At 37.0% G+C, this 137,630-nt stretch overlaps 2 protein-coding genes across 2 annotated transcripts; one reads left to right on the top strand and one right to left on the bottom strand.

Annotated features, from left to right (window-relative positions):
• Positions 1 to 3,772: 3,772 nt before the first annotated feature.
• On the top strand, positions 3,773 to 43,297 carry cerkl (CERK like autophagy regulator). The gene is made up of 13 exons (XM_066687474.1): positions 3,773 to 4,199; positions 14,980 to 15,219; positions 25,761 to 25,892; positions 29,088 to 29,151; positions 32,845 to 32,987; positions 36,515 to 36,589; positions 37,951 to 38,128; positions 38,389 to 38,457; positions 39,207 to 39,241; positions 39,329 to 39,437; positions 40,252 to 40,348; positions 41,518 to 41,720; positions 41,889 to 43,297. The coding sequence occupies exons 1-13, from the start codon at positions 3,860 to 3,862 to the stop codon at positions 41,968 to 41,970; spliced, it is 1,767 nt and encodes a 588-aa protein (XP_066543571.1). The 5' UTR covers positions 3,773 to 3,859; the 3' UTR covers positions 41,971 to 43,297.
• Positions 43,298 to 43,578: 281 nt separating this feature from the next.
• Positions 43,579 to 73,384, bottom strand: itga4 (integrin alpha 4). Its single transcript, XM_066687473.1, has 28 exons — positions 72,732 to 73,384; positions 72,315 to 72,427; positions 71,483 to 71,586; positions 70,712 to 70,850; positions 70,093 to 70,160; positions 69,821 to 69,950; positions 68,462 to 68,547; positions 67,534 to 67,602; positions 67,300 to 67,437; positions 66,888 to 66,996; positions 65,828 to 65,922; positions 65,276 to 65,366; positions 64,266 to 64,311; positions 63,893 to 64,050; positions 61,935 to 62,083; positions 58,224 to 58,370; positions 57,913 to 57,989; positions 56,215 to 56,365; positions 55,907 to 56,005; positions 55,659 to 55,735; positions 54,870 to 54,956; positions 53,439 to 53,520; positions 52,004 to 52,111; positions 51,623 to 51,742; positions 51,306 to 51,431; positions 48,391 to 48,483; positions 44,611 to 44,730; positions 43,579 to 44,103 (listed from the first exon to the last, which is right to left on the bottom strand). The coding sequence occupies exons 1-28, from the start codon at positions 72,929 to 72,931 to the stop codon at positions 43,981 to 43,983; spliced, it is 3,105 nt and encodes a 1,034-aa protein (XP_066543570.1). The 5' UTR covers positions 72,932 to 73,384; the 3' UTR covers positions 43,579 to 43,980.
• Between the last annotated feature and the right edge of the window lie 64,246 nt (positions 73,385 to 137,630).

The raw sequence follows: 137,630 nt of genomic DNA on the forward strand, positions 1-137,630 counted from the left end.
TATCCATCTTATCATGGCATGCTGAGATGGCAGCCAGATATACCTTCAATGTGGATGCAGATTTCCCACCTTCTGGCAGCTGTTTTGCAGGAAGCACAGGATGGTCGACATGGGGCATGACACCAAATCCGCATGTCTGGCTAGACACCAGAAGGCTGACCATGTATATTGGGCCCTGGTGGAGGGGGCCATGGCTGATTGCAGTGTTTCCACGACATTTTCAGGCGGCCTTAGCTCGTCCCATCCTTTCCCAGATTTGTTCCACCACTTGAGGATTCAGTCTCCCTCCTCCCTCCCCTGGAAAGAATGTCCGCCGATGTATTGGAAATGCCGGGCAGGTATATTGCCCGTATTGAGCGGAGATTGTCCTGCGCCCACTGGAGAAGTCTGCATGCCACATGATGTAGTCTGGGGGAGTGTATGCCCACCTGGTGGTTGATGTATGCCACCACTGGCATGTTGTCTGTCTGAACCAGGACATGCCTGTCTGTCAGAACAAGGTGAAAGTGGTGCAGTGCCATGGCTTTCCCTCCCTCACCCAGCAAATCCATCATATATGCAGACACAAGCTCCAGCTCCTCCGCATCTCCCACAGAGTGTCGCTCCCTCATCTCAACCACCAGGTGTCCCATGTAGAGGACTAGGATGGCCTGTGCATTGGCTGACTGGACTGCTGAAGTTTTGGCGGAGTATGCTTTCTTGAGCATAGCGTCTGTGGTCCTGCACTGCTTGTTAGGTCAAAGGGGTTCTTTGCCTAACAATGCGTTAGCCTGCACCTCGTTAGGTCAAAGGGGTTCTTTGCCTAACAATGTGTTAGCCTGCACCTCCTGTCCTGATGGCAGCCGTGCCCACATATTGTTCAGCATGCGCTGCTGACTGGCCAAGGTCTCCGTCACTTACCCAAATCGTCGGAGCATCATGCTCTTAAACTCCTCCTCTTCCTCTCTCCAGGAAGGAAGTGCCCCTTGCCTTCTAGGGGGAGGGGACTGGCATGGTGAAACTTGCTGTGGAGTAGAGTGCCAAGATGAGCGGGATCGGGACTGTCTATCCCTCAGGGATCTCCTTCTGGAGGAGCCTGGTCTCCTCTCTGCGACGAGGCGGAGAGGGGGAAGCAGACTGCACCTTCACCGGGGAGGCCCTTGACGATCGCCGTCTGGCTTTTCATCACGGAGACACTTGCAGGGGGGGCCTGTGTGGGGCTGAATCTACAGAAGAGAGGTGGGTACAGCTTCCACTGCGACAGCTCATTGAGACTCTTGAAGATGGCAAGGAGTTCCTGGCCCTCTTGCGGCGCCTGTACATGAAGGCTGTACAATGCTCACAGCCTCTGTCGCCTGTCAGTGCTTGTTGGGCGTGTTCAGCGCCCAGGCATCGGACACAGAGGTCATGCCCATCATCAGAGGGCAGCTTGCTCTGGCACCCGGAGCACCGATGAAATGCCTCTTTAGGCTTCATCCTGGACAGCAAGAGGTCTGTCCTGATGTCTTCCTCATCCAAACCTTCGATCTAAATTAACAATTCATGGGGTAGGAGGACCTTGCCAAACCCCTCACAGGAAATACTGTCTGCCTCGATATTGTCGAATCAGACGTCGATTTCAGTCGAGTTTCAGTTTGTCGACGGGTCATCCTGGTGCCTCGAAATCAATCAAAGTTGTCGACGTTGAGGGTTGAGGGTCGTCGGGAGGTCGATGAAAGGTCAAAATGTTGATGTCGATGTCAAGAGGTCAATGGAGAAGGATGAGGTTGACAGCAGTGGTTGAGTTCAATGAGGGATGGTCAAGAGGTTAACAGTGGTGGTCAATATCGACGGGGATGGTCGAGAAGTTGCTAGTGGTGGTTGAGGGCCACGCATTTGGTTGAGAGTTTTGACAGCCTGGTCGAGATGTCGAAGGTATGGTCGAGAGGTCGATAGCTGGTCAAGAGGTCGGCAGATGTTGTTGTCGAAGGAGGTCAGTCATGTTGATCTCGATGTACTGAATGGTTTAGACTCCTGCCAGCAGAGATCGAGTCAATGTGGGGATTTTCCCGACCGTGAGATGGGAAGAGAAGCGGGCAGGATGGTCAGCCGAACAAAACCTCAGGAAACTGCTCCAGCCGGAGCAGCATTGCTTTATTACTCCTTCTTCTTCACTTGAATCTGTAGGAAAAAATGGTACAGGAAGTAATGATCACACAGCAGATCTCAATGGAGGGACCGAAGTCAGCTCCTAGTGAGACTCCTGCTGTATACTTACATCTGAAGAGAAGCAAAGCTCCAATAATAGAGATAAAACTCTGAAGAATGCAAGTGTTTAGTTGTCCAAATAATCCAACTCAAGAGAGAGAGCAAGTGAGCACACTTCTCCAACTTTTAGTACGCACGCAAGCAAACGAAATTAAAAGCAGTATCACTGGCAAGGTGAAACAAGAAATGGCAGGCAGCTGCGGTCATGAGGAGACTTTTCACTGATGCCGGGGGTGGGTCTTCCTCCTGCCAGCAGGGCCCCTATTGGGCAGCTTTGGTACATGTTTTCACTGACTGGCAGGTCAGAAGGCTCTTCCCATTCGGTAATGGCTGTCTTTTGATTTGAACGGGAATTGGACTTCACACTGCCGTCTGACAGCTATCCATGGTGCTGAAAAGGGCTTTGCATTCAACAACAACAACAACAATAATATAGCATCTATACATGGTTTCATTTGAAGATACATGCATGTGTAATCTGCATACTTGAGCACTAATTTAGGATACTTAAAGAAGCAAAAGATAATTCTGAGATCTGATTTGACTTGACCTAAAACGTGCGCTTGTCAGGGAAGACCCAACTTCCTGTTTCTGTCATATCTGTACAATCCCTGATATACTGGCAATAGAAGTACATTGGACTGAGTGTGACTATACCGCCAAAGCCCAGATCATACCAATATTCTGTTGCAACCACTAACATGAAATTATGTAATTATTGTGTTTATCAGAGACTTATGGCTTTAGAGTTCACTATTAACAAGCTATCACATAATTGTTTTGTTTTTTTAATTTGTGAATGGATCTGACTTTTGATTTAGCCTAATATAGATGCAAGTAAGAACTGCAGCCGAAACAACATCACCTTTGATTAATGACTGATGTCATATTTAGGCTACCATCAGAACAAATACATATAACTTTTTTTTCCCAATTATAATATATTTGTATTAGTGCACTATGTCAAAGTGAAGCATGTAGATAAAATCATCCACCAGTCATCAGGCACTGATAAGGCCTCTTCTCAAAGAACCAGCTTAATTTGCCTCCTTACATAGATTTGAACATGGCACGACTTTAGTTCACCAAATTTCGGGAAGTGATCAGATCAGGGCTAATTAAAATGGGAACAGTAATTTGGTTCAAAGCAGATTTTTGAGTATTTGAAAGTGAGAATAGTTATACGGCTCTACTGACTGATGGGTTTAACATGTTGCTTGATACAGTAGCGTGTCAGTACAGGCAAGCTCAATGCATAGTCTTTCTTTGCAACGTTGTTTTTCAAATTTATTTTAAGGACTATCTTACCTGGGGATAAAGTGCAACAATACCTCTTCTTTTTATTTTTGCTTTCTATAGATACCATTTTTTAAAGATTATTTCTTTTAAGAAACATTAGGCGAGATGCTTATTAGATCACAACACACCGCACGTAACACACAGACGCTCAAGTGCAGTAAGTGCGTGCCCGCGCGCGGATAGGACAATTGTGCACGAGCGGGCGCGGGCGCGGGCGCGGGCGCGCGCTCAACCTGCCACCGAGCAGGCGCGAGGAAGTTTCCCGCAGGATCGCGACACGCCGCCGCGGAAACGGCCAACTGTCCGAAAGGCGTTTGCTTTGCACATTTCAGTGATGTCTGCAACGCCTCGCAGATCCGCCAATATCCCCCATGCCTGGGCGGAGAGCTTGGAGGAGTTGCATGAGACGCAACCGGTGTCTCCAGCCAGCACAGACAACCCAGGCAAGAAGCAGCAGCAGCAGCAGCGATCGGTGTCCGTCCCGCAGCTGGGCACCGTGCAGACCTCACCCCCCAAAGCAGAGGACAGGGCAGGGGCTGGGAGATGCGTTCAGACCGAACCCGCCGGGCAGCCGATTGTCAGAGGAATCTTTCAGATAGAGAGAGCCAGCTGCGACGTAGTGCTGACGCCGGCAAGGCTGGCATGGGCTCCCATCCAGCCCGAGACCCCTGCAGGTGGGTTGCGCTGTGTTTGCACTGTTCCCATGGCAAAGCGGGCTCGTTTCTGCACGCAACAGAGCGGAGCCACGCACGCACGCACGCACGCACGCACGCACGCACGCCTAGATCAAGACAGCAGACCGAAACCTAGGCAAGGGCAGGACTGATCAAAGATGTGCATTTTTCTCCTAACCCAATACAAAGATCTGCTCAGGCCTGAATGAAACACACCTGACACTGGTGGCTAGGCTCAGGATGTTTTGTCATTTTAAACAACATAATACATATTCAAGTCCAACATTACAAAACTGGCCTGAGCCTTAGCAGACCAGATCTTTGTAAACATAATTGTGGACTTAATATGAATTAGGAATTAGGTGCATTGAGGGAAGAGCATTGAGTCAACCAAAGTAGACCAATATATCTTTTCAAATGTCTTCTCCCCCAAATGTGACTCCCATTTGTTGAAGGCTTATAAGGTCTTCTGCTCACATATTTATTTACCTTTAGCTGGATTGCAACAAGACCTTGAAAAAACCAAGTTCCTGTTTTGTTCCCAATGAAATAAACACCTGACGTTTAAACACGTTCTAAACCATTTTGTTTAGCATTTTTGAGAAAGTAAATAGAGTTGCTAGGAATGGAAACAGGGCGGTATGTAGATTGTAGCTGACTTTGCTTTGTGAAAGTGAAGTGTTAAACAGTTGTTAACTGATAAGGAGTGAATGTAAATGAAAAACGTCAGGCAATGCATACAATTAGTCTAATGCTTCACACAGACAGAAGGGAAGCTGTATTGATCAGCACAGAACACTTCAATTAACAGAGATACTTTAGTTGGATTCTAAACAGTATCACAGATTCAACACGTTTTGTATTTCATCTTGTGGAAGCTAAAGAAAAGATTTCTACAATGAACATCTCTATGGCATGGCACTTTAAATGTATGGACATTACATGTATTTAAATGGGGTGCTATGATGTTTATCCAGATTTAATGGCCAACATAAATCGACCTTTGTTCAGCTTCTGCATCCTTGGAAACCTGACTGATTATTTCAACCTGAACCAACTTGAGTTTAGGTTTTCAGAGGTTAATGTTTACACATCTTTACATCTTTTACTTACAAATGTGTTATTACTTAAGTATATATATATATACTTAGATCTACAGCTTCTCTTCCCCATGTCACAACAGCAAAATGTATTATTTCATCTTCCCATCTTTTATGTTTTCTTCTTCTCTTGGGATGCATTCCAAAGTTTATTGTGTTCATATTTGATCTGTTCTTGTAATGTGTCCGGCCCATTGCCATTTTAACATTTTCACTCTTTCAATGATGTCACATATTTTTGTTTGTTCTCGGTCCATTCATTTCTTTTTCTGTCTCTTCTTGTCATTGCCAGCACACATTTTCATGCTCCTTTGTGTCGTCCACAGTTTCTGTAACATTTGTGCGTTTACTGATCAGCTTTTAGTGTCATAAGTGAGCACTGGTAGTATGCATCGATCAAATACTTTTCTCTTCAGGTATATGGGTAGATTTCCCCTCCCATTTTCACTCTTCTTTTGATTTCCTTCATAATATCTCCATCTGCACAGATTTTTTGCCCAAAGTAGACATGATTTTCTAAGATTTAACAAAGCTGTTAAACATAACTATAGGAGACATGTTCACCATAATGGGAAACATCATGTACATATTCAGTATATATATCTTTTTTATTTGTATTATTTAAATTAAATTGTAATGAAAATGATCAAACACTTCCCGGCACTGGATCAGAAATCCCAGCCCAGACATTATAGAGGACAAAAATAAATAAAGACATGAATTCAAATCGGCTGGATTTCATATTATTACCATTACCTGTTTTTTTAAATATCTTTATCAATGAGTTTGGAGCAAGCTGAAAATCCCATGCTGAAAAGTTCACAGGACATGCATATTGAATTCACACATTTAATAAAAGGATTTTCCTCTTTACTTTCCCTTGATCAAAAACTACTTTCCCTTGGTCAATTAGCTTTCTGCTGCAGTTTCACGGACAGAAATTGTTGTGTTGTATTGGTATTTTATTGAGTTTTACTGGTTTTCAAATCAGCATCAAATAATATGTACTATTAGAATTAATGTATTTGTTTGTTTTAAGATAGTTTAAATTCTAAGTCTAAATTTTAAATTCTAAGTATTTGATACAGTTTGAAGTCTCCTTTGATCAGAAGCAGTCATGTTAGTTAGTCTCCTTTCAATATACCAGTAATGTTTTATGTTTGATTAATTAATGTGTTTATTTAATGATATATATATATATATATATATATATAAATTGTTTTTTATTGCATTCATATATATATATATATATATATAAATTGAATTCATATATATATATATGTATATATATATATACAGTTTAAGTTGAGATTTTTGTATACTCATTTACTTTTTTAAATAATTACTTATTTGAAAAAAAAATAGATATGATATTGCTCTATATTAAGAAAAATGAAAGTAAACACAGAAACCAGACAAAAAGTGATAAGGAATATGTTGCCAAAAAAAAGTCATGTGGAACAGATGTGCTTGTAATAGACACCAGCCGTTTGTTATGACCACCTAAAGTAAGGCATCTGTCAGTCTTGTGGACAGTTAGCAAATGTCCAAGTAAATGATACTCAGAAAAAAACACACCTCCTGTTTTTTGAAATAATTTGTATTTTAAATGTATTTTATACTATCGTGTTCAGTTTAATTGAATGTTATCCCATCTTTATGAATTGTGTTGAAGATAAAATGTAGGTCTATGTACGTATTTGAATGAATACAGATTCTTTGCTTTACATCATTACGTATTTAGCAGAATTACTTTAAAGTCTTTATTTCATTAGTTTGCATAATCAACATAAACATGATGGTTTCCCACAGTATTTACTTCAAGGCTCTTCTGTTATACTTTTTTATATATTTGGTGTAAATAGTGTTTATCATTTGATTCATGATGTCACACAATAAATAATAATCATGTTGCAAGAGAGCTGAAATGTGTCCAACAGTTGGCAACATTGAAGTTACTTGTTTTTGTTGTATTTTTTAAAAAGCATTTATAATGCGTTTTACAATCAGTAATGCTTTAATTTGCTTGGGCTTTATAGACAGTATTTGTGTCTGTGATGCAAGCCAATGTTATTAAGCCAGAACTCTCATTACAAAGAAAGCATCCATCTAATCACCCCCTATGGCCTTTACCAAATGCTATCACAAAACTGCCAAAAAATGACACAGAAGCATGGATACGCTGTGTTTCTCTATTTGATGGTGATGTGATTCTTTTCTGCCTGGGGATATTTTTATTGCAATAGTGTCCTGTGTCCTGCAGTTATAGTGAAAGATTTCTCATGTTTGAAGAGATCAACCTCAGTAGTAAGTAAATTTCAAACTATATAGGATAATTCAAAACATGAAAACAACAATAGGATGATATCCTGTCATATTTGTTGTCATACCTTAAATATTAAGATTTAATTTAAGAATAATTGGGATTGGATTATTAATATCATTTTTCTCCCTCCATAATTCGGCTAATCTTGTTTCAATCGACAGCTGCCCAGCTTTTGGTTGATGATTTTATTCAACTTCAAAATCCATCTACTTCCTTTCTGTGAATTGGATGAGTTCACACATTGTTGTTTTTGTGGAAACTGGAAGTCATGTTGGTGTCGAATATCCAGACAAATGCAAAAGCCAACAGGGTAATTGGACAGATCGAAGTCTCCAAGGAAACTGTAATTGCAGTAGTTGATGTAAACCAAGTACACCGGTGATTGTCATATTAAATGTTACATTTGTATGTGTGTGTCTAAAAACAGTCTTCTAAATACATAATGATGTTCTAGAAGCTGGATATTCTCTTTGGAGATGTTGAATTGTTGTTGTGTAAAATGAAACATTCACAGCTGCCATTGTAGATCCACATTATTTCAAAGGGTTTACCAGTATAAAAAGAGCTAGGACTCCCTTCATGAATGTTGTCGATTCTGAAGTAAATTCTCCATATCATATAATTTAACCTTTCATGGCCATTGGATACATAGAGCTAAAGGTAAATCATTGTTAATCTACTATCAAAAAATAAATGTAACTGATAAAAAGCACAGTTTGATTATTTATCTTTATTAAACTAACCAACTCAAACAATAACAGGGTTTCAAATGAATGATGTGAACAAAGAAAGAAACTAAGAGAGTGGAGAAAACAAAGACATTTGAAATAGTTATTTTTGTTAATCAAGACTTCCCTGAGAGTAATAAAGACAAACTGAAGAATTGAAACTATTCTGTGCAACTTGTTGGAATTTATTTATTAATTCAGTAACTGTGTAACTTCTGATACACACTTCCAGTATTTACTTCTGTATTGCCTCCATATGTTCATTTCTATGGTATGAAATCAGGCACAGACAATCTTTTAAACTGCACAGCTTCACCTAGTAAGAACTGGCAAGGGCTCTTATATGGGCATTAAAAATCACATGAACCACTGAATTTCTATGGCAATTGTGTGGGAAGGTCTTATCCTTGTAGCTGGTGTTGTCATACACAAACACAGTGACAGCTGAAATTCACCTTAAATGAAATTAAGCATTTTTTTGAGAGGTGAATAAGATGGGCAATATGGAACACTGTGATCTGTTGTGTGGCCTGCAACGATGAGACATTACTGGAAAATATGGAAACGGTTGCTCAAGATATTTTCTACATATTTCACCTCCTGTAAGATTTGAGCTTCCAAAGCTTGTTGTGCACTATTTATTTTCTGAATGTCCTTTTTGTAACCCCAGAACCTCTCTCATTTGATCTGCGGTGGTTTTCAAGACTACAAAAACTATGAAATTGCTGTATGTCTGATTCTTATTTATTAAATAATTTAACAAATGAATATGTTAATTGATCTCACTCTGCATTACAAAATAAGTTATGTGATTGAATCAAGTTCAGTTACACTCAAAACATGATGATAAAGCCCTGATAATCTGATTAGGTATTAAAACATTATGTGATTACACAATAATGCAAACAAGCATTACCGATAAACTACAGTAAAGCATTTCTAAAATGTGACTTTAATCGGATTGTCAATTTTATTACATTTATTATAGCCCAGATAGCCCATCAAAATCATTGTAAATCATTTTTACATAAATTGTGTGAGGAAACTATTTTAAAGCGATTGAACAAGAGTCACTGTTTTCTGTTTATACTTCCATGAAGAATTGTTTTACATTTGTTTTCACATAGAAGAGGATACCGTTTCTACCCATGATTCTTGTGGCTTTGAGGAATTTAATTGACCAGTAAAGTCACTTCTTTATATATTTATTTTTCTAAATCTGTGACTCCTAAGACCTGCCTTTCCTCAAATTTCACGAATTAATTGTACCTCTGAGGTTACTTGATCCTGTTTTATAGTGTCCAGGGAGAAGACAAAGTGACAAACATTTTTCAATCATTAAGGGCTTAGTTTACATCCCACAGTCTAATAAACAGTGGAGCTGCTTAAGAATATTCTCGGTAACTCCCTCATTCTCTCAGGCAGCACGAATATTATGAAACGAGGAGCAGTTTTCTATTTTAAACAGATCCTATAATAATAATAGCTATGATATGTTAAGTATTGAACATTAGAGCATTCTCTCTAAAGGAAATAAATAACAGAGAAACCTTGTAGATACAAACTGCAGTGCTGTGTAATATATTGAAAATCTGTTTCCATGCTTGCTTATTTCAAGATAATTAGAAATATCGAATTCCTGAAAGAGCACTTTAACTCTGTTCACACACTCACTTACACATTTGACAAAAGACCGAGTAAAAAAACAAAAAACAAAAAAACAAATCAACAAACTAAAAAAAACTGTTGACCTCAGTTTTAGGTGCTATTTATTTGACTTTTAATTGAGTTAACAAGGTTCATATGGGCTTTAGCAGGCTCATTGCATGGTGTCTTAAAGGTACAACAGGAGGCAGAAAATGCAAAGCAACAGATGTTGTAATGCACAATTATATATCTCTTAGAAACAGACCTGGATAGCATACCAGTCCATTTGTAAAAAAGCACAAATTTAGCATTGCCACCATCAATGACAAACACTTTGTGTCAGAACACTTAATGTCCTTTCAGAAACACCTGAGAGTCTGTTTGTGTGAGAAAGTAAAATTAAAGGTGTTTGTCATCCATTAGAACTGGATAGAAGTGGACGTTTGACGTGCAAATGTTCCATGGATGTTTTAGTGCATTGTGAATTAAAACAGTCATTAAATAAACTTTGAAGGCATACAAAAAATAGATAATTAGTTGTCGTGTATGTAGATTTTCAAAAGATTTGTGATAGGCAGCCCCATGTAATTAAGAGGTATGTAATAGTGTAAACAAATAATTTACACACAGAGCAAACATTTGCGGATGTCTTCTTTGTTTGCTTCCTGCATGCTGGAAAACAATCATATGAAAATGTAAATATTGAATTTTTTGTGTCAGTCTGGGCACACTCATCTCTACAGGCACAGGTGGAAAATATGGTATTAGACAGCATGCAGGGCAGCACATGGCACAACACAACATGGGGCAAAGAGCATGCAATCTGACCTGGCAAAGTCTTTTTTTGCTTGGACAGTTTTCAATATCCAGTATTAGTTTCATCTGCAAGAACACTATGCTTGAATCATATTTTTTGTTCAATGCAATCTTCTGAGTTTTACCTGCAGATAAATAAAACATAATGACTGTCACACAAGGCAAGACCTGTTTGTTTATATGTAAGGTTAGTGTGGAAGGGAGAAAGCCATTTCAATTCTATTAATCTATACCACTGCCATCTTTGGGACCGTTCCATTCAGACTTTATTTTAATACATAAATGTGTGTTCTTACAGATAATTCAGCAAACTGGAGTTTAGAAGAGGTTAGACATTGTGTGGATGTTACTTTTGATCTTGCACTTGTTTGTTTTGTTGTTTTGTATTGGCGTGAATTGGTGTGTTAGACTTTCTAGGTTCTATATTGAATTAAATGTGGTGCGTCGTACTGTTTTTATTGGATTACTTATGTTTTAAAACCCTGTTTAAAATTGATGTATTTTGTCAATTCATTAATTGCATGATGATATGAAAATGGCACCCCATGTACACAGCGAGCGAGATCAGTGCTGAGAGGAAGCTTGTATCCATCTGGAAGCAATAAACTTTTCTAGAAGACTGCACAGTTTTATTTAATCTCGGGACTTCTTACTGTGACTGAAATTAAGGGCTGTTCTGATCATGTCATTTTAAATCAATCTCATATTTGCTAAAAAATGACAGTGACAAGGTTGCAAACCAGTCTACATAACCATAGCAAGAAAGCATGCAATGCTAGAACATTAAGGTGTGTTTTGTACACTATATGAACTTTCTATACTGAAATTCACATGATTTATGAAATTGTGAGCGAGGCATCTATAGGATGGTGTACTCAAATTAAAAGTAAATTCATATACATTCCAAATTCATAACAGAAACATTACAAAAGTATAAGCTTTACCAGTACAAAGTAGATCATACTATTTAGAATTTCAACTTAATTATTTTAGTTTTTTTAGAGAGCATTAAAAGCAGACTTCCTTTGTCCTTTATCTGACACACTGTGATTGCAAACAGTTGTTCCAACACTAATAATAGTTCACCAACATACAGATTGATTAAAAGCTGAATGCAAGTGCGATAGAACAAAGCAGAAGAAATCAACAGGAACACAGTGTTATCAAGCTTGTGTCCTATTGATCCAGGCTCTTGTATCTCCCTGAAACAGTGACCCTGAACATAAGGATGATCCCATGACACAATGAGCTGAGTCACAAACTGTCCGCTTTGAACAGATACAATCAAAACTACAAACAAACCAAAAAACAAAACAGAACAGGGTCTTTCCAACTGTTATTATTATTAACTTTGTTCTCATGAAATGGAATACAAATGTATATTTTGATTGTCTGTATGATTACTCTCTTTCATTAACCAATGAATTGAGCCTTTAGTACTTTAGTAGTTGAGTTTCTTTATGATGTTGTTGAATAAATGTGAGTGTGTGATCCTACATATGATGTGAAGGTTAAATAATCTGGGTATTTTAGCCACCATATTAAAACAATTATAATTGCCTTCATACAGATATTATTATTTCCTAGAATAAATTAATGATGTCAACAAAGGAAACCGTGACATTTTATATTACAATTGAATTTATACAACCAATTAAACAACCAAATCACCCGCAGATATTATCGGAGAACCAGCTACTCTAACTTGAGTATTATAGTCTGTTACTTGAGCATTATAGATTACGAGTATCTAAGGATTTAAGCCCTGAGCAGCGTAGGCAGTACAGTGGATGAGTTTGTAAAGTGGATTTAATTTTATTTCCCAGCAACAGGCAATCTGAGACTGCTGTATGCTTGCATCATCATGCTGAAAGGGGCTGTATAACTAGTAATCTATTCAAAATTCACATCAATAGAAGAGACTGTGGGTTTTGTAAAACACCTTTATTGTATACATTTGGTTGCTGGCGGCCTACTTTAGTGACATCTAAATGATTCTTGGGAGAAACAGTGGTCTGCAGGCTGTATAGTGGGTTATTTCATTACCCTGCCATGTTTAAACGATGACTGCAGCAGTATTCAATTCTCAGAGCAGGTATTGAAAGTTACTTTGACTGTTTTTCATGTATGGTATACTTTCCACAGACAACAGTTCCCATTAAAATGATACATAATGCATTCACCTTGAGGAAGAGTACCTTTTTCAGTACCTTCCTATTTCGTATTGTACAGATATATTTTAGAACAAATATATGCAATTGATGTATTAAGGTCAAAATTCTGTAAAAGCAAACAAGATATTGGACCCCTCCCCAATAAAAGTAAAAAAGCAGTTACAAATCTTGTTTAAATGTATATATAGTACGATATAATACAACCTTTCAAAACAGAATGTGTATTATCTATATCCGTGATATGCAAGTAGTAATAAAAGCATTAATAAACTGCACCGAGTTATTAATGAGCTCCAATATATATTGGAATCTTGGTTCAGCTGCATTATAAAGTATGGGTTATGCTTTTGGCTTTGACAATGAAGTCTATTTTACTGCAGTTATAAGTGAAGGTCTCCTACATGGGGCAAGAAATCTACTCACTTAAATATCAGAATAAAAAGAAAGTAGAAGAAAAAAATAAGAAAAATCTCCTGGTGTGCTTTATTCCTGCCAAGAATACACACTTGTGCCAATGTTTGTTCTTCAATAACAGGTTAATGCAGTTACAAATATATAAATAACAGGTCTATAGTTCAATATTAAAGTGTATTCAGATTTATCGTTGTCTGCATCCTACTGGTTTTGCACAGTGTGTGGCATATTCAAACAGAATTTTATTATTCCTAATTAGGGAATTAGCTAATAACTATTTGCAAGTGCCAAGACCGAATATCACAAGTTCCATAAAACCTAGGCAGAGCGAACATAAATCTGTGCATAAAAATGGCTGTCAAGAGTTTCATATATCAGGAAGGCTTATTTTAAAGGCCGTATTTAAAAAGTGGACATGTGCAGAAACTGTGAACACAATTAGTGTCAAGCAGATAAATCCAACTCTAATCCTGTTTACGGTCTGCATCAGGCAGATGTGCCAAGATTGATTTAGACAAGGCCTCGGCTTACTGTAATGTTTAAGGGGGAAAAAACTGCTCGAGACTGCTCCTTTTCTGTTAAAGCATTGCCAAGTGAGTGTAGAGGTTTTCTTGTGTATTCACAAAGTTAATATAGGGCAGTTTGTAGTCTTTACTACTCACATATTGAGTATGTCTAGAAAGATTATCTTTATTCCCTTTAATTAAATTGACTCTTTTTGTGGAAAGCACAATGAGAAGAGGCTGTGAAGTTAAGTAAATAGCATGATATCCATGAGATGTATACCTAAATCCTGTGCAGGAACAGATGGTACCCAGGATCTTATTAAGTAATGTGAGAGGACAGTTAATGTTCTGAAACACGCAGTTACGGCCAACATGCTCCTAATGAAGCAAGAGTTTTAAATGGGAAGATGTAGACATATTTAGCGATATGATGGTACATCTACTTAATGTTTATTGCATTTTTGAAACATATCTAAATGCAGTTTAATTGGCAGACTTTATCAAATGGTGATAGTGTTCAGCTTGAAGTGACAGAGAATATCGAAGCACAGCAGCACATTATGCTGTTAGTGGGTTGGACACCGTAGCATAGCCTTCGCATACTTTAAAAACAAACAAACAAAAAAATACAATAAACAGAAAATACAATAAAAATAAACTATGAACACATTCTTTTTTTTTCTTGCCCGACAAAAGTAGTATAAAAGAATAATAAATACATGCATGCATTTGGAACTGGGTTGACACTTTTAAAATTACAGCATTTCTAAGCTTCCGTTTGGTTTTTTACAATTTACATGCCTGTGTTTCTGACTGACTAACAAGAATGTAAAATTCCAAGAGGGACTCATTTTATGGGAGTAAATGTGAGAAAATGAATGTTGAATTAATTCACTGTTTTGTTTTCAAATTAACATTAAGCTGTTGCATAAGATGATGTTGGAAGTATAGTTTTCTCTTCTTAGTAGGATTTCAGTTACATTGTGCAGGATAACCATAACTCTATCTGCAATATATCTCTACACCTCAGTTTCATATTGTCTTCTTTATCGCTTGTATGTTTCAACAGGAGAATCCAAAGCAGGTGAACACTGTCAAGAAGAACATGTTGAGATGAAGGATGTTTTTGGTGTGAAACTAAAGCGCCGCCGTTCGGTCGGCCAGCAGACAGGAGGCACTCTCTTAGGTATAACTCTGTTCCAGTGTGTCAGGAAAGGCCGAAAACTGAAGGATCATACCATCCATCTCAGCAATTTAAGTGTGGACCACTGTGAAATCTGGTTCAAACATCTGAAGGACATAATAAATGGTAAGTACATTGTCCGTGAAGTATTAATGAAGGTATTTTACTTTGGAAGTAAATGCAAAAGACACAATTTGACAACTAGAGTTCAGTAAATGGCGTTTACTAGTTTATGCTTGGAATGCTACTGTATACATAAAAAACCCCCCAAAAAAACAGTTACATTATTATTACATAAATGGGGGAAGTAAAAGTTGAAGAGATTATGCCAAGATTGTGCAACTTTCAAGCACTCATTTCCTGTGTTTCATTTTTATTATTGATAACATATAGTTTGGCTTCACTGCCTTTGAGAGATAAGGTTGTCATTGTAAACAGATAACAGTTGCTTGGAGCTACCATTGCTGTATTAACGAATGTTCTATATTTGGCGTACTAACTAGCAAACTGTATTTGAGTATACTCAAATACATGTATTTATTATTAAGACTTAAAAATAAATGTTTTAATGAAAATTATCATTTGTCTTTTGTTGAGACTGAGGGATGAAATATGCGGAGTAAAAACTTGCATAATAAAAACACAAAAGGAAAGATGAGCTTTTCACTTCAACATATTTGTTTATAATCCTTCCAGGTTTGATAATATGCATTGAGAAATTCATGACATATTTTTATTTAATCAGGAAATTTAAAATACATACTTTCTGTATCCCTTGTACAAAATACATTTATTGACATTAGGCTGGAAATCTCACCACAGAATCCATTATAATTCCACAGCCATATATTATCTTAGTTGTTGCCACCCTTGTGGGCTGTGCCAACAGTTTGTGGTTTTCCAAAATTCATTTTAATATTGATTCATAACTGGTTACACAAGCAGGAAGTAACATTTTCCCTTTTTAAAAACACAGTCAACATACCATGATACCATGACTCCAAAATACTTTAGTAACTACTAGTTTGTGTTTTGCTTATTTTTCTTAAATTACTGTTTTGTAAATAAGTTTTCCAAGTGCATTAGACTTCCAGTACAGTTGGCCACCAGGATCTGTTGGAGCTCAATGGAAGAACAGGTTGATACCAGCAACCCCGTTGTTAGTAATTATGTGTGTTTCTGCATTGCTGGCTGCCAAGACTTTTACATTATTGAATATTAACTGATACCATACCAAACAAAGCAGGTGTCTTCCTGGAGATCCCTAGGAAACAAGCAGTTAGATAGGGAAGATGCCTAGCCCCCCAACTGTCTGAGTAGCACGTCACTGGGAATGTGATGTGCTACTTCAGAAAAATATCTTTCAAATCACACATCCTTTGTCAGCACAAAGAACAGATTTATAAGATGCACACCATCATCAGAAAATATTGGAATCTGGAAATGTGTGGACTCCATGGCAATCTGCAAAGTACCACAGTCTTAAAAAAGACCTGTAAGCTGTATTAATCTCTTTATTGAGACATCCCTTGTGCCATCTCATCTTCTTTGGGGCTTATTGTATCTCCATGGTTATCTATATATATACTCTTAAACCTAGAGATGCTTCTGTAAAGAAACCCTTGCCATTCTTACTAATCAAACTAAACAAACAACAATAAAATATACCTACATCAACACATATATATTTAAGTATTTATATACACATTATAAGGCTACAAATGTAGAGTCCTTGCATGATTAAATTGATCTCCGCAGTGAAAGCTTGATGACTTACATAAGTTAATGTAGTTTAGAAATGAATGGTTCAGAAATCCTTTTCGTCTGATGAGGCAGACAAAGTCTGGAGATTATACTTCTCCTGTATTATTATTGGACTGCTTAATCCACTGATTTAGAGTTTCAGCTGCTAATGCTTGCTGATGTAACGTACATGCTCCCACTCAACAGAAATACTTGTTAGTCACTAAGGGAATAAAGAAGTGATCAGTCTTTTAACTCCACCTCGGTTTTATCTCTTTTGAAAACGATGATTATTATTATTTTCTTGTGCTTTAGTTTATGTTTCTCATTTCTTGCTTAGTTGATTGAATCTCTCTTTCCACTCAAAAATTTGTTTTTTTGTATATAACTCTCCCAGTCCCACGAAGAGTGCAGTAAGTCCTGTTCTTCTCTGGTTTTATTTTTTGAAAATTGCACTAGAAAGCTGTATGCTCCTGTGTTGCTAACATGGATCTATGAACATAATAATCATATGCCTTGAGAAGGGCTAAAGGATATAATTGAGATCTGTATATTAATTTGATGGAAATAAATACAATAATTGAATACAAACTAAACATTGACTTTCTATTAAAATAAGCATTACAAGCCATACTAAACTAGATAATGATTTGAAACACTTTAACTCCAGTAACTGCTTAGAATAAGTCACTGAAAAGCTTTTAAAAAAGTGAGAAGTTGTATACATCTTTATAGTATGAGGTTGGATTAATAGTGGTGGTTCATTAGTGCATAATGGGTGGAACAAAGCCGTTCTCCTCTCTGTAACCTTTATCATAATTATTTGGCTGTTTTCTTGAATCTGGGGAGACGGAAAAAAAAAAATGAAGCGCTAATTAACAAAGACATACTGGTATCTTGCAGTACATTAGGTTCCCACATTAGGAGACCTGGAAAATGTATTGGCTGTGCCACATGTTGGTGTGCATGACTGATCACCAAAATTATACCTTGATAGCCTCTCACAATAGTAAATAAAAGATGGCTTTTTTTCTATAGCAGGATTATCTCTGTTGTTTTATAGACTATTAAGTCACTGCTGCTGAATCATGCTCCCTAAGGGGAAACGCTGAGCGCTGGATTATAGAAGCTAAATCACTCCTCACCTGTTACAGCAGTACTTCCACTGCTTAGCTCTACCAAAGTACCTCACAGTCCTGCAACACAGACTGTTCCAGAGGAACCCTAAATAATTTGGCACAATAGAGGGTGTGCCCATCTGACACCCAATACAAATGGCGTGCCTTAAAAACCTTCCTTTAAAGATGAATTCTGAATGCAGGAAGCAAAATAATACTGCTTTTTAATCGCACTGACAAGCCATGTGATGCACCATGACACATGAGCTGCAAAAAGCTGAGATGCACAGGGCCGAGATTAAACCTGCTCACTGGTTATATTGGAGCTATACTATAATCAAAAATTTGCAGAGGCTTTTCAACAATAGTGACACCTGTGCAATGTTGGACTTCTTCTGATATCCGCGAATGACGGTATGTAGATTGCCCTAGACTTTTCTAAACCCTTTTCAAAGATTACGAATTCAGTTTCTGTGGGGCAGGTCAATCATGCTCCTTCTGGGATATATCCCAAAGCCTATTTCCAGAGGAGAAAAAAAAAAAAAATCTTCATTGGTGTTCTTGTCAAAGCTTATATTCACACTTTAGGATAAACTTGATCCGTATTGTTATTATATCAGAAACCACCCGAAAGAAAATAAACTGGCAGCTCACCATAGGGTCATCCAGTATTGTTTCATAACTGAATACAAACGTGTCCTGGTATAACATTAATGGCAGATCCCATTCATCTTATTAAAAATATAATTTATGCAATTAACTTTTTTATCCAGAATTTGGACATTTTATAAATGTTAATTTTGAACTTTAGAGCAATATTCAATAGAATATTTATGATGCTATATCAAAATGCACTATATGTAAGATTAAAGTAGTATTTTAAGATATAAAATATGAATAAGATTATTTTTTAATAGGGAAACGTAAGGAATAGTACAGCTTATAAAAGAAATTGACTCATAAAGGTCAGCTGTAAATATATCTCCTCATCCCTTTCTGTTTTTTATTTGAAAAATAAGTAATTTGTTTCTAAAATGTTAATTTGATTGAATGATTGTATTTATCATTGCATATGAGTCAATAACTGTTGAATTATGTTCTCCTAAAACCTACAAAGGACTGCAATATAGAGCACATAATTTAAAGGTGAAAACTTTGATGTACATTTAGGATCAATAGATTAAAACATTTAAATTATTTAATGTCCTATCAATATCTAAAGAAATGTGCAATTTTATGAGTACAAAACCTGTGTGGTTCCCATATCATCTGCATCGCACTCAGTTTTATATATTTTTCTTTATATACAAAAGTAGCAACCACACACCCACACAGCAATTTCTTCTGCAATGTATTTTACGGTTTTACGGTTTGAGTGCCTAGTGTTACACATTAACAGGCTAGTTTTCCATTAAGTCATAAGATGTCTCCATGGAGATACTTTCTCATTGCCTTCTATGAAGCATATCAATTAAATCAATACACCAGTTCCATTTGACATGATTAGGACATAACCCATGTTATATACTTTAATGCGAAATGAGGAATTGCTATATTTCCAGTGAAAAAGGGTACAACAGAAACACGAAACCGGCACAGATGTGAATGTGAAAGTGGACCGTAATCACCTCTTAGACCTTTGTGTTCTCCTCACCTTGACTAGCGTTCCCTCTTTCATGGTTCACTTGCTATTTGATAGATCGAGTTTAAACGGGTTCATATTAGCACATTTGTTACCAGTAGAGGAACAGTTGGCTGTGTTTTGTAGCTTGTAGAGTAAACACCAGAGCCTGTCCTGAGAACAGCTAATGAACCCTAATTTAAGGACCTGGAATCGGTATTCACATATTTTGTTTATATTTATTGCTGTTACTGGAAAGCAAATATAGCTTAGTCAAATGTAAAAGTTACTGCATAATGTACAAATATAATTATTTTAATTTAAGAGATCTAGAGAGTTCTAATCTAATGTATAGCTCCACCCACCAGCTGAATTCCTGAATCGCCTAACTTGCTAGCCAACAAGAATACAGGAGTTTGGAAGAAGGGTGGGTTGTGGAAGTGAAAATATTTTTTTTTAGTGTGCTGACAGAAAGTTTGAGATAGAAGAACCTTCAGACAAGTTTTATCGACGCGCTCTTCTCGCCTGTTGTTACATGACAAAGGTCATGACCCTGTCATCTGCCCTATAGCAGTGATTTTACAGTTTCTGCAGGAGCTGTTGGACGAGGGCAAGTCCCCATCCACGCTCAAGATTTCTGCCTAACCCTGCATTAATACTGAACATAATCTCTTCCTTCCATGTGAACAGACCAGTAGAGTTGATAGCTTTCCATTCTCATCCCTTCTCTTCGTCGGAGGAGAGTCGCCTGCACCCGCTGTTCAGCTTTACTGAACCTGAAGAGGTTAACATGGGATAGGCTCATACTTATAATCCGGGGTATAGGGATGGATTGTGCTGGGGGAGGGGACCAAAGATCCTTTCATTTCTCATCTGTCCAAGATAACTAACATAGAACCCCTACAATGGTGGGATATTTCTAACACCCCGTCACACAGAGTTTGGCTGGGGACACAGTAAAGCTGTTTTAACAGACTGGCTTTATAAAACCAAAGAAACAAAAAAAACTACTAAAGAATGCTCTATTTGTACATTAAATGAATGTCTAATTAACCTGCATTAATGTCTGAAATGCTGAATATGATAATAAAAAATAAATATCCTCTTTGATGTACTAATGCACTGCACTCTACTGGTCAAATCATCATATTTGTTTAAGCCTATAAGAGAGAATCTACAATAGCTTGAATTTTTAAACATCTTGAGTTGTTAAGAAGAGTACATTGGGAAGACACAGCTATTTTTTAATACTATATACAGATTGTGAGTACAAGGTTTAATAGTATAACACTGTATTAATGTAATTCATTCATAATATATTTTCATTTTCTGAAAGTTTCTGTCTAACATATAGGTGTTTTAGTACATTAGGCAGACATTGTGCACACTAGAGAGGCGGACACACTTGTTATATCTTTACCCCTTATAATTATGTTCTATTTCATTGCAAAAACTAAAAACAGGCATTTTACCAAAGCACAATCTGTTTATAATAATATAATTAAACATTTTTTTTGGCATACACATATGCATTCTGTCTTCATACTGAAGGTTACAGGGTTATATATATATATGCGCATTTATGTATTTGATTAAAATTGTTACAGAAATCTCTATTTTCCTTAAAGGATAAAATCGAAGTTTATTTTTCAAAACGCTGTGGTTTTTGGTTGAGCATTTTGGTGTTATGTTTTGGGATCTATTTATTTTGATTTACAGTGCTTAATTTTCGTATTTTCTTTAAACATGTTTGTCATAAAAACTACAAATACACATCAATGCAGGCAACACGGATGTAGACAAAGCAATCAGTAATGTTTAGTAGAAATCAACTAATGCCTTAAAGTTTATGGAACTACTGATTTCAGTCATATAAATGTGCTCTTCAATAATAATACAAATAAATAAATGCAATTTAAACAGAAACAGAAATGCCAGCTGGAAGTTCTGAGCCTTAAAACCTACTTCTCAACTTAGCCAAGTTGACATATCTGTGTTTTTATTTTAATACTGAGGAATTCACTGTCGCTTAAAAGGTTGACTTAAGCAAATAGTAGAAAAACGTATGCTGAGGTAGATTGTCTACTTTTGAACCACAAATGATAAACTGAAACTGGTGAAAGACCTCTTCGTTGTAATGAACCAAAACTTGGCAGATGTGTGTCTAGGAGTCATGGAAGTACTGTTGTGATATCACTTTCACTGAATGGAGACCATTTTTGCTTGTCATACTCCCAGAAGACAGGCCTCGTTTTTCTGTGTGTCATGCAAAGCTTTTCAAATGTGATGTTCAATACCATTATACAAGAACAGTACACATGTCAGAGTGATAGTATCCCACACTTTATGAATGTGGTGGATAAACAGAGTACCAGCTCCAGGAAAACATTCATATATATGTATATGTATGTAGACACAAGCAAACCGAAGGAGCTATCTTTCACATTGGTACATTTATATATGTATGAAAATATATATAGTCCTATATAGCCCTGTAACAGCAACAAATACCATATGATCGATAGATGGATGGCTAGATAGACAAATCTGTATCCACTAATTTTAACATTAATTTGAGTATATTTGAATCATCAGTGGTGCTGCTGGTAGTCCATTTGCACTGACACATAATCACAATTTTCCCTCCCCTCTCTACCTCAATTTTGAAGTAAGAAAATGTAGATATATAAGTGTAACATTAAAAGTGTCGTTCTAATGCAGTTTTAACAACCTTTTGCACATCAGCTGTTTAAGAGTTCCACTCCATTAGTCTGACCAACATCACTGGAAATCCGACCCAGAGTAAGAATATACACTCACAGTGGATATAATTTTAACAAAAGCATGTTTTCTATTTCTGAAAAACCCAAAATGGTATTCAATTATTTTATTTTCATGAATGACTAAAGCTGTTGTTTTTTTTAATAATCACATACATACAAACACATATATAAGCTAATAGAATAATTATTTGCCATTCTACAAATTCATCCTTGATAGTCCCTTGTCCCATCTACCACATCCCAGTGTCCCCTGCTTGAGGGGACAGAACTGGAGAAGCTTTTGGCTTCCCTACAGCTAATGTGTGCTAATGCCAATTTGTGATATAAAGCCAGATGCACTTTTTGGCAGAGGATGTATGAAAAAAATCTCAGTTCTTACCCCCTTATGGAGGGCATGCAACCACAAGAAGTATTGCTGAAGAAAGGGACACCCTGCCATTAGCCTAGATTTTCTGTATCTCTTGTATGTCTTTAAATCCCTTCTGTGCGCGACCCTCCCGGATTGAGCATCACGTTGGCCTTGACCTATCTCACACAGAAGGCCTTGGCCTACTTTCAACAATAAAGGGCAAATTCACTTGACACTTAATGGAGCCAACAAACTAGAGATATTTATGGAAAACTGAGACATCTGTTCTAAGGATTAGCAAACATACTCTTTGGCCTTCCAAATCCCTCAAAAGTATTGGATTTTTTTAAAGATTTCTGCTCTGCTATGACTGCATTACCTGTAGTTTAAGAAATATTATGTTGTCTATAGTAATGATTCAGACTGACTTTACTTTATTTTAAACACACAGAAAATACGGAAACACAATCCATTTACCCCTGGTGGGTGAGAAGGACAGATAACATATAGATAATAAAAGACCATTTGAATAGTAATATATGATTTGTATTTGGTAAAAAAATAAGAAGTAAAATACATTATACAATACTACAACAATAATATTAAAAATGAAGGAGAAATACTTCAGACTGAATACATTTTACAGTGTAAGTTTTGAGAGCCCATGTTCTTTAATATTCAGATTCTAAGTTAATTTGATAATGACTATGACTCAAGTCTCTCGTGAGAAGTATATATTCTCCTTTCCCCTGGGCAAAACTAATAACTGATTCTCTAAGTATAACAAATGAGTGTTAACCACAGTGATGCTGTAAAAGGCTATCTTTTCACAGGGCAGGCCAAAGACAGATTTATTTACCTCCCACTAACCGCCCTAATGATCCTCAAGAGCGAGATTTTAGGCAGATGAAGATTGCAATCCTTAAGAGCTGCCCATACAAAAGCTACCAACATCCCAAGCAGCAGCTTCAGTGTATGAGTTAGTGACGTTTGCACGTATAATATAACACATTAATTTATTTTAGAATGAAAAAGTACATTTTGCAAGACAGGATTAATAAATATATGGTTTTCCAAATAAAGCTACACATCACATTTTCATTCAAATTTTGCCATGGATATTTTTGTTGGACGTTGACATTTTTTCCCTAAGGGGAATAGATACATTAGTGTGCTTTAACAGAATGGAACAGTAACACTGCTAGAATCCAACAAGACAAAAGTTGAATGAACACATTTACTGTGCTTGATTCTGATCTCTTCTCTGGCCACAACAAAGTCTTGAAGCTCTTCTCGTAATTTGATCGTCTTTCCCGTCTCTGTTTTCATCAGTTCTATCAGTCCTCTGTGTCACTGAGCAGAAGGAGATTTCTCTGAAGACGAATGCAGGATTATGTGCCATAGTAACATAGGTTTGCAGATGGGAATCTTTCTGTAGCGCAGGTTTTGAATTCCCCTTTCTGCTCTGCATTGCATTTACCAATATTGGAATTTGCACACAATCTTTATATGTGGATTCATTTAATGTACTGCTTATTAAGAGATGCTTCCCCCCCTCTTAAGCCATAGAAATTGTAGGCATATTTACTTCTTACATTATATTAACTGTGTTGAAAATGTAAAGTGCATCTTTAAAGTACAAATCCATATTTTAAATATTCTCATTGCTGCAGGAGACTTCTAAAAATAACTAAATGCAATCTTTGTGCATCAGTACTGCAAGAACTAAATTACATTGGAATTATAGTGGAATACACTTTCAAAGAAGATCATTACATCTCTTTTTATAAATGTACTCACTCCAAAATAAAGGCTTAATAAAAATAAACTGTAGTACATTATTAAATGAAGCCTAATTGAGCAAAGTGTGTAATTAATTCAGCGTAAGTTAATTAATGCAGCATTTTTTTATTTTAAATCACAATGATCTAACAGTCAAAACAAAAATGATTAATAACAATCTGTTATATTGAAAATAAATAAAAAATCTGAATATGGATAAACAAAGCTGCATTTTCAATTAACGTATCGTGCTACATTTGCCGTGAACAAAAATGAAAGGGGAAATTCTGATCCGGGAGAAGAACAGGGGAACCGATAATGAGTCTTATGAAGGACTTAATAATTTTAGTATATTCCTTTCTTATGTGTTTGCCTCCTGACCTAAGTAACAGCAGTGGATCTCCTTTGCACCTGCTCCTGCTGAGGCCTAAGTATTAGGCAGCCTATGAATGGAGAAAATTGTAGTATCAAATCTCAGTGCCAACTGTGAGCCAGCACCATTGTCAAATCCCTGCTGAGAACTGCTCCCCTGACAAAACTCCCCAGAGAGCTCGCAGTTCTTCCCTGGTTCCTGCTTCCTTTTGAACTGTGACCTAAGGCCTTTCTCGTTATCTCGGTGCGGCGTAGTAGACGAGGTGGTTCTGACGCATCAGTTCCCTGCACAGACTCGTTAGCGGGCCCGGGTCGCACTCACCCATGGGTCGTTTAGGTGTCAGATTCAAATAATGAGGGAATTAATAGAGAAGGGAATATTGCAGCCTCCTGCTTTCATCGATCAACCCGCTAGAAAGAGAAGCACCACTACCAGTGATAATGAAACCCTCTGTGAAATTTGACTAATTATTTTATTTGAACCACCAGCACTGTCATCAGCAATGTTACTGCTGGGGTAGAACTGAGGAAAGAGTACTGCAGGGCCTCTTTATTCATAACACTTCTTAAATCTTGGCAGTAATTCAAATTTTGTAAACAAGCACTGCGCATCTGACCTTTTCCACTGGGTGAAACTAAATCCTCTCATTGTGAAGCTGAGAGTAATTTTACAGCAAGTGGTATGGATAAAAGATTAATTAATGAATAAATAAAATAAGTATGCAGTAAGGGCTCTATAGCTCCAACAAACAGCTGTGTTCCTTTCAACAAACATGCATAAGGATGATTGCAGCAGACAAAACAGAACAAAAACATTAAAATGCTGACAAGATTGTGTAGCGTGGAAGGATTTTTTTAAAACGTAGCACTTATTATCTTTGCTTTTCTTTGTTTCATAGGATTCCGGAACAGACCGAAATCGCTGAAAGTGTTTGTGAACCCCAGCAGCCATAAAAAAGAAGCCCACAAGATCTACAAAGAGCAGGTCGCCCCTCTGTTTAAGCTTGCCGACATCAAGACTGACCTCACTAGTAAGTTAGTCTTAAGCTACACTCTTAAAGCAGATTGGTAAGATTTGTTTCTTCACAGAAATTAAAAAGGTTGTCTTTTTTCTCTCCTGCGATACTCTGACTTCAGAGAGGTACATTAGCACTAATGTAACTTACACCCTCAGGCCTTATTCACTGAAGTCTAACAGAGTTCCTTTTTGCTTCCAACAGCAAATAATCTCACTTTACCTACAATTTGCAAAACCTAATATTTTTTTTCTAATATTTGTTTTGGTACTATGTTTTAGAATGCATAACGAATGATTTTGAGCTGTAAAATATACTTATATAATTATAAAATCTATGACAGGAAAATGAAAACAATCTTCAAATCAATTAAAATCTAAACCTGCATATAAAGATGATGTTATTAGATTAAAAACAATATAAAGGGAAATAGGACTGTACAATTTACAGGAATAAAACATTTCTGCCCGTATTCTCTTGAAATTGAGTCTTAAGAGCATTCCCTTTATGTCTAATGTAGGCAGGACAGCGAGACGCATTTTTAGACGACAGAAGTTGCTGGAGATTGGTGTGTTGGGTGCAAAGTGCTTTACACTCTCAATCACAGCATCACTGTCTCCTTACTATGAAACCTGACCCACTGGGAGGAGCTTCACCCATCTGTTAAGGAAAGCTGTCTTTACTGGACAGCATCTCAATAGTAAAGGAGATTCCATAGATTGGTTGATAATGAACTTCTTGGTTCTACTTAAACATGAATAGAATATACTTTTGGATAATGCATTCCAGTGAGAACAGAAGGAATGGTGCAAGTAAAACAATTAGACATTTGTTGACTAATTAAGTGAGAGATTAAAATAATTCTCTCTTTCAAATTGCTTCAAATTAATTGTGTTCAGTGATGTTTTGCAGATTGCTCATAGTAACATATAATAGTCAGAATATGGTTGCATTTTCAGGTCTGGTCTTGAGGGGTAGTTTTCCTTTGACACATATGATATTTGATTATAGCTTTTAATGCAGCACAAATACAAGACACAAATATATCCCTAGACTTCCATATTTTGTCAATGTAATGGATTTATATACAACAATACTCATGAAATAAACATGTTTCTTAAAATGTTTTGAAAATAATTATCTTTGAATACTATTTGAAGATAATGCATGAATCAAAACCAAATTAAAGGTTTAAGCAAATCATTGGTGATGCCCTAATGATTAAAAAATACCATTCTGCCCACGAGTGCAGGCATTTTGTCTACATACATACATACATACATACATACATGCTCATTTTCATTTTATTATTTTCAAGATAATACCTATAAAACTTCAAATATGCAGTGCATTCTATAATTTGTAGAAATTATAGTCTTAAAATTAAGACAAAGGAAATTGAGACCAACACATCAAATGTATGTGTATTGTTATATAGCATTTGAATAATCTAAAACTTGAGCGTGCACCGAGTGTACAATACCAATAAGAAAGATGTATGAATTGTATATTTGCCCACATTACATGAAAAAGAGTATAAAAGCCTCACATAGTATGGTCAGTTTTTATATTAGGAAACACTCCCCCTACAGGTTAATCCTGAGAATTACAGTGTCATAACATCCTTTGCTTTTTATAATAATGAAACCTACTGTGATAATATGAATAACTTTATTTCTTTCATGAATGTTTGTATGCAGATCTTTAAAGCATATTTGTTGCAAGTGTTAAGATTTTGGCGGATGATATGGAATTTCTTTATTTGATGTGTTTTTGTAAATTAGACTTGTGAAGTATATTCTAGTAGCATTTCTTATTTGTTTGTTTTCATCTAATGTAGATGCAAAATGCAAACGTTTATGTGGTACTAACCTCTATTTATGCCCAGGTGTTCATAGTTCAGGTTCAATCACTGTTTCTTCAGATGATTGACATACTACTGCTATATCGCCTCTTTTTAGCCCTCCTGAATCCAAAGCAAAAATACCACTGATTATCATAGCAGCAATTGAATAGAATTTATATAAAGTTATATTTCATAGATAATGTATGTTATCAAACTGAAGAAGTGTAGGAGTAGTGTCATATACACTTTTTAATTTAATTCCTTTTTCATTTGTTAATTTTTACATGGAAAACAGATATACCACATTGTAGCTAACCTGAGGAATTTCCTCCGAGTTGATGAGAACTTCTAAACAGTATTGTAGTTTAAGTGTTCTTTATTGATGCTTTCCATACTGTTATAATTATTAGTAGTATTAGCAGTAAACATTTTTCTTAAAAGGTCTTGAGCCACACTGGTACCCCGGACAGACAGGCATGAAAGATTAATGTAATCTTGCAGATAATGATGCACATTCTTACACAAAAAATCCATCTGCAAGTGTCACGTCAGTCAACAGAAATTTTTGATGGCTGGGTGCAGCTGGGCCGTCTCTTCTGGCAGAGCTGCCCTAGAAAATACTAAATGTGGTTAGGATGCTCAGTGCCATCTGCAGCATGCCAGCTCATCCCATCTTCACTGGCATTTACAATGCCATGTAGGGCATAAACAGCAGCCGAGATGGGAATGCAGAGTGACAGATTCAGACCCTCTAGAGGATGCTGACTCTGGTGTGGAGACGTGCCACCCTCCCTCTCACATCCTTCCCTTTTGTCACCGGTGTTTGGCTGTGTTTCATGTATCTCAATGCGGTGGCCTTTTTAATAATTTTTCCCCCAAAATCCACCTTTGGCTATTGTTCTGAGATATTGGATGATTGCAGGCCTTTTGATCCTCACTTCTAAAGCAGGGCCACTTGACTTTTCTTTATTCTTTTCCTTTTTTTTTTTAAGCCCAGCCTCTCTAACATGACTCCATAGGCCCTCAAAAGAGGCACTTACATGAGGGAAGGCAAGAGCACTAATTTTAAATTATAAACTGACTAAGTGTGGGTTACAACCAAATAATTAACGTAATTGAGGACATTACTGACCTTATTTTGCATAAACGAGGGGAACCACTCAGCACAGGAGGCAGGCTGTTTGCACTGGTTCTTTTTCCTTGATTAAAAATACAAACATCCAAGTCTAAATTCTGCTTTACGGCCTGTGCCATATGTTCACTCTCGCTATTTGCCAAGCTCTAGTGAAAGGTGCTAAAGGCAGTTGTTGCCAGCCTTCGAATTTCATAGATCTATTTCTTTATGCTGTCTCGTTCTTTTGCAGTTACAGAGAGTAAGGGACACGCTTTTTCGATTTTGAAAGAATGCAGCCTGGATGACTATGACGGGTATGTATTTTATTATTTGCATGTATTTTTACTTTTAAACATGAGCTGAAAGGTATTTGATGATTGACAGTTTGTACAAAGCGTAATTTTGTGTTTGATTGAATATGATAGTAGATTGGGTCAGTCCCTACAAGGCCAAGGTTCCAATGTTCTTTCTAATGAACTGATTGATTCCAAACCTCGCAGCTTACCTGAATAATAAGAGGCACGATCATGCAAATGGTTTTAAAGGAATAATCACATTTTCATTTTGAAAGTGCATCGTCAAGCTCATATTGTATTAGGTAACTTGGCACTGAATCACAACCAATTGAATGCTTAATCCTGGCATAATATTATAATAGTCTTTTCTCCTAGATGGTGCTTATAGATAATAAATAAACCAGTATTTGGGAGAACTGCTGTACACAAAAATGAGTAATAATGCTTTGATTAAAATATTGAACTGGTTGCCACAGCAGTATATTTTCTGACAAAAAAGACTTCTCTTCTATGACCACAGCAGGTGGGACTTTAATTACCTATTTTGGAAGCAATGATAAAGTACCTTCATCCAGAGGACTGCTGGTATTAGGGTTTTATGCCATGGTATAGCTCCCATGTGTCTACATTAAAGTCAGAATTAGCTCTTCTTAAATATTTCCTGCCCTTGTTTACTGAGGGTTGCTGGGACACTATGGGGCTCAGCAGTGGGGCTCACAATAATACACAAGCGACCCTCCTCTAAAGAAAAAGAACCGGGGGGGTAAACCTACCCCCCGATGCTGGCTTGCACATTCACCAGCATAGACTTTGATTAAAAAGGGACAAATGCAATTGTGAATGAAGATGTGCGCAATGGAGAGAATATAGAAGAAACAAACAAAATGTGTTAAAATCTCTGAACTCTGCCCTTCACAGTAGTTTGGATTTTAATAATGTTGCAGCTATGTCAGGGTTTATTTTCAAACGATAACCAGTTTACTTTTTCAGGAACAAAATTTGTATCATGAATACTTGCGCAATCTGCAAAATTGGATTAAATAAATTCCACAATCAAATTACATTTATTTTAATTTAGTACTGTAAAAATTACGCGATCCAGTCTGCTTATAAAATCCACTTGATCTACTTTTTGGAAGACAGAGTTTTGTCACCTGTTTGTGAATCCATTATGTGTAGTGATGATTACATTCGATTTTTAGTTTTTCACCAGTTTCAGAGAGTCCCTCATTTATTCTTTGAATGCTCAATACACAGGTTCTGCACAATGTATTTCAGTGCTGCCCTGAGTGTATTTATTTGTGTTTTTTTTTATTTGTAGCAAATCTGTTTATCTGCTGACAGGACAACCAAAGCTACTTAATCCAAAATACCCTGTTTCCATTCTTTGCAACACCAGATAATCTTTAAGCAAGACAAATAAGTGAAAATTAGTATAATGTGATTTTTAATAGATTGCCGTATTAGACAAATTAGCGGATATAATCCTACATTTGCATTTTAACTAAAACCACAGCAGTTGCCTACATTAAAATGTATGTAAGTATTAAGAGTTTGGAGATTATGATGTTTTTAATGGACCCAGATCTATAATTGATAGAAATTAGGACATTAAGATGGTGTGAATAAGATATAGTGCTCAATATTGTGTTTGTCTGCTCTTTACATAATCCGAACCATCCCTGTTCACAATTTAGATTGGCTGCAAGATTGGTACCTTTATGTGGTTCAGAAACTGTATTATAGTTTCTGAAGGTGACTTTATGTATGTTTTTATTTTAAATTAATACATTTAAGTAATTAAATTATAAAAAATATCCGGATGGGCCTTCATTAATGGATTTTTCCTGATCTGACTCAGTCACTCAGTTGTGTCATTGGTCTTATTCCTGTCTTGAGAGAAATTACTTTTGCATACATTTGAAAACGTTGAATAAAGTAGCACCAGCAAGCGACAAAGACTTTTCACATTAATAAAAGGTGTAATATAAAAAGAATGTTAAAGAGGTGGCACCACTGCTTTGGTAGCAATTATTGCAGTCACACATTAATGTTAATTATCAGCACATCAAATTAAGACCTCTTATTTATACATGATTTTTACTGCTGCCTTCGTTCCTGATGATATATGGGAAATTAGCATTATTTTATGGCTTTGGTTCTTGTTAGTGGAATGTATTGCAAGTGACAGAACATTAGTTTGAGCAAAATGAGAATTATACACTTCCAGCCATTACTGGGACACGAAGCTAGGCTTGCATAGGTCAAACCCATGTTTTTCTTTTCTGACTCCTCGTGCATAATAAGTTAGATGTAGAAGTTTTTACATCAAAGGAATTAATCATATATAGTAGCTTGGTGATGCGGTAGTTTTTCTATCATAGTTTTTCAATAATAACTATATGCACAAAGGGAATAGGCTTTTTGCAAGTAAGGAGTCATGCACTGATATAAATCCATGAACTAAACAATTTTATTAAAGCATTTGTGTAAGTTGGAGTCACCTGGAAATGTATTTATTGCTATCTCCCTGACTGACAAAATTGAATAAAAAGAGAACAAATAAGATCATCATAATATAACATTTTACAAAACAAGGAAACCTATTACACATAAAAGCAACACATTGACTGTGTCTTAGTGTAGCTGCATTTCTGTATTTGTGTATACCCACTGTGACATCTTCATTAAGACGGTATTTACACTGAACAATGTGTGTTTCATTGGATGCTAATGAACGCTAGTCCAGCTGTTGTTAATATATTAGGAAGGCAATCCAGAATATTGATGCTAATAGACCCAATCTTTTGAAATATTAATGAAATGCGAAGAGAAGTTGAGAATTACGTTAAGAGCATCAGTCTTAGTATTTATAACCTTTTGTAACCAAACAGTTTCAACCCCCCCCCCCCCAAATGCAGTAATCCATTAATTCCTATAGGCCCTGGAAGATAAACTAATCCAGTAGCCAATTGGTTAGGTATTGTTAAAATAATTCCTAAAATTAGAATAATCTGCTTTTCTCATCAGTGTTCATTTATCGGTAATGTGCTTAAACCAGATTAGTAGGATCAGGCTTTTTTAATGATTTATTTTGCAGGGGAGATTTGACAATTGTATGTTCTTTTTAGAAAAAATTAAATATATAAATAAAACAGGACATTTCTATGATTTGTATTATCTTGTATGTGGTATGATGACACAATATATAAAAACAAAATTCTTAAGAGGTTCTACATACAGCTCTGGAAAAAATTAAGAGACCACTTAACATTGATTTCTGAACTTTGAGTGGTCCCTTAATTTTTTCCAGATCTGTTTATGGAAAGATTGCAAAATTACATATATCCATTTCTATGTGAGTAACTTATATCTGCAGTTATACTAAGATCTGTAAAACAACAATGTCTTCTTAAAACTGGGTCAACAACTGTTGCTTTTCCTTGACAAAAGCTTTTTCTTTTCTTAGATTACTTGGGAGACAAATACCACATGTTGTTTTGTACCTTTTTGTACCTTTTAAAACGTTCACGAAAAAATGAATTAACCTCTTTTGCGATCTTCGGGGAGTACTTGTTTAGTTTAATGATTAATTAGAGACTCATTTATAATTTTATTGCATGTTTACTTTCCAATGCTAGAAAGTACACAGTCATTACTCATGTTGTGTTATTGAAGCGGGCTCACAAGGTTTCCTGTGCTATCTCACAGTGTCGTCTGTGTCGGTGGAGATGGCTCCGCCAGTGAGGTGGCCTATGGATTACTTCTCCGGGCCCAGATGGATGCTGGGAGGGACACAGATTCCATCTTCACGCCTGTCAGAGCATCACTTCCTCTCGGCATAATACCAGCAGGTGAGTGAAGAGGATGCTGACTCACTAACTTTTGCAGCTGTCCCAAATCATTTTCCTGTAACCCCTTTAAAAGTTTGCAACACATTTCCTTGCTCTAAATCAGTTTATGTCAAGAGGTAGTGAGGTATTGGCAGTGGTTTATATATTGATATTTGAGTGAAGAGGCATAGATGTCGTTCTCAAGTCGTATAGAGGTCACGCCAATGTTTTACCCAAAATATATTACTGATAATTATTAATGATCATCTTTAATTACCTTGCAGATACTTTTAGAACCCAGTAGAGTAAGTCGTTTTATATTAAGGAATGATTGACTAGGAAAAACAATACGTATATCATTTGACTCCCAAAATAGAGCATCATTTTATAATTCTCTATTTTCCACAGACACGGATAACACATTTTAATCTCAGAATCACTACACATGCTGTGTGCAAGTGACAGGAAAGCAATCAGTCAAACATGGTTCACAAAATGAAGACATGCATGTAGAAGTACTTTGGCAGAGCAATACCCGAGCCAAGAGAATCATGTGTGGGGATACTGAAGCAGGAACTACATTTTGGGCCAACAGTTTGACCTTCATTTGTCATTTTAGTTGCTGTAAATGGAGTGTTGTTGTTATGAGACATGGAAACTCTCCAACGCTGCACTCCATGCAAATTGGACGCGCTTAGGTCACTGTTTCTCTTCATTAGTACTCGTTCCCCAGGGATTATTTGTAAACAGTTGTTCATCACAAACAAGAAAGATAGGTGCACCCCAAGGAATATATTTATAATAGTGATATTAGGTCAATCTACAGGGCTGCTTTTGCAATTAACATTTTTCTGCTTTTGATTAAATGGGATTTTTAAAATGGGAAGGTTTGCCTCAGCATCTATCGATCGATCAATTGATCTATCTGTCTGTCTTTCTATTGTTCTCTGGGTCTATCTATCTATCTGTTAAGACAGAGTGATTAGACATTAAATTAGTCATTGTGTTCCTGGTCAGATAATAAATATATATTTTAATACTATTTGATGTTAATTTGATATACAGTGTATCATCATGTTTTGTGTGGTAAATAGGTTTATTTTTTCTTGTAAAATAAAATACAAATTATATGGTGACAGGTTACATAATGCAATATTGCTGGGGCATTTGCTGTCACGGTTTTAGGAGAACCAAATCTTACAAAAATTAAATAAATTGAGTTTCTTATCAACATTGTATGCTAGTGAGCAATTAAAAGTTTTCTTTTTATATGATGTGCAGTGTGTGCTTAATTTTTGCTTTCTTAAAATGATATAAAAGTCCAAAGTATATTACCGTTTTGCTTAAAAGCCAAATGATTGCATTTGAATAACTAAAATATAATCACTAATTAATCTATAACATTCAAATATACAGCTCTCCTATATTTCCCAGAAAATAAGATAAATGTACGGTGATAATTCTGTTGGCTTGTGTAGCAGTTAATTAAGAGGTTTCTTACATACTCTATACTGTTTATTATCATGCATATAAATTCTTGGCTCCTAATTAATTTGCCAGGTCTAAAATGTTTCATGGGGACTGTTAATTTCTTTGATATTTCAGGCAAAGAACCAAAATGTTGGTGCAGTTTTCATGAGAGTTTCAGATATGCTTGACTAGCAAGTCATCGCATCACATTTATCTGCTTGAATGTGGGAGACATTAACAGCCTTATGAATATTCATACAGTCTGGTTAATTAAGTTAATTGTTCTGCAGAAGTGCTTGCACTTCCAAGGACATTTTTTTTTTTTTTTCACAATTTCTGCATGGTAACTTCATCAGTCATGCTTTACAGGAACTGCTAATACTTTTGTCCTCACTCTAGTGCTGTTGGCACAGTTAAGAAAAGGGTAGCATTTGGCAGGAAAATGAATGGGGCAAATTGTGAAAATGACATTCTTGTCTTAAATAACTCCATGATAAAAACAATGGCAACAAACTGTATAGACAGGCAAATTCAGTGCTAAGAAATGAGAAACAATTAGGTTAATTTTATATACGATACTTTTTTTATGTTTGGTTCATATTTTATACACTTCTTATAGATAGATCAAAGCTGGGATTGTAAATGCTAAGTACAATACATTATTTCTAACATCAGAGTGTCCTGTTGGTGTTATAATATATATATATATATATATATATATATATATATATATATATATATTTCATTTGAATAGTGTCAGGGTTTTTCTTTACATATTAAGGACTATGTGCGAAAAACACACCCCTAAAGTACCTCTCAGGTTTCCCCTTATGTCTGATAGCAAGTGTTAATATGTAGTGTTTTTTTCTATCTCAAGTAAAAACAAAACAAGTCACAACTGCAACAACAAAATCAGAAACAAAGAAACACACCGAATCTCACATTCAGAGTCTTTGTTTTCAGTTTGTACCCCATCAAAGCACCATCAAAGTGGGTATTAATTGCAGGGAGCAAACAGAATTAGATATCCTTCATTCGTGGCCAAGCTATTCTCTCTGTGAAGCCGTAATGATTGGTGTGCATAGGTTCGGTTTAGCGCTTGGTTTCCGAAATTAATGTGGCATATTGAGAATCCCAGAGAAGCAGATAACTGACAGGTATCTGTGGAGCTGTTTCATTTGGGCACAGCATTTCAGCAACCTGGGAGGTCATATCAACGACATACACCACACTCAGCACTGCGGCAGGCAATATAACTGGCTACAAAATGGCAGCATAGAAAGAACCACTGCAAATACTGTGCCAGAAAATGGTTCAATCACTCAGCAAGTTTTTATTTATCCACTATCAGATTTTGTTTTAATACACCGTGATCTAAGCCAACAGAATTTCAAGATAATTGTATGAAAGAATGGGCCCACTTACCCAGCAAGGCCAGACTGCCTTTCTGTGCGTTTTTTTCTGTAATCAGAGCAAATACTGACACCTGCTCTGTAGTTGCTGCAGCCAGAAAGGCCAGAAAGGTAAATTGAAGCTCGTTTATATGGATTTACTATAGAGAGAAGAATTATCATCATTTAAATGGCAATCAGTAGAATATATAATGACCTTAATAACAATGCTCATCGTTTTAGATTTGAACTTAATTTCAGCTTCAGAGGAAAGTTTAGGAAAACATTACTGTCAAGCATTTGGAAATCCAATTTAAGAAAGCAATTATGCCAGCACATTACTAAATAAGAAGCATCTAAACATTAAAGTAATTGCAGGAGAAATGTGTAGTGTCGTTGTAGACAAGTTCATTAAATTGGGTAAAAAGATAAATAAAATAAATTAAATTATATGTGTGTGTGTGTTTGTAGTTACTGCCCATTTCTTTGCTGTCTGAACAGGGAATATTTATTTATTTATTTATTTATTTATTTATGCATTTATTTATTTCAGGTGTTTTGTCCAATAGATTTGTAGAACAGCAAAAATAATATCCCTGTGTTCCAGCATTCAGCTGACATTTGAGGAGCAGCATGATGTCTTTTTGAACTTGCTTTTGCTCAGCAGGCTCTGTTTTCTCTTCGCAGGCTCCACAGATGTGGTTGCGTGTTCTGTTCATGGAATAAGACACCCAGTAACTGCCGCCATGCACATAATCATGGGTAAATTTCCCTTTGGATTACGAAAATGTTGTTACTATATAGGTGGCGTCTGTAAAATAATGTCCATAGTTACAAACCAGCAAGGAATGTAATTCAGTTGATGCTGGCTGGTAGAAGCACTTTCCCACTCAACAGCAGCCCCTAGTGGAGCAAGTCTTCATACCTTGAGAGAGGCTCAGTAATAGGGTTATATGTACAGCATTAAAAGACAGATATAGACATAAACAGAGTCACAGAATTGCCCGGTTTAATGTATAGGAGCAAGAAAACTATTACAAATTAATTTCCATAAGTTATATAAAACGCCAGTAAAATTAAAAAATTATTCAGCCAACAGAACTATCATTGTATAAGAAATCTTTTAGGTTGACTTTTTTTGCCGTCACCATTAATTCTATGCTACATTTTCTTAATATACATCTAGATTATTGAATTCACACAGAATAGAAATCTCTTTCCTGTTCCTCTCCATACTGAATCTTAGCATGTTTAATTAAAGGGTTAATGCCTGTACACACAAAGGGATTTTACGTTTAATCTGTTAAATACAGATTTACAGCTTTAGTTATGAATATCGTAGAGCCGGACCTTCCTCATAGCCTAAGCTGCAATATTGCCCAGCTGGGACGTTTCCTTTCTTTCTGTCTATGCAGCACTTTGTCAGTCCTTCTGTGTTGGCTTCATTGTGGTGCACAAGAACCATGCGGGAAAATCATTCTGAAACGTGAAGGCTGCCAAGTTGTATGAGACATAAAAGCAAGATTATAAATATATATATAGGCTCAAAATTAACCTTTATATAGCTTAAATGAAAAAAAAAAGAAAACAAAATCACACCTGACAGGAACAGGGACAGAATGTTAATTTAGGAAGGCTAATCGTGGGGCTTTTTAATTTTTAATTAAGGAAACTTTATGCATGTGAAAAAAGCCAACTGCCATGATTTTCAGCACATTATAAATTATTAATGAAGCGCAGTGAGCCATATATATAGGAGACAAAAGGAGGTCAGGGATCTGCATTTGCAACGGGATTGGTTCACTACTAACATAAATGGCAGCAGATCCACTGGTACAACACTGGAGGAAACTTATCCTGAAGATTAACACTAGCAGTAATTCACAATGTAGTTATTAAATATATATATATATATATATACACACATCATATATATAAATGAAATGAATAATGACACTACACTTTATATTTGGATGTGTTGGTGCAATTTGAATGTTGACATGAATGAAAATGACGTGAAGCTGTCATGTAGGAAGAGAGAGCTAAATGCTGTGTCTGCAAATCTCCAGGACTTTTTATAGCATCACTATCACCCTAATTGGAAGTTTTCTTTCAATCTGCAGGAAATAGCCAGTCCGTGGATGTTTGCACGTTTAGTTCCCAAAGCAGGCTGCTGCGCTTTGGCTTCTCAGCTATGTTTGGCTTTGGTGGGAGGACTTTGGCCTTGGCAGAAAAGTACCGTTGGATGCCTTCCAGCCAGCGAAGGGAATTTGCTGTAATCAAAACACTGGCAAATCTAAAGTAAGCAGGATTGTTTCATCCGCAAGGTCTGTCACCCTCTTTCTGAAAGCACAGTGACACAGATGGAAATCTTCTCCGCTTTATCTTGAAATCTGGCTCTGCCTACAAGGGAATTTTACCAGTTTGCTATCAAAGTGTGGTAGAGCTACAGAAGACCTCATTTATCACACATAGATTCCTGTCTCCTGGGAAAAACAACTTTCCAAAGCAATGTCTTTGATGTGTTAATGTCTCGCTCATCCTCTTGCTTTCATTTCCAGGCCCGAAGACTGTGAATTATCATTCTTACCTCTGAAACAGCCTCCGCAAATAGCCAAGGAAAAGAGTAGGTAGGTGACGAAGGGTGCCTTTTTAAGTCTTCCTAATCTTCATGAAAATATATTTCTTAACCAAATTGCAATTATTTAAACACAAAGATAAACAAATCCTCCTAGTTTAATTGCCCACTGGGAAGAAACAGAAGAAGTTAAAATGCAGTAGGCTATCCAATTAATGAAAAGGCATAAAATAAGCAGCGTCTGAAAGAAACCATTAACTGTTTTGTTTATTGCTGCGCATGTAAATCGGTACTTTTTTTCAACTAACATTGCTAACAAACATTACTATACAGTAAAACAAAAACAAAAACAAGCATTAATACTCATACACCCCTACTGTAATATCCCTAAGCAATATCTTCTGTATGAATGTATGAATAACTAAAAAAAACTCTAGGTTTTGAATTTGTGAACACACATTTAACAATTTCCTCTGGATTCACAGTTTTGTGCGGAGGTTTTAAGAGATTGAAGGTGATAATTAGCAATTTGAAACAAAACAGTAGATGTAGTGAATATAATGATTAAAAAAACCCTTTAAATTAGAATTAGGAGGCCACATAGGTGGGGGGGGGATCTGAAAGGTTGCAGCATTTGAATCTTAGACAGACTTAAAAGGTGTAAATAGCAAGACAAAGCGTACTCAAATGAATACCACGGGAATATTTAAATGTAGTCAATCACAATGCGTTTGTTTCCTAAATACCTAATCGCTCCAGCTAAAAGTTTTACCATTTTAATCAATCCAAACTCTCTTGCAGAGATGACTGTGCAAAAGATGACGGTAGCGACACAGGTACGTATACATTTCTATCATTTGGCATCACCTTTCCCAAAATACTGTCCCGTTATCATGCGTTTCCTCGCTTTTGATCTGTTTTAGAGGAAGAGGACCAGTGGCAGCTACTCCAGGGACTTTTTTTGAATATCAGCGTCATGGCTATCCCCTGCCTGTGCTCCATGGCACCGAGAGGTCTGGCACCCAATACTAGGTCAGTGTGTTGTTAGAGGAATTAGTTTAAAGTCTATAAATTGTGACATCCTCTTTTGAGACATTGGCTTTGGGCCCAGAGATCCATCATTGGCCCAGGGCAGTTGGAAGCTCTTGGGGATGAGGATAGTGGTGGACTTGGTAATCTGAGGGACTGGAATCAGTAGCGGGATCAGACTGCTGAGGTCAAGGCGTCTAACTGGAATAATCAGTGGATAATTACTCTGATTAAATTGGGTGGCAAGTCAGATTTAAGAACAGAGCATCTGTCCACAGTCCTCAAGGGTGTCACTTAACTTTGATTATTCTTTGTAAATATATGCACCAGTCACTCCCTACAATGATGTTAAAATATCAGCGGTTCCCTAGAGCCGCCGCCGGACTAGTTCCATTATGTTACTATTGCACAAACAAACCAAACATGTCAATGGAAATGAAATGGGATAATAAAGAACATTTCAATGCCGTTTTAGTTCTTGAAAGGCTGCGTGGGAGAGAAAGAGCACTAGGATATGCAGAGTATGTTCATTATAGAGCAATCTGAACACTTTTAAAGGAGTTTCTTATGTAATGTTTGCAGGGAAAATGGATATTTGAGTTTGAGATTCAGTATGATTTCAATCTAAAGCATTTCCACAACTGTTTGAAGTGTCTCCTTGGCATTTCACACAGAGAAAAGTGTTTTAAAGTGACTGCTTTGCTGAAAATGTTCATCTTAAGTCGGGTCACTGTTAATGGTTTCTGACATCCTCTCCTGTTGGACTCTGGAATTGCTTTGAATTGAAAAGTAACTCGGTTTCCTCACTCGATTTCAGGCTGGACAATGGGAGTATGGCACTCATTGCGGTGCGAAACACTTCAAGAGCAGATTTCATTAAACACCTCAAGAGATATGGCAGCTTAAAGAATCAAGTAAGGTGTACCTTTCCTCAAGGTTGAACAAAACCAACTGATCTACAGTAGTTTCCCTGGGAAGGAAATCCCACAGACACTAATGTAGTTAACAACGTTTCCTGCTTAAGTAGAATTAGCATCCTGTCAGGACAAATTAGTCACCGATTGTCAGATTTTAGGAAAACACATTTCAGACTAATACAGATTAGCACATTTCAGTACAGTCTGTCTGCTGTTTCTTAAGCATCTATTTATTAACCTAAACATATACCTGAATAGGAAGAGAAACAGACTCTATGTGATTGAGGAGAATGTTTTGCAATCTTTTTTTAGATTACTGTTGGCTAAGGAGCAGTCTGGACTGTCAGTCATTGCTAAATTAAAACTATGTATTTATAGCCCACACAGCTAATTCAGTTAGAAAACACATCTGGTTCTGATGTAGAAATCATTTTATTAATGCACAAATAACAGATAAATAATTAATTCAGGAATTGCTCTTGCCTGAACAAAAAATGTAATTCGATGATGCCGAATTAGTATTTAGATTGTGATTTTAAGTTTATTTTGCATTGTATATGCATAATAATCAATTATCTCTGTAAATGTAATTATAGTTTTAGTCTATTTTGAGTAAATAAATTAAAGGGTTTATTTTTGGGGGAATTGCAGCTATATTTTTGAGCTGATTAAGAACTCATTATAAATGAAAGATGAGAAATGCTTGGGAATTAAGTTTTCATTGATCCCCAAGTTCCCAAACACCTAACTCTTAACTGTGCTATTGTATAATATAGGTGTTTTAATAAAACAAAAAAACCACAAAAATTATCAGAAATTATGTTATTTGCGAAACACATGCCAAATCCGTGATGCTCTCTTAAGTTCTTGACAAAGACTGTTGGACTCAATGAGTAAGCAATGATCTAATTAACAGGCAGTCAAATATTTCATCGTTAATTATACTTGGCACCTCAAAGCAATTTTGGATTGAAAAGATTTTAGTACTGTATAAAAATCAGTTATATGGTGCTTGTCTTATCATCACCAGTAAAACCAAGTATTTTCATCTGCCGGCCTAAAGACACCCTGGAGAGCTGCACTGGGCTCAAGATCACATGCCCGATTTTATGCAGTTGACATTGAAAGTTCATTGGCTCTATGTCAATTTTTTTCCCCCCCAACAGTTCAACTTTCCTTTCGTGGAGACCTACACAGTCCAGGCAGTGAAACTCAGACCACAGGCCAGGGGTGGATGGGGCGATGATGGGGCATCAGAGGAAAACGAGGAGTTTGAATCGAAGAACACGCCTATGATTTCCTCTGAGGGAACGTACCCCTGGAATATTGACGGGGATCTCATGGAAGTGACATCAGAGCTGTACATCAGGTATTTCATGAACACCATACAGGACACTGCCCAGCTGTCATTTATACCTCAGACTGCAACATAGATATTCAATGTTTGAGTTTATGTAAACGTTTCTATCTTTTTATATATTTAATCCAATACATTCTGTATAGACATGTACTAATGTTTTGGATGCTGTTTTGACAGAGTGCATCCCCAGCTCATCAGACTTTTTGGAGAACAAACAGAAGAAGCTGACGAATCCACTGTGAAATGCAACTGCCTTTAAAAGCTGCTGTCAGATCCGACCTAGAACCTGTCATTCCTCTGATCAGAACTGATTCCAGAGATGCTGGATGTAACCCCAGGGCCTAATTGAACAATTGTTTATAATATCATTAAGGGAATAATTCAAACATTCCTTTTTTTATATATATAAAAATAATTTTATATTCTAAAAGCATAATCAACATACAGAAATGTTTGCATTACAGTACTGATGCAATATTGACTTTAAACCAAAGGAAAAATCAGCCAAGAAGACTTTTTTGATTTGTTTTGTTTGTTTTTGTTTTTACAAATATTTAAAACATTTCACAGCATCAAAAGGGAAAAAAAGGAATTCATTAAAAGCTGTTCGTTGCTGTGGTCATTAACAGGAAATAGCTTTTATGTCTCAAAATCCTGTACACACAAACCTGCTTGAAGTTTTTACATTTCTTTACAGTAAAACCTAGAAGCATTAAAGATAGTAGAGCATTAAGTCCTGATTTAGACTTACCGCTCGATTCTGCACTATTAAAAGCTCTGATCCACCAAATCTCATTACACCAAGGCTTTAGTTTGTTTTTAGATCACAGCATTTAGTAGGTTTATATGCCAGCGTCTAGAGTTGGAAGTCATTACAAGAATGACAAATAGGATTTTGGAGCGTTTCCAGCGCACAAAGAAAATATTAGTGTGAACCGTTAACTGAAGACCACAAAATTGTTAAAAGAGAAATGTCAACACTACCATGTAGAGAATTCAAGGAAGCTCCGGTGACGGGTTGGTTTTCTTCAAGTTAAACAATGTTGTACAGAAAAAAGATCTTTGTTTACATATAGTACTGCTGGCCTAATTGTTTAGCACTATGTTGTATATTACTTATATTTTCTGATAAACTACTATATAGATTTTAAGCAGTTTTTTCATATTTGACCAAATGCTATATTTTGTATGTATTTTTTCTGAAATACAAAATGTGTGGCACAAACATAACACAACATTACTACAGATTATTATTTGGGTATTCCTTTGATATATATCAGTTTTTAATATTAAATTATAACATCATCTACTCTCCACTGTTTCTGTATACAGCTTGTAAGCATATTATTTTGTAAGGTGTTACAGGTGAATGCTGTAATAGTACAAAAAACCAAATACAAAAATCAGGTGCTCCAATTTAAAAATAGTTATCCCCCCACACACACACCATATTTTCAATATGAAATTATTCAAAGAAGGTTCAGATTTAATTTTGCAATTTGTTTGATTATTTAATACGAATTCAAGAACCTGTGCACAAATAATGTGCTTTATTTTATATTGAAATAAATGGGTGTTGACATAAATATTCATATTGTTTGTGCTTGATCTTTATTTATGATTTCATGATGTTTAAAAGGAATAAGGAGGACGAGTACTACGTATATGTATCCTGCAAAGTATAAACCATTTCATTTTCAAGTGATCTCCAAGTTGTATTTTGGTCCTTAACTATTTATTAGTAAAACATGAAATGTATATATAAAATGTTCAGATTCTTAAATATAAAACATACAACACATTACTAAGAAAAAAGTGGAAAATGACAATTTTGAAAAAATCTATTAAAAAAACCCAAACCCATATATAAATATATATTTTTTCTTTTTTTCTTAAAAAACAGTGCATTTTTTTTACAGCAGGCACAATTTTACCACTTCTTAATACTTGCATTTGTTTCTCACATATTTAAATTTCTTTAATCTCATGAGGTATAGCATACAATCAGTTGCAGACACAGTGAATGTACTCCATGTAATTCGGTTCAGCAGATAAAGTGCATTTATTTCTTCCTGCTGACAGCGCTAAAGGTTTGATTCTTAGTCTCAGAATTCTGGTCACTCGTTTTATTATTAAATGTGCCTTTCTGGATCTCTGAAATAAATTAGTTTGTGTAAAGCTTTAATATTGCTTTAGAAAAAATAAAACTCAGCAGGTTGATTTCTTCTTTGATGCTCTACTTTGTTGGCTTTCCTGCTCATATTCCAGTTTACTGTAGGACATCCTCTTTGCACGGGTCAGGGTCCTCAGTCTCTCCGAGCACATAGTCCCAGCTGTCTCTGCGCCGTGACTCTTCTTTTATCCTTTCAAAACTCCTCTTGAAGAAACCAATCTTATGGATGAAGAAAAATGTATATTATTTCAAAATGGAAACTAAATGCATGAATTTTAATGTCCCGTAAGTATGAACTAATATATCTATATAAAATATTAAGATAGTTATTTAACACAAATTTAAGCTAGTTTTTTTTTTTTTTTAATAAATGTTGCAAATCAATTTTGGCACTGCTGGGGGTGACATAACTGGATTGCACTATACAGCTGCTGCTGCCTTCAGTAGCTGTAGGCATTTCTTCTCATTTACATAGAAATGTGTACAATTTGTACACAGAACACCAACATAGTTCTGGCAGCATCTACAACTTCCAGGCTTGTATTTTTCCTGACTTTTCCTTCTCAGCTGTGATCTAAACCCCCAGCAACCACAAGAGCAGGAAAGAGTCTTGGTCATAGGAGTCATTATGAAACTTTGCTTAGAATATATATAAACGAAGCCCATATTAATATATCAATAGAGTTAACAGAAACCATTCATAAATAAAAACATTTTGAAACTCACCTTCCAAAGGCAATATGTGAGGAGTGCAAGTATTAAGATCCCAAGAAAAAGACTTCCTGCAATAATGAAGATCGCCACAAGACTATTTGGTTTCTTGTCGTGATGAGCCTCCAGGTAAAACTGAAATAAATACATACAAATCTCAGGATATAACTGACTTACAGCTTGTCCAGCTTCCTCATTTAAAATGATTACAAAGTAACTCCTAGTGTATTCCACATTAGTTTTAATGATACAGCCATCAATCAAATGCATTTTGTCCACTGTCCCTTTCTGTAATATAGTGTGTGTATATAGGGAGAGACTTAGCATTGGTAAATGTCCCAGTTAAGCCAAAAACAATATAAAGTTTCACTATAAAATTTATTTCCCTCCCCTGTGTATTGAGCTCTGCTTTTGTCAAATAAAAGGCTAGGGGCCCGATATTCAAACTTTGTAACTTTTTGCAATTTATGTGCAAAATTTGTGCCGCGCAAAAAATATGCGACTTAGCCAAAAGAGGAGGGATATTTAAACATGGCATGCCTCACAAACCCGCTTGCCCCACTCCACAGTGCGCTGTTATTCCCACTGTTTGAACACAGCTTTGCACAGTTTTTGCATGAATGAGCTGGTATATTTAGTCTAATTAAGGCTTTCTGGACACATCCTGAATGCTCACCTCCTTGGTAATATAGTAGTGCACACATCTATGCCATTGTCCTGAAAGAGCAAACAACGAGGCTCATACACAGTAGTATTGCAGTTCAATACGTACAGTGAGGGAAAAAAGTATTTGATCCCCTGCTGATTTTGTACGTTGGCCCACTGACAAAGAAATGATCAGTCTATAATTTTAATGGTAGGTGTATTTTAACAGTGAGAGACAGAATAACAACAAAAAAATCCAGAAAAACGCATTTCAAAAATGTATAAATTGATATGCATGTTAATGAGGGAAATAAATATTTGATCCCCTATCAATCATCTCTGGCTCTCAGGTGTCTTTTATACAGGTAACGAGCTGAGCTCAGCTCGTTACCTGTATAAAAGACACCTGTCCACAGAAGCAATCAATCAATCAGATTCCAAACTCTCCACCATGGCCAAGACCAAAGAGCTGTCCAAGGATGTCAGGGACAAGATTGTAGACCTACACAAGGCTGGAATGGGCTACAAGACCATCGACAAGCAGCTTGGTGAGAAGGTGACAACAGTTGGTGCGATTATTCGCAAATGGAAGAAACACAAAATAACTGTCAGTCTCCCTCGGTCTGGGGCTCCATGCAAGATCTCACCTCGTGGAGTTTCAATGATCATGAGAACGGTGAGGAATCAGCCCAGAACTAACGGGAGGATCTTGTTAATGATCTCAAGGCAGCTGGGACCATAGTCACCAAGAAAACAATTGGTAACACACTACACCGTGAAGGACTGAAATCCTGCAGCGCCCGCAAGGTCCCCCTGCTCAAGAAAGCACATGTACAGGCCTGTCTGAAGTTTGCCAATGAACATCTGAATGATTCAGAGGAGAACTGGGTGAAAGTGTTGTGGTCAGATGGGACCAAAATCGAGCTCTTTGGCATCAACTCAACTCGCCGTGTTTGGAGGAGGAGGAATGACCCCAAGAACACCATCCCCACCGTCAAACATGGAGGTGGAAACATTATGCTTTGGGGGTGTTTTTCTGCTAAGGGGACAGGACAACTGCACCGCATCAAAGGGACGATGGACGGGGCCATGTACCGTCAAATCTTGGGTGAGAACCTCCTTCCCTCAGCCAGGGCATTGAAAATGGGTCGTGGATGGTATTCCAGCATGACAATAACCCAAAACACACAGCCAAGGCAACAAAGGACTGGCTCAAGAAGAAGCACATTAAGGTCCTGGAGTGGCCTAGCCAGTCTCCAGACCTTAATCCCATAGAAAATCTGTGGAGGGAGCTGAAGGTTCGAGTTGCCAAACGTCAGCCTCGAAACCTTCATGACTTGGAGAGGATCTGCAAAGAGGAGTGGGGCAAAATCCCTCCTGAGATGTGTGCAAACCTGGTGGCCAACTAAAAGAAACGTCTGACCTCTGTGATTGCCAACAAGGGTTTTGCCACCAAGTACTAAGTCGAAGGGGTCAAATACTTATTTCCCTCATTAACATGCAAATCAATTCATAACTTTTTTGAAATGCACTTTTCTGGATTTTTTTGTTGTTATTCTGTCTCTCACTGTTAAAATACACCTACCATTAAAATTATAGACTGATCATTTCTTTGTCAGTGGGCAAACGTACAAAATCAGCAGGGGATCAAATACTTTTTCCCCTCACTGTAGTAGTAATAAATATTACCCAAAACCCATTATTATCTGTATGTATGGAAGTCGTCACAGACTCAAACATAATCTTATTATGTACTTTACTGTTGCTGTGTGTCCAAAACAGGTGTGTAGCATGTACTGCAGTGCTGGGTAGCCGCCATATCCTTTTTGATTGCCATAAGTAAGCTTGTTTTTATCTTTTGAAAATACAGTGCACAAAGTGGGTTATTTGTTTAGTTATTAAATTCAGTGCATATTGGCATATACTATTATTATTATTATTATTATTATTATTATTATTATTATTATTAAGTTATTGTTTTGGATTTCTTAAATTTAGTTTGGTTTCCTTGCATTGTCATACATTTGCTAGGAGTTAACGTTCCCTGAACCATTATTGAATTATTGAAATGCAATTCTAATTAAGAGAAGCTGTGTAAAAGCATTATTAATCGCCTTATAATTGTTCATGCTCGTTTAACTTTAGGAAAAAAAACAATATATATAATTTTTTAAAGAAAAAAAATAAATCAAATAAATTTTTACAGCATACTTCGGGATTTGAAACCCACATATGTCGGGTTCGCAGTGCTGTTCCTAAACCACTGTGCCAACGGAGATTAGTTTTAGAAACCTGTTTTAAGTAGCCTACAGCTGCCACAACCAACTGTCATATAAGTTTTATATGACTCCAACTACTGTACTAAAATTAGTCTCATATAAATTAGGAAATAAGAAGAAATAAGAACAAATGTGTGTGTGTGTGTGTATATATTTGTGTATGTTATACGGCTCTATGATAAGTGAATGCACCCAGTGAATGGTTACATATGCTCATGTGGAGAACATATGGGTTGCTGTTGCTGGATGTATAGTGCGGCATTACTGTCCAAATGTATGTTTCCTATGTATGTATGTATGTATGTATTGCATTCTGTAAAAAAAAAAAAAAAATGTTAGGAACTTGTTCTGGTGCAGCACACATACAACCATATATAAAAACAGACAGCCCCATTGTTGACTGTGCTCTGGAATGTCACTGTCCAGTCTCTGTCCCCTGAAATAGTGCTGTGCGTGGAGTTAACGCCTCCCTTTTCAATACATTATTTTGCGCATCGCCAACCTGTTTTTTTGAGCGGTGCACAGCCAGGAATATAGCAGGAATCACGTATAATTTCAGCCACTCACCCCATTTTGTGCCTTGCATACAATCAAAGGGTGAACGGTGCAGAATGGATTGCATCGCACAAAACGGGGTTTTGAATATGGCAAAAATTGAGCATTTTTGCACGATAGCCATGTGCGCCATGCAAACCTCTCTGAGCGGTGTGCAAACACTACGAATATCTAGCCCTAGTACTTTGTAGTCAAACATGCTGTTCACATGAACCTGCTAATTTAGTAGTGTGCAGCAACAACCACTTATATATATATATAAATAATATAATTATAATATAAATATGATATAATTTCTTCTCATGCAGATACTCACCCTTGTGAATACGCTGTCCTGAATTGCAACTGCATATGAAATGTTGCTGGAAGCGCTAGCTGTTGTTTCAAGCAGCATAATTGATGCTCTTCCCTGATTACAAAAAACATAGAAAATAAACAAAAATAAATAAATAAACACATTGTAGCATAAAATGAACCACAAGGTTCACTTTTAAATTAAGAGACTTATTGTATGATGGTGGTGACTTGGCCAGTAGATTTCAAAATCTGGTAGCTGAATCAACTTCTGAATCAACATGTTTGACATTTGACATCAAACAGTAGATATATACAGTGAGGGAAAAAAGTATTTGATCCTCTGCTGATTTTGTACGTTTGCCCACTGACAAAGAAATGATCAGTCTATAATTTTTATGGTAGGTGTATTTTAACAGTGAGAGACAGAATAACAACAAAAAAATCCAGAAAAGTGCATTTCAAAAAAGTTATAAATTGATTTGCATGTTAATGAGGGAAGTAAGTATTTGACCCCTTCGACTTAGTACTTGGTGGCAAAACCCTTGTTGGCAATCACAGAGGTCAGACGTTTCTTGTAGTTGGCCACCAGGTTTGCACACATCTCAGGAGGGATTTTGTCCCACTCCTCTTTGCAGATCCTCTCCAAGTCATTAAGGTTCCGAGGCTGACGTTTGGCAACTCGAACCTTCAGCTCCCTCCACAGATTTTCTATGGGATTAAGGTCTGGAGACTGGCTAGGCCACTCCAGGACCTTAATGTGCTTCTTCTTGAGCCACTCCTTTGTTGCCTTGGCTGTGTGTTTTGGGTCATTGTCATGCTGGAATACCCATCCACGACCCATTTTCAATGCCCTGGCTGAGGGAAGGAGGTTCTCACTCAAGATTTGACGGTACATGGCCCTGTCCATCGTCCCTTTGATGCGGTGCAGTTGTCCTGTCCCCTTAGCAGAAAAACACCCCCAAAGCATAATGTTTCCACCTCCATGTTTGACGGTGGGGATGGTGTTCTTGGGGTCATTCCTCCTCCTCCAAACACGGCGAGTTGAGTTGATGCCAAAGAGCTTGATTTTGGTCTCATCTGACCACAACACTTTCACCCAGTTCTCCTCTGAATATTCAGATGTTCATTGGCAAACTTCAGACGGGCCTGTACATGTGCTTTCTTGAGCAGGGGGACCTTGCTGGCGCTGCAGGATTTCAGTCCTTCACGGCGTAGTGTGTTACCAATTGTTTTCTTGGTGATTATGGTCCCAGCTGCCTCGAGATCATTAACAAGATCCCCCCGTGTAGTTCTGTGCTGATTCCTCACCGTTCTCATGATCATTGAAACTCCATGAGGTGAGATCTTGCATGGAGCCCCAGACCGAGGGAGACTGACAGTTATTTTGTGTTTCTTCCATTTGCGAATAATCGCACCAACTGTTGTCACCTTCTCAGCAAGCTGCTTGGCGATGGTCTTGTAGCCCATTCCAGCCTTGTGTAGGTCTACAATCTTGTCCCTGACATCCTTGGACAGCTCTTTGGTCTTGGCCATGGTGGAGAGTTTGGAATCTGATTGATTGATTGCTTCTGTGGACAGGTGTCTTTTATACAGGTAACGAGCTGAGATTAGGAGCGCTCCCTTTAAGAGAGTGCTCCTAATCTCAGCTCGTTACCTGTATAAAAGACACCTGGGAGCCAGAAATCTTGCTGATTGATAGGGGATCAAATATTTATTTCCCTCATTAACATGCAAATCAATTTATAACTTTTTTGAAATGCGTTTTTCTGGATTTTTTTGTTGTTATTCTGTCTCTCACTGTTAAAATACACCTACCATTAAAAGTATAGACTGATCATTTCTTTGTCAGTGGGCAAACGTACAAAATCAGCAGGGGATCAAATACTTTTTTCCCCTCACTGTATTTGTATGTTGGGGTAGTTGGGGTTTTATTATGCATATGTCTGTTTTTGTTTTCGGATTTACTGAAAGTCTAGCCTTAATCTGAAACATTTCTGTGAAGAGTCCTACATTTCATTTATATTATTTTAACACTTTTACAGGTTTGGGCATTCTTAGCCCCAACATTAGACAAGTGTTATTGCAATAGTTAACACCGAACTTTGAAGCACAGTTTGTTTAAAGCCCAGTAAATATGTGACTCAAACTCTAATTGATAATTAAAAAAATAAAATAATAATAATAATATATATATGGACATGGACTGATTCACAGTTAAGATTCATATAAGCAGCTAGAGTCACTGATGGTCATGTGTGAGAACTGTGGACAGCGATCTAAATACTGTAGCTTGGGTAAGCGCTGCATAATATTTGGATGAACTTTTACTGTGATATAAATATGTTAAATAAGAGTAACATTTGGGCTGTGGTGTCATGGGTCATGTTGAGGTTGGCGAGACAATGTTGGGATTGGTTAGATAAGGAAATTACTTTTAAATGGGATTGTTGTAATATTTACAGCTGTGGTGTAACTTTGTAATATTTTATTTAGTTGATGAACTATCAGTGGCGATAGAGTCTGTAGGGGCCCTAGGCAGAACATTTTCTTTTTTTTTTTTTAACATTTTGTAAAAGTAAAATAAATCGATGATGGTGTTTTCTCCGGTGAGAGCAGGGGGGGCGGAGGTGGGTGGGGTGCGGAGTTTCTTCAGTCTTGGGGCCCCAGGCATCTGCCTGGCGTGCCTGGCCATAAGATGCGCCTCTGTGAACTATATTTGTATTACGGTTTAAGTGTAGGTTTCTGATTTCATTCAGACTAGATGTCTGATCTGGCCCAGGCAACTATTTAACTCGATCCTGAATCATATGGCCTATGCTTTCTGTATTTATTTTTATATAAGGTTGTATTGTAATATACACAAAACATTGTGGTCTTTTAAGAGACATTAGTAATAAACAAACATGAAAAGTAAAGAAAAACAGCTTTCCTCACCGGTGAAAGGTCTAAAACCAAAGGGTTAAGCTCCACTTCCAGCTGAACAGTGGCTTCCTTTCCAATATCCACATCTATAAGCTCACAAATAATATTCACACACGCATGGTCTTCTTTCATACAATACTAGTGAAGCAAAAAAGACAACAAATTACATTCAGATAAGGAAAAGTACATTTTAGTTAATTTTCTTTTTCACATTTTGAAGTTATTCATGTCATCTGATTTAAATAATATACATCAAGGTTTGATATTACAGTACTTTAATAGTTTACTTTTCAGCAACCTTTTTGCAAATATGCAATGCTTGTTTTTACCATTTCTCTTTTTCCTGTCTTCTCAAAGAAAAACACCACATCCTGAAGAAATGTAGGTTCCGGTATATCACAATCACTCTTCAGCGTGTCAAGCGTGCTATTGCACTGGCCATGGGTACTCTTTGAGAGAGAAAAAATCCATCAAATATACATCGGTTACTTAAAAAACACACAGCCTCCCCAATTCAACTCATTTACATTTTTCTTTACGCACACAGAGTCATTTCAAACCCTGAATTTATGTATATAGAAAGCTCCTTACATTGTAAATCAAATGTTAATTAAGTATCTAATAATTAGGAAGATTTCTGGATAGCATTTGTAAAAAATGTGTTTAATTGCCTCTGCATTAACCAACCTTGTTAACATGCATTTACATACCTTTATATTGAAACTGTTGAACAAGCTGTATGGATAAGGCACTAATCGTCTGGGCATGGTGATTGAAAGTTTTATGTTGGAGACTTTGCTCGGGCCAACATTAATAACCTAAAAATAAAAATGTTGACACAAAGATGACATATTTGCATTATGTAGTATGTATACTTAACAGTGGAACCTTAAACCTGTCCTCAACAAAGCAATATTTACATAATTTCCAGACATGTCCCCTTGAACAAATGCGATTTCTCAATACATTTTTCTACAGATTTGTAACTATACTGATTAAGTCATCATTACATATGAATAACTATAATGTGAATTGGTATATTTTGTCCAGAAACAAAATAAGTATATATTTACATTTTGTAAGCATACACCGATCAGCCATAAAATTATGACCACCTGCCTAATATTGTGTAGGTCCCAAAACAGCCCTGACCCGTCGAGGCATGGACTCCACTAGACCTCTGAAGGTGTGCTGTGGTATCTGGCACCAAGACGTTAGCAGCAGATCCTTTAAGTCCTGTAAGTTGCGAGGTGGGGCCTCCATGGATCGGACTTGTTTGGCCAGCACATCCCACAGATGCTCGATTGGATTGAGATCTGGGGAATTTGGAGGCCAAGTCAACACCTTGAACTCATGATTCATCAGACCAGGCCACCTTCTTCCATTGCTCCGTGGTCCAGTTCTGATGCTCACGTGCCCATTGTAGGCGCTTTCAGCAGTGAACAGGGGTCAGCATGGGCACCCTGACTAGTCTGCGGCTACACAGCCCCATATGCAACAAATTGCGATGCACTGTGTGTTCTGACACCTTTCTATCAGAACCAGCATTAACTTTTTCAGCAATTTGAGCTACAGTAGCTCGTCTGTTGGATCGGACCACATGGGCCAGCCTTCACTCCCCACGTGCATCAATGAGTCTTGGCCCCCCATGACCCTGTCGCCGGTTCAGCGCTTTTCCTTCCTTGGACCACTTTTGATAGGTACTGACCACTGCAGACCGGGAACACCCCACAAGAGCTGCAGTTTTGGAGATGCTCTGACCCAGTCGTCTAGCCATCACAATTTGGCCCTTGTCAAAGTCGCTCAGATCCTTACGGTTGCCCATTTTTCCTGCTTCTAACACATCAACTTTGAGGACAAAATGTTCACTTGCTGCCTAATATATCCCACCCACTGACAGCTGCCATGATAACAAGATTATCAGTGTTATTCACTTCACCTGTCAGTGGTCATAATGTTATGGCTGATCAGTGTATAAATGTATATTAACTAAAACTAAAACTGCAGTGACCATAAAACCACAGAAATAAGATGAATCATGAAATCTGTGATTGTTTCCTAAAACATTCAGTTAGCAGGTAGCTCTTTAATCTGAAATTATGTAAATTGTTACTCATCTTTCGAATCTGAAACAATTGTACTTACACTGAAGGTATAATTTAACTTCTCAGCATAGCAATCATTCAGCCTGTCTCCTCCAAACTCAAACGACGAGGGTGAAACAAACCTGTATTGAGACGGAACACACCGTTCACTGACTGAACCACAGGGATAATCTATATCACTGTCTATCGGTCAGGTATTGGGATCACAAGGTATCTAATAGAGTGAAGGTGTTCCCCTGGCCTTAGTGAATATTGCAGTCTTAGATGCAACACAACATTTCCACCACCTTTTGTTAGATGGCCAGAATACTGTGTCATTCCTCCCGCAAAACATGGTCTCTGTGTCTCTCCCTGATTCGCCACACCACCCCCAAAAGTGTTTCATGGGATCAAGGCCAAGGCTATATTTATTCCCCCCAGTGCTGCACTCCTTGTGCTGGTAGAGGTATGGGCCTCAATGTAATATTAAACTTTCAATAACGTAAAAGGTCACAAGTTGACTCTGGAACCTGTATTTAGCTTCCCAGTAAGACATAAGTCAGTATTTGTTTTGTATGTCTCACTGTGCTCAAACGCATGCTTTGCTTGTTACTCTACTGGACGTTTACATTTCTCTACGTGCTTCTTAAACTCAATCCTTGTCAATAATGTATGCAGGATCATATCCCTTTAAAAAGGAACACACTAAAAATAAATACATGATCATTATAGCTTTTTGGTGAAATAAGCTGTTTTGCATCTCCTCTTAATCAGCTGAAAAGATCCACGATCGAGAGTTTTAGATTTTCACCTGCTATTGTGCTGTGGTAAACAGAATGCATTAAAACACAGTAGACAGCAAAAGCACAATTCCAATGAAAAATAAAACTGCTTGGGTTCTATAATTGGCTCATTTCTTATGTGTTTGCAATATAGAACAATATTTCACTTCACATTCTGAGAGTTGAAGAACTATATCCCAGGGAAAGGGTGTATGTCCCACTGTTTCACAGAATGATTCCTGTAATTTTTCGTTTTGCACAATACAAGCTCTCATTTACAGATTTTCTAGTGAATCGTGTCATATCACTGAAGAGATTTAAATGCTACTACACTTAATATCACAGTCAAATGAGTCTTTGGACGGATATGGAACCATCACACTTATGCAAATGAACAGCAATTACAGATCTACTGGAAACAAGAACAATTGGTAACTTGTATTTATGTGTATATTATATATATGCATTTTAATATGGGTTTAATGTTAATTATATATTGTTCTTTGTATATAACTTTCGTAATGGGTTATGTGTACCATGTAACAATTACTTTCATTTGATAATTGAATTTAATAATATCATTTTTTCAGATTGTAAAAGTAGGGAATAATCATTATGATTTGGATCTGTGAACTGTTTATTTTTTGTAAAATTAAAAAAATACCTAATCACAAAATCACGAAAATAAAAAATTCTTATGATGAACTTACCCATGGAGATTGATCTCAACTCCATATCTCAAAGGCAACAGCAGATAGGCAAAATTGTTAGAGAGAAGGGTTTTGCCTTCATTTGCACTGTAAAATTAAAAACAATCAACATTTTCTGGGAAAACACTCCATTTAAATTGATTCTGTATTAACAGTCATAAAAAAAAAGAAAAACCTTTTCACAGGTGTTTTTATAATTGAATTTCAGTATCAACTGAGGCTTTTTAAAATAAATGCACCTGATTTATATTACATAGAAGCAATACCATGTTTTTATGCTAATGTATAATTTACTGTGTAATTTAATGATACAAATATAACTGTATATATAGCAAAGTATCAGTATCCAACCTAAAGTAAACTTCATTGAACATTTGCCACTATCTGAATTAATATGTTTTTGTAACTTCAGATCCCACATTGCAAATGTTAAATTCAAATCCTACCAAAACATACCAAACTAACCTAAAAGGTATCTGAAGGTCATACAGCTAATTACTTGACTCATTAAATTCTTGTGTTTACCAGTTCCCTTAACTGTGAGTAAAACATAGTGCATTTGTCTTTTAAGTAATTACATGCCTCGTGGTTTGTTTAAATCACATTCTGTAGAGCTGTGCATGCAGTAGCAAAAAGCCATCTATTAATTCAAAGTGTGCAAAAACTCCTTCTCATTATTTAACCAGTTCCCTGCATTTGTTTTGCTTAAGTCACTTAAAATGTGCCCCTAGCATTGCATATCTTTTTCATGTAATTTTCGACTTCTCAGCAAGTATGAATGGTATTTACCAGGTTGCATTCACTGTGATGTTGAGATCGCCTGGGCTGCTGCTCCCGTTCACATCCAGCAAGAAACTGATGTTGGTCTGATGGGAAAAGATTCACAAGCAATGACTTTTAAAAACTGAAAGGTTGCCATGATTGTGTCACATGATTGTGTTTTACATGATTGATGTAAAAGAAGCTTACTGCATTGTACCTGGCATGTTTATATCACTATTTTAACAATATCAAATCTGCTTTGCATCATTATGTACCTTTGACAGAGAGTTGACATAGTAATGTCCCACAGTGCAGTCAACTCCGACTACAATCCGCTTCTCTTCAGCGACTTCACAGCTGATGTACTTCTCTACCTGAAACCAAATGCAAAGTTGTAGTTATGCACCTATAAAATACATATGGTTTAAACGAGAACATTAAAAACTCATTTATGTTATCCTTTAAAACAGTCAATGTAAAAGCCAGTGTTAAATCTTGCCATTTTTAAAGCTTATCCTTAAAATGAATAAAACATGAAAATGACAATAAACTTTTACATTCTCGAGCACATTCATGATCTTACCGAGTCTAACACTTTGATGAAATACAGATTACTTGGAAATCTTAGATGGAGTACAGTAAGCAATGCATCATCTCCGTCATTAACAAGTTTCACATTCAAGATTATGGTCTTGCCACTTCCCAGTGCAAAGTATTGCTTGTTTTCATGGGACCTGGAAGAGATAGTAGCACATCATTATGTCATTATGAATCAGGGGAAAGATGTAGAAAATATTCATATATGTCGTTTTTGAGTCCAAATAAAATTCTGCCTGATTATTTTTCATCTGCTTCTTTTTAATAGTTCCTAAACTGTATCTGGTAACATCACAGGATGTCTGTCCTACTTAGAAAACAGACATTGATATGATATTCTGGCATCTAACCAAAACATTAGTCACTTTACACCTTTGGGAGGAAAGCTGGCATCTCGACAAGCAGCAGAAGGTGAAAAAGGAGACTGCATAAACAGCGTTTCAAGGTATGAATGGAACAGGGGGGAAGCAGCTAAATGATATTGGATGTTAAAATGTGCATTACAGTGAGTTGTCTTTCTTGACACCATCATTTTCAAGTGTCTTTTTATTTTATTTTTATAGTAATATTTTTCAGTTCATCCTCAGTCGCCTTTGCTTTTCTTGGCTGGTGGGTATGTTTCCATGGTGCTGCTGATGAGCGATTCACCAGCCTGGTGCATCTTTGAGAGCAGAGCACCAGGTGCACGTCTGGGAGTGTGACAAGACTTCACCAAACACACTTCTTTCTTATAAATAATAATTTCACATCACAACAACAACAAAATGGAGTACCCCAGATTAGCCAGGAATATAAATATGTATGCAGATAAATACAAGTTGAGTGAGTATAGTGGCTTCTGCATGAGCCTCTCATTTTTAAAGGTTTTTATTTATATTGATATAAAATTATCTAATTTACACTAGTTCGCACCCTGTTTGGTGTTAAATGGTCTCAGATATTTGTTATGCCATCCGAAAGTGTTCTTTTTAAAGAAGTATTGCTTACACAAATGATAAACAAAATGTTTCACACCTACACAACTTTGAGAAAATTCTGAAAAGAGGAACAGGTAAAGTCACCTTGCACACCCTGAAACAGGAAGTTTCAAGTTATTTGCATGTTTTGTTGTTATGTTTTCAGTTTGTATATCTGTACTTGTTTTGATCACACTTAATGACAGGGCTTTCATAAAAACAATGTAGAAGATGTGAAACATAACCCAAAAAGTGAGTTTCTGTAATCTGTCACATGATCTAAAAGTAATATTCCTGGGGATTATTAAACATGGCAATAAGCAAAATGTATTTAGGCACTTAATAGTTATGCAGACTTCGAAGAGTTAAGAAAAGGTGTAGAAAAATACTTTTACCTTTTCACATCTATAATAAAAAGTCTCCATTAGGGAAAGTCTTACATGACAGCATTCCCATTAATGAAGGAATGGGTAATCTCAAAAGCTCTTGTACCCTAATTAAATCTAAGTATAGTACCTTGCTCAAGTGTACTACAAAGCCTAAACCACTCCTCCATCCAGCTGCCTGTTTCACGTATGGTTTTCATATCTCTCTGAACTTCATGTCGGACTGAAATAGTTTTTTGTGATGTAGAATCTAGAACAAACATGACATGTCAGACATAAGAGAATATATCAGATAAAAAAAGAAAGATAAGTGTTGGAGATCAAACGGAAACAGTAACTTACTGTGGTAAGACGAGGCTTGCGGAAACATGCAGATTTGCTGAACAATTTGCCCAAGCACAATATCGTGCAAACACGGTCTGTGTAGGAATCAAAAAGGAAAATCATTTTAGTCTGCATTTTGGATGCTTGGTATTTACCTTATTTATCTGACGTGACTTCTGACCACTCTACAAACAATGATTTATGTATTAATTTGCAGATGCCTTTACCCTTACAATATTAAAGCAGAAAAGTTTAAAAAAATCAACGTAAGCCTTCATAACATTTTGAATTCACCCACATTAGGCAGAACAGAAAGACTGATGACGAACCTGGTTTTTGACAATGTTATTTTCCCCCTCCCTCTGTTGTAGCATGGGTTTGAGAGGGGGGAGGTGGCCAGAGTTATTCACAATATGGTTCCCAATCTGGTAAGTGGCCTCAAAATGGATTGGGGTATAAATATCTCTAACTTCTTTCTATAAAAAGGAGAGAAAAACAATAAAATCAAACCATTGGCGGTATAAGTGGACATGTCTAAAGTAATTCTTTGTTTTTGCATGGGCAAAAATGATGCTTTGGGAAGTCAAGATCCCAAGTACTAGCTGAAATATGTTATAATCACTCCTTCCTAAGATTACTGTAGGTGTTTTTCAACAATTCCCAAACCACATATTTAAAGAACTATACTGTATATGTCAACATAAATCATTTATCCTGCTGCCAAATCTCGTGGCATGTTCCAATAAGAATATCTTCGATGGTTCTTCATTTAAATGAAAAAGGGAGAAACTAAATAAATACATTTTCTCTCGGTTTTATGTTTGTAGAAGTGGGTAATATTTACTCGATCTGCTCATGTGCATATTGTAATAAATGAAGACCTCTTATTACTGCAGTAGAACAAAACAGACTTACATAGAATTAATCACACGACAGCCCTGCTTCTGCATTTTAAATTATAAGTAGGCGTATTATTAAAGTCTTTGGAATTGTGTGCTCCCTGAACCTGCCATCCAGAACAATGTTACCTTGTCCCACAAAACAATCTGGAATCCAGCCATTGTTTATATCCCAAGACGAGTGGAAAATGTACCTCGTCCCTCATAGGAACATCATCCTTCCCATTTTCCTTCAATGTAGTCATGTTTCAAACTACAAAGTCAATTATTTAATGCTAGCATTTACTTCACGAGATTCCCCTTCACCATTAATAAAGGTCTAAAATGGAACCCCTAAAAATATAATTACACAACAGGCCATAAAAATGTAAATTCCTTCTTCTTTTTCTTATTATACTAGTTTAAAAATGTATGTACCAAAATAACATGTGCTTGTTTTTTGAATGACTTCTGTTAAATTAGGAAAATATCAATCATCTTACTCCAATACTTAATAATTCAGAAATTGGAAATGGAAAATGGGCTTATGAAAATTATATGATCAATATATTTTGTGAGACTTCAAAAGCTAAAATGTTGTCTTTGCCTTAGGGGTACACATCAACGAATGTGTGCTAAGGAAGTACTAAAAATGCCTCACTGCTCACACATGCAAATGGTTTTGAATATTGCCCCTGTTTACTAGGTGCTCTTGGTCTATTTATGGAACTTGTAGTATGCCCTTTACACATGTACAACCAATAAAACCAGAACATTAACGCATTTCTTCACTCTATTCTAGTTTGGCATGACTCCAATACAGTAATTAATGACACAGGAAGGGAATCTTTCTTTCATTGGTTACTGAAGTTAAATAAATCAAAAGGTATTTTCTCTATTCTTGCTTATACATAGCTTGAAAATATTGACCCAAATCTCAGTAGATCAAACTAGATTCACTGCTCATTGTTTAGTCAAATGATGAAGTACATTTTTTTTCTTTTTTTTCTTTTCTTGTGTTCATAGTTGGTTATGCAACAGTATGCGTGCTTACACTTGACTAAGCATAAACCGGCAAAGTATTACAGTTTCAAGTTCTTCAATTTAAAAAAAAACTACAGAACAACCTGTTATTTAGATGAAAGGCACAACTGGTGGGGAATGGCACAATCAGGTCGTGGGGGGGACAGGGGCGGGGGGATGTACGCCCTATGAGGGAAAAGAGAACTGGAATCTCTTAGTCACCATCTCTAAATATTTGTTTTCATTTATTGTCTATACAGCATTTTCTTTAAATTATCATTGATAGAAATCATTTGGATTCTTTATGGTTTTGGATTCTGTTATTGTATTACTCCTTTATCATTGCATTCTCAATGATTTTGTAGTTTATCATAAATAAGTTACATTTAGAACCATAGATATTGGAATGTTATGCAAGTCTGAAAAATCTCAATTAAAAGTAGTTAAGTCACACAAACCCGATTGGTTTACCTTTTTACTACTGTACTACAAGACATTTAGGTGACTGGAAAACAGTGAGAAGCATTACTTATATTCAATGCAATGAGTTTCCTTCATTTTTTCTTTCAGTAAGAGTGTCTTGTTTTGTTTATGTCCTTAGTGTGGCTGTTAATTTCAGTGTAAATTTAACAGTAGACTAAAAGTGTAAACACTAATTGCACAGTTCGTATCCGTATGTAGCTAACATGAAGAGTTGCGCTCTGAACATAGCAGTGTCACTGTGTAAAGGAAAAATAAAGAGATAAACTTGATAACAGTAGAAGGAAGAAATATCTAACAATAATTAAAGCCTCCACTGTGCTTGTAATGTTTTATAAGTGCCTCTTTATGTTAGTATGGATCTTTTGTTTACCATGAATATGTGACTGCATATAGGCTAATGGTCTAGTTTGTGTTGTGTCATTACTGTACCTGGATACATGGATGTAACACAACATTCAAAGCTTGAATGTTGGAGGTCCTGGAGTGTAACAGAGTCTACAGGATTTCAATCTAAAGGAACATTTAATTTTATATAAATGAAACCATTTATTAGCTTAGTGACTCAACATTAACATGGGCTTTAGGCACTGGATGAAGGCATTTCCTAAGCCTGAAGCACTGGGGATCTCTTATGATGTAAAATATGCCCATCTTTTCCAAACATCCTACCATCCTATAACCTATTGTATTGGTAATAAAATATCTAATGCCATTGAATAGCCTACTGATAAACTAACTTGGAGCCAACATTGCGCTTCACAAAACCTCCACACTATGCAGGAATGCAGAGGTTTCCCGGCTCAAAATCCCAAGTTGTCTGTGTGTGAAAACTGAACAGCTTGAGGCCCTGACTATTACAATAGCACACTTGATTAAACGATTCCCCAGGTGTGGGAGATAGACAGCCACTGATTGTCCTTCCACATGTCCACTGTTTCAATTCACACCTACAAGCTAGCTTTGACCAAATCACATGTTATCTAATTCATTCTAATTTTCCACAAGGTCTTTGTTGCATCTGTTGTGCATTAAATTCATTACATTCATTACTATAATTACCAATTAATTATTCCATTCTTAAAATATATAAAATGTACATGCACCTTTTAGGGATTGCTTCTGACAGATAATCATACTTGTTTATCTCTCACATCTTCATCACTTGCTTCAATCCAAAATGCCACAAAGAGGGCCAATCCATTATTTACTTTTTAAAATATGAGATTAATCAGCTGCCCCTGATTAAAGAGAGCTTCTGGGAAATCCTATGGGTGTCAACTAACATCTGGAATATTAACTCAAAACGCATACTCTATTCATTAGGATGGAGTCCCAGAGTATCCTTTATCCACAGATCCAGTTATTTTTCAAAAAAAACAAATGGTAAGACTTGTGAAGGTAAGGTAAGGTAAGCCTATCTTGACATTTATTTTTTCACTCATGTAGAGGTAAATGCATAATTAAAAAAGCTATTAAAAATCTTAATCAAGTTACATTAGGAAATATGGACAGTATTACTTTAAGCCAACTTCCAAAGCATCTTTAACTGTTGACTTGTTTCAGTGTCAGCTGAGATTAAGTTTCTTTGCACAATAAACTGATTTCAATGGCATTTTCTAGGAACAGGATATCACTCACAAAAAATGTTTTACTTACCCTGACGAACGCCTGGTGAGTCTTGCAGACCATTGTGTTGTGTGAAGCAGATACCTGCCCCGATGTACCGTTTGTGCCTCCGACAAAATAAAATCTAGACAGATCCTCCGCATTGCGCTTAATGTCAGCAGACACGTTATACTGGAAAACTACAACAAAAAAAACAAATCATGAAATTAAGATCGTAAAAGATCACAGAAAAACATTCATAGGTTTTTGTTCTAGGAGGCCAAACGCCCTGTGCACTCAAAAATGGCAAAATCAGCACATTGGTCTGAGGTCTAAGAACCTCTAGGTACAAATAAATCACAATGTTATGTTTTATAACGTACATATGCTTGTTTCAGAAAATATACAGATATTTCGGTCAATTAAATCAATGAGTAATGTAAATAAGAATCAGATACCAAGTACAAAATGTCATAGTTGTTTTTGATGAGAAAATCATGGATCCCAATACTTTTATTCAATGTCTCTCATTTCAAGCCTTTCTTAAGCAGCATTGAAACATTTATACCAAGTGGAGGAAAGTACCGGAACTGAGACAGAGACCCTCTGCATTTAAAGGAATAGCAGTCTCTTGTGACAAGTCACTGTTTCACAAGCTTACAGGGAAACATGAAAACACTTGTTTTAAATCACCCAAATAGGAGACAGAAGCCATTGAGCCTGGAAGTCAATTTCAAATTTGCTTACTTAGTAAATATTAAGGAAATATATGGAATAAAATATAAATTGTATGGCTGAAGAAAACTAAAGTAGCTAAGTAGCTACATGTTAATAGCAATAGCAATTAGCTCAAATTAAGCAGTTTTCATTCTCTGTCTGAGTGAGATGAGTAAAAGATGGACAAATGTCCAAAATTATTTTCTTACAACTGGACAATGATGTGATGACGTGATTTAAGCCATTCCGTTAGACATTGTCATATCTATCAGAACAGCTGTGAAGTGTTCATTTTTTTAAAACACTAAACCCCGACCATTGTAACTGCAACTGTCAACAACTTGGTATGGTTTCAGTAGATAACAGATATCTTAGCAAATACAACAGTCATACAACATTGAAACAACTATTGAAACATAGATGCATTTAGAAATATACTTGTAAAAAATTCCGAACTGTTAAAAACATCTTACTACATCTGGCACCGCATACACAGCTTAGAAATAAAAGTTTGGACATCAATTAAACATTATAAAGATATAAAAATAACATAATTTACATGTGAATAGTAGGGGCAACCAGTGGCTGCATTAAGCTGCTTTTTACCCCAAACAATGTGTCGTATAAATGATTATACTCAACAACAACATATGCAGAGGGTCAAACTATTTATTCCCAAAGGATCTCACATGGCTTTCTGCAAGTGGTAGTCTTGCTAGTCTGCATACAAGTACATACCTTCATATATTTCTTTAAGATTTGAGTAGTTCACATACTCATAATGTTACAATGAAACCTGTGTTGTGTGGGGGAAGAAACTGTAGAGCATTTTAACTTTGTAGGATTCATTAAAATAAAGTGAGGAGATTCCACTTTGCATAGTAAAATGGTAACAATTGGCTTAATGTCATTGTATAACAATTGATCAAATGTGTTTTATTTAAGGCAGAATATTCATATTCAAATATTTTGTTGTGTTTCAATCATAGTTAATGTTCCCCCCATTTCCTCTGAAGCCCTGTTCCCATGATCTAGATCTGGTTTATTTAACTGGTGGCTGGGAGACATAATGTCCCAACTCATTTTATTGGCTGTGGTTAGTGTTTTAGGACAGGATGCTCTACAGAACAGACAGGACTCCGCAATTAGCTGGCGTCTCACAGAAAGCAGTGTATCACCTTGTTTTATATACAGGAAGCATTTCACGACATGACCATTCATAGCTAAGAGCAAAAACACTTCGGATAAATGCCCAATTGTCGCCATTAAATTGTCCATGTAAAGAACCCTACCTATGTGTCCTGGGATGTGTCTGCCTTTAACCCGGAAACACATCGTGACGTTCATGCACACAGCAGGCTGCCGGTTCTCAGAGCACATTATTGGCTTGGTGCGGTTGAAGCTGGGCGGCAGTAGCAAGGAGGTTTCTACAATCACGATGGCACGGGCCCTGTCAGAAATGAAGGCAGACACAAGTGATTTGGACAGTTATTTTCACTGCAGTACTCAGTGCTCAGTGAAACAAAAAGTAAATGCACAACCTATTACTCTAAACGTAAAATTCAAACAAGATAATATGCATAAAGTCAACAGCAACAGTTCTATTCAATTATTAATGTTTTTTCCACGTTGGTAAGCATTTGTCCTTGAATTACTCCATCCTACCTTAGCAGTACGGCTGAATCAGACAGGTATGCACCAACTACTAAATCTGTGGAGAACAGCAGAATGACAAAGGTCAGCAACTGGAAAACATCACTTCTTTTTTAGAGGTCTCTCTGTATGGCTTCATCTTTAAGTTACTGTAAAGTATTGGCTGGGGTACTTCTTATAACTTTTAGTCTGATTTATTCTTTAGAAAATCTACCACCCAGATCAAATGGTTAATTCATTCATTCATTCATTCATTCATTCATGAATGGTCTTCTCTTGGTCAAAGCTTGTCTAAGAAGGATAACTTATAGTCCCAGCATGGCCCTTTGAGGAGGGGGGGTGGGGAGATTTATTTTCTTACTGTGGCAGTTTGAATAAATCTATTTTTTCTGCTATGTCTGGGTTATCCCAGAAACGCCTCTACATAACTGCCATAGGCTTCAACAAAAAAGCTACTATAACCCTTTCAGTTGTTCTTCTGTTCTGTTTAGATAGGCCTAGCTTTTACCCACCAATAAAGCAAAGCTGTATTCTGTAGATAATAACATATAGCCAAAAAAAGCTCTCATATTATCAGTATGAAACTCCCACAGTTCACAGTTGCAACAGCTCCGGCAGGGAAATAAATAAATGTCTCCATCACAGTAAGATTGGAAAGTAAACTGTTTAGAGAAGCTTACGAGGCAGTTTAACTGTGCCTAACCTACTTTTGCAGAGCCTGTTTACAGGATTCACACAAAGCAGGAGGTGATCTCAGCCCAGCAGGCTGTTTGAGGTCTAGTACTACACAGCCTATTTTTAATGATGAAAAATCCAAATAGCATTTAGTAAATGAATTAATAAGCTTATATGGCCTCCCCTTGATTACACCCCCCATCCCCATACCCCCACTGACAGTCATTGGGTTAGCAAAACACTTCCTTTGCTGTAGTGGTATCAATCAATAATTCACCACTTACTCATGCTAAGCTTCACCTTAGAAAAGGGCATGGCTTATCAATTTAAATGTAAGAGAATATTACCTGAGTATCCATTTCCATCAACATCAATTCCTCCTGACAGAGACTGGCCAAACATGCTGAAGCCATTACCCATTAAGCTTCCAGTTATTTTCTAAAATGAAAAGTGTACAGAGAAGTTACTAATAAAGCAAATGGAAATGTCAACAGAGTGTTTTCCAGAATTGTAAAGCAGGTTCGGTGCATATGAATACATTATCATCTGTTTGTAGTCTCACTGAAATCAATATGAATCTGTTAATCAATTCATTGTTTTGTAATGAAGATACAAATGCATATTTCAACAGTCACACTATCTCTGCCTACTGACAATCACAATAGTGCCAAAGGAAAGTGGTTCACGCTAAACTGCTTTAGGAAATTGCACCAGTTGAGTCTGTCTCAAATCTGTTGTGCAGTGACAACAATTTTGGAGAACAATGGCCCGATTGTCACAGTTTGGAGGAGAATGTTTGACATGACAAGGAAGCGCTGACCTCACAATCTGATGCACAGAAACCATAAGCTAATACCAAGGCCTCTTCAGCTCAGCACAAACACCAGCTGTACACGTACTTGGGAGAAGGTCTGTGATATCCCTTTCCTCTTTCCATTGTAGATATAAATAGCTCCCTGTAGATCTTCTTCCTGTGGAGCTCCAATTGCTACATCTGCAAGGGAATTATATATTGAAAAACATACAAAAAAGTTATGTATCCCAATACCCACACTCAATTACACTACAGTCTACTCCCTGGAGCAACTTGATCCATGTGAAACAAAAATGCTTACATCCAATTACTTAGTTTGCCATTTTAAAAGACAAAGGATCCCCCTCATTAAGACTGTGTACCTTTATGATATACAGTAAAGCCATGCTATAATGTGCCTCATTAAGCTGCCACAATTTTTAATGTCACTGGCCCTTGTCCTTTAATATAAATTACACTGTATTTCAAACTTGATTAAAGTTACAGTGCTGTCACTTGTGACATCTATTGAACAGCACCACCAATTTGTTAATTGAAATATAGAGAAAGATATAACAGTAAGCCATCTGATATATCAAATGGTCTGCGCCTTATTTTCAGTTTTATACTCGATATAATGCAGTAATTTGTTTAACTTGTGTGTGTTAATTCTTATTAATTCTTATTTAACACACACAATTCACTATTTTCTTTTCTGTGGTGCACAACTATTAAAAAATATATATTTTGGGGGTGATTCTTGTTGAAAGGTGTTTCACCTACCATGACACATAAATTGAACTTGACTCATGAGGCAAAATGTGATTAATTTGTACTAACAAAGTTACTAATTAACTGAACTTTTTGAATTTAGCTTCTCAGGATAGTTTCTTCCTAGTCACATTGATAAAGCAAATTCAGTTCCAATGCCTTGTATTCAATCAGAACCTCAACAGACAAACCTACACAATACACGCTTACTTAGGTACAAATTAAATTAATACTAAAAAGGAAAGCTAATTACAGATCTGTTTTTTGCCTGAAGCTTCACACTTATACCTAATGGAAACCCACTACCAAAGACTTAATTTGAACTCAATTACGATTAATTAAATTATTCTAGCAATTCTGGAGATATCAAGAAGATATAAAATGTATCTATTGACCTGAAATGCCGTCATCATCAATGTCTCCAAGATCAATTATGGCTTCTCCAAACCTTGCAGAATACAAGTTACTGCCCATTAATTCAAATTCCGCTTCCTCCATTTTACCCTGGAAATAAATACATATTAGTGAATGTGCATCAAAGCATCAATCTGAATGCATAATGTTAAAATCAATTTCTGGGAAACTTGTGTTCTGTTTTCATGTCACTGCATTTAGGTTAAATCACTGCAATATCAATAATAATGCATGTAAATGGTACCTAAGAGCTAGAAAAATCTTGTAAAGTGTATACTGTAAACAGTGACAAGCAATAATAAGGGAATGTAAGGAATAAATGTCATATATGACTACATAATACCGAATGTATTTCATATATTTTAAAAACTAACAAAAAAACAGTTTGCTTACCTCTCCAACATTCATATAAACGTAAACGCGTCCTTCCTCTCGGACTGTACTGTACATCGGCGCCCCGACAAGCAAGTCAGAGAGTCCATCTCCGTTTAGGTCGGCAGCACAGACAGAAGCTCCGAAATAGGAACCAAGCTACGAACAGGGAAATGTATTCATGCATATCATGTTTAATTACATGCGACGAACACTTTAAAAATAAAACTACTGCTAAATGTAATAGTTACCTACCATTTTGCCTTTTGCTTGAAATATAACCTTTAAAACTTTAGACTCCTGCTGGATTTGGAATACATAGGCCTGAAACAGGAAAAAAAGGATATTCAAAGAACACCTGGTAATAGGGCTTGTGTAATATAAAACGTTAATAAAAATAAGAATAAGAAAATATACACAGAGGATTATCCATGCTAACTGTAATAGTCCATGACTCACAAAACAAGAGCAGACAATCTATTATTAACCATTAACCAAAACATTATGTACAAATCACTGTAGCAGAAAACCTCACCACAACTGATACAATCTTTTATCTTTAGATTACAACTGTAAAATTACAAACTGTTCAACTATCATGCCTATAACTAACAGAAACAGGATTTAAGTATCAATTTGGTGCTAACATTTCTCATTCTGAATCCTTACTCCTGGACTGATAAATGACAGGACTAACATGCTAATCTGTGACTATTCTCACCTCCTAATGTATGAGAAGTCTGTAAGACTCTGGAATTGCTCCAGAAAGCCAGACAGTGTTCTCAAGAACCAGATTGCTCCGATTGCTGGCAACTTATCTCTCAATAAACATTACTAATAAGGTAGGATTGGAGTGGAGGAATAGCATATTTCACCTCCCCTGAATCTTCAGATGTGACACCAAATGCAGCATTTTTTGTAGCCAAACAGGACACGTACTATCTCTTTCTTGATATTAAAAATTAATATTAAAATAAAAATCAGTTTTGAAAAATCATGTAGGTTTAGTTGTGGCTGCCATTCTTTGCCATGTGAATTCTGACATTTGTATAAATCCACTATGATGTTAGACCGGGACCATTATCACAGAACAAGACTTAAACACATCCATTAGATATTCTTCATCATAAAACACGATGCTGCACCAGAAGAACAATGTGTACAGATGAAAATTAACTCTTACTTTACCAGTCTGCCCATTCTGGGGAGCTCCTCCCACAACCTCTGTGGAGTCAGGTGTGGTAAAATGCCCCGCACTAACAGAATAGCCTGTCAAAGAGGACACACAGATGACAGCTGTTTAGATGCCATGTCATTGTTTTACTATGAAAAGCCATTTGATAACCTGAGCATATGAAAAACCAGTACATTTATGAGGTTTCAGTCAAACCAGACTCAGCACAGTCATTTGGTGAAGGTGTTTTCTCTCAACTGATGTATGCTAATACAATGATTTGTCCTTTACACATGTCTGCTTACAGATATTGTGATATAAGCAGTTTAAAGGACTTCTGCTAGTGGCATGTGTACAATAGGGCAATAGGTGACAGCATACAATAATTGTGCTCTATTTTCTTCAGAAAAAAACATCAAATAACTTTGAACTAATATAAAAAAAACAACAGTATGCACCTGCCTTTCAGCTTCCTGTTATTTCAGAAAAACACATGGCCAAAGTACAGCTTTAGTATTTCCTTTCCAGGTCTCATGAGTACATTTAAAATTCAGTTTTACTTTAGTTTCTCACAAATCTACCTACCTATCCAAGAGAAAGCTTTTGAACAGACTAATGTGAAGCCATTATATATGAAGTATATCAGAGGTTGATAGTATTTGGAAACATTTAAACATTGCTGTGGAAACTCTGCCTTCTCTGCACACTTTGCTAAAAGGCTTCATCAAGTTGAATTCAACATATGTGCTTAGTGATATGCTTTAAACAATGTATCACAATGTCATGGATGACACAGATAACAACATTTTAACATTTTGATCTGTGTTGTTGGTACTGGTACATACTTTTGCAAGTGAGTGGGTGTTGCAGAGGATGGTAACAACTCAGGACCCTAGAGTATTTGTAGTGCTTGCTATTTCATGTCCTGTGCACTGTGCTAGCTGATTACATGTCTGAATGGATGCCTGCTGTATAAAATATTTGTTTTGTAATTTAAAACTGAAATAACAGTATTATAAAAAATAAAGCCACTCTACACTTTTTGAGGCCGCCCTATTAATCCAATGCTTATTATATTATGGATATAAAATGTATATCAGTGATGCTACAGAAAGCTCAACTTCCTTTTCAGAAGCCCGGTTAGACAATTAGTTACGTAACTATACACCCAAAACAATGTCAGATTATTCTGTCGAACACATGAAATATATGCTAGTAGTGCATTGGCAGGGTTTAATAGTTCTGAGTCCTGAATACCTGCAGTTTTCTACTCTCAAAACAGATAAAATATAATAAAAAGATTAGCCTACATATTGACCATGTGAAGCATTTGTAAAGAAGAGAAAAGTTGACGGGTGTAATTCTTACCTAGGTAGCTTCCATATAGAACAAGATTATCATCATCAACATAAGCATATTTAGAACCAGTGGTTGTATTTAATACTAAAACAGATCCAGTCCAGTAAAAAGCTCCAGGGGCTCCCACTATAATCAAATCCTGCAATGTAATAATGTACATTAAAAATTGCATTATAAATCTTAAACATATACAGATTAATACAGATTTGCAACAATTCAACTCAAATCAATGATACCTAAATTGGAAAAAAGGGAAGAGAAATCAATCAAAAACTGAATACCTCCATCATAAAATTTGATATTCCAGCTTGGCAGGATCCATACTTTTCACCAAATTTCCGTTGATGATCTACAAAATAACAATAATAATACTGAACACCTGAAAACATTATTGGGATGTGATGCCACAATAAAGCAAATGACTCCAAAACAGAAGCATAAAATATGTACAAGCATGATGACAACATCTTGCTAACCCTAACAGATTTCTAAGTGTTGTGGTGTGCAAATAAAACTGATTCTCCAAGGTCATCCAAGTGCTGGTCCATACACCAGCTACTGTTATGTCACATCCTGATGTTTTAACCTCTGTGGTCTTTAAGGGCAACTTTGGCGCTCCAAAACATTTGACATTCATAATGATGTCCTTGAAATTCAGGAAGGGCTGTGTAGACCTTGAGCAAAAAGCTTGCAGTTTACAACATCCTTTGAGGAATAAGTATGAGTTTCCTCTTTTCCGATCAAAAGGAAATTATTTTTCCTGTGTCTCCAACAGTTTCGTTGTTATTTTGTCTATAAGATCAGAATAGAAATGTATGCAGCCACTAAAATGTGCTTACAAACTGTTTTTTAATTTTTATTTTATATAGGATTCTCTCAGATTCAAACATAAACTCTAACCTTGATAACAGGGATTAAAAAGAGCTCTGGATTTTAAATCAGGCTGTATTTTGTAGCAAATGCCATGTGGCAACTTATGTTCTTCCTGATTTTTTCTTCCGGACATGTAGAAGATATTTTTCCATCGGTGACCACAAGCCTGCACAGAAATGAGACAAGCTTTATATAAAAACTGTTATGCCCACATCACAAATATAATCATGTAATAAAATAGGTCTTAACTATCAGATATTTGCATGTTAACAACTAAATACATGTTGGTAGATCGAGAGAGTGAATATATTGATTAAGAACTGTCCAGTTAACAACAGCAGAAGTTTACAAGTCTAATGAGCGACTGAAAAGACCCCTTTAAAGACTGAATATGTTACTCACTCCTTGCAGGTTATTTAAGTATATACCTACCTATTATAAGTAAAGTAACATACTTATGATATTTACAGTAATAAGCTGAAGTCTACTTCACACCATTTAAACCTTCACACCCCTCCTGTGTGCCCTGTTTCACACTCCACAAGATTAAAATAAGAAGCTGCTTTGGCACTTTCATCATTCTTTAGGAAGCTACCAAAACAGGAACATTAACTAATTTTCCCCCAAACCAAAGACAAAGCAAATGACAAAACCCCTACAAACAGAATGAGATGCACATTGTATTGTTTTGCAACTACACATTGCTTCAAATGTTATTCCAACATGTGTTCACACAGCGCTCATTCTGTGTTATGCTGAAGTACGACTAAATTGGGAATTCAGGCTTGTATTACATACCACAATAAGGTTCCCTTGAGACTGCCTGGACAAGCTAACACCAAACCACTGGTTATCTCGCTCTCCTAGGCAGTGTTTTCCACAATAATCTTCATTGTCACTTCCTGAAACAGATTAAACACATGCTGGATGGTCCAAGGTACATTTCTGTGCATATATAACAAAATTAATAATAAACAAAAGCAGGTAATTGACTAGTTTGAGGACAATATATACTGTACTAGTGACAGCCACACTGCTGTAGAGGATGTAATTTTTAAACCCCTAGGCAGATTCGGAGGGAGTGGGACTTCCTGGGGTCCGGCACAAATCGATACCCATCTGTCCCTGGGGATCTGCCAGTTGTGACTATGCATAATTGGCTGTTAGACTGTGCATGCGTTCCGGGGGAGACGGGGGTGGTGGGTTCGAGGGAGTTATGAAAAATGCCCAAGCGGGAGATGGGCAGAGTGATCCAGGACCTCAGTGATCTAGTTCTGCAGGCCTGTATTTTCTGAGCTACTTATTCATCAATTTACTGGTATTGATGTAACAGAAAATACAATTGTTGTAATTTGCTGACACTTATACAATAAACAAACACCATATCATTTGAATCAGCAAGACTTGACAACTTGACAATCATTCCTTCTGAACAGATGTACATTTCAAGTGATTGAAAGATTTAGTGACTAAGTGATCAAGTGATTGTTTGTCCTTATTGCTTTTCCATCAACACAATCATACATAATACACCCATGAAAACCTATAAACAAATAAATAATAATAATAATAATAATAATAATAATAATAATAATAATAATAAACCCTTCAGTAAATACTCAATACTAACCAAATGGGAGTTGCTGACAATCCTTCATCTGATTGATGTTGCATTTAAAAATGGCGCCAGGTGAGGAAATTGAATGGTTATTACCTGAAGCCACAGGAGCTCCCACTACTACCCTAAAACACACAAAAAGGACACAAGATATAGAGCAGGCAAGATTAGAAATTGATCAATAGTAAACGAATTACATACATGCATAGACTGGACAAATAAAACATATTAAACTGATAAGCAATACATGTGTGATGTTGTTTTTTCATGAATTGCATTTGCTTGCTATATAATTACAGGTCCGGTCCACACCAGTGAGAAAAAAGCGTTGGACATTTAAAATACACATGGATGCATGGATCTAACACAAACCCTGGTGTGTTAGACATTCAGTTAATTAATTAATTGATTACAATTGGTGCAACTTACCAGCTTTCATTCCCATGTGAGTGTAATAACACGGAATATCCAAATAAAGATCCGTTTGGTCCTTGGAAAGGTATAAACTTCTCCACATCCAAATTGTAACAGTCCACATGGCTAACCAAATACCAAACGCACGCTACACGCAGTGCATTGGACCAGCTATAAACTTTTTCCAACTTGTTCCGATCCATATTTGAAAACATGTTTTAAAAGTGGCATGCACCTAAAGCACTGACGGCTTAAAAAGCGTTGTACTGAAAAGCAGAAAAAAAGAAGGGAACGAGCTGATACATCCGTTTTTACATGACAAACAGTTACACTAGCTGTAAAAAAAAGTTACAGTGCCTCTCTCCTGTTGCTTTCATCTGCTCTGATCTGCAACACTTCCAACTGTTTCAGTCCTGTCATGTGAAAAAGCGATTCCGTTAGGGGGAGCCTTTACATCCCTGCATACAGATGTGTCTTGCAAAAAGTAAAGGCAAGGCAAGTTCGCTCTCATTAGCATATATGAAGTTATACATTATGGAAACCAAGATGAAAAGTTGCAAATCACGTTTGGTATTAACCCTGGGCTGGTGTGAAAGTGAATGTAGAGGACTAGCTGGCACAGTTGTTCAAAAGCTCCTCTGGATGGGAGGCATGTGTCACTGCACTGTAGAGGTATGCATGCAAGCGTGTTAATGAAGCAAAACCTTTTTTTTTTTCTGCTAATGAAAAGTCAGAGTATTTCCTGTTTCATTCGCAAAAAAGACCACATGCATTCATTGGGGGCAATGCAGAGAAGACAAAATGGCAAGGAAGTCATTGGGATGTTCAGATCCAAGATGTAGGAGACCTAGGGTTATTATTTGAGCATAATAGCCTTTATATTAAACAACTTCTCCTCAGGTGTTGATACAGAAATCATTTTCTTTCCACTTTTGATTTAAACAATGCACAGCCAACCTCTTAACCTCTTATCCCCTCTGCTCTGGTTACATGATCCTATAGGGTTGAGCACATTCAGTCTTAGTCACAGCACTACTTTTTCTCTTTTTTAAGGAAATGAGAAAGAATCTATTTATAGTCTGTTCACTGAAACACACTCTTCTTCGTGCTAAATCCCTTGTGCTCTTTAATGCCCCATGGATGTGAGGCTTTTTTTATCAATTGCTCTTTGGCCCCATTATATTAGTCACGCCCATCTCTAGAATCTCTGTTTCTACTGTGAAAACAAAAGGGGATTCACTCCTCTTGTAAAACGCAATCCACACAATGTAGGATTGTGTAAAACAGCACTGTTTCATTAGGGAGTAATATGCATTACCACCATGGACATTAAATGAGGTTTCTCTCATGGGCTGTTAGCAAGAGTCTTCGTTAGGGTGAGGATTTCATCTTGAGCTTGTCCTTTCATTTGTTTAAGTGTATCACTGTGGTGTATACACTATATCAGTCTAATACTATCCCTTAAAACCACAACTATTTATACATCCTTAGAATATTACATTATGGATTAATGTAAAAACCTATAGGACTTTATAGGATTATAGGATTTTCTGTTGCTGTTCAATAATAATGCTGTGTACCTCAATTGCTCTGTCTTTATAGTTCATTGTTAATTTATCAGTTACATTATTTTCCTTCCTTTAAAATCCCTTTGGCATTATTTAAGATTTTCCAGTATTCCAAAATTAACTGTTCTGATATCATTTTCAGCTCTTACTTCGCTCACAAACATTTAATGTAACTTTAATGAATGACCTTGTGAGAAATTTGGCACCAATGTAATATTATTCAAGGATGTCCTTATTAGTCAATGAGCAGCGTGGGATAATCATCTCCTGCCGTTTGTAGTGGTATTTTAACAACAACACTAAACTATGTAGCACTGGTCTCTTTATAATGCAGTGTTCTCATTGGTCTGAGCACACAAAGGTCGGGTAACAATTAACATGACATTAAAATTGTGAAATTAAAAAGAAAAATAATAACCAGATTAAAAGAAACATGTGGATTGTGGTTTGGAACCCAAGATAAATGTGTACGGAAAGATGACACATTTGTGATTATATACCTCTTTAATATCAAGATTCATACTTCATCTTTCTTGTGTGTGTTTTTTGTAATTAGGCACATTGCCACATGGTCTTTACACAAAAGCCAATTCATAATTTGGTGCTGCTTTATGTGAAAATGTGAAATTAACTCTAATTGATCCTTTCACTCTTATATAGTAAAATAATACATCTTCAGGTAACATCAAATTTACTATTTACATTTGACATATTGTAAGTTGTTGATATAAACATTGTACCATTATATCAATGCATATTAGTTATCCCAGCAGAGAACAAGTATATATATATATTATACACAAAAGCACCGCATTAGTATATGTTATTGTGCATGCATGAACTGTGTAACATTTACATGAAAGTGTCTTTAAACTTTACTCTATTTATAAGTTAATACATTGTGTACAGGGTGTCTTTTATGGTATAAGTGCAGTCTGCGCAATGTGGGCGAGAAGATAGTGAAGCCGCGCTGAACTGCACAAGATGACATCACTTATACACTAAGAGATACCCTTCAGACGACATACTCACTTATAATTATAACATGGCATCTTTGATTTTCTCTCAAGTTGTTTATAAAACCCATCCTGTATTTATGACATCCGTGAGATAGGGATATACCAGGGGGTGCATTTAGAAAGCCAAATACTAACAGGTTTCTTGTTCCTGTCTGTAATTTTCTCAGTGCCCGAAGAGTAATCAGCAATCTTTGTTGAAACCAAAATCCTAATTTAGCTGACATTCTCTAATCTGTTTATAAAACAGGTCTCTACAAGTCTAAACAGTGTTCCCTTAAAATTTTGAATTTAGGATTTGTCCTTTTTATAATACGTAATAATAAATGGTGAGAGCTTAAACCAACTTTAAATATATTTTGTTATATGTGTACTTTGATCATTTTTAAATGCATTTTTGTAACTCATATTTGGTTCCCGTTCTCATTTCCCTCATTTACCTTTATTCTTAAAAAAAAAGTGTAATCTTAACCCTATTGCAAAGAAAATGAATAACATGAATAACATAATAACATATATAACAATAGCCAATAATTGTGAAGACTTTAACTAAACCCAACTGGGACAATCAGGAATAAAATCAATGTAGGAGTGTACAAAGCATAATCCTGTTTTCCTCACACAGCTGATTTCCTAACATGCTTCTGCCATCTGTATTATTATGACAAAGGTTTCGACTCACATAAGTTGCCTGTAGAATCGTTTATAGAAATGTGAATCAAGCAGGACAAATTCACCCCTGTCAAGTGGGGAATTGTTATATTCAGTTGTTTGCATATTTAAATGATATCATAGTTATGTAAATAGTCTCTTTTCCTTGTGGACATACATAGTACATTATTTTGAGTCATCAACAGATTTAACTGATGCCTGGTCTCTTGCAGGAACATTTCTGAAGGTCCTATTGGTTGTGATTGTGATGTAAACACTCACTCCAATGGCATGCTTCCTTAATTGTCATAAGCTGTTTCTGTTTTGTTTAATCACCCATAGTGTGAGCTCATAAAGTTAAAAATGGAACTTTGCAAAAGCTGTTTCATTTTACAGAGTCCTAAGCATTTTAATTCAATCATAAAATGCTAGCCCCCGGTATCGTGACTGCAAGGGTAACGTCCAAGAGGATACAGTAAATTAAAACCCTCAGTTAACATTAATTTAAAACCATGGGTGCCGCAGGAGGTGGAAAAGCATCAGGTAATAATTTCCCAGAGATATATGAGGTAATCATTTTAACCTCAGGCTGCCATAGGATGTGGTTAATGTATGGCAAACCAAAGGTACCACCCACAGAGTTCATGGCTGTTGTTCTCCCTCATAATGTAAAGAGTAAATTAAAGGGTGTATACTTAAAAAAAAAAAATTCTCATAAGTAGAGGGAAAATAAAAACACAATGTGCTACCATTACATCCTTTTGGGTTGGTACCACGTCCAGTGCCCTAGCCACTGAAATGGCCCTATTGATAGTGCCCTCTACCAATGCAATGCTTGGTGCAAGGAAAAGCTACACGGCTTTGATTAATTACCAATTGTGATCATAATGACAAAGGTTTTTTTCATTTTTTATAATAATTCCTACTTACTCCGACCACATTGTTTCGGCAGGGGGAGATGACTTAAGTGGCCAGTGAATGTTAATAATCTCTAGACACAGCACAAAATATAGACCAGATGTCACTGTAATGTTGACTGATCTGTACCATTCCAGATGGAATATGTAAACCTACACTTCTTCACATGCTTTTAATGGGGGAGTGAATGTCCAGTTTAGAGGAGTCTGGCACAGTGATGTCACAGTGATGTCACTCCTCTGAGATCTCAGCCGTCGCCTGCAGGTTCCTCTCTTGTTTGGGCTGTGGGGGTTGAGAACTTTGATGGTGGTTTGAATCCAGGGTCAACTACATATCCTATCGAGTCAATCCTGTCCCGTTCCCACTAACAGTCTCAGCCATCTTCAGTATATGTAACACTTCCATATGCACAGTTCTAGAATGCGTTTGGTTTGGTTGTAATGTATCTGGAACACTACATTCTTGCAGAACTGTGGACAGGATTATGTGGACAGAGGAAGGATAGCACGGCTAGTTAATGAAGCAAGTTTAAAAACATGAACCCTCAATGAACAATGAAGGCACTGATGAAGGTGAAATAATAAAACATGGTAGTATGAAGGAAAATCAGCAGTGATGTAGGTGAATAAATCCTGGGCAACAGCATCCCCTTTGGGCAATTCTGAAACACTTCAGGCGAGCTGAACCGGAACCTACATACATAAACCAACAGGAAGATTATGCTGGCTAAGAAAATGCATTATACTAAAAGGGACTTGTATTGTAATCAAATTAATAATACAGATATGTTTAAGATGCAAGACCATGAAGATTACAACACCATAATAGTTAGAATATAGGGTGGGGGTAAGCGTTCTTTATTATTGTGATTAAAATCCAAGAAGAGCCTTCACACAATATATTTAAAAAAATGAATCCCTGTATTGGACATAATAACACTGTATACAATTTTGTCCTTGAGTGTGTACCCTGGGAAAATAAAAACAAAAAAACAAAAGTGTAAACCCAAAGTGTAGTTCAAAGGCTCCATATTGTTTTTTTTGTTTTGTTTGTTTTTTACAGAAAAGCACTGATGTCCAAATGATAGATTGATGAACCTGATTTGGCCCTCTTTGCAGGTATAGGACAGCCAGATTTAGGTTTAACACACTCACTCTCTGTCTGTCTCTGTCTCTGTCTCTGTCTCTCTCTCCTTTAAGGATGGCAGCTCTGGCTCAGCTGTGTCCCTCAGCAGTCAGCAGTGGAGGAGAATCCAGCTGAAACTGCACCTCAGCCTGTTTTATCATTCTGATGAAATTACACTGATTTAATTTCCACGCTGAGAAGACATTTGGCACAACTTGGACCCCATCGCTGACATCTTCATTGGAGGCCAAATTGAATAAAGAAGAGCTCTCCTAGCATTTCAGCGTGGGTGTTGCCAGTCTCTTACTTTCGACACATTTAAATAAATAAATAAATAAATAAAAGTGAAGGTTATTTTGTTCCTACTGCAACCTTTCCTTGACAACGTGCACAGAAAAAGATGGGGTCCGCTACACAATTGTTTTTAGCACATGTGTAAAATGCCGTGAGCCAGAGAAGCTCAGCTGTAATAAAGTTTGGCACCAACAGCCCACCATATACCTGCACCATCCTGTGCAATTTAATTGGCATTCAGTGGGTTGATAAATGGATTGGCTTAATGGGACAATATACTTGACATATGCAGGGCTCTCCTGAGAAATAGGATTCATTTTTGTACTTCACACATCAACATGCCACAGATACCATCACAGTCTCCTCCAACAGCTGTGCTACAGCCAATGACATTTCTTCCATTTCACCGACCAATGACGGTCCTGCCAGCCTTATAGCCCAGTGCACCTCTCTATGGGGTTACAGCTCACTGAAGAGAAGAAAGATGAAAAATGTGTGCAGACTTTTGCCTTTGCACTACCAGTATACCAGGTTTGTTGGACAGGAATTTTAAAAAGATACAAATTGTCTAAGGAAATCATTTCAATTATTAGTGGTGTTCTTCTGTTAAAGATCATGACAACAGCTGTTCTGTATTCTTTACATGTATTTTCGCATACAAGAAAAAGCATTGTCTAATATAGCGAGTGAATGCACATCATGTATGGTCTATGCCAAACCATGAGGTAAGAGCAGTAAATAAACAGGCAGGGATGTATGTGATACAACTGAAACCATACGCAGTTTTGTTACAGGGCAAGAGATACATTGAATAACAATAAGCATTTATCTAAAAATGTACATATCTAGTGAATGCATTCTAGTAGCATATGCGATGGGTGAGGCACGTTCAGAGACAAATCTCAAAGGTGGCTCTGCTGATGAGTGACAGGCAACTGTCAGCTGTATAATAAATGAGGTGGTTGATTAAAAAAGTGTCAGTATTCCTGTAAAATGGGTAGAAACATGGCACCCAAAGAGGGAAGCAGCTGAATGTCTTGAAACAAATTATTTTCTCTGGTCATTTTAGCCCAGCAGGGAAAATGTGGGTGAAAAGGCTGTTTGTGTGACAATTTATTTATGCAAGAGAATGACATGGTCAGAGTGAATTTGTGACCTTTGAACTTTTGCCAGGTTAAAGTTCACCACAGGCATTTAGCCTTTGCAGTTTAACCCAAACATTCCCAACAGTACTGTGGAAAGATGTGGACATAACCACTAAAGGTTTGGAATTAAAACCAGATTAACTGACCCAGTTCCTGTCTTTAAGTGAGTGGAACCAAAATGTCCTTCTATTGTCTATGTATCCATATATCTATATCTATGTGTGTGTGTGTTTGTGTATGTTTGTACATATATGTGTGTGTGTGTAAATATATATATATATATATATATATATATATATATATATATATATAATCAGTGTAGCATATCAAAAAGCTTATACATATAAATAAGCCAATGGAAACCAAATTAAAAAAAAAGAGAGAGAAAGAAACAGTGTGTGACAGCTTGTAATTACTGCGTAAAAACAACATATGGAAACTTCATTGTACATTTCATCCCTCAACATGTACTATCAAGTCAGATTTCGTTTGCTCAATCGTTCTCTCTGGAGCGTTTGGAGCCGTTTCGTTTGTGTGAGATGAACAAAAACAACACTTGACGGGGCTGCGTGATGATTTTATGTTCTGGGTCTGCTTTCAGAGCTCATTAATTCCTTCGGCGTTTTTATGTTCCCCATTTCCTCTTCAGTTTCAGTACCACACACAGGAATGCAGGCTTAGTTTGTTTTGTTTGTGGTTTGTTTTGTTTTTCACTCAGCCCCTATTGTCGTTCATTGCTTTTCATATTAGACAGTTATTTGCAATACATATATAACAATAGAACCAAAAAAAAAAAAGCCTCAAACTGATATTTCATTTCACAGTTGATTAACATATGGGAGCGTCTGGGACTAAAGGTCTGAATGTCCCATGTTGGTTCTCCTTTAAAGCCAGTGGTGATAATTTTCCCTTTCAGCTTTCACCATTCTTAGGACTGCTTGTTTAAGCTGCATGATTCAAAACATGCTTTGTAGGCTGAAACAGGACTGAGGCAGTGAGGCAGACGTAGGGGTCCGTCTTTTTGGCTGTAAACTGACCCGTCCCCCCCCCCACTACACCACAATCCTGCTATCACCCCCTCTGGCCACAGCAGCAGTGTCAGTTAATGAATCAGAAAAAAAGCTGGTTACCAGATGTCCCAGCTTATTAACACGCACATCATTTCCGATGCACACTGTAATGGCATTCTATGGGCATTCAGAGCGGAGCAGACACTGACAAACCCTAGCCGGGCCTTGTTTAGATGCACTTTCCGAGTGTCTGTTTAATTCCCCGTCGAAAGCAATTTATTAATCGGCACACTAATCTGCGACCTCACGTATGTGGTAATCAAGAATTGATTGGCACCATTTCCCTGCCTTTCCTTCGGCATTTTCTTCTGTCTAGCTGCACTGAACATTTGTGTTTAATCTAGCACTCTTTCTTGCTTGCTTTTTCTGCTTGTGTTTCTGTTAAACCCAAGAGGAAGGATTATAACTCTTTTGGTTTCATCTGCAGCTAATTTTAATGCCACCCATTGTTCAGCACTGCAGTCTAATTTTATGTTAATGTCTTGAAAGTTGTCAAATCTTGGCAAAATCTATGCATAAATTACACAGAAAGTAACTCACAGGAGGGGGTGTAATGACTGTCATTGTTAACCAAGCCCATTAATAGTCTGAAAAGCACTAACCCGAGAACTCTGGTCAACTGCTGGAGACATCTGTAAAACTTTTGCAATTAATGTTTCACTGACAGGAATGACATCAGATGAAAACTATCACATAAATGAGCGTTTTAATTAACATAAGAATTAAAGGCATAAAATAGCACAAAGCTGTTTTTCAAGATGAACATGGGATGTCATTTTGAGGAGATCTGAGTGGATGTGAAGTCATGTAAAAATAAACTGACAGTCTGTTAACCTCAGAGATTTGGATTCACTTGCGTAAATTGATGCCAGAGAGAGGACAGTTCGGTGGGCAGGTCCTCATAGAGAGAATTAATGGAGCTGGTTTGAAATCCAGACAGGTATAAATATACTATGTATATATACACATGGAAAGCTTTAGTTCGTAGTTTGTCAAAACAATTAATCAACATTGTGAATTTGAAACATAACACTGAGTGGTTAATCTTATCTTCTGCTTGTTCTTCTTAATAATAATAATATGGTTTTAGGTATTTATATTAATATAATACCACAGTTTGCTCTTTATTTACATGTTTTAAGTATTGTATTTTTCCTGAAATGTATTACTGTCATTTATAAATCCTTACATTTTATTATACTGACCTCAGTTATAATAAAACCAATAATAATAATAATAATAATAATAATAATAATAATAATAATAATAAAAACGTGATTTATTTCACACTAAGTTCCTGCCCTTGGCTGTTAGTAGGGGACCCTAATTATCTTAATTGCTTGTTTTAACAGTGTGAATTTGCAGGTGCAGTCAATAACTATATATATGTATATATATATTTTTTTCTTTTTTACTAGTTCTAAACCCTTTTTATAGAGTACTTTAGTGCAAATTGTATGCTATAAAATATGAGGTAAGGTATATGATTCACGATTGCATTATTCGCCAAAATAGTATACAAATATTTACAACAGCTATAATAATAATAATAATAATAATAATAATAATAATAATAATAATTTTAATAGTGAATGTATACCTTTTTTATTAAAGTCACAATGAGTAAAACCCCAAAGGTTAAGTTTATGGATCGTGACACGTGATCGTGATCGAGCAGATTACACACACACACACATTTATATATGCAAACATGAATTGAAATATAATTCCTTGCTACAGGTTAATGAAATTGTGTGGGGTTAATCCCAAAGAAATCTGAAGTGACATTACATTGAAGATTACATTGAAGTAAATCAAGCATAATCCTTCGCCAGCTGACTTTAGGTAGGCGGAATAATTGAGGGATATTTCAGTTCAATTTAGAAAATGACTTCTAAGAGTTTATCATTTCATTGCATATTTGATTGGTGTATTGTTTGATTTTCTATGCTAAACACAAAATAATAAAAACATGAAAAAAGTATTGCTTTGAAAAAATATTTCCCCCCCACATTTGTGGTGGGTCAGTATAATCTTTTCATCTCTGAAGATCATTTTGATTAATTATTTTCATTCCATCTTTCAATTTCCTTTCGAACATTTATATTTTCGTATCACATTTTCTACAGCCAACAGTTTCGGTAAACCAAATGCAAATCAATATAATTTTTTAAATAATAATTTAAACAGTTTGGGTGGACTACAGTAATTTCACCGCATACATAACATAAAACCACTATCCACTATCCACTTTGATTTCCACTATCAAATCTAAAACAAATTCACTTGCAACAGCTGTTTTATTTCCGTTTGAAAAGGCAAATGTGGAGCAATGCAATTCATAATAACCTTTTATTTCCTTTCATTTTCATTACAGAATATGAATGAGATAAGTGATGAATGAATGGGAATGTGAACTGTATCTATTAGGGACTCATAAAGAACTAGAGAAGAATGTTTTTCAGTGACTTCATCCAGATTAGCATAGGAAGGATCTAATTTCCATCCCACAAAAATGAAGGCTGATGGCGGCAAAATTATGTTGTCCTAGATATGATGTGACCTTGTTTGTCTGCCTGTGAGAAGATCACTGCTTGTGCCACTCTTTCTTATCCTGAAGAGCTGTGACTTGCCTGGTCTCAAATTTCTGTACGCCATTGTGAATGGTGGAGCTCCAGCTGCCAACATCTCCATTTTGATGTCACAACTCAGGAGTCTGGCCTTCATGGAGTCTGTGTGGTCTGCCATGTGCCCATGTATCTGACCGCACAAGAGCTTTCACTAATGGGAATCTGGCAGATGTTAAAAACTAGGTTTTGATAGTCTGTTGTGACATTGAATATTGCAAATCCGATGAACCTTGACAGTCAGCAAAACAGACCTGTAAACACTTTTCTTTTCTCAATGACATTGCATTGGTTGATTAGTCTGTTAAGAGTTATGAGGGCCAGAATCTTCCACCCAATGCGAAGTGAGATTCATCAATGGTTGACAAATCATTTTAACCCACCAACTATTTGCAGAGGTGTACAATCAAGCATCTTCAAACTTCAGAGGAACTCCACTCCACTCTTCTCAAATGTTCTGGAAAAGGTCTGTAAGTTTGTGAGTAATTAATTGTCCTTCATGTTTATAGATCTCTATGAAATAGCAGTCTGTTTTGAAAAAGAAAAGGTTTTAATTAAGATTTATTATATTTGCAACTTTTCTGTGGGAGATTAAGATGTTTATTTTTTTTCTCTCACCCCTTTCCACAAACCTCAGGAACTATACACTCTCTTGTGAAGTCTTAGTGGTTGTTGTCAAGCTTCATCTCTCTCAGGGTGGCTGTACTCTTGGAAAGCTGGTTGGTTACCCCTGGGTCAAACCTATTAGTGTTGCCTAAAGTACTGTTATTGTATTAACCAAGTACATTAGTTGTACTGGCATTCATTTGAAGATATAATCAGCCGAGAACATTTGAAGTGGATGCCATTCCTCTAAGTTCAGCTTGTCAGTGATTAGTCTCACTTTCCAAACAAACACAAAATGTTAGGTATCCTCTGTGCTAAAAGATTGTGAAGCTTATTTGTGTAGGTGATTGTTTTTCTTATTGCACTGTGTGTTTATTTTATCTAATGATGGACCAGTCGAAAAAACTTGTATTTTAATTTTGTCTCTTTGCTCCTCAAGGCTTTATTGTAGGCATTTCTCAAAACTTGGATTACATGTCTGACAGGTACTTAACTAAATTTACTCCCCTATATCATTTTGAAAACATATTGCTATTCATTTTAACATAGCACCTCGAACCTCCAAGAATTTAAAAAGCCCCAGAATCTGATTGCTACTTACTGTGAAGTTCATTCAGTTCAAAGTTAAATGTAAAGAAATGACTGCGGAGAAGTAGAAAAGGGACTCCAAACTCATTGCTATCACTGTCATATTTCTTTGAGAGCAGCTGCAAAGGGGGATGTAATATCTGAGTCAGTTAAGATTTTTGTATTAGTAGTATTATTTATTGAATTATTTTTAAATTATTATTATTAAACTAATACAAAAATATACTGCTAAATATTTAAAGATGATTATTTGTATTGTTGTATATACACACATGTAGTTGAGGTTTCCACATACTATATTAAACAATGTTATTTAGTCAGTGATATTTTCTGTAGTGGGTTGAACATAGAAATCTATAGAGCGTCTTCATTCAGTTAATTCATCTGGAATCTATAGAGTTCTCTGTAGTCTGAACCAATGTTTCACACACCGATACTATATAATTGATACGTAAGTACAGACTATGGACAATATTTATTATATATTTATTTAACATGGTTTCAAGATATATAACCATCTTAATGGCATGGTTGTCTGTTTATGCTGTTTCCACACACTTCATTAATCATAGATATTGATGAGCCCAAACACTTAAATTAAAACAAATCACATTCATTCTAATCATTTATGGAAATCAATGTGAACTTTGCAATGTTGCAGACAACAGAAATAAACAATGAATAATCAAAGCATGCGTTCCTGGAATGTGAAAACAGGGATCTGTTTATAAAGGCTGACTGACATATATTCCTTCATTGACAAATAATACTGAACAAACTATAAACTATACGAGCCTGCTAAATCAATTTCAAACAATGCTGTTGGAAAGTGAGGAGATCTCTTGGTTTTAGAAGCGTTTTATAATTTATTTTAAAAGAACACTGCACAAATTTGCAAAGGCATTATTCATTTGAGACTTCATTAATTATGCAAATGAGTTGCAATTAACTAATCTGTTCATAAAACGCTATTTGCATAATAATGAACTTCATGTGTTTGTGACGTTATTTAATAAGGTACCTTTGTGCATTGGAAACTTAAGCATCACTGTGTGTTCAGTACACGGGTAGACAGTTAAAATCAGCCTTAAAATCTATTAATTAGAGTACCAATATACAGCCAGTTTTAGTTTAAAGAAACAGAAACAGATTAACCAATATCCAACATCTTTTATTTACACTTCCATAAAAACACATTCCCTCAAAATGTAGGCTAAATGTAATACTCTTGAGTGCATTATACTTTTAATTTCATACAGTTGACTTCTATCATGTTTTTTCTTCATGATTATAGTTGGCAGAGGATTCACACAGGTTTTGTGAATTTGTTTGAATCACCTTCCTTTGTCTATTTGACAGTTGATTTAAGAGTTTATTCATTGCCACGGAAACAGATGAAACTGAGAACAGATTTCTCAGTGGCCACAGCTTCACCTTTCAGGATTAGCAATCTTAACCACGCTTCAGCTTAAACATGTTTTAATTGTCATTAGTGTTTTCCAAACTGATGAAGTGAAAACCCCAGGATTGTTTTGCTTTTCAAATTAGCAAGTCTCAGTACAAGCACACAAAAGAATGTGTATTTTCCAAATTTTCTGTTTGGTCAGTGTACATTGTAGGTGTATGAAGTCTACAAATAAACTGACAATAATTTCCTTTTTTATTTTTTTTGTAAATAAAAAACTTGTAGAAATAAACTCTGAGTAGATATTGGTGAACTATCCTTTAAAACGTGAACCCGATGATGTACCTGGAAGCATACATACATTATGTCGTCTTTGATCTGATCTTTGCTAAAGTACTGTAAGCATTCATCCGTATGGTCTGAAAAAAAAATTGGTCAAATGGGTTGCAGTTGCCCTACATCGGCTATGCCCTTTTAGATTTTGAAATAAGAGGGGTGAGGATTCCTCAAAAGGGATTTTGGGGATTTTGGGGATGAATATCATAGGACCGATCTGGAAACAGTTGTTTGAAGGTCAGGACACAGACTGGGCAAAATTCCGGGGGGTGGCCGGGGGTGTCAACGCATGGGAACAGGCCTTTGGTGTCAGTAGGAGGCTGGAGCACGAGGCCGACTGGATTGTAGAGAAAGGGATGGCTCGTCTGGCCTGACAGCTGCCAGTCTTTATTCCCCCACAGATTGAGATGGTGTCATGGATGCAAGTGATGGAGTTTCCGCAGCAGTGCGACCACTGTGTCCTGATTGAGCCCAAGGAACAACAGACTGATTTGCATGTGGCTCGAGCGGTGGTCCACATCAGGCAGAGTAAGATCCCGGTAAAGCTGATTAATCTTCATCTTTACAGAGATGACCCATTGCTATGGTGAAACGGGTTCAAGATGAGGACATATGGACCGAACAGGAGGTTTTGTTCTACTGTTGCCTGCCCGGAGTTATCGAGGTCTGTGTGGGTCCGGTACAGGCACAGTCAGCGGAGCTGGAAGGCGGGTGGATGCCCGAGAGTGAGGGGTTGGAGATGGACCAGAAGAAACAGCTGGAGGCCCTGTTGTGTAGGTGGTGATGCACATACGCTGAACACGAGGAGGACTTGCACCAATACAGTCTATCACAACATCCCTACGGGTATGGCCCCACCTTCGCGGGAACGCTATCATCTGGTTCCCCCCTCCTTGTATCAAGAACTGCGGGTGCTCCTGAAACAGATATAGGAACAGGGGGTGATCCCGGGGAGCAGTAGTCCATGGGCCGCACCGGTTGTCCTGGTGAAGAAAAAGGATGGCACATGGAGGTTCTGTGTGGATTATCAGTGTCTGAACTCTGTCACCCATGTCTACCCCGTATCAAAGAATCACTAACCACCTTGACCGGTGCTGACTGGTACTCCACTTTGGACCTGACCAGTGGTTATTCTACTCTACCGCCCCTCTACACCATTTTCACATCAGAGCCCACCAGAATGCCCCTGTACACTGGTTGCCAGACTGCCAATGGGCCTTTGAGGACCTTAAGGGTCAGCTGGTGAGTGCCCCCATTCTGGCTTATGCAGACTTTTCCCAGCACTTTTTGCTCTACACCAATGCCAGCCTAGATGGATTGGGGGCTGTATTGTTCCTACACCCCTGTGAAAGAAATGACCAGAATCATAGCTCCTTCAAATTAGAACTGCTGGCATTGAAGTGGGCTATGATGGAAAAATGTAAGGACTTTCTGTGGGGGGTCTGATGTATTGTCTACACTGATAATAACCCCCTGGTGCACCTGAACACAGAGCAACTCAGGGTGGTGGAACAACAATGGGCATCTCAACTTGACAACTTTGAGTTTGACATTAAGTACCGCCCCGGTCGGGTAAATCAGGACACTGACTGAGGTGGTCCACAGTGAAGAACGTGGGGTGCAGGCTGTGGCAGCAGCCAGGACAGAGGAGCCTGAGGAGGCGAAGCCAGGAGATGGCAACAGGAGGACCCAGCTATTAACCAAGTGTGTGATTGGTTGGCAGCGTGGCCACCCCCTTGTGAGGCGGCAAGGAAGGCCCTGCCCCTGGAGACATAGCGCATTCTCCAAGAGTGGGATGACCTAGAAGAACAATGGGGTCTCCTTGTTCGACGACATGCAGCTGAGAGGGAAGGGGGTGTACAGATCTTGGTCCCGTGACAGCAGGGGACAGAGTTCTGGACTAAGTACCACAAGGCAGGCGGTCACGTAAGTAGCTCTCAGACCCTGTCGGTGTTGCAAAGGAGCTACTTCTGGTACGGGATGGGGTAGGACTCCAAGCGCTGGATGCGCCCGGTGCTCCTGGGCAAAATGGAGGCTGGAGGTGAGTGGCCCCTTAGTACCGATTGTCACTTCCTTCCCCCTAGAGGTTGTTGCCATCGACCACCTGTCTCTGTGAAGGCCAGGGGATTATTACCTGTACATTCTGGTCATGGTTCATTTGTTTACACGCTATGTGTGGGCGGTGCCGGTGAGGGATCAGATAGCAGTAATCACAGTGCGGGTCTTGTGGGAGACGGTTATACAGCCCTTCGGAGGGCCCCGAGCGTATCCATAGTGATTGGGGACCCAGTTTTAAATCCCAGCTAATGACAGACCTTAGTAATATGTATGGGATTACAACCAGCCACAATGGCTGAGTGGCTCCCTGAACTATTGCATGCGTATAATAATGTGCGGCATGAGAGCACCAGCTACTCACCCTTCTTTTTGATGTTCGGTAGGCAAACCTGGCTTCCCGTGGGTGTATCCATGGGGGCTTTGCCAATGGAGGCACCACAGTCCATGGAAGGGTGGGTGGCCGGTCACAACCAACACCTGCAGGAGCCCTGTAAGGTGGCAGCAGCTAAAGACCAACAACAGCAGCGCTGCAAGTTGTGGCAGTGCTCCCGGGCTAGAGAGGCCCCCTTGTTGCCAGATGAATGGGTGTGGGTGAGGGATTTTAGGAGGTACCCCCTGTGGAAGGGACAGAACCTCTCCGCCGGTCACAGAGAACCAGTTGCGGGGTAAGACCGGCCCGGTATATGGAGTAGTCAGTTATCTAGCCGTGTGGGTGGTTGGTCGGGAGAACCATCGTTTCAGTAGCGGGGAGTGTTGTAGGGGGTGCGGGGCAATGTGGGTGTGTGTGTGGGTTTCCTTTTATATTGATTATTTAATTTATTGGTTTGGTTTATTAGCTTGCCTTTTCTTCACTTATTAGTTGTTTTCACTAAGATTGCAACTTTATGTTTTTTGTATGTTACTTTCTTCTAATTTTATTGAGCATGTTTGTATTCACTGTGCACATTATACACTGTGGTATTCTCACATTCCAGAACACCTCTCTTCATTGGATGATCTCCTCCTGAGCAATCAGTCAAACACCCATCACCTCCCTGCTCCTAGCCAGTCTGCAATTTCAAAGCAGCGCCAGGAATAGAGCAAGCAGGAGGACAGGACCCGGCAGCAAAGGCCGAGTGTGTAGGATCAGTGCTGTGACTGAAGCGATCCGCAGGATTGGACTGATATGGATGGAGTGCATATAAGTTGAGTATTCGGACTGATCTCAAACTTATTAGGAACACATGGAGTGGCTTCTGTAGGCTGCTGGGTCGAAGTCTTGCCCTGTTCACCTGCAAAAATAACTTAACTTACAGGATCGGTGGAGAATGGAGGGACTGCAATCACTTGATCTCCACACACACTTTTCACATCTTCCAAGCTGCTGACCGAATCTGTTATCTTTCTCACCAACATCTCTAGCAGCAGAAAGTGCAGGGCACAGCATGACAGCTAGTTCACAAAATGAGTTGGATCTAGACATTTAACTGTATGTTGAAACACATGTACTCTACATATGTTAATAACAATGTCAGTCAAAAATATCAAAAGATGCTTCTTATTTCCTTGCTGGAATGGCAGCAGTGTTTCAGTGTTGTGTATTTGTACATATATCCAGCAGACCTTTTTAGTATAGGCCTACATTTATTTTTGTTACAATGTTTTGGTATAATTAGTAACACTGAAACAATAGCAATGGTATGCATTATTACAATAAACATGTTAGTTGAATCCTCTGACCTACAAAACGGGCTGAAACACCATACGGAAGACATTTCATTGTTTCAAATTTTTATCAAGACAACGGCATAATTAGCATGGTTTTGACTGAAGAAGAGGGGCAATTTGGAAGGCTTCCAAATTGAAAACCTTAATGAAAAAGGAGCATTAGTGAAGGGTTGCCTGTCAAAAGAAGCAAACTTCTCTAGGGCAAATGTGTTTATGTGACTTGGCCATGTTTAAATGGAATCTACAAATTCCATGTGGAGTTGTAGACAGAGTATGGACCGTGGGGGAGGGGAGGAGGGTTTGGGGCTAAACTAAACAGATTTTAAGCCAGAAGGGCTTTACAGTTAAAGTTGAATAAAACCATTCATATAAATGATAGAATTGTGCACAATTGTTTTGCTGAAACCAAATTGAAAACCTGTCAAATTAATTCCTTTTGCTCCAGTAATAGAAGCAGAAAATTAATAATTTGTTTTATTTGTGTAAGCAAGTACACTAAGTAGAAGGATGCAATGTAATGTTGAGCTCAATACAAGTTAACCATTTTCGACAAATGCAAGAAGCACAAAAGCAGAAAGAATCAGTAACAGATGTAACGCACATTAAAATTGAGTCATGTTTGGAAAGAACATATGATGCTCACAAACGGACTGCTTTCACGTTTGTTTAAAATTTGACATGAACTAATTTTAACAGATTATTTGCTTTACTTATAACAGGGTGCCAAAGCTCACAGCTTACCAAGTCAAGGTCAATCTCCCAGTACCAGGAGAAGAATATTTTCATGTCATATAAAAGTACATGATTGCCTGGTTTTGACATGCTTGTCAAGTATCATTCCACTGAACTAGGTACACATTCTAGAATACTATGAATTGATTCTGGCATTAAGAGCTGCATAGAAGACTCTCATACCTAACAACATTGGTAGTGGAGTTTCCTGTAGGTAACTGGAGTTGGAACTCCCATCCAAAACACACACTGGACTAAAGAATATATAATCTCAGCTAAACAAGAGATTAATTGGTTGTTGAAAGGGGGTATCTGGGGCTTTGCTGACCGATCTTTCAGTGGGGGGCAGATCGTCGAGCCAGGGGGGGTTAGACTTAGCCAGCGAGAGTGTGTGGCGGAGCATGTGTGATTGTGCTTTAAAGTAGTTTTTTACCATTTAAGCATTTCAAGTATTTTAGGGGGATGGCTCATGAGCTGTATTATGGTACCTACTGTATTTTACTGATGAAATAACGTATCAGTTTCATTAATAAAAATAATATCCAAATAAGGTGAAAAGACATCAGTTTGAAATTACAATTATATAAAAACCCTAAATTAGTCAACTTAATTTGCTTAGTTTGCAGAAAATATATGAAATGTAAACACAATTCTGAGTCAGTTAGCATTTCTTACATATTTATAAAGAAATCAGTGTGACTGAGATTTAAGTAAATGTGTATTTATAATATAAAAACAGTATTATTCAAACTCCTTATTCGAATCTTTGGCAAAGTTACAGATAACAACATAGTGAACCTTCAGTCTTGTTGAAAAGTCAGTATTTATTTATACATGTTAAGGAATACATTATGATTGGAAATGCAAATAAGTGTTTTAATACAATCATTTATGAACATTTATTATTTTGGTGAACTGTATGAATATTGATTACAGAAATAGCACAATATAGTGTAGAATTGGTAGATTTGAGTGGTCTTTATTGCTCTTTGGTTGGTGAAGCCATGGTCTCATTTCCTGCATCTAACTCATGCCCATCCTCTGTTTTCAGTGTCTCCACTGTTGTTCTAAGACAGAGAAAAAAATATCTCTGATCACAGTAAATCACATTTATTTTTGTTAGTTGGTTTTACTGAGTATACTGAACTTCTGCAGATATCTTCAGTGCTTTTTGATGCCCATATAGAATATTTATTGATTGCCACTTACTACTTTTACCTACCTGTTCACTGCGGCTCATGGAAGTAGCTGATTTTCGTCTTTCCTTCCAGTGCTTCCACATTGCCCTAAAGGGTACAAGAAAACAGGAGCCACTACACTTCGCTGTAATGTTCTGTAAGGTGTGGCAGGTGCACTCTTCAACTCTTGCATTCAGCCTTTGATAATTTGAGGCATGTTGTTCATTTGGAACATTTGGGGTTTCTTCACCAGAAACTGGATCACTGGGAGCAGGATTTTCATTTAGTCCAGTTGCGGTTTGGTCAACCAAGACAGGGTTCTCAACTGACATAGCTGACTGTTAATCTAATTCCTGTGCCAGCTCACCAGTGGCCCAGTGTGCATTGGGTGCAGCTGGTACTTCATCACCTGAGGCAGGCTCTTCCATTGCCAAATTTGCTGTTTGTTCGGGGGAGTTTGGCTCCTCAACCGGTACAGCCTGCGCTGTGAGTCCCCGGGTCTCACAGCGTCTCTACACTAGAATCACTGTAAACAGACGGGCATGGGTGGAGCTCTTATTTTCACACTTATAGCAAAACTAATACAGTGATTTCGCATTCATTCGTATCTGTTTTACTTTGATTTCAACTTTTTTTTGACAGGGTCTGCTATTCACCCCCCAAAAATAAAATCTTCAGGGTTGAAATCTTCTATTCCTACAGGTATTTAGTCTATTTTTCCTTTTGAGAACCCCAAAATATAAATTTGTAGACTTGTAGACTTTGCTATGTGTTAAACTGGCTGCCATAATAATTGCATGGGAAATAGCCAGTTTGTATATTGCTATCCCTTAGTTGGATTATGTGAATTTAATTATTTTAAATATATTTCTAAATCCAGCCACTTTGATTTGAACAGAATCGCATTGTATTGAATCAAATCATATTGTATCGCATCAAATTGACTCTAAATGTATCTTTCCTATATCGTATCAGTGACAGTGTATCTAGATAATAAACCATGTTTTTAACCTTCAGCCCAGATTAAATTGAGTTTAAGTAGGGAAGTAACGCAATTTAATATACTAACAAATTGGCGGAGGAGGATGGTCATGGAAACTATTCCTAAAGACCATTTGTAGATGGTACTGCATAATAAGTTCACGTAGTCTTGAAAGGTCTGTGAAAACCATTACAAAAAACAAGTTGCAATCTTATGTAATATGTAATATGTAATATACAATAAGTTTACACGCAGTTGGTAAACTTTTTACCAATATTTTAACAATGTGTAAATCAGATGTCCAAAAGGACATGAAGAGCCTTTTTTGGTTTACAACCTAGGTAAACCATTTACAACCTTTACAAACGTATGAAACTTTGTTTGTGTGTGTTACTCAACTGGTAAACTATTATTTCCATGCAGTGTATAGAAAGTCTACACCCTCTTTCAAAATGTTCACCTTTTGTTGCCTCATGGCCTGGAATTAAAATGCAGTTAAAATCTTTTTTTTTTCATTTATTTACACATCCTACCCCACAACGTCCAAGTGAAAAAATATTCAGAAATGTGTAGAGAATTAATTAATAATAAAAACTGAAATAGTAACAGCAATCTTAAATTAGCTCAGATTTAAGCAATCACCTTCAATATCACACACTAAGATCAGTATGTGAACTTATGGAAGGTGTATGGCACCACCAAGACCCTGCCTAGATCAGCCAGGCCCTCCAAACTGGAGGACCAAGCAAGAAAGATGATGTGATGAGTGATGAGAGAGGCTACCAAGAGGCCAATGGTAAAATTGTAAGAAGTGCAGGCTTTTGGCCAAGACTGGTCAAAGTGTGCATGCAATAACAATATCCCTCCAGAAATGTGTTCTGTATGGTAGGGTGACAAGAAGGAAGCCATTACTCACCTGAAAACCTGAAAATCTCAGATTCTGTAGCCATTTGGCAAAAAGTTTTCTGGTCTGAGAAAACAAAAATGGAACTTTCTGGCCTAAAATGGCAAAAACCCAACACACCGCATTACTCAAAGAACAGCATCCCTACTGTGAAGCATGGTGGTGGCAGCATCGTGTTATGGGGATGCTTCTCATCGGGATTGGGGATAAAAATGACAATGAATGGAGCAAAGTATATCATACACTTTGAGGAAAACCTGGTGCCCTGAGCAAGAAAGCTGAAACTGGGACAGAAGTTTACCTTTCGGCATGACAGTGACCCAAAGCACACAGTCAAAATGGTAAACATGTAAAAGGTCAATGTCCTTGAGAGGCCCAGTCAGCGCTCTGACTTAAATCCAATTTAACAGTTTTGTAAAGATGAATGGTCAAATATTGCCAAATCTAGATATGCAAAGTTGGTAGAGACCTATCCCAACAGACTCACAGCTGTAACTGCTGCCAAAGGCGCTTCCACTAAATATTAACTCAGGGGGTTGGAGACATATCCAATGATGAGATATCAGTTTTATATATTATTCTTTTACAATAAAAGCTTTTTTCCCCTACAGTGTAGAGTATGGTGTGTTGAAAAGAGGGAAAAAATCCTCATTTAAATACATGAAACTGAAAAAAATGAAAAAAGCTCAAGGGGGTGCATTTATGTTGTGATGTTTGCTGCATCTCTTTTATTTATTGTTACTAATAATGAAATGTTAAAAATACACATAGTTGCATTCCATGTTAAACAACAACCAAGGCAATCAACATTACATTATTTTGAATAAGAGGGATTAATTAAGTAAAGGGCTGATAAAAAATGCCATTCTCTTCCCATTATACACACTATGCTATCTGATATCTCGCTCGCAGAATCATGTGCTAATGAACACAGTCTAAACATAACCCAAAGCCCTCACATTTTAACACCTACCAATTAACTCTCCCCACTATGAATCCTGCCGTTACCAGAAAATGGCACAGGAAAACATAGGTATCAATTCCCCCATAATGGAAAATAATTGATGAACTAAAAGGGTGTGATTACTTTACAGGCATGTATGTCATGTGGGGGAGTTAATACTATGGTTTATCTCTGAATCACTCCTTGGAAGATAATTAAATTGGCTTCCTACTGATGATTATTCATTAACAATTAATGCTTTCCTATGTTATCTGCTTTATTTTCTGTATTTCACAGTAAACAGGCAATGGAATAATTGCAGAAGGAATATGAAATGCAATTAGCTGCAGCAAATGCCAACACCTGATGAAAATCTATGCACTACCAGCAGGCATGTGACTCCTAAAGAGGAAGGAGGTACTTTTGGGATTGAGATTTAAATATAGCCCACTTTGTAATTTAAAACTCTATTTATATATTAAGTAAAAAAAAACATATATATATATGTACAGTACTGTGCAAAAGTTTTAGGCAGATCTGAAAAATGCCTGCCTTCGTGCAAGTGTACCCAGAAGACTTGATTTTATTTCTGTTCACTCACTTTGCATTTAGTTAATTGATCAATATAATCTATTAACTTGTCTATTTTTTAAAGCATTCTTAATTTACAGTGGGCTACTGCACAGTGTGTTATTTCACTCCAGCCCACAGGATTCTGGAGTTCTATCAAGTGCAAGTACAAACAGTAGCCTACATATGATTGGCTTGTTACTGCGTGCTTGGTGGTTGAAAACAAAAAGCTGAATACTAATGATAATTAATCAGCTTATTTATTTACACCAACCTGCTGCAGTGCTAAGATTTTGTGCCATATAAGTTCATATAAATGCCAGACATATTTCAAATAAGAGTTCCAATTCAATATGAATTTAGATATTGTGCTTTATTTTGTGTAATGCAAAATGTAATAGTTACTGGCTAAAATAACAGCCCTGGAGGCTTGACTGGCAGGAAATGTGCATGTTTTAGTACAACCCATCCTTGTCAGCCTAGCTCAGCTGTGAAAACTGGGTCACAGTACTTTGTTGTGTCCACTTTAACCCATGCTTTTATCTACTGTACCAGAACATTTAGAATCATTCCTCAAACATTCTTACAAATATATATATATATATATATATATATATATATATATATATATATATATATATATATATCTAGTGATACAATTAAAATAAATTATATTGTAAAATCCACTTTCTTAATTGGTCCTGAATTTTAGCCTGTGCTGCCTGATAAATTACATTCAATCTCGAATAAAGAATTTCAAAGGAAAGGCACATGAACTCCCATAAAACGCTCAGCTTTTTATTGTATTTTGCAAGATTATGTAATCTGAATGTCATGAAGTTATTCACTGAGTCACGTGAAATTTGTAATCAGTAATTTGTAATCTTGGTGTTGTGTGGCATTCAGATGGTTTCTGATATATAACCTTTTATAAAACCATCTGAAGATTAATACAGTTTATTTAAAGTAATGGTTTACCACAGTTTCAACTTTTCTTTAAACTTTAAACTTCACTTCTAGCTTTGCAGAGCATTTGCTTTCATTTTGGTCAAAATAATCTAATCAAACCACAAAATCATCTCTTTGATTTATATCACCAAATGGAAGACTTGTTTTGTCTAATCAAGCCCCTTTACGTGCCATACACTGCAGTAGTTATAATATTCATGACCAGAACTCCCCTTCAATTCAGCTGGAGACACAATATCCATTGATGTAAGCTTGATGCGCCGGTATATTTCAATAAATTAATCCAGCATAATTAAAACACCAGCATCATTGTTTAACTTGACAGTTAGTTTTCCTATTTGCACTCCTTTGAGCAGTTATTTTCTTAAGTGTGCCCTGTCAGATAGAAACAAATGTTTTTTTTTTCTTTTTCTATTATGATCCACGCATTTCTTGCTCTTCCCATTATTACGGGACCCAACTGTCACTCCTGCTTTTGATGTCAGACAGCTTTGAGACCTCAAGCACTCTGTAATTGGACAAGTTTCAATTCCATATCCACACATCCAAAAATTCCCTGTCAGAGGTGAGCTGAAACTACAGGATGCTGTATATTTGATTTTAAAAAGCTATACAAAAGAAAATGCACCAGTGGATCAGAAGCATTGGGCTTTCATCACTGGAGGTTGGCTTCTCTGTGTATTCTCATATTCTGGTTTCACAACCCCTATTAGGAAGCTTTCACGGGCTGCAGGTATCCATGCCTTTAACTCCAAGCACAGGCTGCACCTATAAACTTTATTATAAACTTTAAATGTGTCCATGACTGAACTTCAGCAGTGTCTTTGTATAATGATCAGAATTTAAATCAACAAAGGACCAGTAAGATGCAGGGAAGAGATGGCTTCAAAATGCACAAAAGCCCAGCTCAAGGCTCTCCTTGCAGGGGAAATAGCAATCAGGTGCAGGTAATCAGGTGAGTCGGCGACCGAGTGCAGGCAGGTGATTCACTCCGGTGACCGTGGTGACAAAAAAATAATTAGCAATGAAACAATAATGGTTTAAACACAAAGACCTAATCAAAATGCAGAAAAATAATGATATTTCATAAGAGGTGTATAAAAAGCAAACAACTACTATATAAATCCACACAGGAGAAAGAAAGACAAAGTGATCTATGTAATCAAACAATTAGTAATAATGACACTATTTGTCACCCCCCATGACACTTACACCTTGCCATGTAAAAAATAATCAGTTTGAAAGCTCATTATCTTTCATATTCCATTGCATACATATTGCTATAAATGCCTGTTCTTGCATGAATACAGATGTTGTATGCAAGCACAAGAAAGAAGTCTACCATAAGTATGGTTTTAGTACAGTTTAATTATTCAGAGTTGGTTACATATTGTGATAAATATCTCATTTGCAGTTTGATGGATAAAATACTCATTAATGGTTTAGAAGCTTGTGCAAATAAAAAGTGATTGCATGTCTAATTGTGCCATTAAAAAACACTTGGAATACATTTTGCAAAATGTGATTCAGTATTCTATTGGTATCCCCATTCAAAGAAACATTTCTATTTCAAAGGTTTTGTATTTCAGGTCAATATGTGTACGATTGAATGATCCATTGCTGGATGGAGGCCTCCCCAAGATGTTTCCACTTTCTTTGATCTACAGCTTCTCCTCCAAAGTTTATGATTTCATCTTCCCATCTTTTATGTGATTATATATATATATATATATATATATATATATATATATATATATATATATATATATATATATATATATATATATAAGTATTTACAAGTATTTCACCCACCACGAAGGACACACACCCAGAGTGCATAGGCTTTCTTGCGTGCTGTCACTTTGTTCACAGATGGTTTTCTTTTCCTTGGAGTCTGCTGTAGCCTAAATGTGTAGGCTAAATCTGAGGTTTACTTACGCCACGTTAGATATATTTCTAAAGATTGAATTTTCCAATAAAACTAAAGTTCTGCAGTTGTATTCAGTTTGATCCAAGCGGTATGATTCTACTTTCGGTGAGCAGAACCCCCTGCTCAAAACATCTTTCCGCCCATTAATGCATCCGGAGGAGAGCCTGAAGATGGCACAAAAATCTGCACTATGGAGCATGAACAGTGAAAATATACAGTGAGCGAAAAAAGTATTTGATCCCCTGCTGATTTTGTACGTTTGCCCACTGACAAAAAAATGATCAGTCTGTAATTTTAATGGTGGGTGTATTTTAACAGTGAGAGACAGAATAACAACAAAATAATCCAGAAAAACGCATTTCAAAAAAGTTATAAATTGATTTGCATGTTAATGAGGGAAATAAGTATTTGATCCCCTATCAATCAGCAAGATTTCTGGCTCCCAGGTGTCTTTTATACAGGTAATGAGCTGAGATTAGGAGCACTCTCTTAAAGGGAGCGCTCCTAATCTCAGCTCGTTACCTGTATAAAAGACACCTGTCCACAGAAGCAATCAATCAATCAGATTCCAAACTCTCCACCATGGCCAAGACCAAAGAGCTGTCCAAGGATGTCAGGGACAAGATTGTAGACCTACACAAGGCTGGAATGGGCTACAAGACCATCGCCAAGCAGCTTGGTGAGAAGGTAACAACAGTTGGTGCAATTATTCGCAAATGGAAGAAACACAAAATAACTGTCAGTCTCCCTCGGTCGGGGGCTCCATGCAAGATCTCACCTCGTGGAGTTTCAATGATCATGAGAACGGTGAGGAATCAGCCCAGAACTACACGGGAGGATCTTGTTAATGATCTCGAGGCAGCTGGGACCATAGTCACCAAGAAAACAATTGGTAACACACTACGCCGTGAAGGACTGAAATCCTGCAGCGCCCGCAAGGTCCCCCTGCTCAAGAAAGCACATGTACAGGCCCGTCTGAAGTTTGCCAATGAACATCTGAATGATTCAGGGGAGAACTGGGTGAAAGTGTTGTGGTCAGATGAGACCAAAATCGAGCTCTTTGGCATCAGCTCAACTCGCCATGTTTGGAGGAGGAGGAATGACCCCAAGAACACCATCCCCACCGTCAAACATGGAGGTGGAAACATTATGCTTTGGGGGTGTTTTTCTGCTAAGGGGACAGGACAACTGCACCACATCAAATTGACGATGGACGGGGCCATGTACCGTCAAATCTTGGGTGAGAACCTCCTTCCCTCAGCCAGGGTATTGAAAATGGGTCGTGGATGGGTATTCCAGCATGACAATGACCCAAAACACACAGCCAAGGCAACAAAGGAGTGGCTCAAGAAGAAGCACATTAAGGTCCTGGAGTGGCCTAGCCAGTCTCCAGACCTTAATCCCATAGAAAATCTGTGGAGGGAGCTGAAGGTTCGAGTTGCCAATCCTCAGCCTCGAAACCTTCATGACTTGGAGAGGATCTGCAAAGAGGAGTGGGACAAAATCCCTCCTGAGATGTGTGCAAACGTGGTGGCCAACTACAAGAAACGTCTGACCTCTGTGATTGCCAACAAGGGTTTTGCCACCAAGTACTAAGTCGAAGGGGTCAAATACTTATTTCCCTCATTAACATGCAAATCAATTCATAACTTTTTTGAAATGCGTTTTTCTGGATTTTTTTTGTTGTTATTCTGTCTCTCACTGTTAAAATACACCTACCATTAAAATTATAGACTGATCATTTCTTTGTCAGTGGGCAAACGTACAAAATCAGCAGGGGATCAAATACTCTTTTCCCTCACTGTATGTATGTATGTATGTATATATATATATATATATATATATATATATACACACACAGAGAGAAAGTAACACACTAGCCTTTTAAAAAAGTTATTACAGATAACATGCTCCCACTTTAAGCTGGATTTAAATGTATATTAAAAGCCCAAAGGTTCATTTAGGGTACTATATTATGCATTCATTTACAAAGACTGTGTATAAAGAGAGTCCACTTAATAAGGTATAATCTTTTTAAACACCAGCAAATGACTCATTAAAACGTGGAAAGACATTTCCTTTAATGTGCTAAAGATGCCACAGTTTCAGCAAAATAAGTTTCATGATACTGAAGGTCTATTCATTTGTGGAAAAAACTGACGAGATCCTATTACATGAGCCAGACTATTCTAAATTCAGGCATTTAACAATGATTGCATTGAGTGGTGCCATTCTTAATGAGCCTTGCCTAAAATAGACGTGTTTTACAAAAGTGTGAAAGAAATTGAAAAAGTTAAAATCTCAAAATAGATATACATTTAAATGTATCCTGCACATACTGAAACCCAAAGTGGATAGTCTAAAAACATAAAATAAACTTTTAAAGAACTAACTTCAAGTTATGAGATCATATGATCATATTGTCGTCAGGATCTTAAGTTTGGTTTCCTAGCACCATTTACTCTGAAATCCATTCATCATTCAGGGAAATGGGTTTGGTAAAACCATAATACAACTAGTGTTTTTACAATGGAAATGTACAAGAAACTCATTCATAATTTACATCAGGGAGCTTGGTTTCTTTCCGTACATGACAGAGAAACAGCAGTTTCAGAATTATTACATTAACATTACCTACAAATCTAAAGAATCCTTTCTCTGTCCAAATGTTACAGTACAGAACTGCAGCTCAAAACATACACTTTTGCTAAATGTTTTCAAATCAAATAACAGGAAAAAGTAAATATATATTTAAAAGTACATGGAAAATACAGTCTTACAGAGATGTTTTCTTTCAACCTTCATTTTACATTTCAAAAACAGAAAAAAAAAACCTGATCTTATTTATATTCAGTAAATAAGCCTGTTACCAGCAATCTGAGAATTGCCAGTGGCATCACTGTAGCTGAAATTATAGCGAAGTCTATTAACAATATCGGTGTATGCACAAATCACCAAACAAATGATCCAGTACAGAATGATGTAGAAACTACTGTTCTCTAATAAATTCCATTACGTCTACAATACCTGACTGTTGACACAAATTGGCCTTCTGTTTATCCATGCATGTACAGTATCTGAAATCTGCGTAAATCACTACTGAACACTGGTGCTAATAAGACTTCATGTTTGTTTACATTCTACTTGGATTACTAAAGCTTTGCTTGACTCTGCTTTGTAATTAGGTTTTGAATTTTCAGCACTGCTCGACTGTCACCCTTTGCTCAGTTTTGCTCTGTTTATTTGTTCATTATTTTGGTATATAATTATATGTCCAATTCTGAGTGAGAGGCTTTTTTGTGGTGTGATACTGGACATCCCAACACACAGCTTAACACGGTGCCTTCAAAGCACTGTATCTGTACTTTATTATCAGAACTTTAAATTCTTCGTTCATGGTATTGAAAACAACTTCAAGACGCTATTATATTTTTAGTTTCTTCTTTTCATCATTTCAGGTTCCACCCTTTAAGCACCCTGTAGCTGATTGCTTTCATGTGGTCACACAAGCTTTAGAAGCTCATATGTGGCTTCTGATATCTATGTACTGTCAGTTTTGTTGCAGCTCTTGTTTTGTCCTTCTTAAAACTTGCTACAATCTTTTGGATTATTGTAACTCTAATTACCTGGTCCTGAAGCAATGCTAACTAACTGCATTGAATACATAGAGACTTAACTAGATAGACAGGCCTGTAATGAATGCTACTGTTTACAATAACAAATACTATGATAATCTTTCTGAATATGCTTAAACTCTTTTGTGACATTGGTCTCTGATGTTATGCACTACTCCCCAAAAAAACATGTATCAGATGTCAAAAGGAGATAATCACAGACGAACGCAATACAAGCTTTTACTTCAAAAGGATTCTCTAAAAACAGCCTCTTCCTTCTACACAAAGCAATTACCAAATTTCAGAATAAGTCTTGGCAAAATTCAGAGAAGTCAACAATAAAAGTAACAATTCTCTTTACAACAATGCCCACTGTACAGCATTACATAAAATAAAAACACAGACCATTTACCAGTGTAACTATTTTTTTATTTTATTATTTTTTAGTTTATTTTTTAATTATTTTTCAGCTTGATACTTCATCAAGCTGTATGCTTACTTAGATGTAATATTTTGATTGTGACAGCAAAGTAAACTGTATTTCAGACATATACAATTCTTGGTTGCATGTGTGTGCATTTTAATGACAGTGTCACGAACAGTGTTAATGAGCTCTTGTAATCACCAATTGTTATTACATTTATTTTGTACTTACACTTTATTCAATATGGTTTTGTGTAGATGGTTTAGAATTTCATAGCTTTTTATTCCTCTGTTTTGATTCTCTTCACCTTATCATTTGATTCTTATTCATTATTATCATTATGATTGTTATTTTGCACACTGTTTTATGATTGCACACTTCATGCCCTTCTTTCATTTTTGTTTATTGGAATAAATACAGCTTACTTACCTGGGTCTATTGCAGTGTTCTGGGGTCCGGTCCGAACCTGCACAAAGGGTGTGGTTGGTGGCACGAGTTCCCTCCCTCGATAAACAGAGGGTGGCGTGGTCGATAATGCTCCAGCTAAATTGGCCACCCTTAGCTGTGACACTTTTTGGCGTAGTTGCGGCAGGATCTCAGAACACCCAATATGGAGGAGCAGGCACCCCCAGTAGATGTGCCTCATTTGGTTGGGGCTGTAGCCATGCCCTGGTTAATGGGAGCATCATGGATCCCTAAATTTAAAGGGGGAGAGAAAGAGAATGATTATGAGGAATGGAAAGGGCAATTACAGGCCATGTTACGGGCGCAGGATTTGAACAAATCACAGAATGTAGATTTCCTGTGTGGGGCATTGGAGGGAAATGGAAAACGGGAGGTCTTGCTTGTGGAAGTAGGGGAAAGGGCCACCAGTCAACAGGTTTGGGTAGTGTTGGATTCACTGTACCAACTCAAAGAGTCTAAAACAGGGTTGAGGGCAAAATTCTTCCAGTGTGAACAACAGAGAGGAGAAACCGTGGGGGCGTTCACTCTCCAGCTTCCTGAGTTGTTTTCCAATTAAGGAAAAATGCAGATATAGTTTGGACTCCTCAGTGCCAGGCTGTATTCAAACAACTCCGGGACAGGTTAGTGAGTGCCCCCATTTTGGCTTACGCTGACAATTCATTGCCGTTCAAGCTTTATACGGATGCTAGTCTGGAGGGGCTGGGGGGTGGTATTAGCTCAGGAACAGGATGGGAGGGAGAGGGTTATCACTTACGCTAGCCGGAGCTTACATCCGAAGAACGATAAGAACTATAGTTCCTTTAAACTAGAGTTGTTGGCCCTGAAATGGGCCGTTACTGAGAAGTTTAAGGATTACTTACAGGGTATGAAGTTTACGGTGTTCACAGATAATAACCCTTTGGTACACATTAGCACAGCTTGGTTAGGGCCACGGAGCAGCGGTGGGTGGATCAGCTGGCCAACTTTACCTTCGAGATTAAGTATAGGCCAGGTGCCCAGAACCAGAATGCGGACCTATTGTCTAGGCTCCTGGGGGAACACGTTGAGGGGGTGGCAGGACCAGTGGTTGCCGAGGAACAGGAGGAGTTTCCCTGGGCGGACTGGCAGGCTGAAGATCCGGCCTTGCGGTTGATACATGAGTGGGTGGGCAAGCAGAGGCGCCCCTCAAGAGAAGTATGCCACACTTGGCCCCCCGAGGCCCGGTGGATTGTTCAGGAATGGCCACAGTTGGCCCTTCATGAGGGCATTCTAGTTCACCACAAAGAGGTGGCTACTGGTTTGGAGGAGGCATTACAGGTGGTTGTTCCTCGCACTAAGATCAAGAAGGTCTGGGTGGAGTACCACAAGGCTGAGAGTACTCAGATGTTGTCATTACTGCGAGAGATGTATTTTTGGCATGGGATGGGGGAAGATTCTAAACAGTGGGCAGCGGAGTGCCCGCATTGCTCCTGGGCAAAAGCGCAGATGGAGAGAGGAGCCTCCATGGTCCCCATTGTAACGTCTTACCCCTTAGAGATAGTGGCTTTGGACCATCTGTCCTTAGGATGTACTGTAGATTACTATCCCTACGTTCTTGTCATGATATACCTGTTTTCCTGATTCCCCTGGGTCATCCCAGTAAGGGACCAGACAGCCCAGACCACAGTAAAGGCCCTATGGAAGGCAGTGATTCAGCCTTTTGGCTGTCCGGAACGTATCCACAGCGATAGAAGGGCAAGCTTTGAGTCGCAGTTACTGTCTGACATGGTCAGCATGTATGGCATTCGTAAGAGTCGCACTACTCCCTATTATCCGCAGGGGAATGGGTCCTGCGAGAGGATGAACCAGACCCTGCTCTCCCTGCTGGCTGCCCTGGGCGAGGAAGACCAGAATAGATGGCCTGAAAAGCTGCCAGAACTAATTCAAGCATATAATAATATTGCGCATGAATCAACTGGTTACTCACCTTTTTTTTCTGATGTTTAGTAGGCAAGCCAGGCTCCCAGTGGATGTGGCTACAGAGGCCATTCCAACTGCAGTGCCACAGACATTGGAAGGGTGGGTAGCCAGTCACCATCAGCGCCTGACGGCTGCATATGGTAGCGCTGCCAATCAGGCTCCAGGACAGCCAGTGTCGAAATCATGGGGCAATGAGTGTTCCCTTCTTGCTGGGAGAGCGGGTTCTGGTGAGGAATTTCCGTCGCAGGGCTCAGGGTAAATTGGCCCCACATTGGGCCCCAGGAAAATTTGTTGTAGTAGCCGTAGTGGGGGGAAAGGCCCAGTATATAGTATTCGACCAGAGGGTAGAGAAGGGCCAGAGAGAACTATACACCGCCGCCATCTACGTTCTGCCCAGATTTTGGGGGGAGAGGGAGAACCGACTGGTGTCCAATTAGTAAGCTGACCTGGAGGCCTTTCACCATGCAAGTAGTTTGCCCCTGCATTACCTGCGCCTGTACCAGGGCCAGCCCCTCAACTGGACCAGGAGGTAAGAATAGAAGAACCAGCAGGTATGGAGGGGCCAGGGGAGGAGGAAAGGCCAGGCCCCCCTGAAGAAAGGGGGAAACCTTGCGCCGCTCACAGAGGGCCAATTTGTGGGTTAGACCTCAGCGTTACAGGGAGGGAGACACTTAATTGATTACTGGTGTGGGATTGTCGGGACCCAAAAGTGTCACAGCTAAGGGTGGCCAATTTAGCTGGAGCACTATTGACCATGCCACCCTGTGTTTAACGAGGGAGGGAACTCGTGCCACCAACCACACCCTTTGTGCAGGTTCGGACCGGACCCCAGAACACTGCAATAGACCCAGGTAAGTAAGCTGTATTTATTCCAATAAACAAAAATGAAAGAAGGGCATGAAGTGTGCTGGTTTTTGTTCCAACCTAGATCTTAATTACTTAATTGAATGGTACATTGCTTTGTTAGGGCAATTAAGCATTCAATTAAACAATTAAGACCTCAGTTGGAACAAAATCCAGCAGGGCAGGCGGTACTCCAGGACCGATTTAAAAAACACTGTTGTAAAGGAACTTTAGCAATTGGCTTTGATCAGAAATTCCTCAATAAACACAGTGAATTCTCTCTTATCTTTTCTGCTGAATCGTGATATCCAGGAATAATAGCCATGTTCCATACTGTATCTATTGATCTCCTGACTTCTTCTCACATGAGACCAAATTTATTGCTAGACCATCAATCATGCCCACTTTTCTACAATTGGTCACATTTTAGAATCTCTCAGGTTTATGAAACAGATTGCTCCCAGAGAAAATGTATTTTGTCAGCTCAACATGTTTTATTTTTTATTTTAAACCAATAATATGAAAAACATGGGGGACAGCCATTAAATACAATATGAACTGCAGCTGTAGATCTAAGACAAATATATAAAAGATGCCCACATGAGAGGAATGCCCTGACTAACTGCTAAGATATTTGCGTAAAGTACTATAATAATATAGTGTGTTGTGATTCTGCAAATTTGTACTGCCTTTTATTTTGTTTCTCTTTGTACATTGAAGCCTATAATGAAACCTTGAACATTATGTACATCTGTAAGTGTCTTCAATGTCTTATTTTTTAACATGCTTATATTGTAAACAACTACACTTTGAAATTTTACTAAGAATATAAAGGGGGAAATAATAAAAGTAGAAGGATGGAAAACTAGAGAATTGTTGGGTATTGCACTTAAACATTATTATTATTATTATTATTATTATTATTATTATTATTATTATTATTATTAATAATAATAATAATAATAATAATAATAATATTACTACTACTACTTTAATGAATGCCACATGGTCAATACAAAAAAACAAAACAGATATGCAACACAGTTGTCTGTGTGTGTGTGGAAACATATTTTCACTGTGGAGTGCAAGTTGTTTATATATTCTGAACATGAGAAGAAACAGAAACATCGATAACACCATGTTATTCAACTCTGTCACCAAATACACGTAAAAAAAGCAGAGCCTCATTAATTCTACACAGAAATCTGGGAGGAGAGAGACAGATTGTTATGTGTCTTACAAATGTCAATTTGAAAAAAGATCAGAGCTCTACAATGAAAATTTCTAGGCTACACTGCAGTCACAGAATAATGATGAGTCAGGATTCCCTCAACTTAAACAGGGTCAAGCGAAACACACTAGGAGAGAGACTACTAATGTCAAGAGGAGATTGTTTAAGTGATTAATGAAAGGATAATAGGAAAATGGAGCACAACCTAGAAGGATCTGATTACATCAGTTTCATGTGCCAGTTGTACCTGAAGCAAAAGCTCTGAAGATCATAGAGACTTCCGGGAGTTAAAGGAAAAGCAAGATGGATATGAATAGAAAATTAGAAAATACATGTCTCTTAACCTGAACACACACACTCAACAGCCATGTTATTACATTATTAAAGTGATATATTTTAAGTTATATTACCTTATCTACTATTTGTTAAATGTACTTAACACCATGGTACTATTCTCATTTAGGATTTAGCGACTTGGAGTTGAGACCGCAACACAATACATCTTTAGTTCAATAAATTGGCATTTCTTTTGTGCTGTTTTAGTTGTGTGTGTTTTCATGTATCAGCATTTAATATACTACTGTTTATCGGAGCAACATTCAAGTCCTACGGCGGGATCAAGCTTATATTTACCTGATAAAACATATTTTAACTAACTTTAAAAGTTATATTGTTGATTCCATCATTCTATCACGATTTAAAATTTCAAAGTAGCATATTTGTTTGTAGCACATCTTTAACTTTGAAATGATCTTTTACTAAAAGCAGCTCTTCCATAATGAAACAGGGAACTTAAACATACATCAAGGTCTCTCTTTCTTTAATTAGGACCTTTCAAATTGTATAGACTGTGCTTTCTCTTACACCTGCACTCCCTTCATTGAAGCATTAAATCTCAGAAGAATGAACAGTTGCAATTTTCTAAAATGTGTAACAGTAATGCATGCTCTACCCATGACGGGTGTATTATAGTTATTTTTCTATATGTCTTGGTTAGTCCACATTCATATCTTTCATAACAATCACAATATTGATCTCTCTTATGACATATGCATTCTAACAGTGATGTGTTTTAATATTAATCAGTGGAGTGTTAGTCACATAACTAATGAATACGTATGGTTTCATGATTAACACTTATTCAATTACCAACAATGTACCAATGAAAAACAGATTGACGTGAAGGGTGTGAATGCTAACCATTGCGGATTGATACTGTTTATGTAGTGATCCAGTAGAGATTGAATGAAAAGTAGCTAGCATTAGGGTTTTGTCTAACAATTGTAAATATTTCACCTTGTCTGTGTAATTACTGAAACACGATTAACCCTGGGAACATAAGTCTTTTGGCATTGTTATCTTCACATAATAACTAAATGAAATAGTTAAGCATTTGTGGCGTAGGGATTCAGAGATTACTTTTTTTTATTGATGTGTAGTTTCTTTAAATTCTCTAGATATTTTAACCACAGACAGGAAGTTCCCAGACTTTTGACATTTGGTTCTCTCTCCTGCCTTCTGGTCTATGCTGTGTAGTTCGTTAAGTACTGCTGAATTGGGAAAACACAAAGCTACAAAATAAGCAATATTACTGGGCATGGTCAAAAAGCCTTAATTGTGTTCCTTCCTCTCTGGGTGAAGTTAGTCACAAAAGGTCAAAAGTTCAAGACAGGACATACAATATAGCATGTCTTCTTATGTGAACCAGATTATGGAGATGTTCTAAAAAAAAGTATTTATTTCAATACATTAAATTAATATGCACACACATATACACTCACCTAAAGGATTATTAGGAACACCATACTAATACTGTGTTTGACCCCCTTTCGCCTTCAGAACTGCCTTAATTCTACGTGGCATTGATTCAACAAGGTGCTCAAAGCATTCTTTAGAAATGTTGGCCCATATTGATAGGATAGCATCTTGCAGTTGATGGAGATTTGTGGGATGCACATCCAGGGCACGAAGCTCCCGTTCCACCACATCCCAAAGATGCTCTATTGGGTTGAGATCTGGTGACTGTGGGGGCCAGTTTAGTACAGTGAACTCATTGTCATGTTCAAGAAACCAATTTGAAATGATTCGACCTTTGTGACATGGTGCATTATCCTGCTGGAAGTAGCCATCAGAGGATGGGTACATGGTGGTCATAAAGGGATGGACATGGTCAGAAACAATGCTCAGGTAGGCCGTGGCATTTAAACGATGCCCAATTGGCACTAAGGGGCCTAAAGTGTGCCAAGAAAACATCCCCCACACCATTACACCACCACCACCAGCCTGCACAGTGGTAACAAGGCATGATGGATCCATGTTCTCATTCTGTTTACGCCAAATTCTGACTCTACCATCTGAATGTGTCAACAGAAATCGAGACTCATCAGACCAGGCAACATTTTTCCAGTCTTCAACTGTCCAATTTTGGTGAGCTTGTGCAAATTGTAGCCTCTTTTTCCTATTTGTAGTGGAGATGAGTGGTACCCGGTGGGGTCTTCTGCTGTTGTAGCCCATCCGCCTCAAGGTTGTACGTGTTGTGGCTTCACAAATGCTTTGCTGCATACCTCGGTTGTAACGAGTGGTTATTTCAGTCAAAGTTGCTCTTCTATCAGCTTGAATCAGTCGGCCCATTCTCCTCTGACCTCTAGCATCAACAAGGCATTTTCGCCCACAGGACTGCCGCATACTGGATGTTTTTCCCTTTGCACACCATTCTTTGTAAACCCTAGAAATGGTTGTGCGTGAAAATCCCAGTAACTGAGCAGATTGTGAAATACTCAGAGCGGCCCGTCTGGCACCAACAACCATGCCACGCTCAAAATTGCTTAAATCACCTTTCTTTCCCATTCAGACATTCAGTTTGGAGTTCAAGAGATTGTCTTGACCAGGACCACACCCCTAAATGCATTGAAGCAACTGCCATGTGATTGGTTGGTTAGATAATTGCATTAATGAGAAATTGAACAGGTGTTCCTAATAATCCTTTAGATGAGTGTATACATACATAAAACTAGATCCATAAATATTTGGACAGTGACACAATTGTCATAATTTTGGCTCTGTTACACCACCACAATGGATTTGAAAGGAATCAATAAATATGTGCTTTAAGTGTAGACTTTAATTTCAAATCTTTAATTTGAGGGTAGGTAGTTACATCCAAACTGGGTGAACGGTGTAGGAATTACACCCATTTGTTTATGTGGTCCCCCCAAAAGTATTTGGCCAAACTAACATAATCATGAATATGTGAGTTTCAATACTTGGTTGCAAATCCTTTTTGTCAGGCTTGTCCTGCAGCTGTCTTTAGTTCCTGCTTGCTCTTGGGGCACAAGCCTTCAGTTTTGCCTTCAGCAAGTGAAATGCTGCTCAATTGGATTCAGGTCGGATAATTGATTTGGCCATTGCAGAACATTCCACTTCTTCACCTTAAAAATCTTTATTAAATGCTAAGTAACAATTTGTGGCGAATGGGTGCCGTATGTACACAGTGACATGTAATGCTTTGTGCCTAAACGGTTTATACCCGGCAAGACCTTTTGCTTTTCAGCTTTGACATGTTCAGCCCTAGTAGCTGAAAAAGATGTTTCTTTGCACACAGCGGCGGCCTGCTCTGATTTCACTGAGGTTCCAGTGCAGCGTGTGCATTCCAGCGTACATGCAAAACAGAGCGTGTGAGTCTTCCTTCCAGCCTGCAGAGTGAAAATTGCAGCTGTTTGTTTACTAATGTTCAGAAGCACAGCTTTGTCCTCTGGAGGAAGGAACTGAAGTGGAAAATTGGATCTGATGCTGGGATCAAAGTGACTTTGTCTTTATTTTAACCACACACCACTACCAGAACGAGAGGGTCCTGTGCTTTATCTTGAGCTGCAAACATTTGCAACCTCGCCAGTGAGGCTCAGTATATCTTACCAGCTCAATTAGTGCCGCAGTGAGCACATCAGATAGTAGCACCATGTCTTCTGCTCTGTGGGACAGACAGATAATTCCCTGACAGTCACATTTGTAATGTGATACTCGATTCTGCCTTTGATCATCAACATCAACGACAGCAACAAAAATAAATCCTGTTAATAATCAAAGCTTCAGATTCTAAATAAAATGTCCTATTTAGATATATTTCTCTCTGCATCTGAGCTGTTAATTAGAAAGAGTTTTATTTTCTTGGACAATATTACATGATGCTTGATATTAATAAAATAGATGAATGAATAAATATTAACAATAACATCATCAACAACAATCAAAATAATAATAATGTACATCATAGTAACATATCATATTTATAATTAGTTATGTTCATGTTGTATGTGGGTTACTACATAAAACAGGCAAATTCTGCTGGATTTCCCTATAATAAGAAATGTAGGCATTTCACCAAATAACTGTGAGATAAGGTGAGAATTTGTGCAGTGAGATGTTCTTCAAATCAGTCATTTGGCAAAATGCCCGAAGATTTTAGGAATTTAGTGAAAAACCTAATAACAAATGCCTGTAACATATAAACTTGTGTTTGAAACCCAAAAAAGATCAATATCATCAACAATATTCAAACTTCATAATGAAAGAAGAAGTCTGCAGAAAGTATACAAGTTCCCATGGTACACTTCAATAATTTTAAATATAGTTTGCATACTCGTAAATCTTGCGGTTTGGGTGTTGTCTAAGTCACAATGCGGAGCCACGTATACCTTCATCTCCACCCTCATTCTCACTTAAACAACACAGTCAGACTGCTACAGGAAGTATTCAGATTCAAATTAGCAAACAAAATTGTGCCATTGCAAATCGATAGCGATGTCACCGTGGGAAAATGTTCAAACCTCACATTAATTTGGACTTGCAAGCTTTTAAAGACATAAGTATTCCAAGTGAGAGAATGAGAGAGAGATGAAGAGAAGAATAAACAAAACAACAATTATTAGGAGAAATACAAACAGAATTATATATGTTTATTTTGGATGTTTTCATATGTTCATTTGCATAATAGTTTTTTTCAATTGTTTTGTAAAAACTTTGATAATTGAGCGTTTGAGATGATTAGTGAGTTCACTAGTTTACTAGGTTTTGATAATATATATTTATTTACAAAAGTAGACATTACTATCAAAATAAGAAATAGCTGTCTTTTGAAGCACATCAGTTAATAAAGAATTTGAGAAAAACATGATTCATCCTTTTGGTTCCATTTACAAGAAAACAAACATTTTATATTAAACATATCTCACTCCTAATCTTGTCAGTGTTTCACCTCCCTGACACTGTTAGCTTGAAACCTTTACATATAGATCTGTTAGTTTCCTGTTGCTAGCACATTTGATCTGTAGTTTCTTTAGTTTTAACTTTTTTCATGTATTTTTCTCTGTATAACCATCTGAAAAGGGGTTGCAATACTCAGTTTATCATCAGTCCTGTATTGTGCCTAGTTACTTAACAGTGAAGTGGCAGAGACTAGGTAATCTGACATGATATATATTCTTTTTACAATGATAGCTTTCACCACAAAATTCTGGAAGATATTTTCAAAAGGAAATAATAATATATTAATCACAGCTTTTTCCGAAACTAACAAAACAAACAACAGAAGAAAGATCCAAACTCTAAAGTAGGAATTCAAATCTGACTGGCAGTGTTTTTCAAATTCAAACAAACTCAAAGCCACAATGTAAACAAAAATGAAACACAACATGGAAACACTATATCCCTCCTCTTAAGTCCATATGTGCTATGTTTATTTAGAGAGGGGAGAGGCTGTCTGTACAGAAGCTGGTGAGAAATGTAAGTTTGAGCCCGACCCTTACGCATAGTCTTTCAAGGCCCTAACTTTGTAATGTAACTACAATTAGTTTTTTCGTGCGATTCCAAAAACAGCTGTACCAAAAAGAAATTAATGTTGAATGACACTGCTATTAAAATATTGTATATGTTATCACGACAGTAATAACTATTTTATAACACTGCTGTTTGAAATGTGTGAGTCTGAAGGCAAAAATCTTTTCACAAGCGATACCTTTTCTAATAATAAAAAGTTCAGTGTTATTGTTTTGAACAGGTAATATTTTACTTATTGACTAATTAACTATCATTATTATTCCAGAGAGGAGAATAAATGCAAATATTTACAAGCTATTTAAATACAGTGTTAAATACCAGTTGTAAATTAATCAATTTCTTGTTTGCTTCAATTACCAACCATCCTGTGCTTTTTATCTCAACTCTTATTGTAAATGTATTAAATTCTGTGTCTTTTAGAGGTGGAATTTAATGTCTAAACCCATTAAACTAAATGGTTTTCTGAAGGGTCTATAGCTAGAGATGTTCTTCAGCATTTAAAATCACACAACACACAACAGGAAATCCTTTGACGTCGCAAGGTTGTTGTTATAGCCTCATTAGAACACTTTCTGAAGCTGCCAAGCAGTATTGGGTTTTGCAAAAGTCATAACTGATCGCTGGCCACATGTACAAGTGTTAAGAAGCAAGAAACACTACTCAGAAGGATGTGTCTATGACAAGAATGTTATAGCGTTAATTAAGCAGTAGTCCTTTGCTAAATGACTCAACAAGAGTTAGCAGATGGTGTTTCCTGTCCCCCCTGCACTCATTCTCTGAATTATTCTACCTCAGTTTTTCGACTGGCTCTGCCACTCCTAATAAGGAAACTCTTGGAGAGGATTCCTCACAATATGATCCAAGCATCCAGCAATGTTCCCCTGCCCACGCTTTTAAAAATGTATAGCAGCATTTCAGTGGTTTTGAGAGAACGATAATTATCCTATGATAAACAAACAAAGAAACAAATAAAGGGATAATACAGTAAAAACAAATTCTGTCCTATTTTGGAGAAATGTGAAAGCTTTATAAACCAGTGCTTCATTTGAGATAGAAGAAGATGGGCAGCTTTTTAACTTGGCTTATTTTAGTTGGTAATTATCTCGCTATACTTATTCCCTCAGAGTGGGAATATAAATAGAAAATCACAAACATAATCAGATTTCAATATTCAACGTTTTATCTTCATTATGTTAACAAATTGCAAATCGTTCGGCACAACTGCACCACGTTGTGCTCATAAAGTGTTAAAATGATAAAGCATTGTCTTATTATTAAGGTGTGAACAGCATATGTTTTAAATTGCTAAAAGTTTATTTTTCAGTCCAGAAATAGAGAATGACCCATCTAATTCCTTGTCTTTGCTATGCATATAAAGTTCAAGGAAAGCAGGATGTGACCCAGACTCTCCAAACTATCCTTGAAGGAGATATAATTTATTTTGCAAATTCATTTTTAAATTCAGTTTCATTTAAGGGTAAGATGGGGAACCTGTAAAAAAATGTATATGGCAGATTGTCTTACACAAACACATACATAAATGTATAATGACTCATCACCATCAAGGGTGTGGGATATATTTTCAATACCTGCACTGCCTTTTGCGGTTAAGAAAATCTATATAGACGCATGAATACACGGTATAACACTCTCAAGCCACACCTTTTTCAGAAATGTCTGACCAACTGACAGTGTGTTGCGGTCTTCAGTGTGGATGCTATGTCAGTGACAAGCTTGAGCAGGAGCAGCTATACTGCGTGATTGTGACTGATGACAGCTTGTGTAGGTGTTGAAGATTTATTTATATTTTGTATGTTGGCAGCGAGTGGTTTGAAGACAAAGAAGCCATTTCCAATCTCCCAGGTTTCATGCTACGTTCAAATCACTTTTTTAAATGTATCATAATGTTGGAGTTCAGCCCCTTATTTTAAACTTTCATGTAATAATAATTTCTTTGACATTGACCGCTCTGAACTAAAGCCAAAATCATTTAAAATCAAGAACAGTCATATCTAACATATTATGTAGATAATCTTTCACCAACCTGGCTTCTTTGTTTAAATTTAGAGAGATGCTACTTATTCATACCCCAAGCTCAAACATGGAGTGCAAGTTATGCCAAATTGGAGCATTGTGGAGAGGCAGTAAGCAGGTCTGGAACTTAACTGAATAATATTCCATCTGTTCCTTTGTTTGCTTCACTTTGAAGCTCTCCCCAATTTATTTTGTTAGCAGATATAGATAGATAGATAGATAGATAGATAAATATATATAGATACAGTATATGGTATAAAGCATTACTCATGTCTGGTGGAAATATCATGCATACATGTATAATACCATAATTGTGAAAGTCATCTCTTTGATATTTTTTAAATCAGTTAACTATTTAAACATGAATGTACATTAACTGTGGAACTATATAACTCTGTATGATCACTAGGTTGTGTCTGCATTTTCTGCTTTTATGGAGCCTGTCTTAATTTGTGTTCTTCGGTACTTTCAAAAAATAGTGCAGTGAGAAAGTCGATGAGACTACAGACATATAGGATGATAGTAATGCTGGATGATTCTCAGTGCAGACGTTCCTCGGCAAGGTCACTGAAGTGCTTTAATAGTCCAATGAGGTTTTAGAGGAATTAACTTTTTCTGCTTTTTCTTGCACTCCAGGTTAACTTTATATAGGATTTTGGTCACATTTTTACCATACTCATGCTCTGTATTTTCTTTGCTTTCATGCGGTTTCCCACAGTTTCATTTTGCACCACTAGATTGTGCTTTGTATTGGATTGAGTTTTACCTTGGTGGTCTCTGTGGTTTGAATGTAAATAAGCAGTAAAAGCATGTGATTCAATATGTGCCTGCACTGAAAAAAATAAAAACAAATTCCCGAGCTGAGCATAAACAAGGATGTATTATCCACTTTACAGTTATTTTGCTAGTGCTTATCTTCCAAAACATTAATGTCCTCCTTCTTTCTGTGTCAAAGAAGGACTCCGCTGCCGCTAACTGGCAGATAAAACAAACAAATAAGGCCCGTGGGGTATGCAGAGTAAGCAATCAATACAGCTCACGCACAGGTCACTGACAGCTGTACTAATGAAATGAGTGTTCGAAGAAAACTGAAAAGAAACATATGGACCAAGCAGCAAACCGCTGTGTCCCTCAGAAAGCCTTCAAGCTGATGTTGTACCAACAGCTGTAGGTTATTAGCTGGGGGCCTGAAGTGAACCAAGAAGAATCATTCCAGTCATCCGCTATCTGAGCTCTGATGCTAACGAAAACCTGATGTTACTGATGTGGGACACGAAGGGAGGAACAGAGGAACAATATTTTATTCTTCTCTTTCAATGGTGATATGAACTACTGGGAGCTCCTTTTTCATGTTACGTCTAGTGACGTTGCACGTTTAGTGTGGGCAGCCTCCGTGTCTGCCTTTGGAGTTTTAAAAGGACTGGTTATGTCAATTTAGACTATTGTTACATTGTTATAGACTTTCCAAACAGCGCCTTTCCCACTAGATTGTGGACACTGAAGACATGGCATGAGTCTGCGAACCTCCTTGTGCTTGAGCATCTGGTGGCACATTCTTCTCGTGGTGTGGCTTTATCTTGGGCCCTTTTTTAAGGTGCCCCCTTGATTGACATCTGTGCGGCTGTGAGTCGTGCTTCGCCACACAGTCATTCGGTTCCAAAGACTTTCACAACCTACCATTTTCTGGTCTAAGTGCGGTACTGCTAAACCACACATAATCACAAACTTCCTCCACAATATTTCAGTGACATACACATGTACACGGCATCCATATTCTTGAACCTGAGTCTTGCTTCTTCACTGCAGGGATTTTAGTGAAACTTGTCTTTTTATCCTCAGTGTGAAGAAATTCTAGGAGTGCTATTAAGAGGTTTCTTGGGAAACTATCTGGAAGGAATACATATTTGCTTAAAGTGGAAATAAATGTGCTGATTACATGTAAAAAAAACCTGAATGTGTTTCAATTGATTACAAATATATTACAATATTCAGAAATTCTGATTATTTAAAGGCCTCATATCAGCTGACTTACGTTTAAATATTTAATCCGAGTAAGTCTTAATTTAAGAGGTCAATACTGCATGATATAGATGCATGATTGTGGACTGTGGGCTGGATGATGAGAACATGGAGTCCAAGGACAGGAGGCACTCATTTCCTGTGTAATGTGTAGTCACAGATAAAATTTCAGGGAATAAACACAATTGCACAACTCTCTGAGTTTTCACAACTGAAAATGAATGCTTTGAATGTTTCCTGATTTTGTAAATACCGTATTCATGTGCATATTCCTGTACAGAAAGAGGAACTACATAATAGAGTTAGAAGGGGAGGTTTCTCTTCCCAGAATAATATATCAATTAATTTGAAAACAATTTGTCTGTATGCTTATATCATACTTTCTCTCCCTTAGGAATTAACAGATTTGCATGACTCACTTTCAGACATGTGTTATGGTATAATCCTTATCTGTCTGTATGAAGTAATTTTTATTGTCAGCGTTGCACAGCAGAGCAACAAACCCTCCATGTCAAAAGACCGGTCTCTCGATGCGGGACTGTTGAATAAGAATTACAACTTAATGTTTCCAAGAATATACTTTTTCCAATAATTGTATTTCTAACAGTGTCAAGTGCCATAATGGAGAACACTAACAATTTTCAGATATCAAAAACTGCTTTTGATTTAATCTGAGAAGACTCAAGGTAAAATCCTCATGGCAAGTCTTGCAATATTTTTAATATGAACACTTGGCTGTGATTCAATTGCATCTTTTTGTGTACTTTTTCTCATTCTGCCTCTCGGTTTTGGGTTATTTATAATTATGTTAATGTAGGTCAATGAACTGAAGCAATAACAGTCATATACAAAGCAGGTTTCCTTGAGTATGTACATTGGGTTTTTATGTTTATTATTTATCAAACCATGATAAACTGACATTCACAATGTAGAAAAATAAAATACAGAATCATAAATGTTCTAAGATGCATCATATATTAGTTAGCATTTAAATGTTATTTGGAAAATGGCTGGTTCAATCTGAATGTTTCAATAGCCACCTATTTTCTTTTGTTTTAATGCTATTTATGTTTTATTTATTGTAGTTATGTATCTAACTACATGTCTTTAACTGTATGAGTTGCCCTGACTGTATAATATATGCCAATATGAATGTAGTTGATTTTCCAAGATGTGTATCTCTTCACACCAAAACTGCCTGAGAGAAGCCTTTTTACCCTATGATTTAGATTCATGGCCTAATATGCATGTAATCCGAAACTGCAGGATGGCACAGCAGGACAGATTCACTTAACATTTACACTGATGCAAAGTAAGCAATAGAAACAAGCAATTCATGTATGTATTTCAGAGATCCAGTTAACAATTTTGTCTACAAATATATATATATATATATATATATATATATATATATATATATATATATATATATATATATATATATATATAAATAAATGCATTAAAAGCAATTTTCAAATTGTAAATGTTAATATTTGCTAATATTTGCATGGTAAATGTTTTAGGTATATGGTATCTTGCCCATTGTGATGTAGGAAAATAATGAATGTTGATACCTTTGTCTAAACGAACCTGGAATACCCTGTATTCTTTCCAAGGTTTCAATTGATCTACAGAAGGAAATAAAAACACATGGAATCAGGAGTCTGTGAGTAATAGCACAGGTTCAGAGACTTTGTCAGTTGCGTAAAGTCATAATTATTCAAATGTAAAACCCCAAAGTAGTTAAAATAAAGACAACATAAATCAAAGTTCAAATGTCACATCCTCCTAAATGTCAAAGACGTTTCTGCGCCCAGTTTTTAATGACAACATAATGTGTTAATTCCGCTTGCCAAGTATGCATAAAAGTGCAATAATAGCATGTTCTTTCTTTATTAATGTCTGGCTGTATCATAAGATAGATGAGTAAGCTAAAAAAGATAAGATTTCACAAAACTCGGGCTGAATCAAAGCCTAATTCAAAGCAGTTGCACACGGGTTTAAGCTGCATGTAATTCATCAATTGTGAAGCAAATGTGGGCGGAGGTGGGGGGGTTAGACAGGGGGGTTAGATGGGGGGGGCTTGTAGGAGCCAGAGTGCTAATTGGCCTTTAGAAATCACAGCTGGTGTACCTCTTTTGAAAGCAGTGTGCCTGTAAGTGGAAAAGGGGGTTATTTTCAAGACTACAGCTTCAGCTATGGTCTATGGACAAACTGCTGCCTTAAATATTTGTGTCCTTTACATTTTACATACCTGCTTAAGTGTTTTGAGAACTATTACATTTTACCAACCTTTCTCATAAAAAAAATGTAAATAAAAATAAATTGCCTTAGCCGTCATGTCACAGTTTGACACACAGTCAAATACATAGAATTTTGTGAACATATTAACAGCCCATAAATGATTAATATTATGTTCTAAGGAGGATGACTTCCAGCAGAATTTGTCAGACTGCGATTTACACCTATATCACATTTACATTTCTGTCTTACGATGGAGGTGTCTGCTAATGTATTCCTTTGAAAATATAAACCAGTAACACCAGTTATCGGCACCTGAAAAGTGCCAAATTGAGTTATTAGATGGCATTCACACAAGATATCCTTCCAGCTTATAACACAGTGCATCTTATCCATATAATGACGCCTAGATCTGGAGATCTGTTTTGCCGAGACCATTAGCAAATGTTACGTTGGTTAAAATAGGTTCAGCTACAATATGTGTAATGTTTACACTGATGGATGCAGGCCTAGCCAGTCAAACTACCCACCACTCCTACCAGACCAATTTGCCATCATTCTGCACCAGGAGACACTGTTTGCATTGATCATTCAAAGGACTATACAAGTAGTGGTGACTTGGAAACTTTGGAACCAAGACGAATAATGAAAATATTGTCTGTGACTAAACTGAGCGCCAATAAAGTATGCAAGGCGAAATGTAATGTATTATATGTCTTATGGTCGCTTAAAACCCCCTTGATACCACATAGAGGAAATAGGAAACAAGACTGTTGAGCTCCAAAGGCATGAGGTGGTGGAGTAAGAGTTATCTGGGCAACCCTGCTGTCACACAGCCAGGAAGTTCACATATAAACACAGCACTTCACTACATCTTAACCCTTTCAAGAAACCCATAGAATGAACTCTCAGTAATATAGCCTCTGGAATAAAGAAATGTGTGGATCTTTTGAGATGAGTGCATCTTGAGAAATGTCTGGGTGTTTATTCTTTTCTATACTACAGAAGACTTTCCCTCTACTCAAAGATACGGCAGATGCTAAATCGAGTACAGTTTGTCAAGTAAAGAGGTGTGAGGGATGGAAAAGCTGTTGAACATGAAGACGGTTTGGTCCTTCCTTCCTTTACTTATCTTTACGTTTCCACATTTTAATAAACGATCAAATTCAAATGTACCTGTCGCCGCAAACCGCTCTTACACTTAAATTGCACGTAAAGTAGAAGACAAACAAAGGAAATGCATGTGAACAGGAAATTCACAGTAAAATGAGCATGGCAGCAGGAAGAGGAACCCGCTTGTTATCCTTTGCAAAGAACCGTTCCGTCAGACGGGGCACTGAGGGAATAGAGTGGCTTTAAAAGGAAGGAAAACAACCAAATCACAAACAAATATCCAGGGCCTCTAGCCAAGTTTTGGAGGTATTTGTGTCTGGGGTCTTAAACCAGCATTGTCCCAAGTGTATGACACACCTAGCATCATAACATGTATATATAATAATACCACAAAGTGTTCAATTGAAGTCCACTGAAAGCAAAGAATGTCTGTTATTAGTGTAATTTGGGTTCATAAAGGCATAACATGGGGCAGAGAAATGTAGACTAGATGCACTATGATATCAATTGTCTGGGTGTATTAGCCTAGGAGCTTAAATCACTTAAATATGTGCATCTGTGAGATCTGTCGAGTCTCTTAACAGAGTGTTTGTTTAGTAGTGATGCTACAAAGGACTAAGGAAGTTTAACACTTTACACACTTCTTCTTTTTAGATGATTTATTTGTTTATTTTCAAGGCAATACAATGCCATCATCATTAATAAATCAACAATTCTTGATGACAATAGTAAGTCATTTGTTTCAGTGGAAGTCATAAACTACGAGCTTACCAATCTTTATTTATTTATTTATTTTAGATAAAAAGCTGTGGAACCTGAATCACATGTACATGTATACGAGGTTCTGTAGGAGGTTTTTAAATTGCATTTTCCAGGGAAATTGACTTTATTTAAGTTCCCTGTCATACATCCTGTGCAGTATTCCAACAATGTAAACTTTCTCATCAGCTTCAATATACCCTCAGTCCACAGAGAATGTTTTTGGCAGGAAATCTCTGATGGCTTAAGTTAATTTAAAGGTTAACTTTTTTTTTTTTTTGCTTTGCCTTAGGGGAAATGAATATACCATGTGTACAAAGGGTTATTACTACTCTGCTCTGAGAAAGAAAAAAGAATCATACAGAAAAATACTTGAGAAAGTACAAACACGAATACTACTACTACTAATAATAATAAAGTTTGTAGGTGTGATTTTTGAAGCCTTATGCCTGTGTCTCTTTTGAGTAATCAAAAATATAATGAACAGGCATCAGCCATTATTACAGAAATGTCTGCACCCTGCCAGGTGACACAACTCTTATGTTTGCATGTGTCTTCCTGCTGTTCTTCTAAATGTCAGTATGGTATATGAGTATTGTAGTAAAGCATTATATAGAAAGAGTCTTTTATATCCTGAATTTCTAGTGGGAAGATGCATGACTTTAATGTGGGTAATATCTTAACTATTACATCTTAATCCAAGTTCCTCTTTGTTTGCATGTGTGAAAAACTTAATATGCACATTGTTTTTTGCACACACTGACTAATACAGTCATATATACAGAAGTATTGCTGTCTGAATTATTTGGGAATTTAAGCCTTTATATTTGACTTGAATATGCATGAATAATTCTATTTCTCCAATCAACACATTTAACTCATACTGCTCTGAGGTCATTCTCATGTTTGAAATTAATATTGTCCCTGTGTGTTTTTCATTGTAACAGTTATAAAGAAAACTAAAACAAATACATATTTATTTAAAAGAAACAACACACACACATTTAAATCTAGCTGAGTGTGAATGGCATCCTTTTGATTCAGCTCTTTATTTTTTTAGCATACAGTTACTGTTTATTTTGCACTTTGAAGTCTTTCCTAATAGTTGATGCCACATGTAGCTTTTCAGGCTTTGCTACCACACCAGGCACATGACTGAACCCGCTGTGACCCCTGACTTCCTGTTCAGTTCATGCAAAAGGTGTGGGTGTGGGGAGGGGGTGCTGTGCAACTGAAACATCTAGACCGTTGAATATTTCATAAGCGCCTATTAACAAAGGACTAAAGAAGTAACACTACTGCGTAACAGATACTGTGCTCTCCATTCAGTTTCAGTCGAGACAATTCATGCAGAAATGTAGTGTAGCTGTGTCATGTTTACCACCTTTCAAATGGCTTATTGGATTAAAGTTGACCACAAACATGACACCCCTCAGTCCTGGAGGATAAACTAAGAATAAAGGCTGTTTCTTTCCATGATGTATTTTTTTAACACAAAAACTCCAGGATTCCTATAATTGTCTTATAAAACAAATACTCCACCTACTTAAATGCCATATACAAATTCTTCAATAATGAAACCTTGAGGAGAGGAGTAACAAAGCGGTAGGCCGGTTTCAAGCAGTATGTGTCCACAACAGTAATCGCTAAACAGACAGGCTGATTGCAAATAGAAACCTTATGAAAATGTTTGTGGAGCAAGGAAGCGCTGCCAGTTCCCATGGCCTAGTCATCGAATGTGGTCCGACGACTGACTTTCACATATTTCTCCTTCCCACTGCCGTCACTGCCTTAATTATTACCAAGTTCTCAGACTGCCTAATGTAGGACTTCACACCACTAATACAATTCTCACATAGTGCCCTCTCTGCTAAAGAAATGGGGGGGTGGGGGAGACAAAATGCAAATCTTTTGTCTTCAAAGGCAATTTCTAATTTGCTGGTGCAACATTAATGTTCATTTATACATCTGACAGGCCATATTTAAGACACTATTTTCACCTTTTTAAAGGAAGCTCCAAAGCACTGATGCTGTGCTGACAACAAGGTGGCAAAATTAGAAATGGTCAAAACATGTGGGTGTTGGAAAGAAATTTTCGGGAAATTTCAACCCCCTGCCACACCGCTCCATTAACATCCCTGACGGCGCACAAATAAAAAAGAGGTGCCAAGATTTGCACCTTATCTTTGCAGTTCAAGCACTCTGCACCTCCCCAGACATTTTCATTATGTTACTTGCCTTTCTTATCACGTTATCTTCACAACAAGGTGTGAAGGTTCCCACAGTAATTTCAACACAGATTACTATTAACTCATGCCCATCATAGAGTGAAATATATTCCAAGGTGGTAATTAATGTACAAATGTAGTTATTTATATTGTAAGGTGAAGAGACATCCTAACCGTCATTTATTGCACTTGGTGAGCTATCAAAGCCATTATAGCAGAGCAAAACAGCATGGTCTCTTCCTGAAGTCAAAAATGATTTTATTGCTTTTAACTTTAATTATGCATAGTGATACATATAAAATACTGCCTCTGTTTGTGTCCTAAATTCACCATTGTACATGGTTTCTTTCAGCTCCAGGCGCTTCTTGAGGCAGTGAGAGTATTGACTTCATGGTTTACTGTTGAGAAAGAAGTCAGAGTCAGGGATGTAATTTGGCCTGAACTACAAGTTAGTTCAGACACACCCATGTCTGTATTTATTAATCAACCCAACCCAATCAGATTGTGAAAAGTCTCACACAAATATATGTTATCTCAAATCTACTAAAATGGCTGAGGTTTTTGATTATGTAAAATGTTATGTGAAATATTGTCTTATTAAAAAAAAGACGCATTCCAGGTTTCAGACAAATACATTTCACTGTAGTTATAATATTAACTGTGAGTAGGGAAAACACCAACAGGTATGCCTCACTTTCATTTGTCACATAAGCAACATGTGTGAATATTGATTAATATAAAGTTTATTCTTCAATTCATTCTTTATATTCTAAGACATAACAGTATATAAAATGTACTTCCTGAATATGTGGGAAAACCACAGGGGACCAAACCAATAATAATAATAATAATTGTATGAATTATTTTTTCCGGGAAAACTGACCACAAGTCATATGTTGCAAACCTTTAAGTTGGACAATGCAGGATTCCATATATAGCCTATCATTACACAATATCAGCTATGTATTTTGTCACTAAATTATTGGTAATAATTGCTTTCCAGAAAACTAGTCCTGACTTACTGGCTGCATATTTTCAGCATCTTATGTAAAACAGCATCTTGCTTTATCTTCTAAAAAAATATAGCAAAGCCACTGTTGATCACAAAGAACTCATACTCAAGAAGCAGATTGTGCAAATCCACTCCGATCCAGTTCTTGGTTGTTTTTTCCTGACATATTCAGATGTTTCAGAGGTGAGTTGGATACTAAAAATAGAAGCATTAATTTTAAGAAGCACCAAGTCATTATCTTTAAGAAGTTAAAAATGGGCATTCAATTTATTTACTTTTTCTTAATAATTAATTTAGTTGGTGACAAATGTCAAGATGGCCAGTGTGAGCTGGAGAGCGGTGCAGAGCATCCTGTCGAGCAGATTGAATCTGTCAAACTGAGCAGCGCCGCAGGCTGCTCTGTGTCAGATTGCGTTTGACTACGCTGCGTCCATATCTGTGGAGTATGATGTAGACTCACAAGCAACCCTCACATGGACAGATGTACTTTCTCAAAAGTAACACCATCGTTATTCACATGTAACAGGCTTTAACTGTTACATACCATTAATCAACCAAATTACTGATTTGAATGAATGTTAGCTGTTGGATAAGGCTGTTTGCTGAATGACTTCATAAAAATGCTGGTTACAGCTAAAAGAAGGATGAGAAAGAATCAACACTCATAATCCAGATAAATGTTCAATACAATGTTAATGAAAGATTATTAGTTTAATCCAAATTCATAATGACATTATTCCGTTCCGATGCCTTTCTACACAAATAAAATTATTGATCGAAACAAGTTTTCTGATTCCATGTGTTTGCTTTGCAAGAGAAAATAAAAAAAACATAAATATTCCTGAGTAAAAGTATATTTTTACAATTTTAATCTGAGCTAAGCTCTGGTAGGGCAGCTGTAATTAAGGTGGCAAAAGAAAAAAAGATTAGGGGGTTCACAGATTAGTTGTGTTGGGTTGAATGTGCAGAAAAGAGAACAGGAAACAGTCATGTAAGGAAAAGAAGCATTTTTTCTCAGTCATGGTGAAAGTAAATTGCTAATCTTGAAAGACTTACAAAATTGGAATGTACATCAAAATGGAAACATAATTTGAATTCACTCTGATTAACTGATATTCTGAAAAAGATCTTACAAAAGCGAATTAGTGCTGTGAATTGATCCACACTAATAATTTGGTCAAATTATACAGTTTAAAGTTGTTTAGCCTCGAAATGGTGTCTCACAGGAATTTGCATTGTCCTTATTGCCCTCCCTTCTTGACCGTGTAATTGTTTTCGAGTGATGGAAATTCTTTAGTAAAATGTTTCCCAAGTTGTTTTATCTCCATCCTAAGCGTGATTTCCCTAGATCAGCTTTTGTGGTGAATTAAAAAGCAAATACAGAAATGATAAAATAAAATACCATCAGGTAAATAACTTACAATTAGTGGTCACCAAAAATATTGTTGACTCAAAATATGTATTCATATGTATCCAAGCAGTGGAGGATTTGCTAACTAACAGAAAATAACTTTTTAATTCACATACTCACATGTTGTTGGGTCCTGTTTGTGCATTGTTTGTGTAACATTCTAGGACATGAAAATAGGTTTATTTTATCTCCATTCTCAAACAGTGTGATGTCATGTCCAAGGACTATTTTTACAGCCACACTTCAAAGCTGTATCATTAGGAAAGAACAAAAAAAAAAAGTCTGTTATGAATTAGTGTAAACTCGAAAGCAGTTTAATTAAAGACAATTACATATGTGTGATTTATGTTGTATTAATAGAGCAGTTACTCTCAAATGTTCTTGTTCACACAGACCACCTGAATCTTGGGAGAGATCTCAGCAGACCATTGCAAAAACAGTTTCAATATAAATATGACATATCTGTAACTAAAATGGATCTAATTAACTGAGCAATGGAGTTTAAGGGCAGCAGGGGTCTGAGGGGGTAACCTACTACCTATATCCTATACCAAGGCCTAAACTTCATTTTAGTGCAAAATACAGTTACATTCTTCACTAATGACTAAAAACAGCATAAAGACTTCCATAAGACACTTTTTACCATTGCCTATGATCCCATTTTTTTTTTCCATTATCCTAAATGTTCAAATATACAATGAGAATAGATTATCATCTTTTATCCTGCCATGTCTCTACACTGGCTTTACTCAGCCCTAAACTGTGGGTCAAGAAGCAGGTCCCGACTGACTTATCTGGCTCCAAACATGCTACTCTGATTAAACACGAGATGGTCTGCTTTTCCAGTGCCGTGCTGGACTTTGTGCTGTATGGAATCCTTGACTGAAACGCGAATCAATTACGTCTGTCACAGTGTTTTGAACAGGCTAATCCAAAAGCCGAAACAAAAAGCTTGCCAGTGGCCCACTTCACAGAGGGGCACTGCAGCTTGTTGAAGGAGGGTAATGTTTCATTTGTCACATCATGGAGATGGTGTGATACATCATGGGCTTGCCTGGCTAAAATGTGTTCACATGTGTGTCTTGTAAATGCACATCTGTCCATGTCTTAGTGTCCTAGAAAGAGACTAACTACGTTTTCAAATCGCCAAAGACTGACAAGATAAGTAAGAAACGGCAGAAAATAGAAATCTTTGCATTTTGAAAAGCAGGTTAATCATTAACCAAAGTGCTGCTATCTGTGGTATCAAAGACGGCAGCGCTGAAAGCCGATCTTACCTCAAACTGGGCCCAGCCCTCCAGGCACAAATCACAGGGAAAGCTAAGATGGCTTGGCAGAGACAACCCAAGCCGACTGAATATAAATTACGAACTCATTTTTACACAAGTGAGACATTGATGGTGAGAGTTGTTAGGTTTCTATAATTATTATGTTTTTTCTTGCTTTGGTACAAGATATGAGTTCTTACCCATCTGGATTGCGACGCCACACAACTGTATCTTATTTTCTGTTTTCTGAAGAAGAACAGGCCATCAGAAGAGTGCATTCCAACTGTGGAAATTAAAAGAGCATTCTTTTCTGTTACCACAAAGCAGCAGATTTGAGCGGGAATCATTGAACTGTTTTTCTCTTTTTTGTTCTACCAACAGGCATCCTTCCTACAATTCACTGCTGTTGCCTGTTTCACCTCACATCAGCCCTGTTATGATTTTCACATCTTGCTTTCAGTAAATGATGCCTTCAAATAACTGTTTTTTTTAAATCAATAATATATAAAATCACTTATGACTCTGCTCTGCGTGGGTTGTTTTCTCTTACAGTAAGTGCCAGAAGTGTCCGAGAAAATGTATGCAGTTGGAAATGTACTTTATAGGCTTGAACAATGTCACCATGCTGATGTGTCAAATTAATTGATTTTGAAATATAACTACAATAGATTTTACATTCTTACCACATATCAGTTCAGGGATGTTGCGGTTATTCCCCAGCTGATTATATCTCTAAAACATCCTCTCCACTTTAAAATTGGCCTGCGTTCAGTACGCAAAATGCATCTTCTTTGTATCCTTTAAAGGAGGACAGGCGTGAACTGTAAAAATGTTTTTTATCACTTTCGATACACAAAGTATACTTCTCCTGATTACATATAAGCCTTACAAATCTCAGTCACTGGCAGTCGATATCACAAGGAAAGCAGTGCTGTAATTGTATTGTATTGTATTGTAATTAATATGAATATTTATTAACATTCAGAAATCTTGCTTTCAATTATTTTATAGGAATTCTCATCCAAACCCCCCCTTACTATCAAAGACAATACAGTTCATAACATGAGATATTTCACCACACAGGTTTAATCTACCAGTGTTTTGTTGTCGGTTCATCCCATTTAATCTCACAGAGCATATTTATGCTGGTAGCAATCTTGGCAAACATGTTAAATGTTTTAGGTTCTCGAAAAAACACTTTTTCTCCCCCGCAAAGATGCATAAAAACATTATTTTCAGTTCCAACTTTCTGCCACTCAGTGGTTAGTTCAAAGTAATATCCCTTAGCCTAGTCCTTACAAAATGTCTGAATGCTTTTATACAGACATTTCTGCAATAACATTAAGCGTGTTATTCAAGATATTTGACTCCGCCTGAGAGTCTTTTCATGTATTCAAATTCCAGGTAATGTTTGTAACACAGAGTATAGAAATGTATCTGCCTATTTTCATCTTGTTTTTCTTTTTTCTTTTGTTGTTGTCTGCCTTCTGTTTTGGAACCAACAAAATGGTATTGTTCTTTTGAATCTTAGTATTATAATTTCCAGAGAGGGGTACAATCCCCTTGATACAACTGGTATAAGTAGGGTTCTTCTAACATATACAAGCTGGAGATGATTGGCACCCTGCCCAGAAGAAAGAGGAAATTCTATTTGGTCAGGGAAGGAATTACCATAGAGAGAGAGAAAGGAAAAAAAAAAACAGCCACAGCTTCACCACAGACTATGAGCAGTGCCTTGCCATTACATCTTATTATGACTTAGCATGCAGGGCCATGGCAAACTGAAGAGGAGCTGCCGAAATGATATCATGTTTGTTTTCTTGTTTGAAATGGCAATTATACATTCAATTCGGTACAATTAAAAGACTCCCTCCTTCATCTACGAGAATCAACAGTTAACATTTGCATGCAATTCACATGAAACCCTTAAAGCTGCCTGTCAAGTATTCTCTACTAAGCTTCCCAATTCAGCAGATGACGCTTTCAAAGCATATATGTTATAATAAAAGCAGTAGGACTTTACATCGTACAGTGTGGAGGTGATTAAGATGCATATCAATGCATTATCACATGACATTACATTATTTTTACCACTGTCCCCCTCTAGGTTCACAAGCTGTGAGTTTGCAAAATGTAAAATGACAAATCTGCCGCTGGTTTCATAGACCTTAAAGTTGGACTCCTTTAGCTGAATGAACACTGGCACTGTAAGACTGGCTGTAATCAGATTTTATTATTCTCTCAGTAAGCAAATGCTCCATTCTCCAATATGAAGCAATGCGCTTGAAAAAACCTCCACTCTCAAATTGAAGGAAGACGGAAAGCCTCAGGCATTAATGCCATTATCGGCAACCACAACCAATGAAGGCAGTAACTTAATTAGTGGTGATGATTCAACAACGTCACCACTGGTAGTAACCTTTGCCAAAAGCAGCAGATATCCAGACAAATGAACCTGAAGCTTTTTTTTTTTTTTTTCCTGTGGTCCTTCTGTTGCGAAGTTTCAGCTAAAATATGACAAGACTTTTGCTGCATGACTTCGGCATCAATTCTCCAGATGGCACATGGAAATGGCTACAAGCGAGGCTCATAGGGATTCTGCCACATTTTCTCTGTCAAAATAATATTGCGCCTCTTGCAAGAAGACGATAATGTGAAAAGATGCAAACTTAATCTCTTGAACAAAAGGTTGCCAGCTATGTCAGGGCAGATCGGCGAGGAAAGGGGTCAGTTGAAACAAGCCTGGTAAACTAGGGAGTAATGAGCGCAAAGAGGTCTCATATGCTTTAGAAATGAACCAGAAAATTCTCACACTGCATTTCATTTAAGTAAGACACGTTTCCATATATGTATGTATGTATGTATGTATATGGGAATATTTAAGTTGTGCTCTTTGTACACGCAGACCAGATGATAAGGTAAGTTTAAGTCGAGGAGAAAAGTTAAATTAAATCAGTTAAATCAGTTTTTAATTAAATGTAATGTAACATCTTTGGGGGAGTGGCCTCAATTATATGAAAATGTGCAAATTCATTGACTTCATCCATGCTCAGGCTAAGGGCTTTAAACAATAATTGCTGCAGTTAAAATACTTTTGATTACAAAGGGTTTTTAGTGTTCACAATGTGGGGGTCTGCAGGAAGTAAAACCTTGGCTGCTGGGGGGGTACAGTAAAGACCAACAATTATAACACCCTATAGGGCAACACTCACCATGTAGTTATGGTTTTCTTTTAAAATTTGGTTATAAAAATATGTGCAAAAATAAAGATTGATTTTGAGTTTGATTAGACACTTATTTCCAGAATTCATGGGTGGGATTGTGATAGGAAAATGTGAATTATAGAATTAGTAATCACACAGAAAATAACAACAGAGTTGTTGTTTTTTTAATTGCTATGCTGTCCTTTTCAATATTTAAATTTCTGCAGTTAACTGGTTTCCTTTTACAGGACATCAATTATAATTACACATTTAAAGAGAAATTCTGTCTATACTGTTTGATATATACAGAATTAAATGTCACAGGATATGACATTCAAATCACCTTAATTAATTTGCAGTTATAATTCAGTAATTAGTTCTTACATCAACTTCAAATGATGTTGAGAGAACTTTCACTTCTTACACACTGACCTTTCTGTGGATCAGGGGATATTCTAAAGCTTTTCAAGCTTCCAGTGATTCTGCATACAACAGCTAAAAGCTGCATGTGGCTGCAGAACTATTTCATCCTGTTGTTTGACTTCTAAACTGCAGGCATCACAACAGCACTGCAGGAAGACAAGGCCATCCTCTTCCCTGGTACATGGCTAGCCAATATGACAGTGTCGCCCTCTTTTGTCCGGATAAATCTACTACAGTGTACTTTAGAGGCCAGGGATGGTTGTATGGTATTAAATTAAATAAATAATCATTTCACATTGTCACATACATTGATTTATACTTTTTACTGCATGTGCGCAGTGCAGAGATGCTTATTTGCTCTTTTTAATTAGTGTGACTTCCAAAAAAGTACCTATGAAGTAAAGAGTTTCTGTTACAGACACTAAACACGAATACCATTTGCATTTAAATGTGCTGGGATACTCAATGCTGCTTCCTGCACAAGGACAAAGTAGTTGGCCTTTGGCTTCAGCCTTTTAGATGTCCATCCCCACACGGTGTCTTATCAAAGTCCAGTGGGCCTCACTGGGGCAAACCTTGAGCAGGGGGGGAGTGGAGCTAACTCCTTCCCATCAGACAAAGAAGGAGGCGGAGAATGACAGCGGGAGCCATTGGTTGTGCTTGTATAGATCAACTTTACGTAGTTATCCATGATCTGTAGGTTGCTGTGCATCAAAATCATGACTAATTGATGAAAGCAATGTGACCTTTTTCAACTCACATATTTTTTTCCAAAACAAATTGGTTCTGTAAGGTATTTCTCGGTTTTCCACAGTACATTAAACTGCATTTGCTTTGATTTCCTGCATATAAAAAAAGAAATTCCGCCTCCCAACCCCAATCAAACAAGGACTGTATGGGAACTGAAATATTTTTGCTTTATAAGCTTATAAAAGCAGAAATGAAAGAGCATATGTGCATAATTATTTCTGGATCAGCTTCTTAAGAATGTACTGATGGTTAAAACTTCTAAATGCGTTCTTTCAACATGAGTGGAACTTGTACGCAACACTAAAGACATGCTGAAAAGGCCCACCTTTCTTATAGCATTTAAAGGGCAACTAACATATGGTTCCTTCTGTGTTGGTAGGCGTGTAAAAGTATCTATGATGACATTTCTATCCAATACTATCATATTAAAAAACACTTTTTGCACATTTTTAGTCAGTAAAGTTACTTGATACTGGAAAAAAAAAATAACAAGAAAGCTCTATGTTTCCAGTTGTCATTCAGGCTTATAGTTTTTCTAACAGCTACCAGTGTAAAGCTAGCGCATAAGTCATGGCTCACTTCATCTCAATTAACTCATTGTGTTTGCCACTTGTAAAAACACTAATACCAGTGGGAGCAGCTCAGCAAGAGCCTACATTTGAACACAGGACACACTTGAACCCACTGCCTTATTGTCACACTGCCAAGCTGGGCTGTACTTGATAAAGGAAGCATAGGCACAATTAAGAAAACACATACCTGCATATTTAATTCAAGATTTTTTAATGGTGTATCTATGGATTACTTGCTTAATAAGTCATATACATTTTTATATTGTATTATAAATTCATGTATTTATTTAGAAATCTAACATTAATAATAAATATATACTACAAAAAAGGTGCTGATGCACACTCTGACATCGGCTATGATTCGCCCATTTGCGACATTTCTGTGATACATCATCCAACATGACTGAAGTACGCTTACAGTTCCTACAGCAATTGGTTTCTAAAATAATTACATTTCAGTGAGCAGATGTTAGGGGATGAGTTGAGGCTTATTTGAGACATCTGGATTGGATGACCTTGTTTTGGGAAAATGGAAATGGATTGCCTATTGTTTTATACCTTGTCTGTGTAGCCATTCAATGTCCTCTAGAGATCGAGGAGCCAGAGAGTGGTGCCTGTGGATTTAGCAGTCTTGATTGTCAGAAAGCAAACAGCTCTCCTGCATCATTGTGTGTCAATAGACCCTATGATACACTATTCACTTAAAAGTAAATTAACATACACCTCTTCTCAAAAAATAATCAGGGCCTATATCAACTGTGGAATTGCTTTCCTTCAGGATCATATTGAATGAATTGCTCCAAATAGTAACCAAATATTAGTTTTTTCAGTCTTTCTATTCTTTGATGTTCCACTGCTCCCCTCCCCGCAAACAAACAAACATAAAAGCAATATGAATGGATTAATTATCTAATATTTCTTTCAAACAATTTATTCCTCAGATTTAAGGTAAGGCGGGGTAATATCATAAGTTAAATATTTTAGCATCTACATCAACACAAATATAGGACTATAATTATAAGTATTGCAGTTTATCCATGAATTGAAATCAGTAACATAATAGTGTGTCTCTGTTGATATTTAATACAGCCTTCAATTGAGAAATAAAACAAGGAGATGTGCAATTACAGCGTATCTGGCCAACAAAATGTGGCACAAGGACTATATATCATGTGCTATAAATCCGACACAAAGTGTTTGAGGATCCAGATCATTACAGATGCAAAAGAAACAACATTTTCTGCTGAGGGAAATTTCCTCGTGGTTAAAACAGTTATATAGACTTTTAGGTATGTACGATATATGGCAGAATCTCATTTTTCAGCCTGGCAGGCAATTCTGTATTTACTCTGTCAGCATTAATCAACGGTCTCAGTAAGAGCTCCTAGTAAGGAAATTCTCCATACGAGGGCAGAAGTGTAGGTCCAGAGGAACAGGCGGGTATCTCCTCTGAATTGAGCTCAGTCGGACAATGAAACCGTGATCATTACTCACGGAGTTCTGTGGGATTTGCAACACATGGGCTCCTGCAGTCAACATGCTTATTAACAGCTGCACTCTGGTGTACAGCATCAGCAAAACCTTCTCCTCTCCCTTTCAAGGAATTCTGACCCCCCCCATGCTTACTATTTCATGCACACAATAAGATTTAGCATTCTTGGCCATGCAAATACGGTTCACTTTTGTATTTTTTGTCAAAACTTTTATAGTTTGTTTTGTAGGAGGGTCTTCACACACAAAATCGTATATGTAACCTTGTCTTCAAACAAGGAGAAAGCAATACTGTGAAATGTGTGTGTGTGCTGTGGAACTCTGGATTAAGTATTATGGTTTCTGTAAAGGCCAGATGTCGAGCATCTGCCACTTATTAAAGCAGTCAAGTAGGCTTCTGTGTGTAAACAAGCTATGATCTGCAGAATCAGTTCTGGTTCGTCTGCATCCACACTTTTATATAGTATGCTTGGGAATATGCATTACAATAGAAAAGCTACCGTAAAAATAAATGTCCAATAAATGACATACTTTAAACATATAAAATAGATATGGTTTTGAATCTGTATCAGTTTAAATGGTAAATAACTACTTTCTATAACAACTGTGAATATATTTTATAACAATATGTATCCCTCTCTCTATGCACCTTTTTTAATTCCTCGAACCTTGAACAGGGTTGCCTTGAACAAGGTCATCACCCAAATAAGTAATCCAGTTAATAATGCAAAAGGAAACACCCTTTGACAAGCTTTTATGAGGTCATGAATCCATCTTGATGTTTAAGCTCAAATACAGGGGGTTTTCCTACCATGAATGAGGGCTACATAAGAAATAGAATAGAGACAGGTATACAGATAATTGTGAAAAAAGAACCATTTTCATATTTCTCTTCTCTTCTACAAAATATACAGACGATGCTGAGAAAATGTAGACAATGTAAGAGTGACATCTAGTGGAGATGCTACAAGGTGGCACCCTTTGTGGGCCTGACCAGAGACAAAGCACCCAATTGGAGGGCGAGGAAGGGTAGTCTAACACTACATTAAGTTATGAAATAACCATTATTTAAGTAGAAGTGCAAATTAGAAATACTGTACATTATATGAACATGTAGTAATTTATTTTTAGCAACTTTTCCTTTGGAGGTTATGTATATTATTAAAGTATAAAAAATAAAACCAATTTACAGTAATGTATACAGTTATATCACAAAACATTGAAATTGAAGGTTTATTCATTTTTTTTAATATAAATGTATTAATTTCTATATGTAATTCAGTGCATCAAGCCAGATCCCTTGAAAGCAAGCTTATCTATTATTTTGACCTAATTGTTAATAACAGCACATGTTGCAAAATTGTTGTATTAATGCCTAGACTTCACTCTTGAATGAATGAATACCAAAACAAATGTCCAGACAAGCGTATTCAATAGAAAGAAGTAAAATACTGATTATCCTGAAAAAGGAAGAAAGTGGACTGTTTCTAAGTTATTTATCGCAAAGAGAAAGAAACAGAACTAACACATTGCTAATAAACATCTTTTAGGACTATTTATAGTTATTGACTTCTGTTGTGACCCAAGACTTAATGCTTCTAGTTCTTTCTACTGTAGACCAAACCAAATAACTGCTCTATACGTCTTCCCTTCAGTAAATGTAATTGAATATATAGAGCATCATAAATATTCTTCAACTATTGAGAAATGTTCAAATTGATTACTATTTAGCCATGGACATTTCCCCTGGTGACTCACAAATCAAAGTATTAACAGGATGAAAAAGACATAATGAAATTGTGAGACCAAGTACCCACTGCTGTTGTGTACAATCCATGCATACATACATATATAAATCTCACAAAGTTATAAAAACCTACTAAATAAATGTATATGTGCATATAATCCATCAATATCCTGTTATACGGATCACGCCAAACCACAGAATCGAGTTTAAGGCGCGAATAATCCACTGCAAGGGAACATTCAACAGCAAATTCGATAAATGCATCTGGAACTACTGTGAAGGGAAAGAAGCTGTCTTTTGAGGTTAGAATAAAATAAAATAAAAAATGTCTCCGCTGATGTACTATTTCCAGAAGTCTTCAGATTCTCTTTCTCAAGGAAGAGGTGGGGTTTCTTAAAACTTACACCACCTCCCCAGAGTTAATAAGAGCTAATCAGTACATAAAGACCTTACAACTAGACAAAGGGCTGCAGAAATTGTGTTAACTGTGTAAATTAACTGTGCAATTAGCTTCCGCAGTTGTGGAGACTAAACCTTTTCTTTGCCCACCACACTGGGCACCTAATTCAATTGTTGTCTGCAGTTCAGGGCACTTACCTCTTTCTGTCATTCACAGCTTGGGGCTCCTAGCTACCATCCACAGTCTGGGAAACGTAGTTCTGCCATCCATAATTTAGGAGTCTTCGTGCAGTTTATTGCAGCTCTGGGCTTTTAGACGTGTCAGTGTTTGCAGCTTGTGAGACTTAACGGCTGTTGTTCTGAGCTCAGGGCACTTCAGTCCGTCATCATCGGCAGCTCGGGTCACTTAGCTCTTCTGTCTTCACACATCAGGGCCCTCAGCTTTGTCTTTCAGCTTGGAGTACGTGGTTGTGTTATCTAAAGTTCGGAGCACTGTTGGCTGCACCTTGGGCATTTGTCAGCCTTCCTTTAATTTCATACCGCAACAGGTTATAAGAAAAAAAAGTTAGATTGTTTCTTGTTCTTGCTTTAAGGGTAGCTAAAGTGAATACCACTATAATAAGAAACTGTTCACTGTATTCTTAGATACTTTGAAACAGACATTTTACATTATCCACATGAATTGAGTTCTGTGAAGTGACAATACAAAGTTTACATACCCCCGTCAAAAGCACAAACTTTCATATAACAGAAATGCCGACAACAATGTGGTTAGAGGTTACACAAATACAACTGGTAACAAGATGTACATTACTGAAATACACAGAATTCAAAGAGACTATTTCACAGTTAAAAGAATTGGGAGGCATTCATTCAAGGACGATCTTTGGCCATACTGGCTGAAGCTATTAGTTATCCTAATCTTTCAAGAGACAACGATTGAGATATACAGAGCACCAGAGATAACATATCTGGGGAAAACCAAACGCAGGCTTTCTTTTTTGATTCATGACCATGATTTAGGAAACCAGGCACACAAATTATTAATTATATAGCATGGTTTATTTATTCCTGGACATGGATTCCTAAATTGTTGTCATGAATTAAAAAATAACAGCAAATCACAATAGCAAGCGCACAAATCAGTAATCTGTGCACACACGGCCATCTCGTGTATAATTATTTTTCAGTATGTCTACTCTGGGACTCTACAGAGGTATTTTACTGAATGACAATAGCATTCAGAACCTTTGCACAAATTGTATTAAACAATTAGCTGGGGTTGCTGCTAATCCTGTATGATAAAGTATTTATTTAATTTGCATAATAAAGTCCCTTCTTCATAGATTCACTGTGTGAATGTGTCTCAACAGTTTATTACAAGGTACTAAACTTAAACAGTAGAAAAGTGAACAGAAAAACGACATTAATTTCTACATGTGTCATAAGTCATTGAACGGTATATTTATTTAAATGATCACAATTTAAAGAATGAAGATGCACTTTAAGGACAATTGTTCAACAACATATGACTGACATGTATATAAATACTGTCTTATTCTAAGGTGTTTCTTTATAATGCTTGCAAAAAGTGTTGACAAATAGCTAGAACTGATGCTGTTTTGAAGGCAAAGGGTGGTCACACCAAATATTGATTTGATGTAGACTTTTCTTCTGTTCACTCACTTTACATTTAGTTAATTGATAAATATAATCTATTAACATGTCTATTTTTGAAAACATTCTTACTTTACAGCATTTTTTCAGACCTGCCTAAAACTCTTGCACAGTACTGTATATAAACACATCACAGACAAATAACCTTTTGTTTTTCACCTGGTTCAAGTAAAAAGAAAAAGTTATTAAACTAGAATTACAAATAAACAATATAATGAAACAGGGGGGTATTCTAGTATAATTACAATTCCCTAAAAATATTACGTTCTAACCAAATCCTTCATATATTACATACACTTCAACTGAAATATATTTAAAAAATATGAACCAACTGCGTTACAATGACAAAGAAATGAGCTCTAATTACTAGAAAGGTTAGAGAAGCATCATTTTTAATAGTCAACATGTAGTAGATATATAATGCCCATACCATAGTACATGTTATTAAACACTGACCACAAGAGGGAGCTATACATTTCAGTGCCAATAAATAAAAGAATACAATGTTCCTGGAGTGACCTTTTTCTGCATTTTTGTGGAAGGCTGGCAGAAATTAATAGCAGAAACAAACTACCAGATAGCAATTTATCTGCTTATAGGTCTTCTAAGGAAAACTTTGCTCTACTGTGCCACAGATCCTGACACCACATTTCTGGTCTACAGGGGATGTTCTTCCAGTGACTTGGCATCAACTAGACCTCAACACATGCTGATGGAGACCACCTCCACTCAAGAGGGTGAAGCTGCAAAAACAAACCTCAACCTTTGCCTTGCCTCAAGAAGAATGATATAAGACGCATGGGAACTCCACGACTATCTGTACTCACATCAACATTTTTCTTCATATCATTTAGTGGACAAAGGTACTTTCTATACTATTCTGTACAAAAAAACATGA

Source organism: Amia ocellicauda, chromosome 16 (genome assembly GCF_036373705.1).
Source record: "Amia ocellicauda isolate fAmiCal2 chromosome 16, fAmiCal2.hap1, whole genome shotgun sequence".
Classification (NCBI taxonomy): domain Eukaryota; kingdom Metazoa; phylum Chordata; class Actinopteri; order Amiiformes; family Amiidae; genus Amia; species Amia ocellicauda.

Coding starts and splice junctions, on each gene's coding strand:
- itga4 (XM_066687473.1), bottom strand. CDS start 72,931: ATGTTTTCAAATATGGATCGGAACAAGTTGGAAAAAGTTTATAGCTGG. Junction 64,051..64,265: donor GATTCAGCCGTACTGCTAAG/GTAGGATGGAGT, acceptor CATTTCTGACAG/GGCCCGTGCCATCGTGATTG. Junction 48,484..51,305: donor TGGTTTTAGACCTTTCACCG/GTGAGGAAAGCT, acceptor TTTTGTAATCAG/GGAAGAGCATCAATTATGCT.
- cerkl (XM_066687474.1), top strand. CDS start 3,860: ATGTCTGCAACGCCTCGCAGATCCGCCAATATCCCCCATGCCTGGGCG. Junction 4,200..14,979: donor CCAGCCCGAGACCCCTGCAG/GTGGGTTGCGCT, acceptor ATGTTTCAACAG/GAGAATCCAAAGCAGGTGAA. Junction 15,220..25,760: donor TCTGAAGGACATAATAAATG/GTAAGTACATTG, acceptor TTTGTTTCATAG/GATTCCGGAACAGACCGAAA.